The sequence below is a fragment of the Liolophura sinensis genome, chromosome 6, assembly GCF_032854445.1.
Source record: "Liolophura sinensis isolate JHLJ2023 chromosome 6, CUHK_Ljap_v2, whole genome shotgun sequence".
NCBI lineage: Eukaryota > Metazoa > Mollusca > Polyplacophora > Chitonida > Chitonidae > Liolophura > Liolophura sinensis.
The window spans coordinates 55,344,047-55,462,966 of NC_088300.1; the positions used below are offsets into that span (position 1 = coordinate 55,344,047).

Sequence of the window (118,920 nt, forward strand, 5' to 3'; positions counted from 1 at the left end):
GTATGATATTTATCTTATTTTATTTATTGTTATGGATTAAGTACAAAGGATTCACATTGTATGGAATTTAGCACCTTTCTGCTGATGAGAGAATAGAAGTGTGAACTACACATCGCATCCAAGTTGTAGGGAGCATAGTACACCTGTTTAATGATTATGAAGAACACCTGTGTTGCATGCAGTGTAGTACCAATTTGATAATGAGAAGTATGAGTGTAAATTACACTGAGCACTCCTGTTATATAGACTAGAGTAGCTATCTGATAATAGCAAGGATATAAATTAACAGAGGACCTGCGTAGGCCTACTACTGAGTATATATTGCAGACCCTCCTGTTTGATAATAGTGAAGTACAAAGGTAAAATAAGCACAGAACCTGTATTGTACACGTAATAGTATATCTAGCTGCGTCACAATGGAGAAATGTAAGGCTATATTACACAGAGCCAACGCTTTGTACATGTACGCAGTATATACACCTTGTTCAGGCCGAAACTGTGAGTATATATATATATATATATATATATATATATAGTGATAGTAGTGATAGTCCGATAAACCAAAGATGTATTACACAGAATGGCCCCCTAACAGATCGATAATCCGAGTATATATATATATATATATATATATATATATATATATATATATATATATATATATATATATATATATATATAGGGCATCCTTTGGAAGAGTAGGGGTGAAGTATACAACTGTGCTGTACATAGTGGGTTAACCGTGTAATAATGGGGGGAAAGACGCCTGCAGAATTCACGTAATCTACATACATCGTGAAACCATCTTCATCTTACCATAATCTCCTCTAAAACGGCTAGAGATGTGATGTAAGAACTCATAAGATATATATGTACGCAGCTAAATGCCCTTCTAATGAGGCTTAATAGTTGATCAGCATAGGGACACCCAATTCCTTCGTTATATAGAAAGTAAAACCAGAGCCGCGGCGACAGTGTGATAGCTGGCAATTGGTCACACGTAACCGGTGAAATACAGCCTCCTGTCAATTTACCTCAGTCAAGCTTTTATTCTAATTGTCCATTCAAATGCATAAATAGTACCAGTTCATCCTTAGCACCATGGTCTAAGCAGAATTAGGTAAAAAAAATGTAATAATGTTAATTGCAATTCATTATCACTTGTCTAGAATTACTCAAAGTGCTGTGTTGTCATCACATACAATCACAAGACTAAATAAGACTGTAATCATTCTCCATGTATTTTGAGGTGACCTCATCATTCGGTATCATATAAAACTGCATTCATTCCCCATATATTTTGAGCTGACGTCGTCATTCCGTATCATATGAGACTGTATTCATTCTCCATGTACATAATTTGAGCATATATGGCCGTATAATTTTATTTGTCTGATTTACGCCGCACTTAAGAATATTTCACTTACAGGGTCGTTTAAACATGGCGCAGATTTAATATCATCGCTCTGGTTATATAAATACTTGTAATAAAACAGTAAATGAGATACTTTTGTAATTTTGCTTATTTCATAGCGTGCTATTTTGCATAATATGGATGTGGACCTATCAGAGTACTGATTTGAAGCATCTGTTATTACAAGTATGCTCTTCCCACATCATCTGTTATTACATATATGCCCTTCCCACATCATCTCTTATTACAAGTATGCCCTTCCCTATCTTTGGGAACTGCTTACTACTTCTTCTTCCGTTAATTGTCTTATGTTACAGTTATATATACATGTATATATTTTTAGAGATTGTGATGTTAATTTTATTAATGAAGACAATTCATGAGAATTGGACTTGAGGTGTTGTTTTACCGGTTGATCGCCTGGATTTTGATTTTGATACCTCGCTTACTATGGATGTATTTTCGCTTACATGTATACAGACGTTATGCCTGTAGTATATTTAGTCCATCTGATGTTCCTTGTATATATGCCTGCTCCTATACGGGGGTATTAATACATATATGGATGATAAAGGATAGGTTGTACCCCTTGTATATACTCCACGCTAGATGTGATCTAATGATAATAATGTGAGCTGATCACGGTGAGGCACACCCAGTAATTATCACTCACCTGAACTGCCGGAGTTGAAGGCATACCTGGCCTCAGGGGGAAAAAGGGATAGTGGCGGAGCATGCTCTGGTGTGAAATGCTCTAAAGTCATCTGTAAACAGATAAAGCCGCATAAACAGGCAGCAGAGATCAGGTAGATGAGGCAAAGTGAAGGGCTGTAGCAGAACCGTAACCTGGATGTTATACACCTTTGGCACGGGGGCCACAGTCGATCGATTAAAGTCATCTTGGTGTAACAAGCCAAATGGTAGGAACACCTTGAGTTGAAGTGCATATAGTAAAATAGATGGGGACAGTTTCGTATGTTAATCTGCTCTTACGTTCAAATGAACACTCCGCTAATCAGTTTGAGTGAGACATGCTCACGTAGTCCGCTGTCAACAGCGAGCTGACTGCGAGCGTGTCGTCACCTAAGCCGCAATACAAACTCGCCATCACAGTACGCCGTCTTCGGAGTACCTCAGCCAGCGTTTCCGCGTGAACAGGGGTCTCATGTAGACTGTGAATATATTTGATACTATGCAATCTGCCATCTTTTCATGAGTTCCAGGTAGAAGAAGGCTAATGACAAGAATTGGACCGGTGATACAGGACAATAGAGCATTCTGAGTAATTCCAGACCAGTGACGTCTAATAAATTGCAATTGACACATACCGCTTTTTTCACTTAATTCTGCCTAAACCATGGGCCGTTAGAACAAAACCCTAATAACTAAGGTAAACTGACAAGAAGCCGGATTTCACCGGTTAAGTGTGACCATTTGCTATTGATCACGCTGTCGTCGCTGCCCTGGAGTACATTTACGCTGTACGTCTTATATTATATGGAACGGGACTTGGCAAGTTTGTTGCTTGCAGTAACGTTTCTTGAGCAGATCACATACGGTGGTTTCTGCACACGTAATGAATCTTCTGTCATTCATAAAAGTGCTCATGGCGGAGATGTTCGAAAGTTGAATACAAACTGATGTGTGGAATGATAGTTTCATAACGGTTGTATGGTCTGTGTGGATACAATGTCCATATCATGACGGCCATGGACCGAAATGATAAGACTCCTTACTCTTGAAATCATGTGACTGCATCTGTACCTTCTGGAGGTTAGGTTGTGTCCGTGAATCCTTGGGTATATCTATATATATAAATATATACGTTTAAGGCAGATAATTGATGCCATATAACAATTTTCCTCCGGCTCTGTCTGTTTCCTCCCCCCCCCCCCCCCCCCATAAATCTGAGGCCCTTGTCAAAGTGAAATATAAGAGAGCTTCCAGTGGAAGTTAGAGGTTTAACAAACTGTTCCTGTATTAGTTTAGAGGAGTGGAGAAGCCTGGTGTAGCCGATTATTGAATGACCCGAGACGTGTGAAGGATATATATGTGTGAGATAGTAAGTCCCCATGAGATGGAGAGATTATCCGATGACTCAAGGCCACATGTTTTATGGGTGAATTGGAGATGAACACTTGCCCTTACTTGCCCTCATTTTTCATATACAAATGCTTTGAACGTTATCTGACTCCCACTCGTTTCAAATATTGGTGACTTACTCAACATGTTCCTTCTCAATGCAAAATTCGTATTCGAGATGGGAGCCATTTAATGAGAGTTGTCAGGCGTTTATTTTCGTAATTTTTTACTAGAATGTAAAGGGATTCCCGTAGGTTTGCTTTGCGAGAATCCACCAGAATCTAGGTCAAATCTAGTACCCCAAAGATTGCAGGTGACTTAAATATCACAACATTTCCTTATTTGTCAGTTGAATTATGATAAATCGATAAGAATTTTCTTGCAATGTAGGATAAAACCCACAGTTAGGTGATTCATTTCAAAGCCTTAACACATCTTCTCAAGAATCAATGGGCGGGTCCTTCTAAACTTTAAAACGCATATAGAACAATACTAGTCACATAACGGTTGAAGAGTTTTAAAATATATTAAAAAACTTAAGATGCTTGCCACTGATCGAATATATGACGCCATAAAATGTTTAGAATATCGACATAACTTTCTTGGTGCATTTTGGGTCAGTGATTACCAATTTGCTTTTGTTTTTATCTCTGTTTGTAACTTGAGTCAAAACACTAATTTTACTGTATTAAAGTTACGCAATTTGACTGGCATGTAAATCGAAAACCATGAGAGCAAGTAGTGTAAGTCCCAGCAAACTGTAGTCCACGATAATGCTCTTTCTGTGGGAGTTGAACCATTTAAAGCTACCAGGTTTCTCTCTACAATTGTTTGAAAAACATCACCTAATTTCACAACTAGAAAGTTAAGCACAATCAGTTAACCTTGACTTAGAAGGTAACTAAATAATTATGTGCTCTTTAACTGCCTAATTAACTGTCAGTGATTTCTCAAAGCGGACTTAATATATATAAATGTACGTACAAGCATCGGTGTGTTGCTGACCGACTTACAACATTGTCATGTCAAACCCTTCGTGAAGACTGCTTGGATGTCGAGAAAATGTAGGCAGTTCCACTTACTTTAATGATTACATAATTTTCTGTACCCTAGGGTCGTTGTATGTGTAAATCCTCACTGCCTTTACTTCTGAAGACTGACAACTAATTTATAGGTAAAAACAAATTTGTGGTCTATGTTTTTTTTTATTTCAGACATGCACTCAGAGTTACTTGACTCCTCCCCCTTCCCATATAACGGGTTTGCTATGTGCCCGCTTTACTGTAATATTACTGATCCTTATCTGTAACGACTGATATGGATTCATAATTCATGTGAGCTTGACATTTTTCAACTAAAAAATAACTGTAACAGCCTACGACAAAGTATCGAATAAATTGTACGTCAGTCTACAATACCTGGGATACCTTAAGATTCCGTGGAACATATGGAGTCAACAAATCCTCATACTTGAATGTGCTCATAAATATGTTCATCGTGACATTATTTCATAGTTTATTACTTTATTACATCCTCCTATGTAAAACACCGGTTATTTGTCGCTGCGTGTTATGAGTCTTACAACGCTTTGGATGTACAATATGCTTGAGTGTTACGTCGGACTGTTTCGACGCATTGATAGATAGATCTCGAGATCGGACGTGCTGTCAAACGCGCCGTCTGTCTTGATATCTCTAGTTTTCTGGTGTTTCTGTTACTCACAGATTCCTCTAGTCACGAGCTATCGTTTGATACAGTTTGTAGTTAGGAAGTTTGTATTTTTGACCAGTTTTTCGACGTTTTGGTGTTTGGCCAGAGTGGCCGGTTGGACAGCCTGCACGGCTTGGCAGGGGTGCCACTTTTCGTAAAGGCCAGTAGTAAAGTTCGGAGACAAGTGCCTTGGTCTCAGTTCATTCCCTGGCTGACCGTCCACATAGTTGGACGTGTCAGCAGGTTTTTTTTCCCGTAATCATGACCTTTCGTATTAAAAGACCCTTGAGCTTGAAGTTCATTATGAAGGCCGATAGTGTGAAACTGATCGACATTTATCACTATCTGAAAGATAGGCTCGGTAGTGGGCCTAATGTTTTGAGACGGTTGGTCCATGTAGGAGGTGGGGTGTGGAATATCACCGTTGCCTGCCAGGATATTAAAGAAAAGCTCCTCGGGGAATACTTCGTCTTCCGTGGTACAGTGTAGAGCGGGAGTACTACCCCTTTGACAGAACATTAGAAAATGGGACTAGAAGGGTGTGGATGCGTGGCATTAAATCCACCATCCCTGAGGCCATTTGGATTGGCTCTCTCTCTTTTCGGCTGCCTGTGTGGTGTCGTGGCCTGGTGCGTGGCCTGGTCACCCGTGTGACAGTACCATTCAAAAAAGGATTGTCCTCTGAAAAATAAATGTCTGAAATGTAAAAAAGACGGTCACATACAAAGGGATTGCCCTCAGCAGTATGTAGAGTCAGACATTGATGACATTGATGACACGAATGAAGATAACAATGACGAAACTGAAACGAATCAATTGAAGATAATAATGAAAAGGAAGACGGTAATGATGATCACTGTGATATAACGGTAATGAAGACAATAATGGAATAGGAAAATAAGATAATGATAATAATGAAGACAGTGATTGCGGAGCTAGGGACTCCAACACTGAAATACAGATGGTGTCTGCTAACCACAGAAATGAAACAGACAAAATAAACACAGAGGACACTGCAACCCCTGTATTGGATGACCCAGTCTCTTCAGGTTCACAGAGCCATTAGTGGCTTATAGCTTACGCGCTCTAGATGTAAAACAGGAAGTAGACTCCACGCAAGACCTTTGGAGTGACTCTTTCCCTTCGCAGTCAGGGGCGGCAAAAGAGGAAACGTGTGAGTCATTGTGGAGCACGGCTTCAGATGCCGCACTGGCCGCCGCTCCCGTTGATGAGGGTGCTCTGATAGATGAGGACTCTGGGGATGGTGACGGGCTTGTTTCCATGGAGGACATTATGTCCGAAATGGGCGAGTCCATCTGCGATACCTCCGATAAAGCTCTTCCGGCTTACACAAATGGTCGGGGCAAGCTGCTGGTGCCTGTCACCACTTTCATTGGGGTGCATAACCGTACCATGCGTAAGGACTCCAAGATAGATAAAGTGAAGAAGCACCGGCCAGTCATCTTGCTGTCTAGACAGGATTTTGTTGGCAAAAAAGCTGCCTTAAATAAGAAGTCCAGGAAGTCCAAACACCTTCAACAGACACAATGGGGATCAAAGCTGTCACGCTCAATACACAGGATTTGTTGACAGACTGGAAGCAGTACTCGATAAGTAAAACGTTTAAAGATCTGAATGCTGACGTTGCGTGTTTGCAGGAAACACATTTCACAGACAACCAGCACGTAGCTCGCCTCGAAAAATATACTGGTTTCAACCATAGAGCCGTTAGCTCAATTCTGTCCTCGAAAACTGGCCCTGATGGCCGTTGGGTCAAGGTCGAGACCGAGTATGCAGGGGAAAAGTTTAATTTTGTAAGCGTTCATGGACCGTCGTTTCTTCCAAGATCTCGGCTCTTTGCTGCGGAGCGATAACGGGGAACATGTAATTATGACCGGCGATTTTAACTGCGTTTTACATCCCTGTTTCGACCGACGAAGCGCAGCGCAGTTTAGCAGGGACGCGGCTGTTGCCTCACTGTTCAGGTTAATCCGGCCCTACGGTCTCTTAGATTCTTTGTCCTCCATCCGGATGCCGCGAAGTACATCTGGACAGAGCCAACTTGTATGTTCGCTGGTCACATAGACAGAATCTACTGTAGCAAGGACATACTGGGTAGTTGGTTCGTGTTGGGCACGAACCGTCTACATTCTCGGACCATTCTGTGGTAGCGACGTCATTTGATTCCGTCGATTGGGTGGAAAGGGGTGTGGGTACTAGAAGTTTAATGTGTCGCTGCTTCACGACGATTTCTTCCTAAAACACATGCGCGAGTTTCTGGTAGACTGGCTATCTCAAAAAAGAGGATTCGGAAAGTACCCTAGAGTTCTGGGAAGCGGGCAAATCCGGCATGAAGTCTGCCGCCATTGTCTTTAGCAAAATCAGGGCACATCGCTTTCGGCGAGCCAAACGAAAACTAGAGAATCAAACCACCAGGTCGCCCGGAGGGTTAACAATTGGGAAGTCTACTTGGTGGAACTTAAGGAGCGTCTGAATCGGAAGCTTAGGGTCAACGAACAAGTCTTGCAATGCGGCTGGCACCCGAGCGCGAGTCAAATGGCAAAAAGAAGGCGAGAGTGTCGCGCGTTACTTCTGCTCTTTAGAGAAAGCTCGAGGGGTGGGAAAGTAGCTTCGGGAGTTGGCAACTCCTGAAGAATTACTCGAGAATTTTATCAGACTCTCTTCTCTTCTGAGGGTGTAGACCACGTGTCAAAGGAAGATTACGCAGACCCTGTCCTAACCGGAAGCTCAAGTTTGCGAGGGCTTTCTGACGCTGAACGAGCTGCATAAGGCTACAAATCGCCTGGCATAGATCGTTTGCCCGTCGAGTTCTTTCTGTCCTTCTGGGACATTCTAGGCCCAGTGCTTTTGCAGGTGGCGAGCGAGGCTCATCGCGGCCAGCAACTCATGCACACTATGGAACAGGCAGTCGTTCGTCTTACCCACAAGCGTGGTGGAAGGGGAGATTTGAGAAGATTTCAAAGGCGTCCAGCTTCCATCCGTGGACGAGACCGTTAAAATTTCCCAGTACGCGGACGATGGATCCGTCTTTCCGAGCTGCGAGGAGGACTTTCAAAAGTTACAGCCTATTCTGGACACTTTTGAGGGGGCATCAGGGGCTAAGGTTAATAAAGAAAAGTTCCGGGGCCTATTTTTCGGGACTTGGAAAGGCAGAACTGATACGCCATTAAATGGATCTCCGAACCAATCAAACTTCTTGTGGTCAAGCAGGGTCCAGGGAAGTGCGCCTCGCAGAACTGGGAAGAGCGGATCCAAATGGTCGGCACGACATTAAAAGGTTGGGCCAAAAGGCGCCTCAGTATCATAGGTCGTGTGTTGGTGTTGAACTTGCTGGTAATGTCCAGATTGTGGTGCGTATGATCCGTGTTTGACTTGCCAGCCGATAAGGAACGCACCTTGACCAGCATGTGCCGAGAGTTTTTGTGGGAGGGGAAGGCCCCGCGTGTCTCCCACAAGGTGTGCGTGACTTCCAAGAAACGCGGTGGGCTCGGTTTGGTCGACGTGGACAGTAAAGTTTGGGCGTTAAAGCATTTTATATCTAGCTCAGCGCGTTGGGCTCAAGTAGGTCGGTCATAAATTCTCGCTTGCTCCAGTTTTCGTGCAGGGACGTATTTTCCGAGCATGCTGTTGCTTTTCCGATCCCTTCCAAACTGGTATAAGGATACTTTTAAGCTTTTATTTTCAAATTGCACCGAACAGAGAGCGAGCCGCATTGCTGGCAAGAGGTACTCGAACAGCCTTAGTACAAAAACGGCTTTATCCCCGACAAAAAAGGCAAGCCTATGTTGCCGGGTAAATAGTCCGAAATGGGCATTGCACACGTCTCCGACGTAGCAGTGTCGTCAAGTCGGGCTTGTGGAAGTGTGGACTTCGCTTCGCAGATTGCAATGAGAGAGTTTTTAGGGGTGCGTCATTTGGCCAATATACGGCACGCCATTCCGAAAGGTTGGTCTCAGTTGCCAGACGCCAACACGACCAATCAGCCGAGGTTCCGTGTCAGTAGTGAAGACGTGTCCAAGCTGTCCTCAAAGAAGTGGCACTACATCCTCACCGGTGGAAACGCTTCAACTCCTGCCGGCGTTCAGAAATGGGGGCAATTTGGTAGGAGGTCCTCCGCGTGGGAAAGGCTCTTCAGTAGTCTGTGGGCATCCAAGGTCGACAACAGAGCTAATGGGACTGTCTGGCTGCTGTGGCATAGACAGTGGTGGGTCGGGTGGCGCTTAGCGCAATTGGGCTTGATGACGTCCATGAACTGTCATGAACTGTGTTCGGGACAACCGGAGAACATCTGGTTTGGAATAGCCTGGTGGTTTCGTACATGTGGAGGGTGTTGGAGCAGGTAATTAGTGATATTCTGGCGTGGAGGTGGACCGGGAATCTGGTAGACCTGTTGTGGTCGAGTTTCAGGGGGGTTACGACTCCCTTAAGACCCGTGCTGAGAGAACTGGTCTTTCTCTGCTTGGCCGCCATTTAGAGGCACCGTTGTTACGTGGTAGCGCACACCGACGTATTCGATCACGTCAAGGTCTTGCTGGTCTTTTTCAAAGGCGACCTGCGCGCCCACCTGTTGAGTTCTACCGAACGTAACCTCAGACTGGGCAAGTTGACGGATTTTGGCTGAACCTGGTGTCGCAACTCGGTTCTGTCGGTCATTCGGGCCGGCAAAGCTGGTTTTAAAACTGTAATATGTTTTTACCATGAGTTTTCTTTTACTGTGCATTTCTCCGCTGCTTCAGCTCATATCTATCTGCGGGTTGTGGCGTTTTAGTCTTGTAACGATGAGCAGGTCTTGTCGACGGAATGTAGGTGATTTTCTTCCACCGGATCTTTCTCCGACAACGTAGATTGCTGTGGTGTACTAAGACAAAAAAAGGATAGATACATTAACAATATTTCAGTCGGATGACGACGAGTCATTCGGCGTGTGTACTTCTTTAAGTAGGGTGAGTCCATGCCGCCAAAGTGCTGCCCCCCCCCCCCCACAGAAGCATCATGCCGAAGACACCAGACATGACACCCAGTCACATTATACTGACACCCGACCAGCCACTCCTGTTTCCTTGCGAGGCAGTAACAAAAGCCTGGTATGACCCTACCTAGGTCTGGCAGAAGACGCACGCCGTAAACATTAGGCCACCGGAAAGGTCACAACGATCTGTAGTCCTGCTGCAAAGAACTGTGGAATCTCGGCGTCAGTCTGTATTTTGTCTATAACATGTACAAAGCACAGGCTTCCATTCTTTCACATTCTCTTAAGATGCATCTAAACTCGGTATTTTAAACATAAGACGTCTTCATATTGCAAAAATAGATGGTATTTTGTGGATGTAGTAAGCCTATCAATAAAAGCCCTGAAGATGTGTGTCAGTCGTGGTTGACTGGCGGACTGATTAGGCAATGTGATAACGAGGCGTGGGATTGGGAGTGTTGAACCATAGTGAAAAACTCAAACCGTCGCCCTTTAAGTTAAGCATCTAAGATGACATTCTTGTATTGCTAGCAGCAGTTTGTTGGAACGTTGGCGAATACTACAAGGAAAAGATTTAATATTTTTTCCACGACATACAGGGAGTATGTTTTTCCCTTCGCTTGCTCATTAAGTAACTAATGAAACGTCTCCTGAGTGTCAACGATAAGAGTTATGTTGTGTCGCTCCACACATCATTACACTCGTCAGTTTGATAAAATTCAGCTACTGCTGAATTACAAACGAATGAAACAAGGCAATACATGATTTTGACTTTCCTTATACCATTTTTAACAATTTTTGATACCGTTTTGGGGAACTCTTGACAACGTTTCGAAAAATTTGTCATACCGTTTTTGACACTTGTTGATAACGTTTTTGACAATTCTTGACACCGTTTTCAACAATTCTTAAATTCATTACAAATCATTCTTTATACCCTTTCAACAATTCTTGTTTCATGCTTCATTTCATGCTTCAGTTCTGCAAATGGGGTAACCTTTCTCTATATCTGCACTATAGTACTACAATAACTGTTGCATACCACGCATTAATTGCACAATTGGCAGATTTTTCGTCTATGCCAAATCAATGTTGTCTCCAAATAAACAAATAATTGATGAGACTTGCAAATCGATAAAGTACAAATCATGCCGTTAACGGTTACTGCGGGTATTAAAAAGGTTGGCAAAGGATAGGCGCATTTTATATGTTTTATACTTTAACAATTCGAACATGGCTTAAACACGCGAAAGAACAGAAAAAAACATTTCTCAGCCATTCTGCTCGAAGGGATAATATTTTGAAGCACGACACTTCATGACTGCATTAGATATCACCTACACGCTTTCGGCCAACGGGCACGCACGTCTAAATGCATCTTGACTTGTTTCATGTCTTAAGCTTGATCGGGGAAAATTTACGCGCCTGTATCGTTGTCAGAATACTATTGGCAGAAAATAATTAATATAATAGGCTATAGCATGGAGAGTACATCCGGGGCAGCCGCGACAATGTGACAGCTTGCAAGTGCTGACACGATACTGAAGAAATCCGGCATCTTGTCAATTGACCTTCAGCTAGGGTTTTATTCCAACTTTGCTTGTGCATGCAACTTATGCTTCCCCTCGCACCACGACTTAGGAAAAATGAGGAAACTCGTTCAGTCGGTGTTATTCAGTGAACCTGAGTTTGCGTTGTATGGAGTGCACGTGTACTTACAGATGTGTGTTTGGGTGACTTAACTGTTGAAGGCAAGGGTAGTTATTTTCCAGGCTTTCCAGCATGCGTATTTTGTCAACAGATATCATCATCATAACATGGCTTCATAGCATGGATTTGTTTATTCTGAAAGAAAGACAAATGTTTGAAAACGAAAAACTGAAAACTACATTCATTATTTACACCTGGGCCATCAGCAAATAAACAAGGTACAATGTTTATCCGATGAGCCTTGGCCTAGCTAAGATCTCTGATTCGTGCACGGCCATTGTCACTTATTATTATTATTATTCTGTTATACTTTAAAGAATTTATTTATTTATTTGATTGGTGTTTTACGCCGTACTCAAGAATATTTCACTTATACGACGGCGGCCAGCATTATGGTGGGTGGAAACGGGACAGAGCCCGGCGGAAACCCTCGACCATCCGCAGTTTGCTGCCAGACCATCCCACGTACGGCCGGAGAGGAAGCCAGCATGAGCTGGACTTGAACTCACAGCAACCGCATCGGTGAGAGACTCCTAGGTTATTACGCTAACCAAATGAGCCACGGAGGCCCCTATACTTTAAAGGAACCGGCTGGTATACTATCCCTGACTTTATGGATCGCATTAGGAGAACATTAGCATCTTGAGGCAGTATCCATGGCTGCAAAACAAAAGCCAGTACAAGCTTATTCCTGCAAAGGGAGTTTAACCAATGAATGTTTGCAATAGGACGTATGACATCGGCCGTCATTTAATACTTACTGGATGTCTGTTATGTCCACTCGGGCGTAAAAAAATTAACGAAACTAAAATGCACCAAGCAACAAAAGCTGAACAACATTGCAAACAAGAATTTCCCTAAGGCAACTATTTAACTTTACGAAGTCAAAGACAAAGGCTCACCAAGGAACTCATCATCGGTACGGACATTAAGGACATAGTTAAGCCTACAGGGATAATGAATCTGTCAGTCGCGTTGTTGGCGTTTCAATGTCTTGTTGCCCCACCGTCATTCAGTTGAAAGCGCTGCATACTCATTGAACAAATAGCATGAGTTTGCGGACAGAAGATTAATGCTTTTAGCTCAAATAGAACTGTTAGGCTAATTGCAGTACGGTCTTCATTGTAAAAATCACATGAAACTGGCTGACTAGTCGATGTGTGCAAATATGTGGGGAGCTCAGGAAAACTAAATTCCATTAAATGGTTTGTTCAATGGAAAGATTCATAAACCGTGAGCTAAAATGCAACCATAACGAACTTGTTCCTTAGCCGAGCTTGCCTGCAAACAAGGTATTCCTAACCTACCTGAGGTCTTATAATGAGGCAAAATATCAAAGGTTACAATTCAGTTGTTCCTACGAAATCAATGTGTCAAGTCTGGATGTTTATCAGTTGTCATTCTGAGGCACCGATACAGCGGGTTAAAAGTTACCGTATAGATTTTGACTAAGTGAGTTTTTTTTTGTTAGTTTTTGCATGGAAGTGTGTATCTCAGGGGGATGTAATCCAGTGTCAAATCCGATGCCAGTAAAGCGGAGATGGGATTGGCTGAACATATATTGCTAGGACGTTAATAAGCGCTCTGCTGCGCTCCTGAAGCGAGCAGTGATTTTCCTATCTATTGGTCTGCTCTTCCCTGATGACGACGGGCGCGTGGGCAAGCCGCACACAAGACAGATGTATATATAAGAGATGCGTGGGATTGTGCGAGGCCCCCAGCATGCCACTCGAGGTACTGCAGTCGACCAGCACAGGTTCCCGGATGACAAGATAGTAAGAGGGGTTACTCGGCGACCGCTATGAGAGAGTCGACCATGAGGTTACCCGTGGAAACATTCACCTTGGCCGTCTGGATCATTGCAGGTAACGTTCCGGATCACCTTTTCTATTATAAACTTTACTTAGATGACAAACTTTGACACACGGAACGTTAAGTATTGCATCTCTTTGTGTTCCAAGATATTTCCAGTGGCGTAAAGAATTAAACTGGGGTTAAGCTGAAAAAGAATATTTGTGAGAAATGGTTGCAGATTTTATTTCTTTAAATTTAATTTCCTATTTGCCGTTGCAAAGCGGTTTTTAAGAACGTTTCCTAGAAACGTTAGTGTCATTTTGAATGACAGTAGCATGTTAGCTATGAAACACTCCATTTAAAGATTTATTTAAAGACCCTTTTAATTAAGAAGCAACATTGCTTCTTCGTATATAAATTCTTTCTTTTAATTAATTAATTGTTCAACACAAATCTCAAAAGAAACATGCTTTATTCAACACAAACACTAAATGTTACCAGAACACTGTGGTAAAGTCAGTCAAATTCAATCTTGAAACAGATTGCAAAACTTCCTGAGCGTTCTGTTCATAAGTGTGAAAGAAATAATTGTTGCACTTAAATTTCACATAATATTACTCCACATCCTTCAGTACCTGAAACAGTGGGGCATTTGTAAACGAAAGAAAAAGTTTGGAAACATTCAATTTTCAACAGTTGTTGGTTGCATGCCCTTAGAAATATTTTGAAAGGATAGCCTGTAATATGGCAATTGTCATCATGATTCGAACACAACAACCGTTCAATGGAATTCAAGAAATGTAGTGAATATCCATCACTTCATTTAAGATAAGGCTAACGAATCCATGCGTCGAAACAGACATTCGTCTACCAGCCGTCAACCAAAATAGACTTAGATTATTTGTGATTATTTCATGAACTTACCGTTCATATATTCAACATGGTGATTTATTTCAGCACGATGAACATACATCTCCTAGCCGTGGGTTAAGTGGAATTAGACACAGTCATGGAACAGAGATTCTGAACGCTCTGCACAAGCGTGTCTTCACATACATAGACATCCATACAAGCATGTTTTTTACATCAGTGATTTACATAACTCCATTGTTTAAAACCTAATTCTGCCCAAGCCATTATATTGTATTATACATATGTATTATTATATATTATTATTATATTATACTAGGAGCGCATGAGTTTGCCACTTTAAATGCATTTACATGAGCAATTAAAATAAAACCCTGAGTGAGGTAAAATACGAGACCTGTGACCACTTTCCTATGGTAACTCTTCCGTCACGGCTCTAATTTTACTCACTATGCTGTAGTCTATTATGTTTTAGTATCTTAGATATTTGTCAGTGCTTGGTATTGAAAAACTCCATTACAAGGAAATCCCATTGAAAGTCTGCATTAGATGGTTTCTGTGTCTCTTGCTGTGTTTGCGGAGATACTAATTCTATGCCATAATACATGACGTTGTCACTTACGTCACGGCTGGGTATTCATGGTATGTGCAGGTTCTATTAACTTTTACAGTTAGCTAGTCAAAGGAAGCTTAAGGTTGGTTAGTCATTATTAATCATGTTCATTACAGCTTTATCAACACAGCAAATCGTTGCGATACTTTGTTAAGCCGTCCAACTGCATCTGTAAATCCTTGGACTGATAGAATGGATGCGATGTTTTATGGTCTGCCCAGATCGAATAGCAGTCTATTGCCGATTTAACCCGTGCTTCTGGGCATTAGACCCAAGTGGTGTTTCTCTCATTAAGAAATGTGTCTTAATAAATGGATGAATCTTTTAGCAGGATAGTCCCCATTAGAATGTCTCTGAGAGTGTGTTATTACGGTTCGAGAGCCCGTGGTCAGGTTTCCTCTAGTCACACATGGTGTACGATTACAGCGCTGTGTGTGTGGCTGGACATGATGTCTGGACCCTGTGGGAAATTTTAAGTAACTGATGAAATTACTTCGCTTAAGCCGTATAATAAATGTCAGATCAGTTATCCTTAAATCAGCTATCAGTTATCTCTCTCTGTAGTCATTTTATCCCTTTGTTAACGACAATTCAGTGAGAAGGAATTTCAAATTTAGTTTTGATGAAAAAATAAGAAACTTGAGGGAAATGGTTAAAGTCAATGGCAGTTTTGAAAAGGGGTACATTTCATCCCTCTTCACTTTTGGATACCAATTTTTTTTTAACCTTATGGCTTGATATTACAAAGTAATTAGGTTATAAAGAAATAATAATGGATATCGGGCCTTCTGGTTTGATACTAACTAAGTTCACTTTTGAGTAGCGTTAGATAGCTTCGTCCGGGGCTGCCCCCATTCACATTACCAATAGAGCTTGTTTTTTGTGGTTTATGTGCTATTAATCCTGTTAGATCTCAATTTACCGCGCTCTGTTGTCGCTTGACGACAAGGACAGAGCCAGTACTGACCTATCGAGGTTTACCGATCATGAAACCTATCCCATAGGTCTCGTTATATTGTAACGAGTCAGTTTGTCGTACACAGGATATGCCATTTCCTCGATGTTATCGCAATGATGGTGGCTGTAACAATTACACGGTGCATGAGACAGCAACTACAAGCCAAGTGCAGCTGATGATGTACGATCAGTTCACGCCGTCAGATTATCCTGTTGGTCGATTATTATGTTGTCTTATCCTGGTTATCAACTTCTAACCCATCCTATAGTGGTAAACCATATAAGGCAAAATGACGTGAATAACGACCATTTAGAACACCATGTCAGCTGTATCTGGATTTCTCCCTGTGGTACGAGGGGAGTAAATAGGGTTGTTAACTCCCTTATCTCACAACTCAACTCATGCTTCTGTTTACAAAGCTGACAATCAGAGCGATTGTTAATTGAATACGTCGATTCTGACGCATGCCAGACGATCTTTATAATCACCTCATGTTCGAGGCGACATTCCATCCACTTACCCAAATGTCGTTTGGACTTGGGTAATGGTAATGACGCCTGTACTGATGTACAGGCAACAAGGTAGTCTGACCGGGTTGGCCAGAAAAGTCGGTAGATCGTCCTGGAAATGGGAATTAATTTGCATGATGTGGGTGGAAATAATGTATAACGCATTATCAACGGGCACAAAGGCGTTGATTGCACATTGGATACACAACCCCTGCAAATCCTAAATGCAAATCTCAGGAAACTGTAGACAGTTGTGAAGGGACAAGACAGCACCTGGCTAAAACATATTTCAATCCAAAGCAGGATTCTCAAGCTTAATATTTTATTATTTTAATGAGCGTTAACCGAATAACATGTACGACAAAAATGACAGTACTGCGCAGATGGATGGTGTGAATCGACATCCAATCAAAAACGTTGCTATTAGATTGCGCAGCCTAAGCTGTGGCGTAGCCTTAACCCATTCACTCCATGAAGTGACACACGATAACACAAAACTAATGGATATGACATCATTTTGGGTTCGTTTACAACGACTTAGTTACGCAAAGGCGAAGTGTTGTGGGATAGGTGTGTACCATTTACGGACCACAAGTGGTGTAAAATTAGTTGATTTACAAGCTGTGTAATATTCAACGACAGGATCACAAATTGTGTCAGACAGTATCATACCGTCTCGGCCCGAACCGCATTCATCTTTCCAGTAGGCTCTAGACCTACTTAGACATACTGTTCAAATTATACAAATGCATTTTTTGTCGTTCATTTTATCGTTTAGTCATATGTTTCGTAGTAACAAATATCAGTCAGTGCAAAATTCATAAGGGATGCCAAAGGTTTAGGGGAATGAGAAGACGGCATCTCACCAGACAATGCTGAAAATTAATTAATTCTTATAACAGAACTCTTTTTCCCTAAATTTATTAAAATTCAAGAATTTCAATTTTGCTTCTTTGTCTTTCTCACACACAAGGGATGATTTTTCCTGTTTTCTTTCATAAAATACAATGAAATTACTGAAACGCCGTGTTCAAGCCGAGATGCTTTCTCTGACGTCTGCGATGACTATGTCAGCACTGCTCTCATCTTAGAAACCTATTCTGTAAGGCGAATCGGAAGTTGTGGGGGGGTCACGTGACCACCCTTTCGTATCTAAAACAAAATGGCCGGCCAGTGTTAAAGCATTAGGGAAAAGGTCACTTTTTGCCACATCGCTAGCGACCAGTAAGGCCTAGTTGTACAAAATAACGTCACGAACGCACTGCAGAAATACTCAAATTATCTGGAGAGCTGAAAATTATACATATCCAACGGATACAACATCGCTGACAGCTATTCCAAAATAGGCATTTTCCTATGCAATAACGTTGGGACGACCGTTTTCTTCACCCAGGCCGTTTATTATTAAGGAGAGCACGTGGTCTCTAGCCTCCCATCCGTCTTACAGAATAGTTCAACAAGTCAAACGATACACTGTTATTTGCCATTGTAAGAAGCTTATAGATCAGTCTCAGGGGTGGTTACATTTGTTTCCATTTCTTTCAATCCTATTATAATTTTGTAATCATTTGTCAGGGGTCAAAATCACCAGCACAACCCTCTGTAGGGTAGGACCTGAACAAGGTGTGTTACTTAACTGTAAATGATATAGCAGGCTTACTGTAGCAACAGTTCAAGCAGTGGAAGAAATATCCTTCCAGCATGTCCAGTTTCCGAGAAAGCTATATTTATCACTAGGACCTTCATTGCTGAAGTTCACGACTTTTATCTGCATATGCCTGCTACTTTGACTGTAATACGGAAAATACCTTCGACGTTAGAGACGAAGATTCACAAAACTTTTACAGGGTTGAAATATATCTAAAAAAGCATTAAAAACCGGTATAAGACACTTTGAATGATGGTCTTTCAGTGGACATAAACACGGGTCAGGTGCAATCACTTGAATCTCTGCGTCGAAATAGACATTCGTATACCAGACGTCAACCAAAATGGACTTTCCAGGTCAATAATCACAAGGCCAATTCCCCAAAAGACGTTTAACACAAACCACTAAAGAAGTAAGAAAGTATATAAAGTACGATTAGGTCGGAGTTATAAAAAGAGAAGCTGTTAACACTTTTCAATGATGTTGGAAATTACAATGAGAGTTGTACGCGAATGAATGAAGTCAGTATTCAAGCCGTGTAGCATGTCTGCCGCATGCTAGTATATAAGTTTCTGCACCAACTATCACCATTACACCTAAACTATCATTTTCACATTTTGATGCCTCATTTTTGGGTTAAAGACAGATATACCGCTGTTTGGTTATATACGATTCTATTTGGCGGGATTCTGGCTAAAGAAAAGGTGTCTTAGGTAAAGTTAACATGCTGCTAAAAACTGGAGGCATAAGGGAAAAATAAAATTAATGATGTGTTCTTATTTATCTAGAGGAAGACAAAAAGTTTTACATACAGATTGAAAGGTGATGGTGATTTGACAAAAGGCCGTATTTAATCGGTTACCTGTGATAATTAGCCAACACAGTGCCGTCTGTGACGGCTCTGGTTTTACTCTCCATGTTTTAGCCTTTTTACTTGGAAAATGTATGATGGATTATGTTAAAAACTAACAAATAATTCTTTTTCTTCATTTCAGCAGTCTCATTTTACAAGCATTTTGTGTAGGAGACTTGAAGTTAAGAGTTTTTAAGCAAATGTTTTTGTGTTAAAATGGTACCTGGAGATCCGATTCGTTGAAAATTATTCCCTGTCAAGAACAACAACACCAGCACGCCCAAATCCTACTGACTGTGTAATTTCCGTGTTCTCAGCTGTCTGCCGCATGCGCGTTGAATGCTTTCATTGTCCTGTCTTTTTCTTCTGACAGTGCAAGGAACGACAAGTATGGAATCGAATATCTCGATTATTGAATACCTCACTCTTAGAACAGATTGATATTCATAGCTAGTTTTCGTTTATATGTGTGACCAATCGTTTTGTCATCTTTGTTGATTTGTTATGTAATTTAAGTTTGTTACTAACAATTTCCTTTCGAGCAGTTGCGAATGGCGGCTATTTGATGGATTTCTTTGATTTCGTTGAAATCGATAATCGCACTATCCTTTTCGATAACAACCCAAACCGCCAGTTCCCAAAGGGATATGAAAAAATGATATATAAATAGTAGAAGCTGGTAAGATGTAATAGAAAAGGCGTGTAATATGGTTAATAGGCGTGAATGCTTATACTCCCCTCGCACCGGGTTAAGTGCGATTAGGCTATAGGACAACAGTACGAAATAGATTAGATGAACGCGCTGTCCATATCTGTCAACAAGAGTCTTTTAATCACCGTGGAATTTAAGGAATATACAGGGTTCGATGCAGGATCCTCGACACACTGTTTTTTTAAATCAATAGCTTGTGACGTACATTGAAATCGTCACATCTCACACAGGATCGATTGTTGCAAAACGAAATATGTACACGCCATATGCGGGACCATTTATTATTATATCATATTGTTAATATCCAAAAACGGTAAATTTCTATACAAAATTGAAATTATCCCTTGTGCGACCTTATCTAATACTTCATTGATGTTTGGCAGCCTTCTTGTCATATTCAGTGTATAATATTGGTGTTATTAGGTACACAGAAAACCTTCACTCGTCTGCGTGGTAAATGGAGGGGTGGGTTTGTGACCGGATGAGTTAGACGTTTCCATCATTATACATAATTTTGTTAATATAGGGATATAAATTAAACATAAGGATAATCTTTTCACTTCATTTCATTGATTACATGCTTCTCTTTGACTTGTTAAACACACGAAATGTTGATTTTAAGGGTAATTTCTAGATTACGCTCCACTCTGAGCGAGGGCAATGAACGGTAGACAGCACTCGTGGGGCTGTATATCTTAATGAAGTTTGTTAGAGATCTCTGCCACCGGCATGGCACAGAAAGTGTACTCACTCCTTGTGCGCAGATGTGAGCAACAATGGACATTGTGAATCCGCATTGTTTGTATTATTGCTTACGACTTTCTGCATTTAACGCAACTGTCACCCATCCAAACATCCCATTGTTCAAGCAAACAATGATACAAATGCCCATTGCCTGCGGATGCAGTCCCATAGGAAACTGTGAAGTGATCGCAAAATGGTTTTACAAATGGCACACAATGATACCCAAAAGACTAAAATACTCCCAGTCAATGAAAATACATTAACCCATTTACTGATCCGCTCTGCAACACAACTGATGTAGAATAAACTAAGAGAATTTTCCCAAGCGTCCGGTGATGGTTACAATGGGAAGGTATCGAACGGAGAGACATTTATAGCTAAAAGCTGTCAAGTTATCTAGAATAGTCAGCAAACATGCGTGTGCTTGTTTAGACGGTAACTTTGATCCCACGACTCGCCTACTCATCTCAACGTTCTCCAAAAGACAGGGTACATAGATGGCAAGCTAGATCGGAAGTAGTTGAGGGTGGGGACTATTCTGCTTGACCGGTGATATAGAAACGTCCACTGACTTACACAACGTGCCATGTTTATCTTACTAACAGGCTAATTCCCACAAATACAAACCATGTTTGTCTTACTATCAGCTTAACTGACTATTTTACGAACTATCCTGGATGACGTTGGCAGTCGATACGGTGAAGAGTAAATCTCAACTCTGCTGGTTATTTGTATAACAGTTACATCTGAGCCACCCGGATTAGTGATCTCTACCTGGGGGATTTCTAAACGACCACAGATAGTACCAGAGAAGGTAAAGATGTCTTTGTAAGACAGAAACAGTCAATGCAGAGTGAGCCTTTGGGAAAATGGGACGGATTTAAAAGGCGGTCTTCTTACATCCGCATGGTTATTTCTGTACCTGTTCTGGAGACCATCACCATTGTACAAGATGGATCGATGTGTTGTATGTAAAGAATAGCCCTTTGGGAAGCAATTAGAACTATGACATCTGCATACGCAAGTGTCGCCTGGTGCTGTGATGGGTGGTCAAACCCATCTGTATCTTGTCCATCAGTACATCTGTCTTTGATAGTCCTGGAAGTGGGAAAGAATATAACAATCGTAAAGCCAAACCAACAAACTACCCAACTAGCACAGTATCTCAAATTCGGTGCCTAACTGGGACCGTCACACACAGTTGCCAACACACTCTTAGGTTCTAATACACCTTTGGACAACTGGACCCAGATCATCACCTCTTAATCCTCCATCACACAAAATCTCCAAACTTTCAAATTCTGTTATCAAACGATCACACTCTGTTTCCAAATCGGCCCACTCTTTGATGGTTTGGCAACAGGATTGCGAACGCAACAGGATTGCGAACGAAGGACGTTCATGGTCCTTCACCATGAACGTCGCACAATGCTGCGAACCTATCACCTGCTGTCATTAAACCGTCACATTTTTTTCCAAATCATCGAACTGTGCCACCAAATCACAACACTCTCTTGTCAAAACGCCAAAGTATCTCAGAGAACCCCTAGTAAGTTGCCACTGCGTGACAATCTGTGGCTGTAATTCAGTAATTTGATAATATGTTCAAGCTAAAACATAATCTACATTTTATAGCAATATACTCTGTTCTGTGTCTCTACAGAGTGTTTCTGGAATCCAAACGACTGGTATTTGTCACATGTGACAACGTGAGTGATGCGGAAAGACAAATATATTTCTGAGTAATTGGGCTTATGACTAGAATATAAGCACCTATTGTATCCTGTTGAACCGCCACTTTACAGTACAAGACTGCATCACTGTCCGTGAATTTCCTACACTTTTCAAAGCAATCCCATTTCTCTTATAACAATATCTGTCTAGTTAATTGATTTTCACTTTGGCTATCTTTTATCGAGGGCTACGTGTTGAGCAATATGTTGGTATCACGGTGCTGATATACCATTTCAGTCTTATATTTAACGACGGTCGGAGCAATCTTACATTTCAGGTGGACGAGTGACTTGATCAAGTAAGAAAAAGATTGTGTATGCAATCCACCATATTAATACTAATCCTCATGGGACAGCCAAACAAGTCCTGAAGAATCCTACAGTGTGAAAGGTACATGATGACCTTCAGAGAAAACATGTTATTGTTCCTGTGGGCAAAGCTTCTAATGATATAATATTTATCTGCAGAATTCTTACTACCAGGTTCTTGTAGAAGAGCTTATTGTCACTACAACAACTGCCGCCACCTCAACATATTCTACCAATACTCTGAACGAACTATTTAAAGTGCATCAGTCCTTTTTCAAACAGAGGAGTGTATCCGTATCTTCCAGTCACACAGATATACCACAACTTTACTAGATTCCAAAAATGCATAAATCTCCATACAAAGCTCGCTTTATTGTGGGATCAAAAGCTGCACCACCAAACTTGTATCCATTCTCTTAACGAAGGCACTACAAGAAGTACAGTCATTTTGGAAAACGCACTGTTGTGCAAATTGAAAAAAAATTCTGGCGTTAGCTTTATGTGGATCCTTAGAAACTCAAGTACACGTAAGAATAAGGACATCTCTACTTGGGATTTCTCCACTCTTTATACTAATATTCCTCACACAGATTTAATTGATAGAATTTCATCACTAATTGTATCGGTGTTTAATAAAACTGGTCACCGCTACATGTACATTAACGTCAAAGGCAACACAACCTTCTGCTGTTCAGCTGCAATATTGAACAGTTCAACTTTTCAACAGTCCAGAATCTTCATAACTGCGCCTAATTCCACTTAACTCGCGAATTAGATTGTCATTTTGGATATACGAACAGTTGCAATCAAAGCGCAGCTGAGATACATATTTCATCATCGATAACTTTCTATATCTAGCATGGTACACGATTTGAACTCTGATTACGCTCATTCGTTTAGAACATACCTTGCGTCTTTTCTACATCACTGAAACCTGTTGACCGCTTCTCTTTGTATGATTCTGCCGTGTTTTCGTACTTTCTAGTTTCTTAGTTCTTTGATAGTTGTGTTTAACGTCGTTTTGGGAACTGGCCTTGCGATGATTGACCCGGAACATCCTTATTGGTTGACGGCTGGTATATGAATGTCTGTTTCGACGCATACATATTTAAATATACTTTTTTGAGCCCCTGATATACATGGTGTTGATTTAGTTTCAATCTTGGATACGATCGTCCCATCTCAACTCTTATCAGAGTCTTGGCAACCCCCGCAGCGCTCATAGGGCTGAACTGGTTTTCTAAGATGAAGTTAGTTGGACGTCAGTTATTTAATTGTTTACATTGGGTATTCTGGTTTCCTCCACCCACACAATGACCGACGTCCTGAAAATGAAAAATTTAATGTTTAACGCTAATGAAGTAAGATGATATCCCAGTCCAGTTCTATACTTCAAGGCGGTCACATATCATTGCATTACTGTATTAAATGGTTAGCGATATTCCACTCCAATCTCTGTTTCGTGGATTTGATGTGCTAAATAATCATTCCTATATTTACGTTTATTCCAGGAAGTCTATTCTCTGTCAATGCGTGTTCAGTTGAAGACATACCTAACATCAGAAGAAATTGTTTGACGGAACTTTTAAGTTTCTTTGACGCCATGCCGCAATCAAATCTAGAGCTCCTGTGTTAGTAAGTACAGCAAACAGTATTACCATTTACCTTGGTAGTCTTAGTGTTCATTGGATGTTAACCCTTGATATCCAAACGTTGAACTAAACTAATAAGATCGAGTGTTCCACACCAGCTCCTTGTGTATTCGTTGGCTGAAACATTAAAGTGAAAGAATATCCCCCAAAATAACAGTAGGTGGAAAGTCCATTGTAAAATATCCAAAACTACCTTTGCTCATTTCGTTAGAATCATTAAGCTGGATATATTGAAGCCTACTGGTGGCCTGTTGGACCAGTTGATGAGTTTAGGGCGTAATATAAATCATTTATATCCATCCCAAATGGCGTATTTAATGTTGTAGTTTCTTTTTTGCGCCTGACCAAATATCATCCTAGTAAATGCCTCAAGAATATCACAAAAAGATCAGTTTCACATATTTTGTCACCCAACGATATCCATAGTTGGGTGACACCATTCAAACTACAGACTTATTCTAAAGAATCCTTAATGGTATCTAGTTATTGTGTTTCCACTAGGGCTTACTTATTTCTTGTGCATTGTTTCATTTTGAGTTTCTCGGACTTTGAGATTTGTTATGATTTCTCAAGGGCACTGCCCTGTTTCCTCTCCCCATGAACGCTACAGAAATTGAATGTAATTAAATAGATCGGATAATTTGACTCAGTAGCTTTTCGGACAACAAACAGTTGTGTTTCTTGACCATTTATAGATGAACTCACTGCCGTGACAGTCCTTTTACATACGTGTAGTGGTTTGTCAGGAAGCTCTTACGATTCTAAAGGTCAGTGGCGAAGATAAAGTTTTGTTCTTTTTTTCTTGCAGTACGTTTGAGGGGTATTTAGGGTGTGTGTTTGACACGAAGCCGTCTTGTGTAGAAATGATACATGATTCAGTGATCCTGCGGAAACATGAACTACGAGCCTGCAGCAGCCAGTATATCTCTCGCGTTCCGCCCGTCACTCACTGGTGGAGAAGACGACGGCACTGAGCTTTATTTTATTGTCATATCATCGCTTTAAACCCTTCTCCATGTCGCCTATGAATATTGATCGCTTTTCCACAGTGTGCTTGCCTGGCGGTGATGATGCGTGGATAGTACTTAGCGCCCACTGTCTGCCACCAGGGACGTGTGGATGGTAGGCCTCCGGGATATACCGACAGCAACCGGCACGATTGGTTAGGAACCACCCGAGGCTGAAGAAATTGAGGAGCCGACCGAAGGTCAATTGGAAACTGTTAGCCGACAATTAGAATCGAGGCGATCAGCATGAAATAATTATCGAGGATTGACCTTAATGACACATGTTTGTGCCTGTTCAAAAGGAGAAGAATTTAATGAGCATAGCATATTTCCAAGCACTGTGTGGTGGTCTAGAAGGGACAACGCTCATGGAATGAAGTGCATGGAATCTTATTTTCTGTGGGTTTATCATGAATGATATTTTGTGGACGAAAAGGTGTTTTGCTCTTCATTTCATTCTTGTTCAGACCCGCTAGACGCTTTTCTGTTTTGGTTATTAGCACAATTTTATAGTCACGAAAGGAACACAACCGTACATAACTTGTTTTATAAATGTAAACAGTAAAAAATATAGATCTGCTTGATCCAATGTTCGTGTGTGCGGAATTGGAAGACTGACTACTCTGGACAACAGACATCACTGGACAACTGAACAAAGCATCCTGAACGTACGACCACCTTTAACCAAGATGCTACTAGCACACGGATAACATGACGTATAATGCTTCCTGAGGCAAAATCTTTGCACACCGAAAAAAAGAACTTAGAGATGTTATTTCTGACTCTTAGTTGATGGAGAATCAAACACATTTGCAAATGACCTATAAATTTTCACTGTTTCTTTCATTAATCGTGTTATGTAATTTCAGATCTGTCCAGTAGCATCGAATCTTTGCAAACTAAATAAATGTGATGTATCAGTTTTAAGGTTTTGTTCAAACTGTTTTTAGCTGTTTTACACTGCACACAACCACTAAGTCGCCGAGCCGGTTTTCGTAAACTGCAAAGTTGTTGTCAGGTACAACACCAAACTACATAAGAGGTGGGTTCTAAGAAAAACTCAAAGTTTAACAAATAAAAAGCGGAGACATGGAAATGTATCTCAAACACATCTTCTTTAAAAGCATTCACACAAACCTGTCAGTAATTTAAGATTGAAGTGCTGATGGATATACATAGATTACGAAATGTTTCCAGTACCACGTCATTCTGTATTTGGAATCTGTATTGTGTTTAGGCCATTTTGCCAATTGGATTCACTTGTCAAATGTCAATGTGTAGCAGTAAATTGTGTATCTTTTGCGGAAACAAGTGCATGGTTTAAGTTAATAACGAATTTTCCACGTCATAATATTTCGTGTGAAATGAAATAAGTATCTAATGGGTAAAAAGTTTTTTATGTTATAGCTGTTATCTCGTAAAAAAATGTATTGCTTAAAAGCCTCGAGAATGTCTCTCAAACGCGTTCGTCGGTGAATTTCTCTGAAAAAAAATACGAGGAAACAGTCCAAGATAATTAACCAAACAAAGAAACAGGCAATTAGATCGATATAAACTGTGCCTACTCCGGGAAACAAAGTTCGTCATTCTGACTAAGTGACTGGAGTCTTTAGCATTGAGTGCTTGTTTGTTTTATTGCTTTTTGCTGACCATACACATGCCTTGTGGATACAATTTGTTAACATAAAATGTCACCAATGGGCACACTTAACCTTTTATGGGTAAAATGTTAACAGTTCATCTGCTTTGCCATCTGATTTGTGATGTCACACACCCTCTAAGCAGCATAGATGGAACTCTTCGACGATATTGTCCACTGGTACATTACTAAATCTTTGAGACATGACTAGGATGTGCGGGATTAGCCTGAGTGATAAATATTTACGCACTGGAAAGTTGAGACGTACACGTCTGCAGGTTGCGTCCAAATGCAATGAGGAATAATGATTAGGTATTCGGCCAGACTAATGGCCTTGGGACACTGAAGTTCGATTCGAGCTGTCACTATTTCAACGGCATCTTCGCTATAAGAGCTTGCCAGGTAACCGCAGTCATTTTCTCCTAACCCGACGCCTATATTCAGCTCCCTGTAAAATAAATCATAGTCATTACTGGGCATTCTTGCAGACAATCAGCCTTTGGCTGTTGAATATAATTAAGACCTACAGCATAGAAAGAAAAGTCAGAGCAGCGACTACAGTGTGATAGCTGGCAAACGGTCACACGTAATAGGTAGAATACGGCCTCTTGTCAATTAACCTCACGGCTTTATTCTAACTGTTGATGTAAATGAATAAATATTAAATAAATTACACGCTCCTAGCATCATGGTTTAAGTGGAACTAAGTGAAAAAATGCAGTCATGTTAACTGCAATTCATTAGATGTCATTGGTCTAGAATTACTCCAAATGCTGTGTTGTCATTACATTTAAGATACAATCACATTAAAATAATGCAAAGGGACTAGACGTCGGATGAGGGCTGTCACTGTTTGAACAGCCTTGCGATACAGACTTGTTAGGTAACTATAAAGTCTTTCAACTTGCCGCCTTTAATCAGCTATATCTGTAAAATCAGTAATAGGCGTTACCAAAATGGAATATCGTCAGTGACACGTTATGACACGAAAACTCTACACATCCACTGGCTGGGCGTCCATACCATTGCAAAGAAAATACAGGACGGTACTTTGATCATCAGGAGTTCTGGCCGGATCTCTTCACTTACAATCTCCATTACATGTATATATCCTGACGTCGTGCCACGAAGTAAACATCAAACAAATTTGTTTTTTTCTTTATTTGATTGTTGTTTAACAGCACATACTACAGGTATTTGTCACTTTTTGATGGAGATCAGCTTTATGAGGAAACCATAGCACCCAGTTTAGAGGAAGCCAAGTGGACTTCAATGATCACACAAACGGCCAGACGAGTGTCCCCTCACTTTAACACTTTTTCTGAGAGAAAGAATTCCAGAATCTAGCGACACAAAACAAATAAATGAATGAATAATTAATGGAAATTCCGTGTAGTTCAAAATGTTGGCTCGATAGGTAATTCATTCCATTTTCCAATAAATCATGGCCGACTGAGTCCTGTTTTTGAGCTTTGACACAAAATCTCCTGTTTTTTTTCTTTTCTTTTGTCTAAAGATTTGATTTATTCTGACTTGAAACTTGGTACATGGCTTCGTGTAGACAAATTACAGAAACAGCCTGTGCCGAACTGATTCGTCCATTTTCAATTAAATTATTGTTGCTTTTGCTCTGTTTTGGGCTTTGATACAGTTACTATTCCGACGGCTCAAACCGATTTGGGATGTATATTTCATCTTGTTTGTATACACTCTATCATATGATTTAAAAAGAAGGCGTGTGCCTGCTTAAGATACACTCTGATTAGATTGATCTTTTGCTTGGTTGATTGATGGTTGTGTGGCGTGATTGATTGACTACTTAACTGTTATAGGATTACAAAAAAAAGAAACGTGTGGTTAAATTTTCACATTATAAGCCTGTTTAGTTCACAGTAAGATAAATAATCTATTACGGTGTCATTTTCAGCCCACTTGCACAATAAAGTGGGAATGTCCGTAATAATAAAATAAACAACACAAGCTCATTGAGCGATGACAAATGACACGGTTTTCCCCGGAGGTACGTTTCAACATATGGTGCCAGCTCCACTGTTGTTCCTCTAACGTTCAATGGCCAGTATACATTGTTGTCTACCGCGTCCAGCCTCTGAGAAAGCAGCGTACAATCTTAGCTAAGGTTGACCGTCAAAATCTGGACCTTCGTGTGTCATCAGGTGTAATGGGTACCTAGCTAAGTCTGAGGGACTTCACTTTGAGCCTCATCACCACCTGACATCTTGTAGTCTTTAACCAAAAATGTCAATTGTCATTAATTCAGCTCATACCTGACGAAATGTCCATTTTTTCCATTCTAGGCATATACCTGTACAGCAGAAGTGACCAGTTGGCGAGGAACAAATCTTAGTAATTCCTGACAAGTGCCGTCTAATAAATTACAGTTAACATCACTGCATTTGTTTTTACCTAATTCTGTTTAAGCCATGGTGCTAGCAAGCGTATAAATAGCTACTGTTTATGCATTTACACGAACAGTTAGAATTAAACCCTGACTGAGGTAAACTGAAAAGAGGCCGTATTTCACGGTTACGTGTGACCATTTGCCAGCTATCATACTGCCGCCCTGTCTTGGCTTTACTCTCTATACTGTACGTCTTTAATTATATTACAATCTAAAATACACAGAATAACATTCTCTCTCACGGAATGGTATTAAACTCAAGAAGACACAATTGCTAACAGAGACCGTTAATCTCCATGTACTCTACTGGAGATGTTTAAATATTCTACATGTTCATAAGCTGCTTAGCAGAGCGAAATTGCTTAAGAATTTTCCATTCAGAGGCAATATAATATTTATACCTTAATATCTGGACCCACTTTATTTAAGGGGGATTCATTTTGACTGGTTATAAATTCCGCGATTCTTGGTTTTTGGACGCGAATTTATGCGTCAAAACAGTCATTCGTATACCAGCCGTCAACCAGTGCGGACGTTCCAGGTCAATAATCGCAAGGCCAGTTCCCAAAACACCAAACAACTAAGAAAGTAAGTATGAAATTAGGCTGGAATCATGCAGAGAAAAGCTGCCAACAGTTTTCAGTGATGTTTGAAAGAAATCTGTAAAGTTGTATCATGCCGGTGTGACTAGCAGGTACGAGTATAACCTCTGTTTGAGAAAGGACTGTTGTTTTTTTACATAGTTCCTCCACACTATAGGGCGTTCTGGAATACGTTGATGTTGTCAAGTTGGAGTTTCCTTAAATCGTTCATCTGCAAATAGCGGTGGTGTGGTATTAACTGATGTAATACTGATTTTAGGGCCACTTCCCTTACTCACATCGTGACCCGTCAAATCAGCGCTTTATTTATAGAGTTTTCATTGACAATTGTTTTAAATTTACAGTGCATGTTGTCTAATTACATCTAAAAAGACATTTTTTTTACTAGCCGTCAACCAAAGTGGAAATTCCAGATCAATAATCGCAATGTCACTTCCCAAAACGACGTTTAACACAAACCATCAAAGAACTAAAAAAGTATATAAAGTTCGAAAATATCACGGGAACATGCAAAGAGAAGAAGTCAACAGTTTTCAGTGATGCTGAAAAGACGTAAGGAATGCTTTAGGGGAATAAATGAAATCAGTTTTCAAATCGTGTACCATGCTATTATGTAAGTTGTCGATAATAAAATATATATCTCATTTGCTCTATAATAGCAACTGTTCGTATACCTATTGTGGTGATCCAATTCAACATGATGAATATACTGCCCATAGCCTCGGGTTAAACGAAATTAAACATAATCATGAGAGATTTTGGAAGCTCTGCTCATATTTACTTACAAGAGAATTATACTCATTGTGAAACTGACGAAACTTAGAGTGAAAGCGTTTGATGGAATATCCTGGAACACACTAGTTTTTGCAGTAATAACTTGTGACGTTGATTGAAATCGTCACATAACACATGATCTAACAAATGCAACAAGGCGAGATATGTACACACCATATGCATGACCCTTTGGTATATCGCTGGTAATTTACATTGTCAAAATCCAAACAATTCCTCTTGTGGAAAAAGTCTGCGAGAGAGGAAACCGTTTGGGTCTTTATACAAATATAGATCCGAATAAGATGTACCATCTGGAGAATCTGTGGTTTTCTTTCAATCCATTGAAGTTGGATATATATCTTTCACAGCCTTTGCTATATATGAATTGCCTAAAGCTATGAGATCATTAATATGACGTTTAGTGAATGAGAAAGATCTGAGAGGATTATTCTTTAATAGTTTCTGCATATTGTCGTGTTCATATGAGAACATGTCTACAGGTTGGCCAAAAGTGGGGCACAGTTGGTAACCATCGGAATACCTATACACCGTTGATATACCGACACTATCAGTCATGACAGTGAAGGAGACGTCATACTATACGATAATCGGGTCGTGGACGGAATAGAGCCCGCACAAATTAAACCTGATCACTACACCTGTATAGACATATTTAGAATATTTTGATTACTTGAATAAAGATTTGGGTATGTCATAAAAATGTGACAGTGCCTTCTTAACGTTATACACTTCTCTCAAGACTTATATGTAACTTATATATTGGAGAACAGTTTTCTTGCCAACTACTCCGTTGCTGGGTGGAAAAGCATGATGGAATTGGCCCAGTACTAGCTAATCAGATATTAGTACAGCATGTGGATGGGATGTCGTCAGCATGGCGTTTGAGTGAAGCAGCACTAGCGGTATGTTGGCACTGGGAACGATCCTCTAAAAAGAAACACTGCAGTTTTCAATTTTAATCAATGGATGATCCATCTCTTGAACAGGTCATTCTTCCGTTTGGAAGATGGAAACTTACCAACATCTAGTCATAATTCTTATCAAATATCACGTACTAAACTTTGCTCTTACTATCTTTTGAAATAAAGCTATTAACTAATTAGTCATTTTAAATCTTCTTCCCATGAAGATTTAATAGTCTCCAGCTGACTGTAAACAGTCGCACATAAATTTCATATCCATTTAATTACTGCGAGAAAACAGAACTGACACTTTATACACACTTCGTCTTTGCCTGAAGCTGTGTATGTGTGTAAATAACTCTAATAAACATTTTAAATCTGACAAAGACGTATTGGTAAACTTTGCGGGGAATTAGGGCATGGAAAGCGGGAGATTAGACCTGTGTCAGAATGAGAATGTGATATGGCGTGTCTTTACGAAAACCTTTTTCATTTTAACCCAGCTGCCTACGTTATCTGATAATTCACGCGTCCTATGGTATTAAAGTGTAACGCGTTGTCGCGCCTGAGCAGTCTTAGAATAGCGCACGCCAAAATGGTAATGAGATATTCCTGACATGAGCTGTGTCCCTTCTCAACGAGGAAGGCTTATTCTTGTTATCTGCACGTCTGATTGGCAGACTTAAATGAACAACACCAGTACGATACTCACAGGAACAGCCGGGGCTTGTCAACGAAGTCCAACACCTTTGTGATTCTTTAATAATTTGTAAGAGTTGGTTCCACCTCGCCTATTTACCGGGAAGAGGGTTGAAAACTTGTTCGTTATCTGCAGCTAATTTTCTTTTACCATTTCGGTACTAATTCCCACGTGTCCGTGATGTCCCTTTCATTCCGACTGTTGATGAATCTGACCAGGTGCTTTAATTGACGTCTTGGTTCCTTGCGTCAATAAAAACAAAGACGTCAACTAAAGCACCTGGTCAGTGTTGAAATCAGGAGGTGGGAGACGCTATAGGTTCAACATGGTTCCTTATGTCAATTAAAACAAAGACGTCAACTAAAGCATCTGGTCAGTGTTGATATCCGGAGGTGGGAGACGCTATAGGTTCAACATGATTCTTTATGTCAATAAAAACGCAGACGTCAACTAAAGTACCTGGTCAGTGTTGAAATCCGGAGGTGGGAGACGCTATAGGTTCAACATGGTTCCTTATGTTAATAAAAACAATGTTGAACTTATAGCGTCTCCCACCACCTGATTTCAACACTACAGTCACTACAGCTCCAGCTGCCTCTGTCCCGTATCTGTCGTAAGTATTTATTTATTTGATTGGTGTTTTACGCCGTACTCAAGAATATTTCACTTATACGACAGCGGTCAGCATTATGGTGGGAGGAAACCGGGCAGAGCCCGGGGGAAACCCACGACCATCCCCAGGTTGCTGACTGACCTTCCCACGTACGGTATTGGGAAGTTTAAAAAAGTATTAAGAAAGCTATTCATTAATATTGTTGATTATACCTAATTTGTCTAGTTACATAAACAATTTTCTCGCTGCTCTGTGTTTATATAGTTTTTTCTATTTATTTCTTTGCAACGTTTCGATGTAACATCGTTGTCAAACATCTGTTTTTATGAGAGCAAGAAATAAATTAGAAGTTTTATCCATACAGAAACTGCGAGATGTTCATCTCTAAACTTCTAAAATGTCTAAATGAGTTTTCACTCTTACTTTTATTTATTTGTTTGGTGTTTTACGCCGTACTCAAGAATATTTCACTTATACGACAGCGGTCAGCATTATGGTGGGAGGAAACCGAGCAGAGCCCGGGGGAAACCCACGACCATCCCCAGGTTGCTGACTGACCTTCCCACGTACGGTATCGACGTTGTACATAACGTCGTTCTCTCTTATAGAACATATGCATATATGTGTGAGATTGGTGAAAACAATGTAATTTAGCAGATTGAATAGTTTATTCATGATTGATAATGTCTGAAAATATATCAACAGCATTCTCAGAGACAGAAAGGTTGCACCTGTGAAAACTCCGCGTTGCCTGATTCTGAGAGAATAGTTCCGCACCAGAACTCTGATCATGTCTAAAATCATTGGATTTGCTACCTAAGGATCGTTACGATGTGCCCTGATTAGGTGAACACGTAAATTGTCTGATAAAGCGCTGGATTTCCTGCACATCGGACAAGAGAATCAATAAAAACATGTTATCTTATTTAAGATCCAAATAAAAAAACATTTCCGCAGCTATAGATCTATTCCTGTAATATTCACGGACACATTAATCTTCAGCCGGTTTCCTTATACCTCTTTGCTTACATATAGCAGAATAACAAATCTGTCGTACTTAATTCTCCTATTGATTTCGAATGGGATTCCATATTTGAATCATTACAGCCCTTACGTCACCACCATCACCATTTATACGCAATTAAATGACGTCGTCAGGATTTGGGGGTTACTGGTTTTTAGCTCACCTCTGCATGTGTAACTAGAGTAGATTCTTTAAACCATACAGACTAATACAAGATAATAAATGTAGTACATTTAGAAAAATGTACAAAAGATAATATTAACGAGTTATGTCCCTTGGACGTTTGTTATTCAACGAAAACAATGCGCATCCATACCAAGTATACGATCCAAATGGGAACTCAGGTGAAAAATCAAAATAATAATCCAAAACTGATGTAGATATCCATAAAGTACTGAGACTGATTAACATATCCAAAAGTGCGTGAGACATCCTATATATACCTTTTCAGATCTTTGGTAGTTTGTGTAGGTGTTCTTCGGGAATTAATTGGGATTATTGACCTGGAACGTTCAGTTTTGTTGACGGCTGGTGTACGAATGTCAGTTTTAACGCCTAAATCCTAAAATAGAATCGATTTTAATGCCATCCGTTAAATGGCCACCAGACTGCGTCGCTCTGGAGCTTTCTCTTTACATCGCCAATGGACAAGCTTGACCTTTGGAACCTGTGAGACGCACGTAGTTTTGTTTAGGCTTAGCCTCATCACTTGTCTCCTCCCGCGGAACTATTTAATCAGCATTCATTAATAAAATTGTTTTAGGTTTTAGTTAGAATCATGTTGTGCCTACTCTAGATAAAGAGAGTACTTGTGTATAAAGTATAATTTGAGACAAAGGTTGAGACGGACTGTTTGTGTTTTCAGACATCATTTCCTGCCTCATCCCCGTGAACCAGTGACCTCGGCGTTGTTCAAGATTTCTGTGCAAAATTTACTAGCGGTGACAGTGGTGTAAAACGAAAGGTAAAGAGCGACGCATGCGCTGTAAGTAGTATGGGTTAAGTGAATTAACTGAACCTAGCACGAAAATATGACACATCATTTCAGAAAGTTGCTATTTTCACTCCATGCTAAAAGGTAAACCAGTGTTCATTCAGCATAGGAAAAAATACGAGTCACGACATGGTTGGAAAATTGTATTTCGCATGCAAATATTAATGTCAGAAAGCAGACAATATTTTTGTTACCTTTATTTGTCTTAGTTTTTACCTGCTAGCACCAATAAGGAATTTTTGTACACAACTCATATTAAATGTCTCTTTGAAGTCCTCGCTCATCGAGTGGCTGATATAAACAAGCCATATTAGTACTCAGAAAAGATATGTAACGAACTTCTCCCAAACAATAGACCAGCACCACAAGGGTGTCTGTGTAAGACATGCCCATTATTAGGATTAGGAGAGGCCAGCATGAGTATAGAAAGTATATAGCTCAGTAAGGATAAAGAGAAAACAGGTAACTCTTCAAGGTCGGTGAATAAACGCGATTAGATCAATTATATTGTAGCTGATTAATTGCAGAAGATGATCGGTTATGAGTTAATCTAGAGCTTGGTCAACACAATTGATCGATCTAGCCTGATAATCAACACAATTTACAACACGAATCCGCAAATATGATGAAGCCAACAAGAATGGATGATGACACCCCTGTGCAGATTCATGTCCAGTGAGAAAGTAATAGGATCGTGCAGTATCTCATCGGTCGGATCGTACTTGGTTTCCTGCCTTTCCAGGGCTCCTGTATAGTTTCGCCTGTACATGTAGACCTTCGTGTGTTTTCCCATGTAATGTCAGTAGAGGCTACACAGTATCATTGGAATACATAATAATGTGTAAGCGCCTACGGTGGTCTCTGTGGTCAAGTGCTGATTTTAGCAAACACCCATAGGTTGAAGTTATGACAGAAAGTATCATACTGCCATCTAAACAGAGGATGGGATGAGACAAGATTTTTGAAAACACACCTATTGTCTGTCTTTTTTTTCTAGTTAAGGGGACATGCATGGTTATGTCCATTTCCTGTACAGCATAGTGTACAACATGTGGTGGTATACATGCATGATTATGGCTATTTCCTGAACAACAGCGTACAACATGTGGTGGTATACATGCATGATTATGGCTATTTCCTGTACAACAGCGTACAACATGTGGTGGTATACATACATGATTATGGTTATTTCCTGTACAACAGCGTACAACATGTGGTGGTATACATACATGATTATGGCTATTTCCTGTACAATAGCGTACAACATGTGGTGGTATACACGCATGATTATGGCTATTTCCTGTACAATAGCGTACAACATGTGGTGGTATACATGCATGATTATGGCTATTTCCTGTACAACAGCGTAAAACATGTGGTGGTTTACGTGCGTGATAATGGCTATTTCCTTGTACAGTAGTGTACAACATATGACGGTATATATGCATGAATACGGCTATTTCCTTGTACAGTAGTGTACAACATGTGGTGGTACACGCATGATTATGGCTATTTCCTGTACAACAGCGTACAACATGTGGTGGTATACATGCATGATTATGGATGTCTCCTGTACATCATAAGGTACAACATGTGAAGGGACATGCATGACAATGGATATTTCCTGCACAGCATAGTGTACAACATATTATGGTATACATGCATGATTATGGCTATTTCCTCTACAGTAGTGAATAGCACATGATGGCGCATGTACATGCATGATTATGGTATTTCCAGTACAGTAGTGTACAACATGTGGCGGTACACGCATGATTATGACTATTTCCTCTACAGTAGTGAACAGCATGTGATGGTACATATACATGCATGATTATGGCTATTTCCTGTACAACAGCGTATAACATGTGGTGGTTTACATGCATGATAATGGCTATTTCCTCTAGAAGTAGTGAACAGCATGTGATGGTACATGCATGATTATGACAATTTTCTGCAAAGTCGTATACAACATGTGATGGTATACATGCATGAGTATGGATATTTCCTGTACAGTATAGAGTACAACGTGCGATGGTATATGCATAATTATTACTATTTCAACACAGTAGTGAACAACATGTGATGGTACATGCGTGATTATTACTATTTCCAACACAGTAGTGAACAACATGTGATGGTACATGCGTGATTATTACTATTTCCAACACAGTAGTAAACAACATGTGATGGTACATGCGTGATTATTACTATTTCCAACACAGTAGTAAACAACATGTGATGGTACATGCGTGATTATGACTATTTTCTGTACAGTAGTGAACAACATATGATGGTACATGCATGATTATGGTATCTCTTGTACAGTAGTGAACAACATGCGATGGTACATGCATGATTGTCTATTTTCCTGTATTACTGTTTTTATGGCTACTTCCAGTACAAGATACGACGCTGCTGTTCTCAATATAATGTGAACATTTCGTAAAGATAGATAGATTAATTGACTGACAGATTGTTTGATTGACTGACTGACTGACTGATTGATTAATAGGCTTTTACATAGTACTGAAGAATATTTCACACCTACCACGGCGGTTATTTCCATGGGTAGATGGAATCTGTTTACGATCGCTGTAAAACACTGATTGGCCAGTATAACTGACGTATAATACTCACGCCCGGAACTATCTCAATACACTGCATGTGGGCTATACTCAGGAAATGCAATTCATCTCCAAAGAAAACATATATACACATATAAGACCGCTATGAGAGACATCGCGCCCCGAGAACAGTTGAAAAGCAAACAATTTTGGAAATTCCCTGTCAGAGAATAGAATTGAACCCAAATCTGGGGTTTTGGGTAAGAACGCACATCACGATACTGTTATTTCTTTTAACGTAGATTTTCTTTTGTCTTTTTATTATTAAAGGAAAAAACAAACTGCAACTTAAGTACGCATGACCTGAAAGATCATATCATGTCTTTTATATCGTTTTCGTCAACACTTTACGCTGTTTTAAGTGAAATAAATGTTAAAAAAAAAAAACAATGCGGTTGTTCGGTCCCCATTTCAGGCCGTATAATCAACAAGCACAGTGACGTAATACTGTAGAATCGGTTTTGTTGCTAAACAGACTCCAGCTGTCATATTTGCACACTAAATACATATAAAGCTGAAATACTGCCTGTACCCGGATAGTAACGTTGAGCATAGAAATGAAGCAGTCAGCAGACGTTTTAGCAGCTAAAAAAAATTGGTGACGTCACTGCGCTTTAGATTGTTCAATAAGATCCAAATCCTCCATACAATGCTTATTTGCGTCTTGCTCACAGTAAAGAATGTAACCACACATGAAGACCATATTTGTAATTAACACTTTATTTTCAAAGACGTGTGTTCTTTTACAGGAAAAAAGTAGTTCTAGGCAGACTTAGCACAATTGTTCACGTGTAGATCCACTCAAATTTATTTCGTTTCTGTGAAGTGTACAACATAACATTAGTGACTGATGGTCACTACAACAGGTCCAATAAAAGTGATCTCCTACTTCAACCATCTGACAAATGGCTAACTGTAGTAATTCCATTGAAAGTGTACACAAAACATTCTCAGAAAATTGCATTATTAGGCATTAACGAAGTTCGTTAAGATGCACGATTATCTGTAAACTCTAGTCTGACAAGGAACAACGGTCAGTTGACCTCAGTAACCACTCATATTAGGAATTCTACTCGATTAAACATAAAAATAATGGTTTTGTTCGTTTTAGGCCATAAGAATGTGCGTTTTTAATAGAGTTTCAAAATACTGTAGAATTGCTAAAACTTGTCCTACAGTGTGAAAACAGTCATGTCAAGATGGCATTGATTACTGGTTCTCGGCGGAAGAGGTCGAACTGGTGGTGCTAAAACTTGGAACTGAGATTTAAAAAAAGAGAGACTGGAGGGCATCGGAGAGTGCAGATCTCGGTCATTGCTAAATGTGCAAATTCCGTCACTAAAGAAAAACAGACAATTTCACCGGTAAGGAATTGTTCAATGTTTCTGGATCCATTTCATGACCCGGTCCTCCATATTGACACAAATAAACACCTATGGGGTTGATAACTAGCAATAACAAGGAAGGGTAATGAATATTATAAGAACAATACTTCACAGCATTACAAATGTCAGAAGAACAAAACCTCTTTGTCTACTCTATAGCAATGTACGCCCAGTCTACAAAGTTATTCACAAAAATTAACAATTCAAGCCGTTAAATCTATCAGAGAGGAATTATATGTACAGCATTGTAACATGACGACAAGAGGATGTACAAGGTTCATGAATAGTTCATGAATAATTCATGAATAGTTCATGAATAGTAGAAAGCCGAATCCTGCCAAATACATAGCACCAGCTGTAGTGAATGTATTCGTATAAAACACATTGAACATCAAATTACAATCAAAATGTTGACAAAAGACAAAATATATAAAAATAATTTTCTCAAAAAATCAATCTGAATATTTGGCTTATGAGATTTAAGCAATATGAAATATTCTTGACGTGTATACAAGACGTGGATGGCTACTTATCACATGTCAGATGCAACTAACCAGAGGCTGATCAATGATGCAATTCCTGGTTTCAGGGCCGCCAAGCTGTTCCATAGACTTATGTCAAACTTTGTCTTAACTTCAAAAGAGGTAAAAACTGTGACTTACCTTTGGAGTTGTCAGTCTTGTGATTTTACAATTTAAGTTCAAATCTGAGTTCAGGAACGATACCACACGTTAAGAATAAGTCTCAAACCTAAGGCGTAAATCTGAGACCGCTAGTTCGTGATATCTAGGTCTGAGCTTCATCTTACATGACGTTATAGTAACATCAAGGTTTGACATATTATGGCAGAGTCAATGGAAATACGTGCTAGTCATGTCGTCCTTTATATCCAATCATTTCAGTTGTTTCATTTGTATATCTTTTGATTTCTACTTATCTTTCACAGGATTATATAATCTTTATACACTATACCACAGTACACACTATATCACAGGCTTTGCTATATATGTATCCACACGTGACGTCATCATCAGTTCACGCTGTTAAAGGCAATCACTCTATCCAGATCAACATGGAAGCTATCTTAACTTTTTTCTGAGACTTGTTTCCAATTCACCCTTACTACCAGGAAAACAATAAATGGCAAATTTGAGTTCGCTACGAAGCTCACTTTTCTTGAGACCTGTCTGTGTGAACACAATATTCATAAATCGTTTGTTGTTCCCTTCAAAATGTAACCGTTCGTTCTGAACCACCTCGTTGATCTTCGCCGCCCTCGGTAGCCAGTCTCTGTTCTTTACGTTCGTGACGTAACTCTTAGTTACTCCAATCAGCACCAGATTCGCCTGCTCAAAACAGATGAATAGGCATTTACCAAGTTTTCACATATGTTCATGTCGGACTGATTAATAATAAATACTAGACACATACTGCTCTTGATTAAGGCATGAAATCGTTTCTCTCGGTTATTTGATGTGGACTTTGACCTCGCATCTCTGTCCATCAAACGACTACATCCATTGTGAAAACTACTGATTTGTCTATCCTATCATTTTCCTTTTCAAAGTGCCGGGTCCAGGCTGTTATGAATGATGCAACTTATCTGATGATAAGGCACTGTGCTAAGGTGATCTTCATACAATGATAAGATATTGTGCTCAGGTAATCTGTGTACAATTCACTGCTCTGTTGATAGGACAGTGTGCTACGATAATCTATATAAAATCAACTGCTCTGCTGATATGACACTGTGCTAAAGTAATCTTTATATATAGCCTACTGCTGTGTTGATAGGACAATGTGCTAAGGTAATCTCTATACAATCGACTGCTCTGCTGATAGGACACTGTGCTAAGGTAATCTCTATATATAGCCTACTGCTGTGTTGATAGGACACTGTGCTAAGGTAATCTCTATACAATCGACTGCTCTGCTGATAGGACACTGTGCTAAGGCAATCTCTATATATAGCCTACTGCTGTGTTGATAGGACACTGTGCTAAGGCAATCTCTATACAATCGACTGCTCTGCTGATAGGACACTGTGCTAAGGTAATCTCTATATATAGCCTACTGCTGTGTTGATAGGACACTGTGCTAAGGTAATCTCTATACAATCGACTGCTCTGCTGATAGGACACTGTGCTAAGGTAATCTCTATATACAGCCTACTGCTGTGTTGATAGGACACTGTGCTAAGGCAATCTCTATACAATCGACTGCTCTGCTGATAGGACACTGTGCTAAGGTAATCTCTATATATAGCCTACTGCTGTGTTGATAGGACACTGTGCTAAGGTAATCTCTATATAATTCACGGCTCTGCTGATATGACACTGTGCTAAAACAATCTCTACACAGTATGCTGTCGGGACCGGCCCGGATAGCACAGTTAGTAGAGCGTCCGCTTCGGTAGATCCAGGATCAGTTCTTGATCGAGTCACACCTAAGACTTTAAAAGAGGAAGTTGTAACTTCCTCGCTTGGCGTTCAGCATGAATGGGATAGTGCAACGACTGGTTGACCCGTATCAGTATAATGGCTCGGGCGGGGCGACTTATTTGCCTTCGGTAAGTCGTCCCAGTGAAGCAGCACTAGATAAAAGAGCGGTGGAAATCCGTCCTGCAACAAGGAGGCACATTACACGTACATGCACCCTAAGGATTAATTCGTCGTCATAAAATCGTTAAGTACGACGTTAAACCCCAAGCACTCACTCACTCAGTGTGCTGTCGTGCTGACCTTTACAAGTTACCACACTGATCTCTACACAATTCACTGCTCTGCTGATAAGACACTATGCTAAGGATATCTCCACACAATTATTCTACATACAATCTACTGATAGGGCAATGTTCTAAAGTGATCCCTATGCAATTTACTGTTTTCATTTAGGATAATGTGTTGAAGTTATCTGTACACATAAAATCAACCGTCCTATTGATAATACAACGATCTACAGAGATCTGTAAATAATTGGTGTGTAACAGAGATCTCTGTACAATGTGCAGTAGAGATCTTTATGCAATGTGCTACAGAGATTGCTGTACAATGTGCTAGAGATTTCTATACAGGGCCAAGATTAAAATATTGTTTGTTTGATGTTACAAGCCCTTTATAACAAAAGTGGGTGGTTGTGTTCTTTTTTTGTTTTTTTCTTCTTCACAGAAATGAAGAACAAGGAAAAACAACCGTAGAATCCTGTTCAAATGATTTTTCACAACTTCCTCAATACAGTGCTAAATTATGTCTCCCAATATTCGGCAATTTTCAGATCACATATTCTTAGATCATTACAATAAAACTAACAAGTAAACATTTGTTAAACATTTTTAGAGTACTATTAAAGCAGTTTAAGTCAACAGTTTGTGCTAGCATTTTCCGGTCCGGTACAGAGGGGGCGAGCATGTGAAAATATAACCAAAATCCTGTCCAGCTGATACTTTTGAAGGAGTGAAGTGGAACCTCATGATATAGTAATATAAAATCTATATCAAGAAATGATTTCCTCAGTTTCCAAATTTTAAGTAAACTTTGTGAGATTTTGGGGATTCTTTCTTCATGTGAAGGATCAAATATTTATTCTGTCTGCAATGCATCATTCAACGTACATGTTTGTCTAAAAGTATGAAGAGTGTAAGCACTCAAGTGAGCCTCAGCACAGATCACCAGCTTTGACCTAATTTACACTGTCCAAAAAATTTCTACATGAGAACTAGGAGAGCCAAAATCGTATTGTGTTGCATGAAGATTAAAGGATGGAACATATCAGCTTGTGAACTTCCCTGTATCCACTTAGAAATGCAACTGCCCTTTCTAGTGTCACTACCATTGTTTTCACTTCACAACACTGCATCAGTAAACAGATACAGTTTCTATCCACGAAAGTTTTCTCAACATCTGGCGGTGGAGATCCCAACGTCAGTTCAGGAAATTATACCAATATATTCCCAGCTACATGCTCCCTAGCATAGGGTTTTGACGGAGAGAATAGGTTTCCACACACCTTACTAACTTTTTTTTTAAATTTTGGGATCGCAAGAACTGTATCTTTCCACGCCAACTGAAGGGGCTCATATGAAATGAAAGTAACACAGTGAATGCCGACATAAAAGGGGCTCTGTTGGGGATTCTTTGATACCGAAGGTTTAAAACAAAAATTATCCGTTTTGATAATGTTATAGCGGAAATTATGGTGTAAGGTCTCAATTGTTCACCGTAATTATACCAGTCTATGACTGAATTAATTTAATTCACAAAAAATAAACTAGGGGATTTACATAAGTGGGCTATACGTAGAATATCAGCGATAGCTTAAGCGACTTTTACTTGGAGGTAGCCCTATAGGCCTGTTGTCAAGATTTGTTAACCAGAGCCATAGAATTTTCAACAAGTCAGTTTCGCGATATTAGGTGTGTTTTAACGGTATAACGTGGCGAAAAGAATTTGATCACGGAGAATTCTATATCTTACCTCATTTTAAAGGCATCTGGCACTTCATACTTCTACTTCACTCAACAATTAGCTTTCAAAGCAACGTCGTTGTTCACGTGCTGAGCTGTACTATCGATTGGAATACTTAAATAACGTTGTGATGTATTTTTGCATTATGTCAGATTCTCAATTGACCTCAGCGTGACTGACGTACCTTACGCAGACCTTATTTTCGAATTCCACTGAGATTTTCGGGGGAAATATCAAGTAAAGGTCAGTGTAAATGGTTGCAAAAGGTGCGTGGGGATGTTAAGTATTGGGTATGCAGCGAGATATTTGCCGAAGGGGTAGCTGAATACAGATACAATGTCATAATCGACATAGACCGGATTTTAGGAAATTGTATATCTCGAAAGAGCGCCTGTATAAACAGAATGACATTTCAAACGATGGGCGAAATTTTTTTTTCTAAATGAAATGAAATAAAATAATTGGCCATCTGTAAACACACGAAAAAATAATTTCGGTCGGGACCTTTTTGAAGGGTCGGTCACGTAACATCAAACATATATTTTAATTTTGGCCCAGTGTACTACAGAGATCTGTCTACAACGCGCTACAGAGATCTCTGTACAACGTGCTACAGAGATCTCTTTACAGAGTGCTAACGAGATCCTTGTACAGCGTACCACCAAGATCTGTATACAACGTTCTACAGAGATCTGTACACAATGTGCTACAGAGATATCTATACAGCGTGTTAGAGAGATCTCTATACGTGCTACAGAGATCTCTACAAACGTGCTACGTAGATCTCTGTACAATGTGCTACAGAGATTTGTATACGGTGTTCTATCGAGATCTCTACACAGTGTGCTACAGAGATCTTTATACAGCGTGCTACAGAGATGTCTATACAACTTGCTACAGAGATCACTAAGATCTCTATGCAATGTGTTACAGAGGTCTGTACAGTGTGCTACAGAGGTTTCTATAGCGTGCTACTGGGATATCTGTACAGTGTGCTAAAGAAATATATATACAGTGTGCTAGAGATCTCTATACAGTGTGCTAGAGACATCTCTAAAGAGTGTGCTAGAGATATCTTTATACAGTGTGTACAGATATCTCACTGCAATGTGTTAAAGATCTGTAAACAGTGTGCTAACGAGATCTCTAAACAGCGTGCTAACGAGATCTCTATTCAGTGTGCTAAAGGTCTCTATACAACGTGCTACAGAGATTTTTTATACAGTGTGCTACAGAGATTTTCATACAGTGTGCTACAGAGATTTTTATACAATGTGCTATAGAATTATATATACAGTGTGATATAGAAATTTATATACAGTGTTCCGCAGAGATCTCTATAGAGTGTGCTACCAAGATCTGTATACAATGTTCTACAGAGATAACTATACAGTGCGCTACAGAGATCTCTACACAATCTCTATTCAGTGAGCTGGAGATCTCTATTCAGTGTGCTAGAGATCTCTATTCACTGTGCTAGAGATCTCTATACAACGTGCTACAGATATCTCAATTCAGTGTGCTAGAGATATCTGTACAGTGTGCTACACATATTTCTATACAGTATGCTACAGAGATATCTATACAATGTGCTACAGAGATGTCTATATAGTGTGCTACAGACATCTCTATACAGTGTGCTACAGACATCTCTATACAGTGTGCTACAGAAATCTCTATACAGTGTGCTACAGATATCTCTATACAGTGTGTTAACGAGATCTCTATACGATGTGCTACATAGATTTGTATACAATGTTTTACAGAGATGTCCACACAGTGTGCTACCAAGATCTCTATACAATGTTCCGCCGAGATCTCTATACTCTGTTCCACAGAGATCTCTATGCGGGGAGCTACAGAAATCTGTATACAATGTGCTATAGAGATCTCTATACAGTGTGTTGCAGAGATTTCTATACAATTAACTAGTAATATCATTTCCATGCACCCACCATAAGACAAGGAAGGCCTGTCTTACCGAATTAAATATCTTTATCCATTTTCCTGTGCCAACTTCCAGGATATCGCCATCATCCCAGTCCACCGACACGCCCAACTGCTCTATCCACCTCAGGTCGAGTTTAATCCTCTTCATCTCGTCCGCACAGCTGCCACCGGTGACAAACACTCGCATACCTACAGACAAGAACAGCCTGTCATTCAGCTGGCTCACAATTCTCAACTCACGAAAGAGTCTTGCAGTAAGGCTGTGTGACTGCGGTGGAACAACTCGATTATGCTTCTGATACGATCTATGTTCAGATTTTTAAAATTTATTTAATTGTTTTACAAAGCCATTTTTTAAGAATTTTTCACTTATACGAAGGCGGTCAGTTTTATCGGTGGAAGGAACCGGATTGCCCGGTGTACGCCATCGATCTTTGGCAAGTTACTGACATACTTGACCTTTGGCGTGGTATTGGTGAAAGACGAGTGGAATTCAACGAACACCAAGGCACCTTATTATCACCAAGGCCCAACAAGTAGTGAGAACAGAGGATTACAAATTCTCTGTCCATGGGCGGATCTGAACCCTATCCTCTACGTCCACAATATCAGCAGTTTATAAAGTAAAGAATGTTGAGATACTCCGCTGATATTATGTGTGTACCTCACATCGTTTGTCTTAGCGATTGAAAGGCAAGCATCTATAACAACTTGACCACAACCCACTGCCTCTACACCCACAATAAGAAGCATTTCAATCATTTTTATTTCAGTATATTTGTACGTAGCACTCACTTGAGACGGCCTTAACCTTGTGCCTTCTGCTGGAGGATATGCCGACAGCTCTGTCCCGGTTCCGTTCTGTGCTGTCTGTTAACGAGTCGTCGTCGGATGTCTGATTACTGATGAACAGAGTATTTTCAGCTTGATATCCCTCTCCTAAAGCAGCTTGATTCTCCTGTGCAACTGGATAAGTTGGTTGATATATTTCGTTTAGGGCGTTATTGTCATTTCTTGTCTGTGGGTGGATACATCTCGTTGTTTGACCCTCGTTTGCTAAGAAGTTTGCGTTTTGATTGGGCAATAACCCATTCTGCAGGGGTGAGACTACATACCCGCTCACAGGAGGCACTGTCATTGCTGTAGAAGCGTTTGGCGCCTCGCCATAAGGAGTCGTCGTATTCTGCTCAGATACATCTGAGTAATTGCTCAAATTCGATTTATAGCTAGTCTCGCTACATGATTTATTAACTCCATGAGCCACGAGTGGAAAACCTTTGAGGTATGTATTGTCGCAAGACAGTTGAGAGCCGCTGTCGCTATTCTGAGAGCACTGACACACGGGGATCTCAACCAGGGAGTCATCACCTGAGGGACTTTGAAGGAGTGAAGCCTGTCGGCAGTCTGTGTAGGTGTGGCTGTAATCCGATACATATGTCTGAAGAGTGTCCGGAGAATCGCAGTGCATTCGGCCTCTGAAATGACATTTTTCATGCTGACAACTACCTTCTAGTTCTTGTTTGATATCTGTCCTCTTGCGTGAGTATGGATAACATGCACGCGGAGAGACGCCGATATATTCATGCCGGTGCGGCCAAGGTTGATGTGAGGGCTGATCATGAGGGCTGCCGTCCGGACGTCTTCCGAACAGCATAGGCAGGCGATGATACGGAAGTGACGTGGAACTGATGGACTCTGTATTCTGTTGAGGAACGTTACTGAAGCTTCTCCATCCATTCTCCATGCGCTGAAAATCTGCAAATGTTACCATGATTAATAATGACTGTCATAGATCAATTCACATGGCGTTATGGACACACTTAGACAAGTTGAAATGACGGAGAAATTTCAAACGTCTTTAGGTCTGGGTATATAGGGCAAAGCGATTCGCCTGAATCACGATCACTGAACGTTGTTTAACTGCATATTCAACAGATTTTGACGTTTGCTGACCGTTTTTCTATAAGGAGGAAACGGTAGTGCCCGAGATAAACCGCTAACCTTTGGCGATTGACTTATATTGACTTATTAGTAATGGTTGGAATAAAAACAAATTATACCACATGTCCGATTTTTCGTCTGTTCTCAAAGAGACTCGAAATTTCGACGAATGGCCTGGATTGCTATCCAGATATTTTACCTTTTATAAACTGTAAGTTTCTGGGGATAATTTCTGCGGCCTGCGAGTCGATCCGGTCCAAACCTTCTTGAATGTGTCCCACAGAGATGTTTTTTTTGGAACAGTGTCGCAAAAACATCATAGTCACGCTTTTATCTGGGTTTTTTTTTTCATAGTCTTCCAACATCTGGTAACATGAAATTGTGAGGTAAGACGGAAGTTTGCAAGAATGTAAGAATTTGGGACAAATTATAACACTGACTCGACCGAGAAATACTTAAAAGAAATAAATAAAAGAGGCCATAATAACAAGTATGCCTGATTCGAAAATTTAAGTGCATAAATTAAGAACGATGTTTGCACTCCGAAACAAGGCATTCAGAGAATCCCACCAGCTCCCCTACTATAGCAGTCAACTAGACAATGGAATTGTGTTGTGGTGGTAGAGACGTCATTGTGGGGAGTTCGTGCTCAAACTGAGGCAGTGGTCTTTGATACGCAAACTGTGAACTGCATGCGGCAATCCGTGAACAATCACAACGCTGTGAATAGCTGAGCAAATGTTGAGCTATGGTAGTTAAAAAATAATTTTGGGGTGTTGGATTACCAACTCGCTGTAGTGATCTTTGAATATCGCTTCCCATGATAAGCTGTCCGTGTATAATGAGAGACCATTGCAGCCATCTGATTGGCTGAGCGAATACTCAGCTGACAACAGTCACTGTCTGTGTGGATGGTTTAAACATTCTGTCAGAGTGTAGGAACACAGACCCCAAAAGACGATTTTAGTTCTGTGTATTTTAGGGTGTAAAGTCTTTTTTGCTGCCAGCCTGCCGTTTTTTGGTGTACAGGTGCATGCTTGGTATCAAATTGATGGAAATTGTCTAAGCTTTGGACAGGTATGAGTTTTAATGATGAAAGTTTGAAATTCTGGTGATGAGGCTGCGAGTGACGTCCCCCTTGGCGTTGCTAGGCACCCCTCCCAACTGCCGGCAAAGAAAGGTCCAGATTTTGACGGTCAACCTATGTCAAGATTTTTGTGGCCTTTTTTTCTCACAGTCTGGGCCATGTAAGCACCAAAGCTTATTGGCCACGGAATGTTTGGGACAGATCTACAGAGCTAAACGTTAACATTGTCGCTCATGGAAAACTAATGGGGGTCTGTGGCCTGATCTGAAGGCACATGCATCGGCCAGTGTCATAGGTTCGTAGTACTATTAAAGACGTGGAAAGCTTTCTACAGATACTGAGTATACCAGACAAACTGATATACACCAAGGTAAATTCTTACACTCTACAAATCTGGTAAAGTAGATAAAGAGACAACAAGCTTTTATAGATAAGTGATTGCATAATAGCTCAACAAGAAAGGTTTGTAGAAATCCATGTTTACAGGAGAACAGAATGAAGTCAATCAGAATGTCTGTCCTCAATATAGGAAAATGGCTAAATCGCCAGAGAAACCCAATACCCTTCTTGTTCTCCTACATGTAGGTAGGCGTGTGCATAAAAATTGTAACATGAAACCTTTCACTACAAAAATCTGACAAAGTCCATAAATCTCATAAGCTATGAAGTCACAGAAACTCTATACACAATAAATTGTTGCCCTGCATGGGGATTTAATTTCTAGAGAGCGTGTGTACTACAAAAAACAAACTGAAGTTTATATAACTGGTAAATTTTTGAACTGAAAGTCTATCAATTAAAATCATTAACATTCACAAAGCCTATAAAACAGTTCAACCCGCCATCAGTAGGCACTTTGTAGATGTACACAGGCGAAAAGAAACATAAAAAATACACAAACAAAACATAACTTTCTATCACTGTATGTTGGAGATCCACGTATGATTGCCATTATACTGGAGCTAAAAAAAGCTTAATCTGAGAATGTGCATTTACAAACCATACCTTAAACAAGGGAGCATAACAAAAAGCCTAACCCTCAATCCATGTGTAATAGTCCAATACACAAGAGTTTAAAAAGGCTTAACCTGCCATCAGAGAATGTGCATTTACACACCATATCTTGGATTAGAGAGCTAAACAAAAAAGCTTGACCTTCCAACAAAGAATGAGAGTTCACTATACATGTACAGGTGCTAAAAGAAAAAGCTTAACCTTCAATCCATGTATGAGAGCCCATTATACTAAAGCTAAAAAAAAGCTTAACCCGATACCGACATTTTCCTCCCCCACCCCCACAATACATCGCGATCTGCGATCGATTTGACGCTATTTTCAATAGAATTACCAAAAATATATCTACGAGGACATAACTGTATTGATTTTGTGTATAGGAAACATTTTCCTGCTCGATCTGCATACTCTATTGGTTCCATTTCTGTCAACACCTAAAGAAGCTATACAGAAAAGTCTGGCTAAAAACAGCCCAAATAATTACCTTTCACAAAATATCAGCCTCGTCTGTGCACGTGTTATGGTTTAAAAAGTTCCTAATCTTTATAAAGCGGATCGCATGATATCCTTTTTTCCAACTTAAGAAACATTTTAACACTATAAATAGTACAGGCACCAATCTGATATTTACTGAAAGGCAAATGATTTGAAATATTCCTGGTAAATACAGATAACTTGATTTGATTAGCGAATGTCCATTTTTGTTTTGGCCTCTTTTACTGACATGCGCTTTTATTCCAGAACTTGAAAATAATTATGACCAATGCCTTTTGAACATGTTCAACAGGGATCGATGTCTGGTTGAGTGGATTACTAAGAGGGTTACTGAGTGCTGAGGGCTTAACGTCGTGCTTAACAATTTTTTAGTCATTTGACGACGAAGGAGTCCTTAGAGTGCATGCACGTGCAATATGCCTCCTTGCTCCAGGACGGATTTCCACCGATCCTTTATCTAGTGCTGCTTTACTAAGACGTTGCGCTATCCCCTTCATGCTGAACGCCAAGCGAGGAAGTTACACCTGTCTCTTGTTTTCAGGTTTTCGGTGTGACCCGACCCAGAATTGACCTTGGATCTACCGCTTATGAGGCGGACGCTCTACCAACTAAGCCATCGATGTTCGATTAGGATATACGCTATTCACTACTATCATTAAATGTTTAATGATGTTAATTTAAACCTAACACATTTTTTGGTTATATATATCCCCATAAAATATTCTGTCAGGATAGGCTGTTATTTAAGCCTAGAAATGGTGAATATATCCGCCTAAATATTCCCGGTTGTTAAGCCTCAGTGCTGGTGAACCACTTCTTTGCTGAATGGGCACAATCATAGAGAAATAACGACATATATCTTACCCATCTGAACTTCATGTTAAATGACAGAGCGTTTGCCAGTTTGTACACTCCAGGCCCAGACATTGTTCGAAGATCCAACTTGTAACATATCTTATCCCAGATGTCGGGTGGCACATCGTTAACATTCCACTGGTACATGAAGTGAGGACAGCTCCATCGGTGGAAATGATTGTCAGGGGGTTCCATCTTACACCAGTTTATCCCGCCCACATGTCACCTGGGTAGAAACAACACAAACTAAAGCACTAAATATGTATTCTTCTGTCCGTACTTGCCTCTGTGTTCTTGCTTATCCATATATGGAGGCTGTACATGGAAATTTTCGGTGGAATGACAACACTGCAAAAGCTTTATCACTAGTGCACTATAGGACACCAGCAGACTAATGGTGACGTCATTTGTCGATCACACAATTACCATCTGTATCTGTACGTATACGTATAGTCTTAAAGTTGGTTTCTTACACAAACGACACGTTTTGACTTCCAACAACAAATTTTGCAGTAAAGTTACTAAAATCGGTGTTTCTAACAGAAACTACCAAAATTCATAAACCAGGCACCCAGCAAATTTTTTTTACCACCACCTGCTGTTTGAAGCTGTACAATGTTGCAGCATAGGTATATAGATGTCCGTGTCTATGTTTGTCCCTGAAGTCTATTAAGAAAATACTCATGCGCCCTGAAACCTTGTCTGGCATACTGCGCGTACGTACCGTATAGTTCGCGTCAACGTTGACTGAATGTGCAGCTCCTATCATTCAGCTTACATAGCACGACATCAGACCTAACAATGCGTTTCCACAAATTCATGTAGCCAATGAGAAGCGTTTCCGTTTAAATTTGGGTTAAATGAATATGCAAGTGCACTGTTGAATGAATGGATATGAAACTGTATAGGATGACATGCACTTTACACAACTCGTAATGTGGGTGGAATATTAGTACACTTTAATTTCAAACACAAACATAAATGCAGTGAGATTAGCAGGATGTAAATTAGAAGAAAAAAAAATGAGGAAAAACGCAAATAAACTGTATGCTTAGCAGCTGTACACACATCGGATAACATCGGGCCACAACACCGCTAGTATCAACTGATTTGTACTGTCATAAATTCTTTCTCTTATTTCGAATATAGCTTTACGTAGAACTGCCCCAAAATTAAGACGGAGTATCGTTCAGTGCATGCATAGAACTAGCAGTACATCTCTTTCGGCAATGTATAAGCTACCGAAAAGTATTATTTAACACAACTTGTAACTTCTTAAATGTATAATTTTTATACGTGGACCATGAATGACAGCAGTATATGTTACATTTGTACACTTTAAACATATATCTAACAGATATGTGCCCACATCAAATTTTCTTAACGGCAGATCATTAAAAATGGCTGCTGATGAAAGCTTTGTATAGTCTGACATTGTTAGAGTTTAGTGTGTGGAGGTTTCAAGTCATAACCAACTAGAGCCACGATCACTGGAAATTGTTCGTATTATAAATGCTATCACGATGCTGAGCGTGCAGTCAAGTAGAATATGAAGAGCCTTGGTCGAGAGGCAAGACGCAAATCTTCGGCTTATAACAAGTGGTTGATAAAACGATAAGTAATATTGCATTCAACACCAGCTATTGACAAATCAAGGTCAGTGTCATGTAAATATCTGAAGCAAATAAGGAAAATGAGTTGCACCATGGAGGTGCCGTATGGTAGATGTGAACCATTCACCTTAAAACGCATGTGCCGCTCACTACGTTCGATTTACATCACTGCCATCATTAGGCACACTTGACATCAAGTCCTGGTTCATCACCGTTACCCCAGGGACCTCGGCGTTGGGTGCAGTGTTATACGAGATAAGGCTTCTCCTTGTGCGAGGAGTATGATGCTAAGAAATATTGTTTAACCACTCAGCAACTGCACCAGTGCAACTGAACAAAACTATAAAACTTTCCGAGGGGAATTTTTGAAAAGTCCCCTCGGAAAGTCCGATCCTTGCATCATTTTTGTCCCTAGGCAAAATGGCTATTTTTAAATCACGTGTAAACAAAATAGGTATAGGGACCGGTATATGATTATACACCAACGTCAATATTGCCAGCCTTCCTTATCCAACCGTATTACAGGACTCCCAGTAGTAAGCTAATGCTTTACTTTAAATTCGGTTAATGTATGCACAGGCACTGATTCATTATTTACACTGAGCACTGAACCTTATAAACGCTCAGCAGTTTCGTTCCATTTGTTGCACTCATAGTGTCCGCCCCCCCCCCCCCCTAATAATTCTGATCCTTAGTGAGAGATAGCTTTTCAATGATAAAGTGCCCCCCTCCCCACCCCGTAATGCTGATCCTTAGACAAAGATGGCTTTTCATTAATGACCTGTCCCTCCCACCCCACAGTAATGGTGATCCCCATGTTATGGTGATACATGGGTACTACAGCAGCGTACATGGGTACTACAGCAGCAGCGTACATGGGTACTACAGCAGCAGTGTACATGGGTACTGCAGCAGCGTACATGGGTACTACAGCAGCAGTGTACATGGGTACTACAGCAGCAGCGTACATGGGTACTACAGCAGGGTACATTGGTACTACAGCAGCAGCGTACATGGGTACTGCAGCAGCGTACATGGGTACTACAGCAGCAGCGTACATGGGTACTACAGCAGCGTACATGGGTACTGCAGCAGCGTACATGGGTACTGCAGCAGCGTACATGGGTACTACAGCAGCAGCGTACATGGGTACTACAGCAGCGTACATGGGTACTACAGCAGCAGCGTACATGGGTACTGCAGCAGTGTACATGGGTACTGCAGCAGCGTACATGGGTACTGCAGCAGCGTACATGGGTACTACAGCAGTGTACATGGGTACTGCAGCAGTGTATAGGAGTTCTGAAGCAGTGTACATGGGTACTGCAGCAGTGTACATGGGTACTACAGCAGCGTACATGGGTACTGCAGCAGTGTACATGGGTACTGCAGCAGTGTACATGGGTACTGCAGCAGTGTGCATGGGTACTGCAGCAGTGTACATGGGTACTGCAGCAGTATATGAGTTCTGCAGCAGTGTACATGGGTACAACAGCAGTGTATATGAATTCTGCAGCAGTGTACATGGGTACTGCAGCAGTGTACATGGGTACTGCAGCAGTGTACATGGGTACTGCAGCAGTGTACATGGGCACTACAGCAGCAGCGTACATGGGTACTGCAGCAGTGTACATGGGTACTGCAGCAGTGTACATGGGTACTGCAGCAGCGTACATGGGTACTACAGCAGCAGCGTACGTGGGTACTACAGCAGTGTATATGAATTCTGCAGCAGTGTACATGGGTACTGCAGCAGCGTACATGGGTACTGCAGCAGTGTACATGGGTACTGCAGCAGCGTACATGGGTACTACAGCAGCAGCGTACGTGGGTACTGCAGCAGTGTGCATCGGTACTGCAGCAGTGTACATGGGTACTGCAGCAGTGTACATGGGTACTGCAGCAGCGTACATGGGTACTACAGCAGCAGCGTACGTGGGTACTGCAGCAGTGTGCATGGGTACTGCAGCAGTGTACATGGGTACTGCAGCAGTGTACATGGGTACTGCAGCAGTGTACATGGGTACTGCAGCAGTGTGCATGGGTACTGCAGCAGTGTACATGGGTACTGCAGCAGTATATGAGTTCTGCAGCAGTGTACATGGGTACAACAGCAGTGTATATGAATTCTGCAGCAGTGTACATGGGTACTGCAGCAGTGTACATGGGTACTGCAGCAGTGTACATGGGTACTGCAGCAGTGTACATGGGTACTGCAGCAGTGTGCATGGGTACTGCAGCAGTGTTCATGGGTACTGCAGCAGTATATGAGTTCTGCAGCAGTGTTACATGGGTACAACAGCAGTGTATATGAATTCTGCAGCAGTGTACATGGGTACTGCAGCAGTGTACATGGGTACTGCAGCAGTGTACATGGGTATTGCAGCAGTGTACATGGGCACTACAGCAGCAGCGTACATGGGTACTGCAGCAGTGTACAATGGGTACTGCAGCATTGTACATGGGTACTACAGCAGCGTACATGGGTACTGCAGCAGCTTACATGGGCACTGCAGCAGTGTACATGGGTACTACAGCAGCGTACATGGGTACTGCAGCAGTGTATATGAATTCTGCAGCATTGTACATGGGTACTACAGCAGCGTACATGGGTACTGCAGCAGTGTACATGGGTACTGCAGCATTGTACATGGGTAATACAGCAGTGTGCATGGGTACTGCAGCAGCGTACATGGGTACTGCAGCAGTGTACATGGGTACTGCAAGCAATGTACATGGGTACTACAGCAGCGTACATGGGTACTGCAGCAGCTTACATGGGCACTGCAGCAGTGTACATGGGTACTGCAGCAGTGTATATGAATTCTGCAGCATTGTACATGGGTACTACAGCCAGCGTACATGGGTACTGCAGCAGTGTGCATGGGTACTGCAGCAGCGTACGTGGGTACTGCAGCAGTGTACATGGGTACTACAGCAGCGTACGTGGGTACTGCAGCAGTGTACATGGGTACTACAGCAGCGTACGTGGTACTGCAGCAGTGTGCATGGGTACTACAGCAGCGTACGTGGGTACTGCAGCAGTGTGCATGGGTACTACAGCAGCGTACGTGGGTACTGCAGCAGTGTGCATGGGTACTACAGCAGCGTACGTGGGTACTGCAGCAGTGTACATGGGTACTACAGCAGCGTACGTGGGTACTGCAGCAGTGTATATGAATTCTGCAGCAGTGTGCATGGGTACTGCAGCAGCGTACATGGGTACTGCAGCAGTGTGCATGGGTACTACAGCAGCGTACGTGGGTACTGCAGCAGTGTGCATGGGTACTTGCAGCAGCGTACATGGGTACTGCAGCAGTGTATATGGGTACTGCAGCAATGTACATGGGTACTGCAGCAATGTACATGGGTACTACAGCAGCGTACATTGGGTACTGCAGCAGCTTACATGGGGCACTGCAGCAGTGTACATGGGGTACTGCAGCAGTGTATATGAATTCTGCAGGCATTGTACATGGGTACTGCAGCAATGTACATGGGTACTACAGCAGCGTACATGGGTACTGCAGCAGCTTACATGGCACTGCAGCAGTGTACATGGGTACTGCAGCAGTGTATACGAGTTCTGCAGCAGTGTACATGGGTACTACAGCAGCGTACATGGGTACTGCAGCAGCGTATAGACTCAGGCCTGTCAGAAAGTTTTACCCCATGGTAAAATTCTGAACAGAAATGAAGAATTTATTTAAAAAATAAGTCTTCTCAAACATACAGTGTGTAGAATAGCAGAACCCCTACCCTTATAAGGTCTACTAGAGTTATACATAAGCTACATTTGATGAGTACCATTGGGGTGTAGCATATCTTAACTGAGCTCTGTCTAAGGTGTATTGAGGTACTGCCAATTATGCAAATTACTACCTCAAGTATACCTATAGTACACCTAAACAAGGTGGATGTACACTGTTTTCAATTTTATTTAGACAAAAAACAAGCTCAAAACACTTAAATATTGGCTGACGTGTTACAAATTCTATCCCAGATAGTATCAGTGCATAATTGGATTGGTTAACATTCATCTTTTTCGCAAATTTTTTTGTATTTATATGTTCACCATTTTGTCTGAAGTAAACTCTAAATCTGATCTCTTGTTTTAAAACTTTAAAAAAAGTGGCGGAGGTCACTAAATACTGATGACCACTCAATTATGATCAATAACTCTCCAAGTTTCTAACCTGTACCTGAGGTACATCTACTAAGTCTTGATTTTTTTTCCTCAATGTTCCTGAGGTACATTTGAGGTACATTATTTCGTGTTCAAAAACCGCTCAATAACTCTCCAAGTTTCTAACCTGTACCTGAGGTACATCTTCTAAGTCTTGATTTTTTTTCAAAGTTCCTGAGGTACATCTGAGGTACATTATCTCGTGTCCAAAAACCGCTCAAAACTAACAAAGTTCCTAAGGTGTACCTAGGGTATATCATTCATTTTTTTTTACTTTTAAAGTTTCTATGGTGTACCTGAGGTATATCTTCTAAATGTGGGTTTTTTTTCAAAGTTCCTGAGGTACATCTGACATATAGGCATATGGCTAGGGCATACAGTACACCTCAGATAAGCTGTACACCTCATACTCTGTGCTTGCATGAGTTACAAATGGTAGCAGTGATGTTATCAAAATGGCTGTATTAAGCCAAGCAGCTGCTGTCATGGAGTCAGATCACATACAGGAGTATTTTCTTCCTTGTTCAAATATTAGACAAATGTACATAACTAAATAGAGGGACCCGACCATATAGATCATCGATAACACTTAGCAGCCTTGTACAATGTATGACCTACTTAATACAGCTATATATACACCCCTCAATATCTTTACTTCACAATAAACCCACTACATGTAAAACACATGTATAAGGGGTACATGGGTGACCGTGACATTGCTAGCAAGTCCATAAGTTCGCCACCATCCCCTTCACCGAAACTAATATGTATGCAGGATTAGTATTATCACATCATTGTGTCATTTATTTGACTTAAAAACTATGGAGGACAACAGCCTTAAATACTTTCACGTTTTTTTTCGGCCTCAACCTTTTGCAAGGCTCAATCCAACTTTTCGTTTCACTTTAGTTCAATATAACTATTATACCTTAAGTAGCAATCTGCAACTGCAATCTTCAGACGCACTTCAGCTTGTTTCTATTGCAAACTGATCTCCTATAAATGCTATTTTCACAGAACAACTCTCCCTTCAACGCAAAAATATACATACATGTAGTGGTAGTGCTGACAGTTATACTCAAAAATATTTCATTTAAATGACCTATCATTGCAAACATTTTTATAGTGGTGAGCTTATAAGTGAAATATTCTCGAGTACGGTTTAAAACACCAATCAAATAAAATAAATAAATCTAGGTAAGGTACAAATCACCTTATCAGCAAGGGTGTTCATAGAAATTCTACACTTTTTTTTAACTCAAGAGTATTTCACTTATGAAGACATGATTTCTTTTGAATATATATGTTGCAGCGAGTGACTGTATTGACAGGTGAGGGCCGGTTTAATGGGTCGACTGGTTTAATAAACATGAGACAATGTTTGTTCATCTATGCTCGGTGAAAGATAAAAAAACAGGTAAATAAGAAATACAAGCCTACACCATAATTATAGCGTAGGGCTGTGGGCAGAAGGGTAGTCAGACAATATATTATTCTGTTGTGACAACGATATTGTACATATTTATAATCCGAAACAGATATAAAGATTAAATATTTTTAAACGAAATGCTCTCTGAAAACCGTAGGTCCTATCACTCGCCCAGGATGTGAATTAGTCAAAGCGCATACCCAAATCTACTAAACCTAATATAGGTTACACATGCGCAGTTCAGGTGAATGGGTCCAAGATTTGCCTCTGAACTGAAGAGTGGAGCACTGATTAGGTCATACTGCCATACAGACATTTTAGGTTGTTGATGCACTATAAATTTCTGCACGGTTATTTTGCATCTAGTCAAAATGTCTCAGAATTCTGTTTGTTTTCGACAGAACTGAAAACTTTTTTGGCCAGTGTTACTTCCTACCCCCTTGGAGTTCACCAAGGTACAAAATGCTATGACTTCACTTCCAGCAAGCACAGCTCAAAAAATATGGTGGTCATGCTTGGTTGACTTTTTGATGTTGTAAAAAATGTGCAAGATGCATGTGGTGATATGTCATTGTACCACGCGAAAGGTAGGGCATATATATTTTGAGGTTGAAGTTGACAAATTTACTACATAAATAGTAAGGAAAATCAATGCGCCCTATGTAACCTATAGAGTCAACGGGAGTCACATGTTTAGATATACTGTCTCCTCGACACCCCTTCCCCCCACCACAACCAACCTTTCCCCAAGTATAACACAGGCTTATCAAAGGTAAACTCTTCAATCTTGAAACAAAATAATATGTCATAATATGAGATTTTTTTAAATGTCCAAAAGATAAAGGCCTATAAAGTATGGATTGTTTGATTTTTGTTGGTAAAGACTGTAATAGTGTGATTATTAGAAATGAACTAGACTCAGGTCTGCCTAACCTAAGATGGCGGTGTATCAAAGGAACTTACATCGAGGTCGCCACGGGCGTCCACGGCTATCCTGTATAGGTAGGCCTAATGGCCGTAACAACGTTGTGCCCCACACTGGAGTTTGGCTTATTGGTCAGTACCACCAATGTCTACCTGACGTCCAGGTGATCAACGATGAATGATTGAGTATAGATGTACTGATATAAATGGCACGGAGAGAGTATCAAGTGACAGTCTCCCGCTATAAGACCTGGTATAAGAGCGACTGCTACCTAAGGTGTCCGGCTTGCATCGGTGGCTATGACCCAGTTAGCGGTATGAAAAAAAGTAGGCGACTTGACTGACTCGACCTGTGTTCTTATGAAAAAAGTTGACTGATAACATGACTGCGTACATCTGCGTACAACTTTTAGTGCATTATACAGTTTATTATACAACCCTGAAAACAATATTGTCTGTGTCATCGGTTAATTTAATGCCACTGAACATTGCCACTGAGCGTCAAACAGAACGCAAAAAGTACGTGTATATAAATGTAAATGGATGCCATGTAATCAGTTCATGAGTTATTGACTAGAAATTAAGAATACGTATGTTTGGGGGCGAGGTGTATGGGTGTGTGAGGGAGGGGGGCGCCTAAAATCATGTAATGGCGTTTTATCAATCATGATGACTACTGCACCTAATCCCCCCAGGAGGTGATAAGAATAGGACAGCACTCTAGGTAAGGTTCTCGTAAAAGACGACTAAACAAGAGCTCTCCTGTGTGAGCCCGTTGAATATAATAGGCTCACATCTTCTCGGTTGTGTGAGAGGCAACAGGGGAGCGACCTGTTTGCTGTGGGTTGCTACCCGTAATCTCCGAGGACGGGATCCTGGTGGTACTCGTCAGCCTACATCCACGAGGGGAACGGAAGTACATCCACCAGGAGAACGGACATCCATCAGAAGGATGGTATAGTGCGCATGACCACACATATGGCGCGAAATGCAAAGTAGTGGGATATAATTACAAATTTGTGTTCACTAAAAAGACATACGGATTATATCACTGTATATCTCATACCATTAAGGTGTTTAAAGTGTTGAGAATTTATCTGCTCTCGTAGCACTGGGCAGCCTACACCCATGAGCAGTACGTCCACGAGGAGAACGGACATCCATGAGCAGACCAGAACATGTAACTTGATCGTTTACAAATAACTGGGCAAAGTACGAGACTATAGGCCTATATATTTATATAGGCCTATATCCGAGTAGATAAATTCTCAACACTTTAAACACCTTAACATCAGATAGCACAGACATTACTATAACCCTGTACACCTTCTCTAATGTGTCATAGTTAATTAATAACGTAATAATCCTCCATCACTGACTGGAAAAAAAGATATTAAAGATCCACGAGGAAGATGTTGTCTAGTTCACCTCCGTACAGGTATAAAGTACAACATCCACGATGAGGACGGTGGCTAATTTACCTTGCTACAAGTATAAAGTGCAACATCCACAGAGAGCACGGTGGCTAATTTACCTTCCTGCACTTATAAGGTACAACATCCATGAGGAGGACGGTGGCTAATTTACCTTCCTGCAGGTATCAGGTACAACATCCCCGAGGAGGACGGTGGCTAATTTACCTTCCTGCAGGTATAAAGTACAACATCCACGACGAGAACGGTGGCTTATTGAATTTCCTGCAGGTATAAGGTACAACATCCACGAGGAGGACGGTGGCTAATTTACCTGCCTACAGGTATAAGGTACAACATACGCGAGGAGGACAGTGGCTAATTTACCTTCCTGCAGGTATGAAGTACAACATCCATGAGGAGAACGGTGGCTTATTTAACTTCCTGCAGTTATAAGGTACAACATCCACGAGGAGGACGGTGGCTATTTTCCCGCCCTATAGATATAAGGTACAACATCAATGAGGAGGACTGTGGCTAATTTACCTTCCTGCAGTTATAAGGTACAACTTCCATGAGGAGGACGGTGGCTGTTTTACCTCCCTATAGATATAAAGTACAACATCCACGAGGAGGGCGGTGGCTAGTTTACCTTCCTACAGGTATAAGGTACAACATCCGCGATGAGGACAGTGGCTAATTTACTTCCCTGTAGGTATAAGGTACAGCATCCACGAGGAGGACGGTGGCTGATTTACCTGCGTACAGGTATAAAGTACAACATCTATGAAAAGGACGGTGGCTAATTTAACTTTCTGCAGGTATAAGGTAAAACATCCATGAGGAGGACGGTGGCTATTTTACCTCCCTATAGATATAAAGTACAACATCCCTGTAGGTATAAGGTACAACATCCACGAGGAGAACAGTGGCTAATTTACCTGCCTAAAGGTATAAAGTGCAACATCCATGAGGAGGACGGTGTCTAATTTACCCTCCTACTGGTATAAGGTACAACATCCACGAGGAGGGCGGTGGCTAATTTACCTGCCTACAGGTATAAAGTACAACATCCATGAGGAGAACGGTGGCTTATTTAACTTCCTGCAGGTATAAGGTACAACATTCACGAGGAGGACGGTGGCTAATTTACCTGCCTACAGGTATAAAGTACAACACCCACGAGGAGGACGGTGGCTAATTTACCTCCTTATAGATATAAAGTACAACATCCCTGTAGGTATAAGGTACAACTTCCATGAGGAGGACGGTGGCTAATTCACCTGCCTACAGGTATAAGGTACAACATTCACGATGAGGACGGTGGCTAATTTACCTCCTTATAGATATAAAGTACAACATCCACGAGGAGGACGGTGGCTGATTTACCTTCCTATAGGTACAAAGTACAACATCCATGAGGAGGACGGTGGCTTATTTAACTTGTTGCAGGTATAAGGTACAACAGCCATGAGGAGGACGGTGGCTATTTTACCTCCCTATAGATATAAAGTACAACATCCATGAGGAGGACGGTGGCTAATTTACCTTCCTGCAAGTATAAAGTACAACATCCACGAGGAGGACGGTGGCTAATTTACCTTCCTGTAGGTATAAGGTACAGCATCCACGAGGAGGACGGTGGCTAATTTACCTGCCTACAGGTATAAAGTACAACATCCCTGTAGGTATAAGGTACAACATCCACGAGGAGGACAGTGGCTAATTTACCTGCCTACAGGTATAAAGTGCAACATCCATGAGGAGGACGGTGTCTAATTTACCTTCCTACTGGTATAAGGTACAACATCCACGAGGAGGGCGGTGACTAATTTACTTCCTTATAGATATAAAGTACAACATCCACGAGGAGGACGGTGGCTAATTTACCTTTCTATAGGTATAAAGTACAACATCCATTAGGAGGACGGTGGCTTATTTAACTTCCTGCAGTTATAAGGTGCAACATCCATGAGGAGGACGGTGGCTATTTTCCCTCCCTTTAGATATAAAGTACAACATCCATGAGGAGGACGGTGGCTAATTTACCTTCCCGCAGGTATAAAGTACAACATCCCCGAGGAGGACGGTGGCTAATTTACCTCCCTATAGATATAAAGTACAACATTCACGAAGAGGACGGTGGCTAATTTACCTCCCTGTAGGTATAAGGTACAACTTCCATGAGGAGCACGGTGGCTAATTTACCTGCCTACAGGTATAAAGTACAACATCCGTGAGGAGGACGGTGGCTAATTTACCTGCCTACAGGTATAAAGTACAACATCCACGAGGAGGACGGTGGCTAATTTACCTTCCTATAGGTATAAAGTACAACATCCACGAGGAGTACGGTGGCTTATTTAACTTCCTGCAGGTATAAGGTACAACATTTACGATTAGGACGGTGGCTAATTTACCTGCCTACAGGTATAAGGTACAACATCCGCAAGGAGGACGGTGGCTAATTTACCTTCCTGTAGGTATAAGGTACAACTTCCATGAGGAAGACGGTGGCTAATTTACCTTCCTGCAGGTATAAAGTACAACATCCCCGAGGAGGACGGTGGCTAATTTTACCTCCCTATAGATATAAAGTACAACATTCACGAGGAGGACGGTGGCTAATTTACCTCCTTATAGATATAAAGTACAACTTCCACGAGGAGGACGATGGCTAATTTACCTTCCTATAGGTATAAAGTACAACATCCATGAGGAGGACGGTGGCTAATTTACCTTCCTACTGGTATAAGGTACAACATCCATGAGAATGGCGGTGACTAATTTACCTCCCTATAGATATAAAGTACAACATCCATGAGGAGGACGGTGGCTAATTTACCTTCCTGCAAGTATAAAGTACAACATCCACGAGGAGGACGGTGGCTAGTTTACCTTCCTGCAGGTATCAGGTACAACATCCACGAGGAGGATGGTCCCATCTAACATGCATTGGTGTTCCTGAAACCAACGAGCCGGGTATATTTGTTTGCCTAAGTTGCACAGTAAGTTCCACTATGAAACATGTCATTGCTAAAAAAATACATAAAATACACCATCTTTTAAAACAAGCCCCTAAAGGGCATGATTTCCTGCAAACAAATTACCTTTAATTGTCAAAGCCTTTGTTCATGATTATTTTGTGTATTTATATATATATGGTAAAAGTGAAATAAATTGGCTATTAAAAAGCAATTTGCATGACAACGTTCATTATGTATTATATTTTAATGACCATATCTATGTCTCTGTTTATAGAAACACCAATCCCCAGCAAAGCTTTGATCTGGGGAAAATGGACAACTATGTTGTATCTGCAACAAAGCATACAATGGAAGGTTTGTGCTGTCAATTATGGGATATTCTTATAAATTTTCCCAACTTTTTTTACTGCGAGCCATTGTTGTTCGGAACATTCCATTCTGAATGAATTTTATGACACTGATTAATGAGATATCAATCTTTAAGCAAAACAGATATCGTTGGTGAAGTGAGAGGATATTCACAGTTATGGAGCTGCTTATTGATGTTTGCTGTTCAGGACATATTGGCAATGTAAAGCCTGTGCAGAGTGGTTTCACCCAGACTATATGGACGACAATGAAGACAGCAACCCTACCGATTTCGACTCCGATACTTGTCTGGTAACTATACTTGCTTTATAAACTCAGGCAGGAATATAATTTATAAAAATTTTCTCCCAATCCACCAATATCGCCCATGCCAAAAGAAACATTGCATTCCACGTTTCGTCATTTAAAGTTCACAATCTACCTAAAAAACCAAGACAGACGAGGAAGATCGGTAGATCTGCAGTAGTACAAGTATGTATACATTCAATGGTTCACTTACTTTCCTGCGTATTACTGTATGGAGCTCTAATTCAGTTTTCTCATATATTTCATAATTTTATTAGGGAACCTTCCTCCATACATGCGTTGAATGTAATTGAGACCTCCACAACACATGCAAAGCATTTCCAACTAATTCCTAGTGAGGAAAAATTATGCACAGTATAACAGATGACAAAGAACAAAGTTGCATATTGCAGGAATTTTTTTATGTTTGTTACACAGGTGCCCTGTAGAGCAGAAGATGACAAAATAGCATCACATGAGCTACACGAGGGGCTTCCACAGTAAGGATAACCTTATTACTACACGTAGCGCAGCGCAATGACCCAGAAGCCGCCCACCAATGCGGGGTCGCTGTGAGTTTAAAGTCCAGGCTTCCTCTCCGGCTGTACGTGGGAAGGTCTGACAGCAACCTGCGGATGGTTGTGGGTTCCACCCCGGGCTTTGCCATGTTTCCTCCCACCATAATGCTGTCGTATAAGTGAAATATTATTGAATACGGCGTAAAACACCAATCAAATAAATAAATAAATAAATAAATAAATATTACTACACGCGGATTGAGTGAGTGAGTGCTTGGGGTTTAACGTCGTACTGAACAATTTTTCAGTCATATGACGACGAGGAGTCCTTCTAGGGTGTGCATGTGTTGTGTGTCTTCTTGTGGTAGGGCGAGTCCATGCCGCCAAAGTTTGCCGCCACTAGAACATCATGCACCATGACACCAAACGTGACACCCCACCCAGTCACATTATACTGACACCGGGCCGAACAGTCATGTTTCCTTACTCTAACCTCTCAATATTAAGCGCAAAGCGAGGCAGCATCAATTACCGTTGGTTTGACCCGACAAGTAGAAAAATACAAGTAGAAAAATACCATTAAACTATGTCTGACAAGTTTTGGATTTTTAACCGAATTAAACACAATGTTTGGATTATATATATATGCCGCATAATGTTGATATTTCAGGTTTGGTGTGATAGACCAGTATGTGGGGGGCTTGTTGACACACAGAGGCTCAAAGTGGTATGTACAGCTTAAATCTGTTCATTTATTTTCTTTGTCTTTTACATATTTTTCTATATTTTCTCATATGCTTACGCGCATTGTGGAGTTTCGCACAGTCACTGGTTTGAACAACAATTAGCTTAGGAATACCTACACATTTTTCTGCGCAATTATAATTTACAGACACAGTGTATTTAATTGACACTTGTATTTGACTATATACAGTAGTTTTAAACATATGATCATCTCTGTATTTCCCTTTTCTTCTATAGTGACGCGCAGCACCCTCTACATTCATGTCACACAAACTCGAAAGATTTAGCTGCTATTTGAGGAATAATTGCTGGGGTACAAATAATTAATTTGTTACATGACATATAGTTTAATGTATTGTTTCACATCATATAGCCTGACGGTAGCATGTGATTTCATAAAGGTCTTCATGCTCTTCATCGCCCGGGATATATTATAATGTATCTAAAAAGAGTGTTTTAGAGTGTTTCACTCTGTTATATTGATATCTTCTCCTAACCCCTTCCTCGTACAACTGTGTACATAGTTATGTCTTTATCTAGGCCCGAGAGCTCTGAGCTGGAGGTTTTCTTGACAAATCCGAGAAGGGAATTTCTAACCGGCTTTGGTTTCAGTAATGTCCTCGACTTGGTACGTAAAAGTGTGATTTCGGTGTATAAATTATTTATAAATTGATATTGACTTTTTCGCTTGGCTTGATTTATATGTACTAAAAAATACCCTTTGCTTGGAAAAAGTCTTTTTCTTTTCTTGTTTTCATCCAGCTTTCATCTTTATCTGCTTCTGGCTGAAAGCACATTTGCTTATTAGGCAAGCCCTGTTACTATATTTATGTATGTTTTACGTACCAAAAACAGGGCTACAAGAATTTGGAATTTTGTAAATGTTTTGTGAGTAAATTATGGTAATTCTGGGTGTTATTTCGAATGGGTATATGTATGGTACTTAATAAGATTTTTTCTTTTAGGCTTACACATATCTTGAAGCCTATGTGAAAAAAAAGTTCTTCGAAATGAAGCTTAGGAACAAAAGGTACGTATAGGTACATGTAGGTAGGGTGGTTACCAGTAATCCCGGTCTACTCCATGCATGTTTCAAATAATCATGCCTATAAGGGGGTTTTGTTACAGTACAGAACTGGGATGTTCTGTTTGCTTGTTGTCACAGCTTAATTTGGTTCAAGAGTGGAGAAGAAAGTGACTGATTCATTGCTGCTTACATAGAGCGTGATTAAATTGTGCGAAACAATCTGTATATGCTTTTGTATACCTTGTCTGTATATGTGCATTGGAAATGGATCCTGATTATCTCTCACTGTGTGATTCTTGTGTGAAACATTGCTTCAGGCGCCCCGCCACATTTGGATTTGTACACAAGCTAGTCCAGCTACCAGGAACCGAGGGAATTCAGAAGATTTTAAATGTGGATGGGTTTGTATTTACCTTGTATTTTATCTGTTTGTTTTTATTATTTTTTTTTTGGTATAATTAGATATTTCTGTTATGGCTCCTGTTATGCATGGAGTAGTATCGGAATGGCTTTCCAGCTCGATAATCAAGTAGTCTATACACAGAGTGTTCAAATGTGTATAAACATTTGACAAGACTAAAGCCGTAAAAAACAAGGAAGGTAACTCAGAATATTGAAGTCACCAAATAGTCATTTACATTTAGATGTGTGTTTAATTATTTATCATTATAATTTCATAATTTTGTTTCGCGCATGACTTGGTAAAAAGTGCGCAGGCATATATTTTTAATTAGTAGCAATCAATATACATATCCTGATTTCAGTCTTTTACAAATGAATAGGAAGCCTTTGATAGGATTACATTCTGTTCACATTTTTTCTTTGAAGGTACGAAGGGACAGTCAGAAATAGGAGATGTAAGGAAGCTTTGGTTCGGGATGTAGTCGCACTACTTGTATTCAACAAACTGCACATATCTTTACCAGCAGCAAGGCGAAGATGCTGTCAAACTGAACATTCATCGTTACACACGGCACTTAAAATAAGTGAACAATTAAGAGCACACCGCTTAATCAGCAGTACTGAATCGTAACTGGCATGCTGTGTACGTAAATAATAGATGACTGATGGGTTGACAATGTGTATTTTATATCATTGTATCATGGCTATATGCCTTGTACATATAGCCTACACCTATAATGTATTTTCCATTCCACCTCCATACCATTCATTGCTTCGCTTACATATTTATAGAATCTTAGAATGTACAAGAGAGTTTATACACTAATGAACTTGCCTAGGGTACTGCAGCAAATGTATTGAAGCACAACTTTTGTCCATACATCCCAGTAAAGCGTTCTTCAGTTTATAATAGCCTTTCTGTAAAGGTTTTTGCAAACCGGATGAATACAATACTGTAACATTTTTAGGGAAGGGAACTTGTTTAATTACACTTTCTGTTTGCAAACTCTCCATGGGCGGTGGGTTAGTGAACTGTGCCAAGGCTCCTTAAAATACATATATTTAAACTAGAATGTGGTTGTTGACTTTTTTTATTCAACTGTCCGGAATTGGTGGTCACTGGATTTCTCATATTGGATAATTCGTGGATTATATTTTAAGGTACAGTGAATCCTTTCTCATATACATACGTGTAGAGAAAGGCAAACTGGGTTTGTCCTCCTTAATGTTGGGCTTTACTCATCTGCGGGGGAAAAGGAGCCACCGTCCTCCTCGTGGATATTGTACCTGATACCTGCAGGAAGGTAAATTAGCCACCGTCCTCCTCGTGGATGTTGTACCTTATACCTACAGGGAGGTAAATTAGCCACGGTCCTCCTCGTGGATGTTTTACCCTATACCAGTAGGAAGGCAAATTAGGCACCGTCCTCCTCGTGGATGTTGTACTTTATATCTATAGGGAGGTAAATTAATCACCGTCTTCCTCGTGGATGTTGTACCTGATACCTACAGGAAGGTAAACTAGCAAACGTCCTCCTCGTGGAAGTTGTACTTTACATCTGCAGGAAGGTAAATTAGCCAAGGTCCTCCTCGTGGATGTTGTACCTTATACCTACAGGGAGGTAAATTAGCCACCGTCCTCCTCATGGATGTTGTACCTTATACCTACAGGGAGGGAAATTAGCCACCGTCCTCCTCGTGGATGTTATACCTTACACCTGCAGGAAGTTAAATCAGCCACCGTCCGCCTCATGGATGTTGTACCTGATACCTGCAGTAAGGTAAATTAGCCACCGTCCTCCTCATGGATGTTGTACCTTATACCTGCGGTAAGGTAAATTAGCCACCGTCCTCCTCGTGGATGTTGTACTGTATAGCTATTGATAGGTAAATCAGCCACCGTCCTCCTCGTGGATGTTGTACTTTATATCTGTAGGGAGGTAAATTAATCACCGTCCTCCTCGTGGATGTTTTACCTTATACCTACAGGGAGGTAAATTATCCACCGTCCTCCTCATGGATGTTGTACCTGATACCTGTAGGAAGGTAAATTAGCCACCGTCCTCCTCGTGGATGTTGTACCTTATACCTACAGGGAGGTAAATCAGCCACCGTCCGCCTCATGCATGTTGTACCTGATACCTGCAGTAAGGTAAATTAGCCACTGTCCTCCTCTTGGATGTTGTACTGTATAGCTATTGATAGGTAAATCAGCCACCGTCCTCCTCGTGGATGTTGTACCTTATACCTACAGGGAGATAAATTAGCCCCCGTCCTCCTCGTGGATGTTGTACCTTATACCAGTTGGAAGTTAAATTATCCACCGTCCATCCTTATGATATAGAATACCTTGTCTTATTTATCATCTGTCGACGATAGTTCGATAATTTATACCGATAATTTATAAGATACCGTGTCTTATTCATCATCTGTCGTCGATAGTTCGATAATTTGGAGAAGCGCTGTAGTAAATAAAATTTAAGTTAATGGTATGAGATATACAGTGATATAATCCGTATGTCTTTTAAGTGAATACAAATGTGTAACTATACCCCACTACTCTGCATTTCGCGTCATATGTGTGGTCATGCGCACTACACCGTCCACCTGATGGATGTCCGTTCTCCTGGTGGATGTACTTCCGTTCCCCTCGTGGATGTAGGCTGACGAGTACTGTTGCCACTTTGGCCCTTACTTGGAGAGAGACGGGAGGTCGGATGGGCCCGGTCCGATCAATCGCCTTGTCACGTCAAGCCCTACACATGATCCCGTTTGTCATTTCTTTCACTTACTGTGATGTCCAGTTGGTATTTCTGCAAATGCTCTTGTTCGGGGTCAGTGTAGAAGGCGGTGGCTAATGGGTCAACGTAGTAGATTGGGTTTAACCTTTTGGTATAACTCAATCTGTTCGAGTATACCTTGCGTGGATTCCTTCTTTCTAGTCTCTGCTGGCCATCCGCAGAGGTAGATTCGCCCTCGTTGGCACTCCCTGGCGGGTGGGGAACACGTGAGTTGAAATTAATAAAAATACATCGTGGCTTTCTCTGAAATTATAATAGTCGTTGCTAAGAAAAGAAAAATGAAGTTCCCCTAGATATTGAAGGAGGAAATAATTATTTTCCTACTGACCTGGATTACTCCTTAATAGTTTCTGCATATAATCGTCTTCATACTAACTGTACCCACTGGAATACCTATACACTGTTTATATTTGATTTCCCCGTACCATTTCTTTTAATTGGTTTGTTCCCAGGTCTCCAGACATAGAGGCAAACGCTTTAACAATAAGGCCACGAACAAATGTAGATGTGTAGTACTTGTCTACTGACCATTTCAGAGGTTATTGTTGCATCAGACTAAATGTTTCAATGGGCGTATTGTTAATCTGGACATGCACTCCGATAGGATAGCCATTACACCCAAAGTTTTATCACCGCCCAACTGATTTCTCTCTATGTAATGGTAGACAAAGTACACATCTTGAATGAATTCAAATATACAACTCTCATGAGTTCAAATATAGAATTCTTATAATGGCTTGAATGAGCTGAAATATACAACTCTCATAATGGCTTGAATGAGTTCAAACGTACAGCTCGCATAATGGCTTGAATGAGTTCAAATATACAACTCTCATAATGGCTTGAATGAGTTCAAACATGTAGCTCGCATAATGGCTTGAATAAGTTCAAATATACATCTCTCATAATGGCTTGAATCAGTTCAAACATACAGCTGGTATAATGGCTTGAATGAGTTCAAATATACATCTCTCATAATGGTTTGAATAGTTTAAATATACAACTCTCATAATGGTTTGAATGAGTTAAAACTTGCAACTCGCATAATGGCTTGAATGAGTTCAAATATACAACTCTCATAATGGCTTGAATGAGTTTAAATATACAACTCTCATAATGGTTTGAACGAGTTCAAACATACAGCTTGTATGATGGCTTGAATGAGTTCAAATATACAACTCTCATAATGGTTTGAATGAGTTTAAATACAAAAGTCTCATAATCGTTTGAAGGAGTTCAAACATGCAACTCGTATAATGGCTTGAATGAGTTCAAACATGCAGCTCGCATAATGGCTCGAATGAGTTCAAACATACAGCTCGTATAATGGCTTGAATGAGTTCAAATATACAACTCTCATAATGGCTTGAATGAGCTGAAACATGCAGATCTTATAACGGTTTGGAATTCAAAAATATGGCTAAAAGTTGGAATAGTTTAAACATGCAACTCGTACGATGGTTTGATACTCGCACGCCTGTTGGAGAGAGTTAGAACATACAACTCGCACAACGCCTGAAAATGTCGCAACGTACGACTCGTATAACGCGTGAAAATTTTCCAACATGCAATTGGTATAACGGCTTGAAAGAGTTTGGATATACAGCGGTTTAGGAGGCTTAAAAAATGCTGCTCGAATCACGAGGAGCTCGACCGAGTCCAAGTAACGTGTTAATCCATGTTACCTGACGATTCAGGTTATCTAACAATCCATGTTACCTGACGATTCAGGTTATCTAACAATCCATGTTACATAACAATCCATGTTACATAACAATCCATGTTACCTGACGATTCAGGTTACTTGACGATTCAGGTTACTTGACGATTCAGGTTATCTAACAATCCATGTTACATAACAATCCACGTTACATAACAATCCATGTTACTTGACGATTCAGGTTACTTAAAGATTCCGGTGATCTAACAATCCATGTTACATAACAATCCAAGATACATGACGAATTAGGTTACTTGACTATCCTGGTCATCTAACAATCCAGGTATCCTGACGATGTCGATTATATTTGGTTAATATTATTGTTCATTGCCGCTCAGATAACAATCCAGATTGCCTAACGATGTAGATTAGCTGTCCATGCAGGTTATATAACAATCCAGGTTACTTGACGATTCAGGTTTATACATAACAATACAGGTTACCTGACGATTCAGGTTACATGACAATCCAGATGTCGATTATATTTGGTTAATATTATTGTTCATTGAGGTATTCGGCAAATATGATTGTTCCCAGACAATCGGAGCACATAGTTCGGTTAAGATGATAATTTTCACACACAGTTGAGTTAGGTGATTTCGGTTAATACGATTGTCCTAGTTAACACGGTTGAGGCACATGAGTTCGACTAATATTGTTGTTCACACACAGCTGACACATACTTCCGCTAAAACGAGTTCGTTCGGGCCTTGGTCAAAAATCAAGGGAGGTCACTCTAATGTGACTAACAGCACTGGTTAATTCTCTGAATGACATGTTGTGTCCGCACCCATTCCTATTCATAGATTGTCGTAAATGTTGTTTTGTTGGTTGAATGGCTGGAGGGGAAGGAAAAGCACTGAAGGACATCGTAATTCATATACCTTTCCCATTAGAAAAGGGGAAATCCCGTTACAATCCGTTTAATTCCAGCCACGCACAATCTGTCCAAAGGCGAAAAGGCAGTGCGGTTTTCTGGATTCTTCTTTTTCGATTGCTTTAGCCAACGAAATTAGTCGCTAAAATAAACAAACAGGGGGGTTACCAGCAGGAGCATGTATAAGGGATGAGACTTATCTTTTCTTTAATGGTGAACAAACTTTCTGACAACAGATGAAGGAAAACGATTGGAGTGACACCTCATCTTAATGGATGGGGGGTTTACAGCCTTATAGCTGTTCGGCTAAATCTGAAGAAGACATCAAGATATAGCCACTTTCGGAGAAGGTCCTTTGACGTGTCAGTGAGGCGTTTATTGACGGATGAGCAAATTTGACAGTGACATCAATTTCGTTTTTCGAAGAAAGTCTTCTATTACAACAAAATTTGGTAAGTTTGATTATTTTATAAGTTTATAACAAGATTTGCAAAAGTCCAACGGAATATGAGATTATACAAAATGCAGGTCTTGTTCTTCGCATTTCAGTTCAATAATGGATAAACACACAAGCTTTCTTCGAGTTGAGAATTAGTGTTGGTTAAATTAGACAAAGATCATTTAAGGTAATGCGTTATGCGACACAACGGGCATGTTAAGATGTTAAAATAGACTGTACAATTAAAAACTTGAAATATTTCATGTAGGAAAGGACTGTTCGACCTGTTATCTCGTTAACAACCAGAACTACTTCGCGAGAGCGAGCGGCTGTTATACAGCTTGATCTCACGTTTAAAAATGAGCGTAGTCCAAACAGTTTGATCTCAAGTTGGAAAATAGAAATACCACATAGGAATGCTGAAGATTTTCAGTGTTATTTAACATTGATAAATTAGCGTAGACTATTCAGTTTGGTCACATTGAAAACCAGCACTTGTTAACGACTTACTTAAAGAAGTAAATAAATTTTTTTACTAAATAGATCAATGCTATTTTTTTAACTGTTAACTGTGTTACTTAAAATGTACATGCGAGTTACCGGTTCTCGATGTGTACACGGTAACGTACTCTATGTGCAACATAAGTTGCAATAATATGTAACCTGACAAGTTTGAGTGTTTCCGGAAGGTAGCCGCCAGATGGATTACAAGGTATCTTTACATTCCTTCAGTTCCTGATAAGCGAAAAATACCTCGTCACTGAACAATATATCCTTCCCATAATGTTTGGTTTTACTGGAAACTTACATGAGCACACTAGATAAAAGCTAATATTGCCACAGTTTAAAGATCCAGTCTGGTTTCACACCGTGTGGTATATTTGGTTTATTATTTAATTAATTTATTTATTTGATTGGTGTTTTACGCCGTAGTAAAGAATTTTTCACTTATTCGACGGCGACCAGAGTTATGGTGGGATGAAAGCGGGCAGAGCCCCGGGAAAACCCACGACCATCCGCAGGTTGATGACAGATATTCCCACGTACGGCCGGAGAGGAAGCCAGCATGAGCTGGGCTTACAGTGTATTTTTGGATCAGATCATCCAGGACCACATTCAATTCCTTTCTGTTACTGTGACCTTTTAAGGGCTCTGTACCCAGATGTCTCATTAATGTGTGAACATTACAAGTGCTTTTCAAAAACATAAATGGTATTGCAAAAACGTTCAGCACCAATACTCTCAAAACAAGTTTGTCACAAATAATCCGGTGTACACTACCTAGCAAACATTACATCACATCTACTCTGGTTAGTTCATGGAGAAACTGCATCAAAGTTTCTCTCTCAACTTCCATGTAATATTGTTCCAAAATTGCCCCGAAAGAGTGCCCATTGTTGTATTAATCTCTTAATTGCCATGCAAATGGTTTCTTCTTGTAACAAAGTATATGGAAGATATTACACACTGAAATTTAAGAAGAACAAATATTATGGGCTATGGTTTCACCTTAATTCCACGATAACAATATTGATTTTCTTCAAGTATGAAATATTAGCTATTTTGTATATTATCAGATTTGTCTAAAGAAAGCCTGTATCAATGATCAAGGTAATCCACCCAATAATAACAAGAAGTGATCTTAAAGTGCATAATTTATATTTACTTTATTTATTTGATTGGTGTAACGCCATGCTCAAGAATATTTCACATATATAAGAGCGATCAGCATTATAGTGGGAGGAAACCGGGCAGAGCTAGGGGGAAACCCACGGCCATCCACAGGTTGCTGCGGAGAGTGAGCCAGTCGGAGCTGGACTCTCTAATAGAGATAATTCACCATAAAGATTGAAATTCATAATTTTGATATAGATGATTTATTGCAACCGAAGCAACAGTCATAACCTATTAAAAGTTACTACATCTGCTTCTGCAGCTGCACCCCGTGATGTCTTCATGTAGCTAATACAAAATGAAGATGTTCTTCGATAAACCATTTAACGTTCACCGTGATGACCCAGCAGCCTCTCACCAATGCGGTCGCTGTGAGTTCAAGTCCAGCTCATGCTGGCTTCCTCTATGGCCGTACGTGGGAAGGTCTTCAGCAACCTGCGGATGGTCGTGGGTTTCACCCGGGCTCTGCCAGGTTTCCTCCCACCATAATGCTGGCCGCCGTCGTATAAGAGAAATATTCTTGAGTACGGCGTAAAACACCAATCAAATAAATAAATAAATAAATTTAACGTTCACCATACTCCAGAGGTTTACACTGAATGGAAAAATACATACTAGTTATACAAATAATACACAAACTCTAACAAACTAAATTTTATATGATAATAAGAGGTCGGTGCTCACGACATCGAACAGTCAATTATTTATTCATTTATTTATTTATTTATTTATTTATTTATTTATTTGGTGTTTTACGCCACACTCAAGAATATTTCACTTATACGACGCCCGCATTATGATGGGAGGAATTCGTACAGAACCCAAGGAAAACCCCAACCCATCCGCAGGTTGCTGGAAGACCTCCCTACGTATGGCAGGAGAGGAAGCCAGAAAGACACAGTCAACAGTTAGACAACGAGCTGCAATGTGAAATCTGAAAAAATCTTTCAGTGGTATTATTTAAATACTTACACCAACTTTGATAAAGTATTTTAAAAACGAATTAAGCTGGTCGTTCATTTTGAAACAAAATGTTAACAGCGTACATACAGTGGACGGATTTACAAGAAATTTTTATTTAAAGTAATTCTGGAAGAAAATTAAACCGGATAGAAAAAAAACAGCGGATTTGAGAAAGCACATTCAATTGATTCTGTACAGTAGAATAACCACCTGAGAAACATTTGTTAATAAGATACATGCACTGCCCAGTTACATGTAGTATAGCTCAGTGAGGTGAGCTTAACTTAAAACTGATCATATATTTGCTACCAGATAACTATAGTTCCACTGAGAAAAGCCCATGAATATAGGGTCACTACAAAACGTCTTAAGATTTAAGCCAAAAATTTGGACACAGTTTTAATTAAAATGTTTTGCCTCAGAAAGTTTAAACTTTTAAACTTGGAACTTATGACTTTAAACTATAATGTTTTATAAATACGAGCACTGGAATACCTGGTACGTTGGTCAAGAATGTAGTTTATCAACAGTGCAAAAGATCTTCTAGTATCTCCTTACGTCGGTGTTTTACAGACATGCCTACATACAGCTGTTCCCCTATGTCTATTTTAATTTTTTAAAGCTGCATTTATTCCCTTCGGTTGGGGATATGTATATAATTACATTCCTTGATAAGAACGAGGCATTCGAAACTGCAATCGGAATACTAAGATAGAGAAAACTCATTTGCGTTTTTATTTTATCAGAAAAATTCTACCTTTATACTTGTTTAAGGCTGTTAGAATTAAATGAAGCCACATACATAGTCTTATCTCGCTCTACCTGAAAGATGACAGACGTCATCTGCACTGTTTAAAGTTATACATTACATATAGATTAATAATATACGTTGAGGTCCTACAAGTGGGGTGTGCTCCTTTGTTCTGTTTTATCTTTGCCTACAGCTGCCAGCGGAACCCTTTTGCTAACAGATATGAACGGAGAGGGTCTGTTTCTGAAAGCGCTAATAGAGGTATGTACTCATAACTTCCATGGTTAGCAGTGCTACAGGTATTGTAATTAAGATACATGCACTGCTTTCAAATAGTTGTGTATCATTGTTGTGTCCATTAAGCACGTGCTTATTACCAATGGAACTATGTCGATTTGGTTATCTAATGAGCAGCTTCAGTTAAATTCATGATGGGTAGGTTTCCCCTCTTTTTGTGTTTAACATAGAAATTGATAGTATCATTTTGAACGTTTTGGACTGCGTGTGGGTTTTATCCCAAATACATGTATGCATTACTGTTTCACATATTCAGGTTTCTTGGTACAAATCTAATTTCTGAATAATTATAAGTGATATTGCTTGTTGTTAAAGGTTGCTACAACCGATAAAATGTTCGTCTTCGATTGGTGGTTGGCGTTACCAAATCATAGAAAATATTGTGTTAACATGATAGACAAGGCACATGCCACATTTCATGCTAAACACCTTAGCTTCACACACAAAGCACCCGTTGTATATCTTAGCATGATAATCATAAATCTGATCACTTTATTAGCAAGCAGGAATAGCGCATAACTTTTCTTTTATTATTGTGACAGGAATTGCACATACATGTGTCATGCATCTAAACATTTTTTTTTAGCATGGGAGAAAATGCATATATAACACATCCAAATAGTGTATTAACAATGTAGAACAGGCACAAATCAAGAATCCAAACACTTTATGAGTATGGTAGAACATGCACAAATCAAGAATTCAAAAACTTTGAGTATGGTAGAACAGGCACAAATCAAGAATCTAAACACTTTGTGAGCATGGTAGAACACACACACATCAAGATTCTAAACACTTCATTAGCATGGTAGAACAGGCACAAATCACAAATGTAAACAAGTCTATTATTATTGTACACAAATAACATATTATACCACCAGTAAAAGCACTTCATTAACAAGGCAGACAAAAGAACATACCACAAGCTAAAAGACTTTATACGCACGACGGTTAAAGTACAAGCATGACAGAATATGTACATATCGCAAGTGTAAACACTTTTTGAACAATGTACACCATTTTCGTGCCATTAGAACCACAGGGGAGTGGGAACTAACTCTGTGGTAGGATACCCAAATCTCAACCACTGGCATTAGGAGTGTCATTTCAATTACAGCCTTGAGCAGGGAATTTTTTTGTTCATCCTCTTTATAGTTCATGGGATTTTGGTGATAAATAAGTAAAGATGGCGTTGGTGGTGCTGATTTGCAGACTTGCGTGCGTTGAAGATGGCTTGTTTTCCACCAACATGGCCTCCAATTTTGTACCACACACTTGTGGGGTGGGGTGGGGGACCGTGGCGGGAAAGTTCGTCATTATCTTGCCAATATAATAATCTTAGCAGGGGTCCGTGATTTATCCCAAACCTTTCAGTTTCCTCCTCCCATTAAAGCGACCTATTCGTATAAAAAATTCTTTATGTATGTCGATAAATATGTAAATGAACAGAGCCATGGGGAAAATATCTGTAAAGAAAACATGAATCGATACTGGTAAAAGAAAAACTTATAAATGTTATATTGATTCAAGCAAACTGAATAACGTTTTAGCTGTTAAGTATATTTTAGCAACGTAATAGGACCGGAAATAGTGGACATTTCATGAATGTCAGCAGAAAGCAGAAGAACACGTCGCCGTAGCGTACCCATTTGAACCTACTGGGAGTCACCATGAAGCCAGTTGTTACTTGCGCCATCATGGTGGTTTGGATCCACTTTCTTGAAACTGATTTACTATACCAGAAAAGGTACACAATACTCGCGGATTCATTTGTGTGGTTATTTGATTGTTGTTTAAGGCCGTACTCAAGAAATTTGCGCTTTCACGCTGGCGGTCCGTGTTATGGGAAGAAGGAACCGGAGTACCTGGGTACCACCAAACCTTGGTAAGTTACTGACTTTCCCGAGAGTGGAAGACAACTGCATGGTCCTCAGCCAACATTAGACCGTGCAAACGGCCACTTATAAACACTGTCTCAAAGAATATATTGTTTATTAGGTTTCCAAGGATGTTTGTACAAATGAAATTGTGCACAGAAAGTAGCCTTATGCCGCTGAACACCATAATGTAATATCCTTTGACTGTTCTGTCCCAAATCATAACCTAAAAAGGTGTCTGAAGACGGTTTGGAAGCCATACAACGGGTGGGTATCTATGTTCTCTTTATATTTTTTTATTCAGAGTTTACCTAGAGAATCGAGGTCCCTACATGACGTCCACGCATTAACTGAAATACACTTAAGGGACACTTAAGGGATATATACATTAATCTTAAAACAACACAGCCTTTCAAAAATACTGTCTGTGTCTGTTAGAGTCTTGAGCTGGATGATTCTAATATTTGCCATATCTTTCTGGGATAACTTTCTGCATCAGTGATTAACTTGATCAACTTGATCAACTCGATCAACAACATGGAATCAGGGATCAAATTGTGCCATTAGCGATACTTGCCACTTAAGCCTTAGATGGAGAAGCTGCTTATAGCCTAACAAATACAACATGGAATCAGGGATCAAATTGTGCCATTAGCGATACTTCCCACTCAAGCCTTAGATGGAGAAGCTGCTTATAGCCTAACAAATACAACATGGAATCAGGGATCAAATTGTGCAATTAGCGATACTTCCCACTCAAGCCTTAGATGGGGAAGCTGCTTATAGGCTAACAAATACAACATGGAGTCAGGGATGGATCAATCACTGTGGTTTGACGGAACAGTGGCAGTATTTCAGCCATATCATCCATAGTCAGACCATGTTACTACCACGAAACAGTTGTCTTTTGACAATATAGCTCTTTTACAATAATCTTATTAAAATATCTTTATAACGTATAACAAGTATAACATGTTTCGGGCATAGCTTCCATCGAGGACAAAATTATGTTTTAAAAATGACATGGACATATTCTATTCACGGGGTTCACCCAAAAGCGTTCTACGTTAATTACCTTTTACGTAAAGCTTGCTTACAGAAAACTGACAGGTGAATAGAATATATGGACATTCATAACATTTCCATTCACCGCAGTTGCCATTCAAACTGAACATTGAGAAAAGCTGGCTGAGAAAGCTAGTGAATGCAATATGGAAATGTACAAGATTGTGTCACTCGTATTTTTATGCCGAGATTAGTAAAACTGCTCCATCTTAGAATATTGTCGTGTATCACTCATGTGAAGTAATAGGCTGGTTAAGCACACAAACACTTAAAGCATGTAATGGTATACACGCAAAAGTACAGAAATAAATATCGTGGTTTTCTCCTAGAATTTAAAGCAGCAGTTTGTCGTGTATGAATCTCTCATTCTCCCCCTCCCCCTGCCTTTACAACTGAGCAGTAAATGTTTCATGACCGCAGTTCGTATGCCAGCAGGTGACATGTATACTGGGCTTGGATTGACGTCTCGTGACATTAGCACAGCAGAAAGAACACAAAGACTTTGATCTTCGGAAACTTTATTAATATTCACTTGAGGGTCAATAAGTCAAAAAGTCTGCTTTCAGAAGGAAAATTGTAAACAAAGACGCGTTAGCCCTCGATAGTGTGCACTGGTGCAAAGACATATTTTTTGCATTCATTCAGAAGTTATTTTGTTTGATGTTCGATTAGTTTTATTGAATATGATGGATGATATAGGAAGGGAAGCGGGTACAGTTTTGAGGGAGGGATAGGGGGGCGGGCTAGCGTATGTGTTTGAGTAAACCGTGCATGTGTTAGAAAAGCCATCGCTTCAAATGTGATTAAACTGAAGAATGTTCATTAAAATGTGCAGTAAGTGATTCCAAATCCATTTTATCAAAATGAGTGCATTAATGGCGTCTGGTGGTAACCTCAAATGGGAAAAGATGCTGTCTTCACTGGGAATTAGGCATGCCGGCATGATAGATATTTAGTTTTTGTTTTGCCATGCTGAAACATGGCAAGAAATAAGGCAAATACTGCACTGGGTTTTGTTGAGTGATCAATTTTGATGCATATGTGGAGATCGCTTTACAGCATTACAGAGCCTTTCGATAGTGCATGACTTTTACTTCAGTAACATCGCACGATATTGCCAAGATAAAATTTCAGATACCAGATTTTACTAACGATCGCTTTTACTGACATTAAAATGTCTGACCAGTAAAATTGCATATTGTTGATCAGTTTGAACAAAATTAACAAAATGTTGTAACAGTCGATTCTGATAAATTTCACTGCAGTGACGCGAGCATTGAATATTACATGGAGTGTATAAAATATGGCTGCGTTGAAACACTCGCGAGTCTGGGAGGTAATTAAGTAAACCCGTTATACTTTCAGAAAAATAGTTTTCCATTAGTAAAAGACAAAACGGGATATACTTTTACCTAGCTTAACCTCTGTTTAAAGGTTAAATGAGTCAAACTGTCGAAAGGTCATTGGGCCGATTTAGACTTTAAAACAGGATTACGAAACAAGGAAGATATCTTAAATAAATAAATAAATAAATAAATAAATAAATAAAAAGAATCCTCAAAAATGATCAGAGATGCTGGAAATACATCTTCCATTACCCACTATTACTTTCAGATTATTTGAAAAAGAGTTTTCACACAGCTGACTTAATATTCGAATATTCACAGAAGACTTGGTAGTAAGACATACCCACCACGCTTTGTCTTCAGCTGTTTATATTACTAATCCCGGAAAGCATATATTTTCTACAATCTTAAATACCAATATATTCATTGACAATGTGCGTTTTGCTTGAAATGAAAATGTATTCCCTAGTTCGCTTGACTTTTTATTTGTCAGAATGCGATCTAATAAGGAGCATAATTACAGTTAAAACAAAACAAAAATAACCAAATTTGTGAGCCTGCAAAAAAAGAAACAATTAAACCTATGTCGTTTATTTTGTCTTTTTAAGATTTGTTTTATTAATTTTAGTGACGCTAAACGTTTGGATTCTACAGTGGACTTAAAGAGACATGTTGATAATATTTGATTTGTTACCAGTGATGTCACGACGAGATTTTTACTTCAATTTTCATTCAAGGAAAAATTGTAAGAAAAGAATGTTTACTTTGGTGTAATGTGTACGCATGAACACAAAAGAATTATCATACCAGTGAACAGTCGGTTGAAATAAGAAATTTGTGACGTGAAATTTGCGCCAAAAGTTGTCAGGTAAAGTTGACTTACGAAACAAAAAATTGGACTGCATTTTATTTTTTAATTCATTTTTTAAAAAGTCACTTTTAAGCATAGTTCGCAATGATCTCTCGACAAACGTTAGCTTCATTGTTTTTTTTTGGTTATTTATTTCACTTTAAGTAGATGTAAATCCCAAAGACCGACACGACCGAACTATACAAAACTCCGATCGAAAACAATTTGAACTTCGCTAAAGTCGTTTTGAGTCATTTACTTGCAGAGAAGTCGTCTACCGTAGTTTATCGTCGTAGTGACAGGAGAGGGCAACTGAGTTATCGAATGTGGCAAGCTTTACATCATCACATCGCGCCAAAGTTGCGCCTGTTTAGGCAAACGTGATCCTGACCCCCCTTGTTGCCATGGCTTTCAGTTATTTTGGGGGGTGTACAACTCTGATCTCCGTCAAGGTCAGATAAGAAGCATAGACATCACGTGACACTGTGATAACGTAGACTGTCCAATAAAAAAAGACATTCTTTGTCCTTGAACAGAACAGGATGTATGGTACAAACTTTGAAATGTTCACCTTGGCTGTCCGCTTGTATTCGGTAGGAAATCCTTCGCTTCTTTGTCCTAACCACTTGGATACGACGATTAGGCTCTTCCGATAGAGAGCTGACTAGATAGCTGACAAAAATTTCACAACAATCACCCGAACAATGTCATTCAACCGTGACCATCGAAAATGAAGCAAAATGGAAAGGAATAGATATTCCAACAGTCTTTTGCCACTAATCCATGATTTTGGTGACTAAAGTTCTTCTTAGCCACATATTTCCTGGATTGGGGGTTCTAAACACCATCTGTTACAACGTGCATTTGTTATATTTGCTGTTCAAGCAGATGGGATAAAAAGAAAAAAAAAACAAAAACACAAGGTCTCAAACTTCGAAGCCTGCCCATCTCAAAAATACCTTTCAATCAGAAGCAAAACACATACCCTTCCGGTAATAACAACAATAGTAACAAAAAAAGAACGACATCATACAAATAGAAGAGTATTACTGACCTCAACACTGGGACTGGAAATCCTGGCTAGCCGTATACCCATCACTGACCTCAACAACGGTACTAGAGGAGCATAACGGTCATCCTGGTCTAGTGGGTGTGCTAGGTCTACGAGGTGAAAACATGAAATTCCATCACTGACCTCAACAATGGGACTGGAGGACCTAAACGGTCGTCTTGGGCTACCGGATAGGTTTTCGAGGTGAAAAAATAAATAAATAAAAAAACCATCACTGGCCTCAAGAGTGGGGCTGGAGGACCACAACGGTCATCCTGGGAAACCGGATGTGGTAGGACTGGGCGATAACAAAATAAAAACCTGACATCAACACTTATGGCACAGCGATATGGATTAGACACCCTGATTTAAACACTTATGGCACAGTGATATGGATCAGACAGCCTAACCTCAACACTTATGGCACAGAGATATGGATTAGACAGCCTGACCTCAACACTTATGGCACAGTGATATGGATTAGACAGCCTGACCTCAACACTTATGGTACAGACATATGGATTAGACACCCTGACCTCAACACTTATGGCACAGACATATTAGACACCTTGACCTCAACACTTATGGCACAGATATATTAGACACCCTTACCTCAACACTTATGGCACAGAGATATTAGACGCCCTGACCCAACACTGTGACTGGGGTGGACCATAAATGTAGCCGAGATGAAGTCATACGAATAATATGGTGATAATTTTCCGATGCTAGAATACTATTATTTTATTCCCTTGATGAAAGGGAAATTATGGAAAAAACTGATAGCGTGATATTTCGTTATTGCGAAATGTTTTATAATATTTGAATTGTGATTATACTGATACGTTCGTTGACGTACCAGTTTGATGGCCGGGAGTGTAGTTCCAACGTAAATTCTACAATCCTGATTTGGTGAAATGTGCGATACTTATCAATGTGTGTGCTAGAATATAATCTATCCAGCTGTTCTAGCTTTGTGAAACGCTCTCAGCAATCACGTTTGCACAGCGTTGTGGTAAAGAGGAACAGCCGCTACCCCTATTCTGACCGAGTCACTCCTTGTACACCGCAACGCTTACACACGAACCAGTTGAATGGTGCCTCTACCGCCATGGGGTCATGCAGGACAATGGCAGGATACTGTGGTCTAGCAGTTCACTTCACCAGACGAGAGCATTTCGCTGAATTCAAATTTCGACGGTTAATTAATAGTCCATTTTCGGGGTTGGGTGTGAATTACGGCGACATTTATCTCACCAAACTATTTCTCTGGAACGGAACCTGATAAATGTTAATTGCAAGTCTAGTCGATGCGTGGGACTGCCTTTTGGTTGAAGTGTATGTTGCTGGACTACCATCACTGGTAAAGATCGAGGTTTCAAAAAATGCAATAGTGACACGTGACTAGTTCAAAAGTCTGCCGTTTCAAATTTTTCAAACACATTAAATAGAGGTATCGTAAATTAACTTTCAGACAGTTCCTTGCGATCAACGCGACCCTTGCTGAGCATCCTTTTGGAAATGGTGAACAAGTAACTGTATCTAACGTGTGCGCCTTTCAATTGGCTATTATTCTTTCGCGGGTAATTTAAACAGTTGTGACGTAGACTTACATTACGAACTGATCACGAATAAATCACTTGGTTTTAAATCCGTGGGCAATCTGGATAACCAAAAAAAAAGAATAAGTTTTCAAAGAAAAGAAATGGATACCCGTAATGTGAATAAAACATTTTAATAGCTATCTTTTATGTCTATGTCTCAAGTGCAATCGGTTCTGGTGGCTGTTTACAAACAGTTTTAATACAGTATATGCTAGAAACCTTGCTAGAACATGTGTCGGACCATTGTTTATTAAGCTTCAAGTACGTCACATTACTGAGCCCGAGTGCTGGAGGAGCCCGTCAGACAAGTCAATGTGAATATGCATATGAGATAAAACGAGAACTTCTAAATTTATGTATGTCGAGTTTAAAAGGCACTTTGCTATAAAATAATTAACCACAAGACTGTAACCCGTGATTGGTTGGTTCATCTACCCCCAAATATAAACAGATGTGAGACAGGCGATTATACTGACTGATATGAACAAGGTTCTTGTTAAGAAGTGTATATTCTGTAATGAGGTGTCTCAGCTCATCACCTGTCAAACCTCCAACGTATTCACGAGACCAACCTCCTAATTAGATATAGCTATGTTTTATGATGTCTCTTTCTGCCAGCCTTGACTGATAGTTACCGGCCTCCGCGAGTTTTGGCGGGATTCTCGCGGCCAGGTGTGCTGACCACAGGAATGTGTACTTGGTGTACCTAGGCTGATAAAACCACGACCAGGTGAGGCAACTGTTAACCATAAGTGGGGTGGGGGCACAGGCTAGCCAGGCCGCAAAGGTGAGGTGTGGCCACCCTAGCTGTCCTCGCTCTCAGGGCACCTGAGGTTATATACTAGTTTAAGTCGTCCAAAACATGGAGTGACCAAGTAATTATGTGACATGGTTGTCGTCAAGGCCGTGATTGACACAAACAACCTGTCGATCACTGACACTGGCCCTCAGGGTGGGAGGTTATGAATGTAAATAGTACGCATTATTTACAGCGAATTTTACTCCTTAATGCTAAGGTTTACTACTCGAGGTCATTTCTCATGGCTCAGCAGTTTAGGTAGTAGAGGGCATCACAGGATTAAATCAGTTAAATAGGTTAGCGGGAAAGAAATGAGCCGGTCATAAACACATCAAGTAAACAAGTAAGCTTTCACTCCTAACTCACGGCGTGATAAACATTAGGGAGTAAATGAGGTAGCATTGCATCCCTGTATATATACGTGTCCCAAATGTCGGACTTATATACCGATGTTTGGATAGCAGCTGGAAACTTCTGTAGATGGTCGGTGTGCATGGAACTGATGGAACTTGCCCCAGTCGGTAAATAAGAGACATACATGGCCAGGGCCGGGGGACAAAGACAGTTAGGGTATAACTGGCCGTGCGCGTGACTCACGGGCAATACGTCCAGGCGGTTTTATAGATGAATGGAACAGACCAAGAATGCACGGCACACAGGAAATACCAGGGGAACACCATTTCCGAAAATTGACCACAAGAATTCCGGGCACCTTCCATGCCGGTTTGTGATTGGCTGAATGGACCGGCTAGTGAGATGACATCAGCAGCCGGCGAAGCCTCGTTGTATTTGATACAGTAACCAAGGAGTGGCAAGCGCACTCGACGGATATCGTTGACCTGCTAAGCAACCAATGGACGCTCGCTATCCCAATAAATGAACCAAGCTCAAGAGGCAAACAAGGTAAATGTGAAAAGTTTTCATTTTGCCATAAATGTTATAGACATTCAGATCGTGCACAGATATCTTCCTTAGCTACATTGGCGATTGAAGGCAGGTGAGTCATTTTACTAGGTATACCTACATCAGTGATTTCACTATATTATAATATGATGATATCAACATCTAGTGCACCTGAATTCCTCCAACATTCTTTGTTTGAGGCGTTCCATGATTGGAGGTTTTTATGCAATACTGAATTCTAAAACAAAGCATTAAAATTTTCACTTCGCAATGCAACTGGGGCACGAAGTACAGAGAGTGTATTTCCTGTATATGCATGTGTGAGAGAGCATGTTAACCAGCCATTTTGCCGTTATTTGAGGTCGGATCATTTGTGAGCATTCCTGTATATTATGTCACGATGCCCCAGCTTCCCGGGCAGGTCGGCCCTGGTCACAGGTAACTTGTTTTTCTCACCTACATCTTGGAGAAATTCAGGTGAGCGGATTTAGCCTCGGGTTCCTTTGTTTGCCAGGAATGTTGCGACTAGTGTAACGCTTACGTGGACTGTTAAATGTTTAAATGCAGTGTGTGGGTATCTTTTTATTCTTTGAGCTAATAATCTCAAATCTGACCTGACCAGTGCTTAATCAACCCTTTTCTAAAACACAACAATAGTCAAATAAATATCTTTATAATTCAAAGGAGTTGCGACATGATGTTTGTCCGCACATAAATTAGCTGGGTCGCGTTAGACTGGTTTGCGTGGGTGGTGGCGGGCTTGGAGGTACGGGGGAGACTTTGTGGGAGCGGTCCTCTCCCCCAGAACACCACCCTCCACACCAACAGTCTACACGCGGTCGGGCAGGGAATGCGGAAATCAGGCTGCAAACCTTTTACTTAGTCCTAAGCAGAGATATTGTATACTTGGCTTACTTTGGCGATATCAGTGTCACCGACAAACCTTATTTCAAAACGAGCAGCAAAAGGCCCGTTATAATTCAAACAGAAAAGTCAGTCAGTGTGAATGGTACTCTAGCTAACACACAGTACCTCACTGGGGTCAGATAGTGGTTGGCTATGTGTTCAAAGTCCGATATACCTAAATAAGATGAATGAAAACCTGGCTTACATTTCAGACGTACTAATATTCGCTGTTTAACGTTCTAATTTTTGTTTTCTTCCTTTTCTTTTGATTCCTTTAAATTAATTTGAGAGAAAAAAAAAATATTTAGAAGATGATCACCGTACATACATTTGCGTTTGAGACATGTCAAATGTGCCTGAACTGCTCTGAAATAAAGCATTATTAATATGGGCGGGGTCTTTAGTTTCGACCTATATCTATAATTCTCTTCATCAGTATAATCGTCATTTTGATTAATCTCTTTCTGAAATATTGCACGATCAGAGTGGCACAATGGAGTTTTCTTTTTTCCGTATAGTGGAACACAAAGTATATATCAATAAACATTTGATCATGGCATATACACATAGATAGCCATAAATTAAGAAAATTAAACATTCAAACCTGTACATACGCCATGGAAGCAACAATTTATCATTAAAAAAATAGATAAAATTACATGTATGCTTATGCGACTATTTCAACGGCTGACATGCCCAATCCATACACTTTCTGTTTTTTATTTCTTTTATAATATCAGTGCCTCAACAATACAATACATGATGTATCCTTGCAACGCGTCCCAATGTCGTTAGAGGTATATATAGTTAGTGCCGTTCATATTCCAAAAAACATGCATGGTTTTACAGGCTATTGCGGTTAACTGGAATATTATCACACATAAGTATTACTATTATTATCAGACATTACACATAGTATTCGTCAGGCAGTATATATATGCTGCTCATGTATGGTTTAGTATATGAATAATTTTGAATCAAACACGTTGATATTAGTTAATGAAACCTCACCCAGATGTGTATCAGCTGGTAAACAACTTATTTGGATAATAATATTTTTTCCATGCATATGGCCAGCGTAAATATGGTAATATATGAGCGTATCATACTTTTGGAATATATCAATTTGTGCAGATGTGCCCACAGGTAAATGATCTGGTAAATGCAAGTCCGTTAATTTTCATGAAAATTACAGACGGCTTATGATTTCCGATCACAGGTATAAATCATGCAGAAGTCAGCTCTCATATTAGTTACCAGAGCAATCTATATCATTTTCGTTAAAACAAATTTCCATAGAAACGCGAGTAGCGTGTATATTTTGATGGGCATGAAGTATAAACAGTTTGTTGCATTTCTGATTAAATCTACTTCAAGTAAAAACAATCATTTTGTTAACTTCAAGCAGAAGTTATGAACCCGAATATATTCATCTCGGCATTGTGAAAGTGATATTTTTTTGCAAATCAACTTCAAGTAGCTCTCGACACCTTGTGTTTGCAAAACAATTTTAGTATTTTTTAGGATTTATCACGACTGAAATAGCCATGCATAGTTATCTCATATGTTGGTTTCTCATAAATCGGTAGCAAAATGAAATTTATATTTGAGACTCGAGACTTGAAGCAGTGCTGTCTACAAAGCGTGCGAGAATTATCAATCGTGTATTTGACTTTTAATCACAAATCTCAATAAAAATGACTTAACTTTATGTAATAAATGGCTTGCCGGTAAGCACCAACAATATTTTTACCGCATGTATATGAATATAATCATTTGCCCATATATATGTTACGGATAGCCTTCTTGATTACCTCCAACGTCCAATCATAATGTTACATGAGGAATACTGTTAAAATAGGGTATATCACTTGATGTAAAACCATTTAATTAACTAAAATTCACTTTTATCATCTGAACCTAAAAAAGGTGAATGAAAAAAGTTCGTGGCTGCCGGGACACCCAGTTACTGAGTAATACAAGCCAACCAAAAAGGCTTATAAAGTTCTTTAAAAGCCTTGAAAAATGTCGTAATTTATTTCAGTCTCTTTTTGAAAATTTGTATTAAGCCACACAACTATACAGGCTAAATTAATAGACACACTGTGTTTTTGCATTATTCGGAAAAAATTGTTACGTGTATTTTTACAAATACAGTTATTCACATAAAACTGACACGGATGTGTCATTTACTATTACAGAGTACGGTTTTAAGCTCAAATCACATATAATAAATATATTTTAAAATGTACATAATCCGTGAAAGTTACTTGTAGAAGTTAAATTGAGAATTTAATTTCATGTTTTGAAATGCAGAAAACAGGCTAAATTTCAAAGGCACAGATTTCAAAATCGTCTCCAGGGGGAATGACCTCTGATTCATTTGTGAATTTAATTGAAGGTTGTAATTTATCAAGTAATTTCTATTGGTGTCCGAATTATTGCATTTTATTGAGCATGCACTATCTCGTTGAACTAAAAACTAAAATATTGTATTCTTTCTGTATCACGCAAAGTACAATTTCTGCTGTCAGGCAGTATATGCTTTTTATTCAGTGACTAAGAGTTTGTAAATAAGTTTTCTTGGAAATCAGGCGTGTATCTCAGACCCAAACGTAAATAGCAAGTGAAAATGTTTTACGGTCACACCTACAAGAGATTCATATCAAAATAATTCTTTTTTTTTCTCTTTGAAGTTATTAAAACCCTGCAGATAGTTTACGGTTGCTATAGAAACAAAAAGTGTTATAAATAGTAAAATATCACCAAACCAAATATTATTTATTTATTTTGTTGGAATTTTAAGCCGTACTCAAAAATACTTCATCCGACGGCGGTCATCGTTAAGGGCTCAAACAAAGATTACACAAAGATCCATAATGGAATCAACATTAGCATTTGTGCAAATATTTATATAAAACTTTTAAACAATTGGAAACAAGGTTCTCCCAATGATGTCATATACATGCCATGCGCCTACGCCTATACGACTGTATATACTTTTTAAACACTGACATTCCAAAAATTATTAATATTATTAAGAATAGGTTAGCTGATTTCTTGTCCGAGATCAACATTTTCACATCCTAAAACTTCTTCATGAATAGTATTGAGGATGTTACCTCTATGAGTGATTTCGCGTCATGCCGTTGCTGTTTAACCCTTTACGAGAGGCTTTCATCAATGTTCTCTTTAAAGATTTGAAGGAAAAGCCAATAAACGCATTTGTATATAACTTATACTCTGAATGTTAAGGTTCACGTGTATAAAATACAATGAAAATCTGCAAAGGCCCACAATGACACGTCTTGAAATATTACATCTATGAGTATATAAAACGTATATTTATTTTAGCGGCGTACAGGCCATCTCTTCCCGCGGTTGAAGTTCTCCATATATATATGTATGAACTAATTCTCGTACGGAAAATGCCAAGACAGCGATAACAATGCTCAATATACAGTTTCAGTCAACGTAAAATAACATTGACAGTGATTTGTACGATTCATTTAACTCGTATGGATTCACATCCTAACCGCTCACCTCGTTATTATTCTATTTCAGTATGTAGTTTATTAGACGCGAAGATATTAGTCACGACGTGTTCCACTTTCATTCATAATGTGTTGCATTACCAGTTGTATAGTTTTACAGTCGCCATGTATTAGTTTCACATACAAACTGCATATGTGTGGTGTGCAAGGCATAGAAAGAGCATCACATAATTACATGCAGACTATGTCGCTTTGTCAGGTCACAGAGGCTGACACGTGTGAAATCATTGAGATTTCGTTAGCATAAGATTTCTGTGAGTTTTAAAATATGAGCAGAAATACATTTTGGTTTGCATTATGAAATCGAAGGTGATGTTTGAGGCAAAAGATAGGCTTCTATGCTACACTTCAGTGCATGAATTTTAGAGTCAGTAGAAGTAAAGAAACACACTTTTCTACAGTATCAGAGATTCTGTTTTTGCAGCCTTGTAGACCTTTGGGACAAAATGGCAACGTATGGCACTGGTGTATTGTATTCCACACTAATCATGCATGATTAACACGAAGTTACCAATTAGATACACCATTTAAACATTTTAAAACATTACTATAAATATGTATCTAAATGAAAACAGCTTTGTGGTGATATGATTATATTTCCAGATGCATCTTCAAACCAAAAACATTGTTTCTGGTGCATTGTACGATGTGCAACCAAAATATTTAGACACAAAAATCTTATGATCTGCACAAATATTTGCAGTTTCATTCAAAATCATTAATAATAATAAAAAAATTGGAAGAATTCGGCTTTGAATGTACCCCAAAATGGACATTTCTGTACATTTACAGTCTCAGCTAGCTTTGCGTAAAAAAAATTGTGTCAACGGAGTATAGCTGTCGTCTCTGCTGTGACTTTATAGGGCTCATGCTACAAAACCGGCCCCTTCATGTTGCCCATATAAACTCGATGTAGACACGGATGTGAAACTGATCTGGTCTCGGTTTGCCTCCGTCATGATGAATTTGTGACTCAGAATGATCACATTCCTTCCTCGGTTTGCCTTCCCGGAGACTTGCGCACATCGTCAGGATCATAGACCTCGGCCATATCTTAATTCCTTGAACCGCAAACCTCGGTCTTGTTTTCACCACATGCTTAGACACCTAGAAACCACGAACTCCCGCCAGATTATAGTATTGACGCCATTCCTCCATCATGCCATTCTGTACACGTACCCTCTGTAAACATCATTCCTCCATCATGCCATTCTGTACACGTACCCTCTGTAAACATCATTCCTCCATTATGCCATTCTGTACACGTACCCTCTGTAAACATCATTCCTCCATCATGCTATTCTGTACACGTACTCTCTGTGAACATCATTCCCCATCATGTCATTCTGTACACGTACCCTCTTGTAAACATCATTCCTCCATCATGGCATTCTGTACACGTACCCTCTGTAAACATCATTCCTCCATCATGCCAGTCTGTACACGTACCCTCTGTAAACACCATTCCTCCATCATGCCATTCTGTACACGTACCCTCTGTAAACATCAGCTATAATATCATGAAGCATGGAGGCCATTATTCATCATGTCATTCCGTACTTTTCATAATCCCCATCTATATATAATATCATGAAGTGTGGACCACATTCTTCCATCATCCCGTTCTTTGCCACGCATAAGCCCAGTCTATATTTTAATATGATGATTTCTGGAGGCTCATCCTCCGTTATACAGGGTTCTGTACTTCCATAAAGCCCAGCTATAAAATTATAAAGTGAGAAGCCATTCCTCTACCATGCCATTCTATAACTTCCACACACGTCAAGAAAAGCCGTAATTTTACGAAGTGTTGACGGCATTTCTCCACATGCCATACTATGGCTTTCTGAAACCGAAACCATTTTCTGACCTATTGTTATATTGCGCCTTACACAAACGCCAACGATGTATGATGTATCATGTCACAATGCTGCTCTTTCCTTTCTGGAAACAACAGCTATATTATGATGAAATGTTTACGATTACTATAGAAACAAAGAGTTTTATAAATAGTAAAATATAGTAATATTATTTATTTATTTTGTTGGAGCTTTAAGCCGTACTCAAAAATACTTCTAAAATACTGTACGAACACATATACTTTTTAAACACCCACATGACTCAGGAACCTCTCACCAATGCGGTCGCTGTGAGTTCAAGTCCAGCTGATGCTGGCTTCCTCTCCGGCCGTACGTGGAAAGGTCTGCCAGCAACCTCTGCTCTGTCCGGTTTTCTCCTAACATTATGCTGGCCGCCGTCGTATAAGTGAAATATTCTTGAGTACGGCGTAGAACACCAATCAAATAAATAAATAAACACTGACATTATTAATTTAATTAAATAAATATTATTAAGAGTAGGTTAGCTGATTTCTTGTCCGAAATTAACATTTTCACATCCTAAATCTACCCTATGAACAGTGTTCTGGAAGTTACCTTTATGAGTGATTTCGCGTCATGCAGTTACTGCATAACCCTTCACGAGAGGCTTTCATGAATATTCTCTTTAAAGATTTGAAGGAAAAGCCAATAAACGCATTTGTATATAACTTATACTCTGAATGTTAAGGTTCACGTGTATAAAATACAATGAAAATCTGCAAAGGCCCACAATGACACGTCTCGAAATATTACATCAATGTATATATAAAACAAACATATATATATGACCCTAGCCATTTTCTGACCTATTGTTATATTGTCGCCTTCCACAAACGCCAGCTATGCACTGTGTGATTCCTCCAACCCCAATTATCATCAGCGGATGTAAACCGATATATGCCTATACGAAATGAGTTTCCGTTGATTCTTGACGGTGCGGTGTATAAGTTCTTTTTGTCCAAAGCTGGGAAATCGTTTGACAATTAACAACAATGGTGTTCAAGCTTTTATTTTCGGGATGATCATCAGGTTTTTTTGTTCAAAACTAAACATACGACCACTCACAAGTATATTATGTAGTTAGAAGTTTCAGTGAGATAAGTCGACAACTGGTATAAGAATGTTGGATTTTACTCTTAGATTTGATGATTAGAAAGATGAAAACGAGAATTAAATATTTAAGAGATTGGGCTGAAAATTGGCAAGAAAGTATAGTTTCTAATCTGTTCATTGAATGTAGGCCTACACCAACTGTCGTAAGTGCCAGTTAGACTTGTGGAATAAATTTACTTTCGTTTAAGATTTGCGGTCATAAAATTAGGACTATAAGTGTGTACTGCCTAGAGTTTATTGATGAATGTGTCACAACTGCCAGTCAGTTGTTTGAATGTTATCGAAAACTGCACATTTTCATCAAAATATCACCTGTTCGTTTTTAGGCAGAGGTTTATACTATATACTCACAGCCACGCAGGCTTTTGCTGTGACGTCATTTATGTGATGCAGATGTAGACAGTCATGCCGTCATAAAGGTCGATTTCGAGGACTCTTGTAACAATGTTGGATGTTCCTATGATGTCTGTCTTGTACATGAAATGTCTACTTTTCCAGGTAAGATCAATCTGTATTATATAGGAAAATTTACAGCATGTATTGTTAATATGTTTTGAGATTAGCATCAGAGTATTTGAAGGTGGCCGACGCTCTCAAATAATTCTACGTAATAATGTCTGATAGTACTTCACGAAATGAGAGAGCCTGCAGACTTTGTATGCTCTCAAATTAGCACAAAATTACCAACAAGATAGGGAGGACCCAGGATATAGTGTTGTCGGTAAAACAAATGGCGTGGTAGTGATTACGTTTAACGCTGTATAGATGAGTTAATACTTTCAAGAAGGCTTTTAAAATTCGAAACGGATGGCAAGACTTAAAGATAACTTGATTTACATCTGGTAAGCAGCGTGTTGCATCAGTGGCATAGAGGTTTTTGATTCTTTGTTGTAGAGTCGAATGATCTGATCTAAAACTAAAGAAAATAGGTGAAAATTGTTACATTTTATTTGTTACATTTTATTTGTTAAGCTTTTTGAGTCTGTATGATTGAAAGGGACATTGTTCTCGTGTGTTAAGGCTGGAATTGAAACAGCAAAAACTGTGGTAGAAAAGCGACTGGCGCATACCTCTGCAGAGATATAATTCTTGACATCCATTTGCTTCTGGTAAGGAGACTATGGTATATAGTGTTAAATTCCATTGCTTGAAATACGAGAATGCGAGCTTCACTTAAATTTAAGTCACATTGCACCTGCTTATGAACGATTCCGAAGCTATCTACACCATATCTCATTATAATTCACCATAATTCAGTTTGAAAACAACATACTACAGACCTTCATTCTACCCTTGATGAAAATGTCCTCACGGACTAATGTTACATTTGTTCCATTTTCTGCTCCAATTGCTTATTGGTTTTTCTGTACAGTATCCACATTTTCGACTTCAGACCTTATGCTGTTTCGTTACTGATAACCTTATGAGCAGACAAATGGCGTTTTCTCATTTGCGTGCAATGATTTCTATCAGTGGGAACCCTTCTAGGTTTCCAAGGCTTTCATTTCTGGAAAACCCCTCTTGGGAGGTTGTTCCTTTGAAGTTTTCAACTCTATTGCATATTGTGGACAAGGAATTTATTTATCGACAGCTAAGATTGAAATTGTAAGGTTGAGCTATGAAATCTGGCGGTCGCGGAAATGCATTCTGGTATACTTCTTTTAGAACTTTGAAGTTTGAAATGCTATTACACGTTCGGTGTGGCATGAAAAGCCGAAAAATTTCATTCATTCCAAAACGCTTCGAAATTTATTTCATGTTGTTCTGAAGCTGCTGTCCTGGATTCATTCGGACTCGTGGGTTTAACTTCTAACGGTAAAACTTTGTCAATCCACGTTCACCTTGCCCATATCGTTTTGGGGGGATTTGAAGTATAATATTCGCGGGTAGAGCGGTGGGCAGGCAAATTTCACACCTTGGTCCCTAGCTAATTCCCCTCACCCAGAAACTTGACAGTCGTGTAGTTCAGTGTGCCTCTGAAACGGCGTTAAGCATCTGATCAACGCAATTAATCAGTCAAGGGAAGATGTGTCAGCTGATTCTGATAGCTTATAGTACTACTAGACTAATCGTTGCTGTCACAGGCATCTAACTACTTACTTTTACCATTAGCCAGTGTAAAAAAAATAACACGTAAAACAATATTTACAAGGAAAATACTCATCTTGCCGTGTTCCGGAAGGCACATGACAAGACTGCAGCATTCACGAGAACGACGGGATCTGAGCATCATCAGTAAATTCGAAGTCATATTGAATGAGTGCGTGAATATGCAAAATATCCCACTTTAACACTTACAGGCCAGTTTCGGCCACAGCCAGGTCTGCAGACGTTAACACGTATTGGTCACTTTCTCTGGCCTCCAAGTCTGCTGACTAACACTTATAGACCAGTTTCTGCGACAGCCAGGTCTGCAGACTTTAACACGTATTGGTCAGCTTCTCTGACATCCAAATCGGCCGACTTTAACACTTACAGGCCAGTTTCTGCGACAGCCGGGCCTGCAGACGTTAACACGTATTGGTCACTTTCTCTGGCCTCCAAGTCTGCTGAAGGTAACACTTATAGACCAGTTTCTGCGACAGCTAGGTCTGCAGACGTTAACACGTATTGGTCAGCTTCTCTCACATCCAAATCGGCCGACTTTAACACTTATAGACCAGTTTCTGCGACAGCCAGGTCTGCAGAGGTCAAAAGAGAGAGAAAATTTAGACTCACAAATGAAACTTCGAATGTTTAAGTGAACATGGTGATACATGTTTTCTTTATGTCGGCTTTCTTTGCAGCCATGATCAGTATAGTTCTTTTGCAAAAATACTTATCTGTGACCATAGTTCTGTCTACTTATAAATTATTAACATTTAAGTTGTTTATCTCCCAGTTTTCTTGCACGTTATGTAAATATAGAAATGTCTTAATTTTTGCCTCATTTATTTTAACGTGACATTTATTTTAACGTGACTTGATGAAAAGCCGGCCACGTAACACCGACCGTTGCATGATAGAGTGAGAGAGTGCTTGGGGTGGTTGCATGACAGAAGCAGCTGTGGGTAAAATGCGACGTAATTGACTCTCCTTTTCCAGCAAGGATTTGTGTTTCTTCTCACCTGACAGGTGCTGAAAAGGGCTAAAAGTTCAGTCGACTTAAGTTTGTGTTTAATTTTTCGGCTCTCCGGTTATCATCGTCTGTATAGAACACAGCTATGGGACCTTGTCTACAGATTCCTTGCACGCGACGCCGCCGTGGGCAGCCCAACAGCCTTACATAAACTATCTGATAAAGGGACAATGTAACCCGTGGGTCTGTCGCATTAAACAACACATTTCTTTTATCAACTGATCTCATTTCTGTTATTATGCTGTGAACAATAAGTTTAAAATTTACCCTTTCCCCGCTGACACTGCTTGTGGGGCCGTGGTGAAAAAAGATTAGTCGACCACTTTCACGTGGCCTTTAGCGCCGTCTTACGCTTGTTGAAAAACACTAGTATCTCACCCGTAATGGTATGCATATATGTAAGACGTCACATGTATAAATGTTCATCAATAACTTGATGGTGGATTTTGGATATAACTGTGCTCCACTTGTAAATGTTGGTGTGTATGATTCGTTTCTGCATGTGCGTACATGGAGTCGGACGACATAATTGAGAATATCACCTACACATTATCATGTTTTCGCTTCGCCGCAGGATTCTCTGATCGAAGATCTGTTGTATCTAGCGAGAACGGATGGCGTAAGGCGTACCATTCGCGTCTACAGAAACGAATACATGTACGAACTTGAAAGAAAAGAAGGTGAAAGCTATGATGGTGAAGCCTATCAGCTTCACGCAAAAAGACACTCGAAAAATTTGTTTGCTTACTTCTAAGCCTTGGTGAATTGAAATCTTGTATATTGCAGCTGGTGGGGCCTCCGCGGCCAACGTGCTTAGAACGCCAGCGCGGCGTAATGACCAAGGAGCCTCTCGCCAATGCGGTCCGGTGAAGGACGGCATAGTATAAAACATTTCACAAACAAAGCACAGGAAACAAGACAGATTTTAAAATGCATGCTATTGAGCGATATATAAGACATAAATCTCGTTCTAAAATAAGATTGACCATATACTGTCTTCGTGGGTAGAGCGAGGAATTTTGAGCCACACGATCCTGCATTTCATTGAGTAGGTCTTGACGCGAAGATCGCATTACCACTGATGGAGGCTGTAATTCGTGGTTTTCGCTGTAGCTTGTGGAATGTGGAGATAATCTCAACATGGCCTCCACAACAACAATAGAGCATCACCTGAATTGGATCTAGTGTAGGAAACAATTAAGCATTGCGGTGGCTATCTAACAAACTATGACAAACTAACGTGGATGCATTGCTGCTTTCTTTCTTCGCACAAATATGTGAAGAAAAAAAACCGTCTATATTGGGACGATGACGGCACTATGTTACCTTAGGCAGATTTATGCCTATATACGCCTAAAGTCGTTCAGTCTACTGGAACCTTTTCAAGCGCGGTTATATATAAATGTATAGATGTAACCGGCTATATCCTGTTGCAGTTAAACATAAGTTTTTAGTGAATATTAGAAAAGTTTTTGGCTGTACAAAAAAAAAAACCCTACGCCCCTACGTGTATGTGTAGTGCATGGCATATATGATTTCATGATTTCGTATGTGCACGGGTGAAGTGAAGATAGGTCACGGAGTGTCTACTTATTAATTTCGTCTGTGAACTTTTCTCATTCACCGATCATAGTTCACTGGGACAACCTTATCATATCAGAAATTACCCGGAATTATCAATTCACTGGAGTTCACACACAACCCATCAAAGTCAGTACATCGTCCTCTAAAGAGTTTATTAAGTGATACAGGTATTACCGAATCTAATTAAGAAAAAGACGTGTCACGTTTGTCTAATAAACTTCATGTACAAACCCGGCATTCATTGGGACAAGTTATTTTGTGGCTTATTGTTGTTAGCACCTACAGTCAGAACCAATGTTGTCCGACGTTAAAGATGATAAATAAACGTAAAAGTGTGTGTGTGTGTGTGGGGGGGGGGGGGGGGGGGAATAGGTCCGTAAATAAGCAGTGCACGCCATATCGGGCGAGATAATGAAGTGATCGTGTGTGTATATATATTTAGTCGTCAGTGAAAGCCGGCAAAGCCGCATATGTAAATTATATAAATACAATTATATATACAAGACGAGTGACGCCTTTATCTAATCGTCTTACGTCATTCTCATTCCTTAATTGCACCCATCGTTGAATTGTTTGAATTATTTGCGCAATCACAGGTACAGGGTTTGTAACGTGATGTTACAAGTGCTTCTATTTAGGACTGTTTCGTTGTTTTCTTCTCAGCTTGCTCTGTTCATTCGTAGCTTAATATCTGGGACTAATATAACAAATTAGGCTCAGGTAATATTTTTTTCGCCACTAAGGGCATGCAGATCTCCCATATCTGAAGCCAAGGCGACAAGGCGCGTGTTTGTTTTACTTAGGGTTATGCTTAGCGTTGGAGTTTGGACGAACCGTGTGTCTGAAATAGACTATATCGCTATATTTAGTAGTTGAAATGTAGTATAGCGGGAGAAAACAATGACGGGGATCCCTGGTAGCACGTCATGCCTCGTTTCGAAGAACGTGAGGTCCGACAGATTAGTGCGCCATGGCTATTGCAGATAGGGCTGTGAAACCAGAAACAAGGTCTCATGTGGAGCTCGTATCGGCGTGCATGGCAGACCGAGACATTCGCTTTGTTGCTGTATTTTACACGGTACCTGTACATATACAGAAATATGTTTCTGTTCAATTCACGTTACCCGGCGATTTCACTGGTGTTTTCCAGGCTATTCTTAGTCCTACATTCTGCCTTGACCTAGACGAATCTACGTGTTTCCCAACCTACAGGCTCCTCGTTCTGACGTCAGAAGATCTATATTTGTCCTCGCTATTCCATTCACATACATGGCTTAGACGTAGGCCCGAGATGTAGTAAACATTTTTATTCTAAATTGTACATACCTGTATTTTACGCAAACCTACGGTTGATTGAGGTTGCTGGGCTGTGGCCCGTACACGCCTATATATACGACTGGAGAGTTTTAGGCGTGACACAAAACGTCTGCATGGTGAATGTTGACAGTATATTGGGCCTATATGGTTCCGGGTTCATATAGGCAAGCGTAACAAAACTGGCCATGTATCTATCAGTATAGTCTGTATATTATCGTACGTGATAACAAGTTCAGGCGAACGAACTCTCGAGCTAATTTACCTAGCTTTGTGTTACGTGTATAGAGCGTGCATGAATCAGATCGATAGCCATAAAGCAACCGATGATTGGCAGGTCAAAGGACCAGTCAGAGGGCAAATTTGTCACCCGAAAACAACATACCACGTGGTTGTCATAGTGACGAACAGGATGCGGTCACTCCCTCTGGTTACAGGCCTTCTGAGTTACTGAGACCACGTGCTTGGTGGTACAGGACATAGTTTCTGCGCAGAACAGTTTCCTGACCTCTTTTCACTGAGTAAGGACTGAGTATAGAGCGGCTTGGCCTAAAGCTATCTTTACAGTCTCTACAACAAAGCGGATTTCATATTGTTAGAGAGTATATTTGTAAGTAAAATAATTGTAAAGTAAAGCAACTAACTATATACTGTATCGACTTTATTCTGAAAGAATGTAGACTGTTTATTTGTCAGTTTTAGCTTTAAAGGGTATGCCTACGTATACTGTTCATTACAGAGACTGAACAATATGTTGGAACACCGCCGGATTTGGGGCTTACTTAGATCGATGCAGGAGGAGGTCATGGGTTTCAAGACAGAAAAAGCCACGTCATCGTCGCTAATTTTGGACATTTCTCATGTGCTGACCGATATAAGAGAGGATACATCAGTCGAATTGTGGAGACACGGGGAAATTTGACAGACTGAACAGACGATCAACCTGATTTCTCATATGAACCAACACGCGGAGCATAGTGTCACGTATTGGTTTCGATTTCATTCCTTTCTTAGTCTCATCAGCTGGATGGATGTACCGATATACGCCTCTCTGGGATCGAATTTACGTAAGTAAGGTAGGAGTTATTACCTATATTGTTTCTACGGAAAAAAACTGGCTTATGGGTCAGTTTAGACGGATACCGTACAAACTGGAAATAGCGCTTCGACTTACTGAAACTGAAAGAAAGAGCCTCTATATCGATCGATCGATCAGTTATCGTTTAATGATGGATGATCGGAACTTCATTCTTTGCTGAAAATGTGATGTCGGGCGATACAAAATATGTCACATTACCTTTGAATCTGCCGAAGCGAGGTAGCTGTCATCTCTTTCTCTGATGAAACATGAATTGCGCGCAGGCACGTGGCCGCAGTTAAAATAAAGGGACCTTAATCCTTGATGTACATCTGAACTATTCAATTCCTTGAAGCAACAACTTCTCCCTTCTTCCCATGGCAGCATTGGCTCTATCCTTTTCGGGTAGAAACAGCTTTTCTCATTGAGCTTTTTTAGTTAAAATTTCAATTATTTATTGGCAGGATTCATAGTACCGGTACAGCAAAAATTAGTATCACAATATGTAGTCTCTCCATTCTGATGGACATGCACGTGTACATAGGTGTAATTATAACTTGAGCCATTTATGAACGTTTATGTTTTATTTTTTGTAATCTTATAGGACTTCCTGTTTGCATTATATCTGAAGCTTTATTGTGAAAGATTTTTTTCATAATAATCCGTCAACAATTTCACTGTCAAATTAAATATATTTTTCTCATGTCAGTCTTTCACCGTATTAAATACCTATCAGAACAGTACGATGTGTGCTGTATGACTGACTTTCAGGGCTAAAGCAGTTCTACTCTGTCCACACTAGTGGCTGTTTCATGCGCAGACATTGTGTATTATAACTGTTGTGCGTGAGACAGCGACCATTGTGTGATGGGGCAACTCAGCCGATCAGCCGAAAACTGCGGAAAATCTTGGAGTTGCCAGTAAAAACACACACCTAACCGATGATCATCTTGTGTGTCACTGTACTTTAGTACCATACATGTTCTTTGTGCCTAAAGCTTTTGTTTCAGTTCTGTAAATGAGTACAGCCTATAGTTTTAAGATTGTAGATTAAATGATTGGTTATTTTATATTTAGCTACTTGGCGATAAGCAGGTGATGTTCAGATGGAGGGAATCCATCTGTCAGAGCCTTGTGTCAATATCGCTGTGTGAATATATAGTCTGCCCTATACGTGTATATCATGATATCTCAGCACCACTCCCAATATACAGCCTATGTAGAGTACATGTGGGAGGCGCCCTTCAATCAGATGTAGGTACTGAATGGGATAACAATGATTTGTCGGCGGAAGTATGGACAATAGGTGACTACCTACTAGATCCTAGGTGTACCTGAACTCAGGTGAGGTCAGTATATTTGTGACAGATCGGGGTGGGGAGCATGGCTTGACAGTGGGCGCAAATTCAAGGTGTGAACCAGCCATTATATCCTACATAGTCGATGACAGGGCATCAAAGTGGCATTTGATTCAGCATGAACCGCTGTGGCAAAAGGCTTCCATACAGCCTGGGCTTTAGGTATGTTTGATTCGATACCTCCAAGGTGTGGCCTGAAGCATCTTTGTGTAATGGTATCAGTCAGTTAGGGCTCATACTTCTGCTTTGTCCCTAAGCGGTTCTGTAGGTTCTCGTCTTGGGCGATTGATCATAACATGTGACTGAATGAGGTCGTACAGTGCAGGTTTATCGATCAGTACGGCATTTCAGCAGCCTACTGCACAAGAAGCTTGGTCACAGTGATCGTGTCAGAATTGGTCGGTTGACTGAATTTTTCGCGATCAGCTGGCTTACAAGAGAAGAGCCGAGTGGGGAGTGGGGGGGATGTGGAGAGGGGGGGGGGGTCTGGGTTTCAAAATTATTGTGAGGCGGGCGTGACTCAGGCCCTGTAACTTACCAAACCTGACCACTACGGACAGGTTTACAAGAGCGGTGAATGCCACTCCTTAGCTCCTGTGAGTCACACGATCAAGGCCAGACACAGGCACATTTTATCTTTCTCGGATTGTATATCCAGGGTGACTGGTAACGAAATGGGACATCGGGGAGCTGGGTGGGCGAGGGCTGCCTATAATGGGATGATGGGTGTGGTGACAGCGGACTGATTGTTATGTGGGTATTTCTTCCAATTTAATCACAGTCAATGGTATTAATAATCAATCGCTTTTGAAATTATTCCGTTTGGTCCGCTATCTATTGTTATCGCTCTTTTGAGAAATTACTCTACGCATGTATGAAAGTGGCAAGCCTGAAAACAGCACAACTGCATGTTTCCAGTTATTAATGCATCATAACCTCGATGCGGCCCCGATGGATGAAGTCGTGGGTACACTGACACTCCTTATCGTACACCTCATTTTTACTGGTCATTAATTAATGATTTTTCCTCCAATGAAAATATACTAGCAACTATTGATATATACGCACACATTTTTATATACACATGTATATACATCTAGTTATATTTCGCCTGATATTTCAGTAAGGGATCATTACCCTGGGCAACCATGTGTGATGATGGGTAGGGCAATACGATGTCAGGGTAGGGCAGTTCCCCTCAGGCCTGCCTTGGGGAGTATGTGTGGGGTGGGGGGGTGGGGGGCGGGCACCTGCAGGGGGTTACTGAGTCCATCGCGTGGGCGTCCCTATTCATGTAGGACTCAATCTTCCTCCCGAGTGTACATCGCAACAATCGAGTAGAACACACCTAGAAGGATTAACCTTGTGGTGGGTCGATTCTGATCTCTCCTCAAGTCTTTAAATTCCTCCTTTTTCAACTATTAGGCTTCTCGGTACTGTTGTATACCTTAATTTGGGATGTGGTTGCGAGGAACCATTCATTCGGTTTTCACGGTATCTGGTCCCCCAGAGCTAGGTCCGGCTATCTAGTACACTGTGTTCGAGGTTTCTCTACAGAAATGTGTATTCCTGTGTGTTTGTGGTCACATCTTGTTGTGCAGATGGCATCGTGCAGGGAAATACTCTCCCCCATCCTCTGTTCACGTAACTGAGCCACTCCTACACCAGTGTTAACACTGTGCTCACCACCTGTGCACAACTGACTTTAATACCACGGAGTTTCCGAAATGCGCACTTCTACCCGGGGTCCTTCAGTGCATTTTAGGCCCTGTTCTGAGGTACACTGTACAACAAGTAGAACAAACGTGATGTAGAAAAAATGGTGTATTATAAAAGTTTTCTCATTCATTACTAAAGATCTTTCCATTTATTCCTGGGATATGTAGACACTGTACAAGGACTGTATACCCAGCATGATCCTATATCCTGTTATAGCTGTCTGTAACTATCTTGTAGACGAAGGCTGAAAATAGACGTGATGTAAATCTCACGAGCGGACCGCTTTGTGCCATCCACGTGGTCACGTGATCATTATGTGCATGGGCACACGTGTTAACTTCCGACAGATACCAACAAACGTAACCCCATTTCTCAGAAGTGTAATTGAACAGCGGGCTTAGAATGACTTGACTAAAATATGGATGAAATTATAAGAACAAAGAGGATGTATTTACAGATACACAGTGGACAAGTGTCTCAGCCGCCAAGGAATAGGATTACGCCGTATAAGTTATTCATGGAAGCCTACTTCGTTGTATCTCTTTCTGGCGGCCTGTATGATTTGCGTCGTAAACGTTGTGTTAATTGTTACTACTCAATGACAGTGACCCAACATGGCCAATTGACAAAAGCTTGGGAGATGTGAAGTTTCCCGTTCTTTTTAACACAAATTAGGAGGTATGAAATGTTTGAACTGGAATATGTAATTTAATGTTTGACTTAATTTTATGCCGTGCTTTTCTAAGTTCGTATTTACATTGTTGAAACGTTCGCATGGAAACAGGGATTTCGTTGAATTACTTCGAAAAGTATGTTTTACTTTCGTCAACCGCGGCTCGTAGAGGCAAGTCTGAAACCAAGCGTTAAAAAATGGAAAAATACTGGGTGTCTGTTGAATAGTTATGCACAGGGAGTGTGGTGTCACTTGTTAATGGTGATTATATATATATATATATATATATATATATATATATATATATGACAGGGGAATCCCCCGCCATTCTGGGTGTAATTTGACTGGAGTTGGCTACAGGTGCAAAGCTTTTGTCGCGGCGGGACCAGGCAGCGGTGAAGTAGGGGAAACCTACACGGATGACAGTTTGGCAGGTGGTTGGTATGAACGTGATAGCGTCATCTTCGTCAGATTTGGGGGAATATATTGCAAGAAGATGAATTCGTTCCAAAAACGCTCACTGACAAGCAAGACTGCCAGATATGATTTTTTGCTAGGAGTTTGTAAAAAGTTGGTCTTGCTCATATTTTTTTTCAGTCAATACTGAAGTCGAGCAAAGTAGGCGAGTATTTTTAAAACCATGCAGCTAAGAAAGAAACACATCTTAACGTACACATAATTACACTGTAATACGGCTGTATTACAATGCATTCAAATGAATACATTCTTTCTATATTCGTACTGCGTTTTTAATAAGAACTCATTCTGTACTCGGCTTTACCTGTGTCACAAAAAGACTAGTGCCGTATGGCGATTGCGTGATTGGTGTTTGATGCATCCTACATTTGTAGATCAGGAAAGACAATGGTTCAATGTACACGATATCTGTTCACTCACTGACTTAAAAGCTGTCGCAGTGGGCCTGTTGATAAATTGACAATGATCTTGAAATGTCCGGACGCGATATTCATTTGCAGATAAGCCCTCAGCTCATTCACACGGAAGGGTTTTTATCTCCGCCCACATGGCTATCAGCCAGTGAGAACTGAGGTGCAGTACAGTTCCCGCCTTACCTCGTCGGTGCATATGTACTCCTTCGTAGTTACCTGAGCTTACCTGACGAACCGTGTGATCACTCAACTGTGCCGAGAACTGCGTATATGGCTTTGAAAAATGTTACGTAAATTGTCCATCTCGCCAAATGGAATTCCGACAAGTGTTCAGGGAGATATGTAGGTGTTGACGTATGTGGGCTTTTTTATTGCTGTGCAGACGTTACCAAGGTACGGATATATAAGTGCCTGAGGCTACAGGTGGGCTGTTATAGTAAACAGTGAAACACGCGACCTCGGCTGGGTTAGCTAGTGCAGCCGTTTGCATAAAAGATATATCCAGTCTGTCGACAGGAAAGTGAATTGCTCATTCGATTGCAGACGTCGCCGATCTGAGACAGGTAAGTGGCTCTAACCGTCTTCAGACTACTGCATCAGTCGTGTCTCGTGAAGTGTGGCGTACGTATGCTGTGCGGCGGTCACTCGTTGACTCACCACTATTTACCTGATTAGTACTCTGTCATCACATGAATCATTTCATGTTTCTGGACATTTTCTGGAACTATTCCAGCGGCGTAATTCCTTATCAGTGTCGAGGTGACCTGGACTGATGGCTATGGCCACTATACGTATATTGATCAGCATCGTGCATATTTAACCTACTAGACGGTGCTCGTGATGTTCTACCGAAGGAGCCAATGGGGACAGACCAGTCTCCAAGAAGCATTCCGATTGGTCACACTGACGAGGCGATTGATTAGTGATTCTCGGACAGAATACTGAGGTACGGAGCAGTGATCATTTAACAAGATTAACAAGGCAAACGCATTGGGGATCGGCCATGACTTATAAGTTTGACTTGAGCCTGCACTCCCTGACCTCGCTGGTATCGATTTATTCCTTCGATGACTTATTTCTGATTCACTTATTTGTCGATGTCGTCAGTTCCCCAAGCAATGGGACCTATCTATAAGCAATGACACACGGAACAAATGTGTCAGGAAGACATGCGATGCTGTCCCCAGCGGCATGCAAACAGTTAACATACATTAATGACTAGCAACTCGTGCTCTTGCTTGTTTTTAATCTTTATCTGGCCCCCCTTTAGCATGATCAGCTGGTCACCTTGACAGAAAAACAACCATCAGAATCACCCTCGGAGCTGGTACAGTTTCTGACCAACCAAAATCTAGCATTATGGTTACCATGGTAACTTTTGGGGGTCTTGTTGATGTCAGAGGTTTGATGATCCTTTCATTCAGGGTGCACAGACGCCATGCCCTATATACACAGCACCTGACCGAGGATGAGCGGATCCACTGTGGGTAAACCGCTACTTACTCCCTATCATAATGGAACACAAGTCGCTCCACTGTGTCATCACGGTACTCATGCATGGTTTGGTTGTAGTGAGGCCTACGCCTGATGCGCAGAATTAAGGATTTTTGCATATACTAGTCTGTACATATGTATAAGCCTATTTGGTTTATATTCAGCGACTGTGCAGGCTTCACTCTCTGTACCGCTGCTATCGTCATACATCGTGTTGATTGTGCATTGTCATCATCTTTACATGCCGTGTCCGACTTGCTGATTGTGTACCACTATCGTCGTCACGTGTCATGTTTATTGTGGATTGTTGTCATCTTTACATGCCGCGTCCGATTTGATGATTGTGTACCATTTTCGTCGTCACATGTCATGTTTATTGTGCCTTGTTTTCCGTGTCCGACTTGCTGATTGTGTACCACTATCGTCGTCACATGTTATGTTTATTGTGCCTTGTTTTCCGTGTCCGACTTGCTGATTGTGTACCGTTTTCGTCGTCACATGTCATGTTTATTGTGCCTTGTTTTCCGTGTCCGACTTGCTGATTGTGTACCACTATCGTCGTCACATGTCATGTTTATTGTACATTGTTTTCAGTGTCCGACTCGCTGATTGTGTACCACTAACGTCGTCACATGTTATATTGATTGTGCGTTGTTGTCATTTTTACATGCCGCGTCCCACTTGCTGATTGTGTACCCCTATCGTCGTCACATGTCATGCAGATTGTGCATTGTTGTAATCTTTACATGCCGTGTCCCACTTGCTGATTGTGTACCACTATCGTCGTCGCATGTTATGTAGATTGTGCATTGTTGTCATCTTTACATGCCGTGTCCGACTTGCTGATTGTGTACCACTATCGTCGTCACAAGTCATGTTGATTGTGCATTGTTGTAATCTTTACATGCCTTGTCCCCAGTGCTTACTGTGTACCACTATCGTCGTCACAGACTACGTTGATCGTGTATCGTTGTCATATTTAGCATCCTTCTTGCTAATTGTGTACCGCTGTCGTCGTCACGGCATGTTGATTGTGTATCGTTATCATCTTTGCATTCCATACGCTTTGTGTGTACGCACTAACATTACTCTTCTTGTGATTCTTCCGTTTGTTTCAGCTATATTTACATGCTTTGCATGCTATCAGTAAAGAATTACCCTTAGACTGAACCTTTACAGTGTACCACTATTATTAGAGACCTTTAGATAGAAGTTACATTTCCAGCTTGTGACTGGTAGCTTCAAACTAGAATAAGTAAACTAATTGTTGTTAGGAGTTGGAAGTTACAACTTCTAACTAAAGTTAGAAACTACAAAACGACCCTGTAGTGTCATCTGTTGACGCATCTGTTGTGTATTTTCAGTAATCGATGGAAATAATGGTTAAAGCTAGCTTATGCAGCAGTTAATAGGGAATTTGTTAGACACACAGTTAATTTGTGCTACATTGTCAATGCTTATGAATGATGTTCACGCAGGTGTCTGTACACAGGGCCTACATGTGCAGAAATAACATACGATCTACCTACCACGTTAGGGGTACGGCATGCACAAGGATACCAGCCTACATCGTGTTTTAGAGTAGACTCCTTGACAAAGAATAAACTAGTTTTAAAATGAGGTGAGCCATGATAAAATGCACGTCGTCTGTTGTGCCCTTGATCAGAGCGGGCACACACGAGCAAAAATATCAAGTCAACACTTCCTTGTGTTGCGAGGGAAGTTAGCCAATTAAAATAGAGACCAAAATGTGTAGGTTTTTTTTGGCGAGAACAACTTTTATGTTCCTGGTGTGGACGACGAGGAACTGTGGTGACTTGTGTTGAGGCTCTGATGCTGTGCTATGGGGACATTTCACGGATTCTGTGGTAACATTTAATTCATGCCAAAGTTAACCCACCCACATACATTTTGGAGAACTGGATACCCATCTATGAAATGGAGATCTTTGAGTCTTTTCAGAATTGGGATGTGATGTATCTCGTAAAAACCTAGATCTATGGACATACGTCTTGGCTGATGCAAGTTTGACTCGTGGAGAAAGTATATATGTTTACATATATATATAGAGAGAGAGAGAGAGAGAGACGTGTGGACCTATGGGGGTTGCTGTCTTTCAGCACCAGATTGTATTTGTCATCTTGTGCGTCTGACAGTAATGTACATGGGTACGTATTGAAATCGACACTGACTCCAGTGGCCTCTGCTATCTAATATATGTCAGTCCAATGAGTAAATACGAGGGCATTAATCTTAATATTATCACGCGTAATTAGTCTTACTAATGGTGTTAATGATCGAGGGGTAAACTGCGCTGAATGCTGTTCTACACAGTGAGAGCTCAGACAACTCCCACGCATGGTCAACTCGATATACTCGCTCACACACGTGTTTACTACAGGGTAGAGGCATGCTCCTTGCACAGATGAATGGAGGATGACGCGTAAGGAATGTGCGGTCTACGGCCTCGAATTACTCGACCATGTAACATCGGCTATGACGTCTTTTCCAACGCCCCATCGTCTCTGCCCAGGCTCCCTACCAAAGATGAGGATGGCATCTCTGAGAGGCTCTGCACTGACCGTTGTCATGGAAACAGGAACAGGGGACTACACAGAAATCGGAGCAATTCTTTACAAAGCGAAAGCTGACGCAATGCATAGGGAATAGGCTAGAAGGCTCTAGACTCACCTCGTCATGGTCTGTTCTAACCACAACGTGAGCAACTAGCGCCTACAGCTGTGAACCGGAAATTGAAATAACCCTACTTGCTCTATTATGGGGATGACGTCACCAGAACGGGACAACCACGAACGCTCTGGATGACGTAGGTCTGTGAGTGGCCAATATCTGCAAGACGTGACCATGGTCAGTTACATTTCATACACGATCTCTATCGGGATGTTTTAGTCAGAGCAGACTGGCTATTATCAGCCTAAGCAAGTGTAAAAATAGAATCTCTTCAACGGAAGCGTAGAGAACAATGCGCAGGGCGGATGAATTTATTTCGAGTGATGTGAGATTTGACAGCCTTCATCCAAAAACTGGGAAACTGTGGGTGGTAGAGGTCTGAAGTGGGAATGGGATTTCACTAATATGTAACATAAACGGAGTGGCATGGGTTGATGAAATAATGCAACAGTACACTCTACCAACGCAAATGCGGCGGGAAAACGTTTTCAGGTACCGTAGTCAATCACATACGTGCACACCATATATATTTAGTGTACACTACCCCTACAGAGCACTGTACATTAGCTGTCCATTGCTTTTACAACACAATTTTTAATTTTGTGCATATTTATTTATTTGATTTGTGTTTTACGCCATACTCAAGAACATCATACACTTGTACATATATATTCACGGTATTTTCGAATGATATATTGTAGGCCCCTATTTGTTACAACTAATCATAAATAATACTAACCATGTTAGACACATGTTCACGGTGTACATCATTACCTCCGGTACTATATATCATATCGTCATTCTTGCCTTATTTGGTGGTTTATATTGCGTCAGTGGACGTATTCCTGTCCAGTGAATTATTCAGTGTAGTGCGCTGTAATGTCGCTGACAAGCCACCGTGTTACAAGGTTACACAGCCAGGTTCCTCAGGATCTCTGTTTTACAGGTATGGATGTCAATATATAGGTTGTGTTGCAGGATGGTGTGTCTTCTTAAAGTTAACTATTTCAGATTAGCACTACCTAGTTAGTGCATTTTTTGTAATAATGTTTTCTTCGATTGTACAAAAATATTTAATAAAATCTGATTGAAAATTTTAATGATTAGAAATGCAGACGAAAAACCCAGACTCGCCTGGAACACATGGTATATTTGCATTCTTATAACAAAATACTTACCAGATGTGTATATAAGGTTTTATATATCTCACAGTGGTAGGAAAGTAACTGGCATCCCGGTACAAATATGTAACAGATGAATTTGAAAAACGGTGTTTTAAATGATGCGATTGTTTTGACAACTTTGGATCAACCTGCAGAATGGTCGAGCAATGCGACATCTGGCTTGCACTGTCTAGACAAGAGTTGACGAGAGTATTGTATCGCATCTAGCCAGGAATGCTCACACAGTACCTACCGTGCGATACGAAATGTAGCCTGGAATAACCACACAGTGGTTCGGTTGACTATTGATGTACACTGCAATACGACTTCTGGTCTGGAATATCTGCACATCGGTAGACGATTGGTGTAGGCCTACAGATCCTGGAATGGCCACACAGCTGTGGACGATTGATGTGACCGTGCGATACATGTGACCTGGAATGGCCTCAGCGGTTGACGATTATTGTAGACAGTACCACCGTGCGATACGACAAAAGGTTTGGAATGGCCACATAGCGGTTTACGATTGGTGTACAGTACCAACCGTGCGATATGACATCTCACCTGGAATTGGCACACAGCGTTTGACGATCGGTGTACAGCACAGACCGTGCGGTACGACATCTGACCTGTAATGGCAACACAAGTACTGATGATTGGTATGCGAAACATCTGGCCTGGAATGTCCGCCCAGCGGTTCGGTTGACGATTACCCATATAGGTGTAAAGCCACGCTCAGGCTATCCAACATCACTCAACTTTTGTTGACTCAACAGGAGTCAACAGCAAGTAGAATGCTGTTGAGGTGAGTTGAGTGTCCCGTCCACACTACAAATCAGATGGGTCAACTTTGTCCAACACTGTTGACGTGAGTTGAACGGTGTTGGGCTGTGTTTTTTTCGATGAATTTGAGGGAAATTTCCATATTTTCTATCCAGTGCATGAGACACAATGGCGAGCAGCCGGAAGAATCGCGTCATGGGTTTATTGCCATGGCTGTTCCGCGTAGAAGACGTCTCATCACGAGACCAGTTTCTCTCTTTTGTCGCCATTTTTCCCAGGTCATGTGCTTTACGAGGGCCACGTTATTTCTACACGTCCGCTGATTGGCTACTTTCACACAACTTCACTCAACTCAACCCCACATTTCCGATTCATCCGTGTTTGATAGTGTTGAGTGTTGTTGAGCGAAGTTGCGCAAACCGTCCAGACTACTCAACACGTCTCAACTTATTCAGTCAACTTTAAGTTGACTCTTGTTGAGTCAACAAAAGTTGAAAGATGTTGGATAGTCTGGACAGGGCATAAGTACAGGTCGACATTAGTAGATTTGCTGAAGATCAAAAACAGCGATGTGTCATAGTTAATTAGCGTGATATTTTTGTTTGTTGTGTCATATATACCATCAACTGTAACTTGTTAATTTGCCATATTTGTAAATATGATTTAAGAAAAGATGTATGAGAAAGAAATTGCAACGTCAGTGTGCATTTGAGTTTTACAACTTAGTTTTCATGTGTCTGCCCCTTGCATTGTCTCGTCTTCTGGATATCTGTTTTGACTTATTCGATTACCCTAATTAAATCCTAAAGCATTTCGACATTACTTTGACTTTACCACAGGAAAATAGACTGTAAAGACGGTTTAAGCAATAGTGCCTACCTCAGTAGGCCTATATGAGCTTGATCACAAACACGCACAAACGTGCTTGGTCAGTGAGTGCATGTGCGTAGCCGAGTGCCAGTGCTGGTCAAAAACAAGTCAAGATCAAAATCACTTTCCAACTGACGTTTAAAATACACACTGTTGTTCTTGGATAACCAGTATGTTTGAAATACTGAGATATTATCCATATGTTATTACACGTGTTCGCAACCGGCATGACGAAGTCACCTCCCGCATATCCTTGGCGTGCGACAACAACAACAGTAGTCCGTTATGAATGACACAAACGCCCTGAAAATAAAACATGAAATAAATTCTCTGTCTTCATCTACAGCGCCCAACTTCAAGTTCTCTAGCTTGGAAATCGCCTTCTGAATGTTTTTGGAAAAACGTTTTCACAATTCTTTTTGAAACGACCCGCAGATGTAAACTTTTCCTAGATATTTGGCTCGCTGCACGTGACGTTGCTTAATAACGATAGAACTTTGATCTCTAATTTCACTGGCCCAAGAGTCTCATTCATAAAATGTTTATTCTGAAGCCTGCGGCATTCCTTACTTCAAAACGATCGACTAACATTTCTCACAATTTGGAATGAAAGTAAAACATTAGATAACACTTTTTTATTAAATGATAAGGATTGACTGTATTATTTTTTAGGTTTATTGAAGTTTAGCGATTTTTTCGTTTATACCCCAGTAAACCTAAAAAATACATGTAATACAGTCAACCCTTAATTATAAAATACCAGTCAACTGTTTCTGTTGTTTGTCAGTGGCGGTCCCCTGTGAGCACTGCTGTTAAGGAGATCGTGAGGCCGGGATACGTGAATTCCCCCTTACCCGCAACTAACTCGGGAAATCCTTTCGCTCAAATAGCATGCCCATCTTAGCCACAACCCCGGGCGATTTTCATTGGTACAGCAGCGTCCAATTGTGTGTCTGCGACCCCTCGTTATGCCATCAACCTGCAATGCGCTGACCCTTCTGCTCAAAATAATGCACGTAGTCATGCCAGGATTCTTGTCCGCACAGATGTAGCCTATAGCGTCAGCTGACAATGATGCAAACTTTTTATTCAGTCGGGTCTGATGAAGACAGTGGTTCAAAAACAATAGTTTTCCTTTGCGATACGATTAAAATCGCCGATGTTTTAAAGTAAAGGCAACAATCATGTCAGATTTTTGGCCCCTACAAAAGAGACGTTTAATATACAATGCAGCACTTGACTTACTTTAGCTTGTTCATGTCAAGATATCCTAAACGAGCGAACTTCTACTCGAAATATTTACGGAGAAATTGACTGGCCTACATTAGCCCATACCCACCGATATACATAAACCTTGTCCTTGTAAGATTAAAATGTATCAGTATTTCCCAGTAAACCATAATTTTCAGATTGAAGCGGACATCCTTCCAGAGGAGACCTGAATATAACAGGGAACTACCGTGGATTACTGCATAATTCAGAGAAACGTACTGTATCGGTTAAAAACATCTACCTTCTTCTTGCCCATATTCCACATGAGTGAAGAAGCAAATTTATGCATTAAAAGGATAGAAAAGAAATGGACACAATACATTTAACATCGTTATACACAATACTGTCATATTTAGAATTGTGATGACGATGTAACAGATATAAACGTCAGCATGCATTGTGACAAGTCCTACTGAATTTAATTACTCTTATTAAAATATATTTTCGGTAGGAGGTGCAAACGCAACCAGTTTCAATACAGGTTGTATTTGCAACCCCTTTTTAAATCATTATTTCATTACAGGTGGAGGGTCACAATGAAATATATATTTGGATATTTGAACCTTTGCAGAAGCTGAATACTTATGTCATATTTTGTGACACTCAATATTTTAGACCGCTATGCTGCCATCGTCAAATAGAGAACACAAAGCATGACATAATTCAAATATTCGAACAGTTCTAACTTAATTCTACGCCTGTTCTGGTCTGTGGTTGTACTTCGCTGTTTCATAAGTAGATACATCTACAAGTAATGCTAGGATTTATTCTCTTATGTTTTAGTAAGTTTAACTGTCAAGCTAAGTAAGGTTAGCTTTATTTGCACCGCTTCAATAAAGGCAGGAGTCGTAGCCCCCTCCATTGGGTTATCGTTGGTTCTCTGTGAGGGTGCGGTCGCGTGTTCAAATTGAGCTATCGCAACATGCGCCGCGGCTCTGTCAGGAAATTTGTTGACTGCACCTTGAGTATGGGGCAGTGGCGCTCTCCAGGCACTCCATTCACTTAACTTTGCGCTGCTCGCTTTAATAACTTTAAAGCCGTCAAAAAGAAAAGAACTTTTCTGAATCGCCCTCATTTTATGTCTATTATTTACACATATGTTTACTGCGTATTCATTGTTCGGTGTTCTGGGTCCCATCCTATTTGGAGATAGTCACGTGAAGCGAAGATTGCGAAACTCCTGACAGGCTTGGAAAAATGCCGACACAAAGTAGGTTGTGAAACTAGAACGGGGATTTCATCACCCTGGCCTTACAGCTTGTCTGTTGTGGAATATTCGGGCCAAGCAGTTAAGTTAGAAGAATTGGAGCATCCGTGAGACAGCATTGTACTGCACTTCTGTAGTAAGGGTGGTACGTGGATGGCGGTTTATATATCAATGCGGGTGTAAGACGTGACGCAATATAGACTGTAGCGTGCAATGCGCTGCATAGGAAAATTGCGTCAAGGCCATATTGAATAATATCGGTGTACATACAATGCCGTTCGGTCGATGGACTGTAAGAAGTTAAATAATTTCACAATATAATTTACCTAGATACGGTATACAATTCTTTCAATTTTGCTTTTTGTTGAATATTTTTGTTGAAAATACTGAATATTTAGTTATATTCGAATTCCACTTGTTCGATGGCGGTAATTTTTACGGGGGAAAAAGTCGCCGGAGTGAACCAACGACCTTTGGCATGTTTACTGATGAATTTTCCCTGGCGTATATTCCACCAGTCTATATAAGACCTATGAAAGCAGGTCAAAGGACGAGAAAGGAGAGTTATTAGGAGTTTTGGATGCTTTCGCTGTGTGTTACTTTAGCAGGCCTTTTGTGCTGAATTTGTTTCAGTCTGAACTTGTATATTTAATTTGTGCTCTTGTGTACACAGTGCTTATTAGTACACGGACCCTGTCTGTGGAATTTTGTGTATATTTCGTCATACACTCAGTTATACTGTGGATTTCCCCTCTTATTTATGCATTTATCCCTGTGTAGTTTTCAGCATTGTGGAGTATATGCGCCCTTTGGACTTAACACTGTTGTACATATAAGTACTTTAGTATTTGTATACATATTGCTATCCTTTCTTGTTAAACTTAAGTACTTTAGTATTTGTATAAGTCTTGTTATCTGTTCTTGTTAAACCTAATAAATTGTTGAAAAATAAAATCTGCTGGTTTTGATTACTTTTTTGTGCGGCGAAACTGTCGTGTATTTCGAACAAGCCATCTCTTTATAATACAGACAGTTTGGGTCGTAACTAAATATATATATATATATATCTATATATATATATATATATATATATATATATATATATATATATATATATATATATATAATATATATTCACAACAGATGTGAAGAAAGTGTACATTGTGTGAACTATGCTATAATGTAAAATTCGTCCATACCATGGCATACATTGTGAGAAAACTCGTCTTCTGTGCATATAAAGGAAAAGCGACGACAGACATTGCGCTGTTAAACTGCCCCCAGTGGGTGTGCATATTATATACTGCAGCTAGCACATCGTGCATAATATAGCTGATTGATGGAAATTGTGGAATGACCGCATACTGCAGCTAGCACATCGTGCATAATATCACTGATTGATATAAATTGTGGAATGACCGCATACTACAGCTAGCACATCGTGCATAATATCACTGATTGATGGAAATTGTGGAATGACCGCATACTGCAGCTAGCACATCGTGCATAATATAGCTGATTGATGGAAATTGTGGAATGACCGCATACTGCAGCTAGCACATCGTGCATAATATCACTGATTGATGGAAATTGTGGAATGATCGCATACTGCAGCTAGCACATCGTGCATAATATCACTGATTGATGGAAATTGTGGAATGACCGCATACTGCAGCTAGCACATCGTGCATAATATCACTGATTGATGGAAATTGTGGAATGACCGCATACTGCAGCTAGCACATCGTGCATAATATCACTGATTGATGGAAATTGTGGAATGACCGCATACTGCAGCTAGCACATCGTGCATAATATCACTGATTGATGGAAATTGGGCATGGAATTGCATACTGCAACCAGTACACCATGCATAACAGCTGGTCGATACATGTCAGCAACCTGCTGACCATTGAACCTAACATTCGCTGCAGACTACTTTTCTTCCATCAATGCAATATCTATAGTCTTTATACAGGTGAAAAAGTTCGTCAGTAATGCGCAAAATTTCGGTTGTTTACCCCGGCTACTCCGGTTTCCTCTCACCCACATCAACACTGACCGCAGTCGTAGGGGGAAATTCTTCAGTGTGGCGTAAATTAAAACTACAAGTAGTTAAATAATATGTGTAGGCCCTATCTTCAGATATTTTATCTGTGAGGGATTCATATTCATTTCAAATACATTTTTCATGCCAGGGTATGGACACAACATAATTAATGTACCAAATTACAGTGGTTATACACTGCAACTGTTGCCTTTTTTATTTGCATCTATGATTCTCCTGAAATAGGTTTTAGTTCGTGCAACCAGCTTTTAAAGAATTAAAATTCTTTACTAGTGACAAGGCGAGTTAAGAGTTACTTCATTCTTCGTCAGTACCAAATGTGTATTCCCAGGACCGAACTCCAGCAAGCTGATCGTGCAGGCGTTTTCTCAGTTATAACATCAAACATACAACTTATACAGGCGAACGTAACATGTGCTTGCGTGTGATGGCCTGGCATAATGAATGGTGTTCTCAGGCTTTCTCTTCACAGCATGCATGTATATAACTTAAAGGTGCAGTTGATACAGCTTTTATAGTAGGCCTAAGCGATATACATGCCAAGGGAAAGTTCGATCAGCGGTTATCTTTGTGTTTTGCATGTGCACTATCAAAAGAACCCTTAACATATATTTAGATCTTCTTACTATAGCTCTTACATATCATACCTTTCTTATAAGGGCTTTAAATAAAACAAAAGCTTTTAAAAACATCAATGTAGTTTTACGTAAAAAGCTCGCATGCAATACTTTGTGATACGCATCTTTAAATACAAGCCTCAATACTTCATTCATTAATATCATAAATAGTTATTATTCTCGCGCAATTTTTTTGTACAAATGTAAAAAAAAAATAAAAAAAATATAGTAATTAAATTTTATTAATTGTATATCGTCATATATAAACACATATAACTTGGAACAAGACATTGCAAAGTTTAATACAACCCAAGAGTCGAGTGTAAAAGTATACCATCAAGATGGCTACACATACAACAAAAACATAGTACTTTATACTGATATCTGTTAATTATAGTGATGAAAATAAAATAGACCTCAGTAGAACTACATATGTATAACAACTGTTGCACATCGACACTCTCGATGTAAACAATACCTCAGAAACAAAATATTTAACTTTTGCCCTTAGGTATGAATATGTCTTTTAAATGAAGGAAAACAGGGAAATAATAATTAAATTAATGAAATATATATCATAATGTTGCCGCATATCCCTTTAGATGCATTCGATTTTAGCGAATTGTTGCATTTTACACAAGGATCTACATGTATAATCCTAGCAAGTTATAACAAGCCAATGTTTAAAGTATAGACTGCATATAGATAGCACTGTGTACACTCCTAACCCCGATTCTGACTTCGTATAAATGTTCCCCTCTAATATGAGAATGTCACAAATGTATACTCAAATGTATAAATGCGCTCATATATCTGAGGGTTTAGCCATGCACGTAAAGTGATGTGGTACATCTTTGTTCAAATATGCTAATGTATACACTTCATGAATTTCTTAATCGTCTTCTTGTAAGAAATGGAAAGAGTTAAGATGGGGAGGTCACGTGTGTCACCGCCCAAAACTATTTACATATCACTCTAATTGACATGCGAAGGAAATAAATTACAAAAGCAAGGCGTCGAAACAAGTCACAGGCTGAGATACCGAAGCTTGAACATTACACTGCATCGCGCATGTCATCTTAAGCATCAAGTGCCACTATTTATTAAATAGCACAAAATCGGTTTGGCTCATCCAACTTACCCACTTCTGACGACATGCGCACAAAAGTTATCTATCCATCACATCACAGGCTCAATACATAGCATGACGCTTTCTAATGACGTATGTTGTTGAATGACGTCAGCGTGTCACTCACACCTGTGCTGATGAGCTCGAGGAGATATAAATGATAGAGTTCGATGTAAACTTCAGATTAACTTTACTTAAGTCCAAATAGCCGGAAGCAATAATACTGATAATGAGGAGCCCCTGGAATGTGGTTACATATAACCTTCGGCGGCATGGGTGTATATATCTACTCCTGTGACGTTATATATGGCGTGACGGAAAATGCGTGTGTGACGGCGTGAAGTTGCGTGACGATAAAGATGGGTTTGCCACTAGACATGCTGGCTTGCGCGACATTATAGACGTGCAATATATTGCATTATGATTTCGACGGGCCTGGTGCTAAAAAAGTGTGTTGTATATACGGTGTATATTACGTGAATATTTATAGATTATTAGATGATTAGATGTGTTCTTGGCTGTAAGGCCTAATCAGTACAGCTAATTCTTTTTACGTTATGTATTTCTATTTGTGTACAGCCTTAACGCGTCGAATTAAGTACAAATATACACCAATAAGCATACAATGACCTTCACAGGTTTAGCAACTTGTGTACATAGGTTTTTGCATTTGCGCTGGACCGTCATGAACAATGAAACCAACATTACTTTTT

The 118,920-nt window shown here is 40.1% G+C and overlaps 1 protein-coding gene and 3 long non-coding RNA genes across 5 annotated transcripts; 2 read left to right on the forward strand and 2 right to left on the reverse strand.

Moving 5' to 3' along the window:
* Positions 1-13,636: 13,636 nt before the first annotated feature.
* LOC135469106 (uncharacterized) lies at positions 13,637-26,203 on the forward strand. Its single transcript, XR_010444286.1, has 3 exons — positions 13,637-13,771; positions 24,161-24,284; positions 25,110-26,203. It is a non-coding gene; the product is annotated as an uncharacterized LOC135469106 (long non-coding RNA).
* Positions 26,204-38,702: 12,499 nt separating this feature from the next.
* Positions 38,703-46,601, reverse strand: LOC135468800 (uncharacterized). Of its 2 annotated transcripts, none has more exons than XM_064747226.1 (3): positions 46,217-46,601; positions 45,453-45,610; positions 38,703-40,354 (listed from the first exon to the last, which is right to left on the reverse strand). In XM_064747226.1, the coding sequence occupies exons 1-3, from the start codon at positions 46,557-46,559 to the stop codon at positions 40,088-40,090; spliced, it is 768 nt and encodes a 255-aa protein (XP_064603296.1). In that variant the 5' UTR covers positions 46,560-46,601; the 3' UTR covers positions 38,703-40,087. The 2 variants fall into 2 exon arrangements, with proteins under 2 accessions (XP_064603296.1, XP_064603295.1); XM_064747225.1 differs by having other exon boundaries at positions 38,703-40,357.
* A 966-nt stretch (positions 46,602-47,567) lies between these two features.
* On the reverse strand, positions 47,568-59,306 carry LOC135466140 (uncharacterized). The gene is made up of 3 exons (XR_010444095.1): positions 59,005-59,306; positions 50,823-51,039; positions 47,568-47,727 (listed from the first exon to the last, which is right to left on the reverse strand). It is a non-coding gene; the product is annotated as an uncharacterized LOC135466140 (long non-coding RNA).
* Positions 59,307-65,865: 6,559 nt separating this feature from the next.
* Positions 65,866-67,374, forward strand: LOC135466468 (uncharacterized). The gene is made up of 4 exons (XR_010444118.1): positions 65,866-65,908; positions 66,246-66,310; positions 66,625-66,708; positions 67,136-67,374. It is a non-coding gene; the product is annotated as an uncharacterized LOC135466468 (long non-coding RNA).
* The last annotated feature ends 51,546 nt before the right edge of the window (positions 67,375-118,920 follow it).

Coding starts and splice junctions, on each gene's coding strand:
- LOC135468800 (XM_064747225.1), bottom strand. CDS start 46,559: ATGACAGTGCCTCCTGTGAGCGGGTATGTAGTCTCACCCCTGCAGAAT. Junction 45,611..46,216: donor CAAGGTTAAGGCCGTCTCAA/GTGAGTGCTACG, acceptor TCTTGTCTGTAG/GTATGCGAGTGTTTGTCACC. Junction 40,358..45,452: donor GGATAAAGATATTTAATTCG/GTAAGACAGGCC, acceptor ATCTGTTTTGAG/CAGGCGAATCTGGTGCTGAT.